At 33.8% G+C, this 127373-nt stretch overlaps 8 protein-coding genes, 3 long non-coding RNA genes and 3 pseudogenes across 76 annotated transcripts; 7 read left to right on the forward strand and 7 right to left on the reverse strand.

Annotated features, from left to right (window-relative positions):
- Positions 1-251: 251 nt before the first annotated feature.
- Positions 252-2967, reverse strand: LOC146927550 (beta-glucosidase 25-like; annotated as a pseudogene). Its single transcript, XR_015005721.1, has 8 exons — positions 2812-2967; positions 2594-2716; positions 1600-1880; positions 1319-1475; positions 1199-1230; positions 1014-1114; positions 654-762; positions 252-538 (listed from the first exon to the last, which is right to left on the reverse strand). The product of XR_015005721.1 is annotated as a beta-glucosidase 25-like (transcript).
- Positions 2968-3348: 381 nt separating this feature from the next.
- Positions 3349-4357, reverse strand: LOC146927551 (uncharacterized). The gene is made up of 4 exons (XR_015005723.1): positions 4336-4357; positions 3815-3912; positions 3623-3744; positions 3349-3377 (listed from the first exon to the last, which is right to left on the reverse strand). It is a non-coding gene; the product is annotated as an uncharacterized LOC146927551 (long non-coding RNA).
- Positions 4358-5770: 1413 nt separating this feature from the next.
- On the reverse strand, positions 5771-7088 carry LOC146927552 (uncharacterized). The gene is made up of 3 exons (XR_015008207.1): positions 6952-7088; positions 6194-6230; positions 5771-6037 (listed from the first exon to the last, which is right to left on the reverse strand). It is a non-coding gene; the product is annotated as an uncharacterized LOC146927552 (long non-coding RNA).
- Positions 7089-22058: 14970 nt separating this feature from the next.
- On the reverse strand, positions 22059-23264 carry LOC146927553 (putative pectinesterase/pectinesterase inhibitor 6 pseudogene; annotated as a pseudogene).
- Positions 23265-23308: 44 nt separating this feature from the next.
- On the forward strand, positions 23309-29547 carry LOC146927554 (G2/mitotic-specific cyclin S13-6-like). Of its 13 annotated transcripts, none has more exons than XM_085700792.1 (17): positions 23309-23409; positions 23523-23591; positions 23868-23944; positions 24324-24450; positions 24550-24595; positions 24710-24913; positions 25007-25357; positions 25432-25542; positions 25661-25789; positions 25884-25955; positions 26108-26213; positions 26806-26923; positions 27010-27081; positions 27213-27276; positions 27608-27676; positions 28331-28515; positions 29114-29547. In XM_085700792.1, the coding sequence occupies exons 4-7, from the start codon at positions 24344-24346 to the stop codon at positions 25229-25231; spliced, it is 582 nt and encodes a 193-aa protein (XP_085556918.1). In that variant the 5' UTR covers positions 23309-23409; positions 23523-23591; positions 23868-23944; positions 24324-24343; the 3' UTR covers positions 25232-25357; positions 25432-25542; positions 25661-25789; positions 25884-25955; positions 26108-26213; positions 26806-26923; positions 27010-27081; positions 27213-27276; positions 27608-27676; positions 28331-28515; positions 29114-29547. The 13 variants fall into 13 exon arrangements, with proteins under 13 accessions (XP_085556918.1, XP_085556919.1, XP_085556913.1 ...); XM_085700793.1 differs by having other exon boundaries at positions 26811-26923; XM_085700787.1 differs by lacking the exon at positions 26806-26923.
- Positions 29548-30853: 1306 nt separating this feature from the next.
- On the forward strand, positions 30854-31887 carry LOC146927555 (uncharacterized). The gene is made up of 2 exons (XR_015005737.1): positions 30854-31734; positions 31826-31887. It is a non-coding gene; the product is annotated as an uncharacterized LOC146927555 (long non-coding RNA).
- Positions 31888-32452: 565 nt separating this feature from the next.
- On the reverse strand, positions 32453-39820 carry LOC146927556 (aminoaldehyde dehydrogenase 2, peroxisomal-like). Of its 15 annotated transcripts, XR_015005734.1 has the most exons (15): positions 39713-39818; positions 38583-39586; positions 38178-38325; positions 37982-38069; positions 37586-37890; positions 37250-37363; positions 36764-36841; positions 36522-36664; positions 36361-36421; positions 36169-36275; positions 35598-35658; positions 34204-34359; positions 33885-34126; positions 33405-33651; positions 32453-33010 (listed from the first exon to the last, which is right to left on the reverse strand). XR_015005734.1 is itself a non-coding variant. In XM_085700802.1 (11 exons), the coding sequence occupies exons 6-11, from the start codon at positions 37331-37333 to the stop codon at positions 35613-35615; spliced, it is 519 nt and encodes a 172-aa protein (XP_085556928.1). In that variant the 5' UTR covers positions 37334-37363; positions 37586-37890; positions 37982-38069; positions 38178-38325; positions 38583-39586; positions 39713-39817; the 3' UTR covers positions 35390-35612. The 15 variants fall into 15 exon arrangements, 3 of the variants coding, with proteins under 3 accessions (XP_085556927.1, XP_085556928.1, XP_085556929.1); XR_015005731.1 differs by lacking the exons at positions 34204-34359; positions 35598-35658 and having other exon boundaries at positions 37586-37675; positions 37793-37890; positions 39713-39819; XR_015005735.1 differs by lacking the exon at positions 34204-34359.
- A 5395-nt stretch (positions 39821-45215) lies between these two features.
- On the forward strand, positions 45216-51709 carry LOC146927557 (cyclin-B1-4-like). 15 transcript variants are annotated; one of them, XM_085700809.1, is made up of 18 exons: positions 45216-45271; positions 45349-45390; positions 45476-45555; positions 45656-45737; positions 46014-46090; positions 46470-46596; positions 46696-46741; positions 46856-47059; positions 47153-47503; positions 47578-47688; positions 47807-47935; positions 48030-48101; positions 48254-48359; positions 49196-49267; positions 49399-49464; positions 49797-49865; positions 50473-50657; positions 51256-51709. In XM_085700809.1, the coding sequence occupies exons 6-9, from the start codon at positions 46490-46492 to the stop codon at positions 47375-47377; spliced, it is 582 nt and encodes a 193-aa protein (XP_085556935.1). In that variant the 5' UTR covers positions 45216-45271; positions 45349-45390; positions 45476-45555; positions 45656-45737; positions 46014-46090; positions 46470-46489; the 3' UTR covers positions 47378-47503; positions 47578-47688; positions 47807-47935; positions 48030-48101; positions 48254-48359; positions 49196-49267; positions 49399-49464; positions 49797-49865; positions 50473-50657; positions 51256-51709. The 15 variants fall into 15 exon arrangements, with proteins under 15 accessions (XP_085556935.1, XP_085556932.1, XP_085556933.1 ...); XM_085700806.1 differs by having other exon boundaries at positions 45669-45737; XM_085700807.1 differs by having other exon boundaries at positions 45669-45737; positions 51295-51709.
- A 1930-nt stretch (positions 51710-53639) lies between these two features.
- On the forward strand, positions 53640-58219 carry LOC146927558 (rhodanese-like domain-containing protein 8, chloroplastic). 2 transcript variants are annotated; one of them, XM_085700821.1, is made up of 8 exons: positions 53640-54053; positions 54468-54521; positions 54639-54788; positions 55073-55229; positions 56220-56311; positions 56676-56779; positions 57670-57942; positions 58038-58219. In XM_085700821.1, exons 1-8 carry the CDS (start codon positions 53682-53684, stop codon positions 58207-58209), a joined length of 1374 nt encoding a protein of 457 aa, XP_085556947.1. In that variant the 5' UTR covers positions 53640-53681; the 3' UTR covers positions 58210-58219. The 2 variants fall into 2 exon arrangements, with proteins under 2 accessions (XP_085556947.1, XP_085556948.1); XM_085700822.1 differs by having other exon boundaries at positions 53977-54053; positions 54644-54788.
- A 1927-nt stretch (positions 58220-60146) lies between these two features.
- Positions 60147-63060, forward strand: LOC146927559 (kinesin-like protein KIN-14J). 14 transcript variants are annotated; one of them, XR_015005743.1, is made up of 8 exons: positions 60147-60210; positions 60340-60423; positions 60692-60814; positions 60910-61031; positions 61118-61248; positions 61433-61531; positions 61943-62026; positions 62265-63060. XR_015005743.1 is itself a non-coding variant. In XM_085700825.1 (8 exons), exons 4-7 carry the CDS (start codon positions 60966-60968, stop codon positions 62003-62005), a joined length of 354 nt encoding a protein of 117 aa, XP_085556951.1. In that variant the 5' UTR covers positions 60147-60210; positions 60340-60423; positions 60692-60814; positions 60910-60965; the 3' UTR covers positions 62006-62026; positions 62265-63060. The 14 variants fall into 14 exon arrangements, 8 of the variants coding, with proteins under 8 accessions (XP_085556951.1, XP_085556955.1, XP_085556954.1 ...); XR_015005739.1 differs by lacking the exon at positions 60692-60814 and having other exon boundaries at positions 60910-61026; positions 62265-62326; positions 62462-63060; XR_015005738.1 differs by lacking the exon at positions 60692-60814 and having other exon boundaries at positions 60910-61026; positions 62265-62326; positions 62645-63060.
- A 2762-nt stretch (positions 63061-65822) lies between these two features.
- On the reverse strand, positions 65823-71274 carry LOC146927560 (uncharacterized). Of its 9 annotated transcripts, XM_085700835.1 has the most exons (9): positions 70965-71274; positions 70226-70453; positions 69412-69496; positions 69112-69215; positions 68902-68968; positions 67531-67657; positions 67171-67334; positions 66511-66606; positions 65823-66416 (listed from the first exon to the last, which is right to left on the reverse strand). In XM_085700835.1, the coding sequence occupies exons 1-3, from the start codon at positions 71039-71041 to the stop codon at positions 69481-69483; spliced, it is 321 nt and encodes a 106-aa protein (XP_085556961.1). In that variant the 5' UTR covers positions 71042-71274; the 3' UTR covers positions 65823-66416; positions 66511-66606; positions 67171-67334; positions 67531-67657; positions 68902-68968; positions 69112-69215; positions 69412-69480. The 9 variants fall into 9 exon arrangements, 5 of the variants coding, with proteins under 5 accessions (XP_085556961.1, XP_085556960.1, XP_085556958.1 ...); XR_015005744.1 differs by lacking the exon at positions 67531-67657 and having other exon boundaries at positions 70226-70531; positions 70965-71089; XR_015005747.1 differs by lacking the exon at positions 67531-67657 and having other exon boundaries at positions 70226-70245; positions 70965-71084.
- Positions 71275-77254: 5980 nt separating this feature from the next.
- On the forward strand, positions 77255-84097 carry LOC146927561 (immune-associated nucleotide-binding protein 9-like). Of its 3 annotated transcripts, none has more exons than XM_085700838.1 (7): positions 77255-77311; positions 77535-78081; positions 79078-79351; positions 80322-80599; positions 81299-81463; positions 81550-81684; positions 83739-84097. In XM_085700838.1, the coding sequence occupies exons 3-7, from the start codon at positions 79093-79095 to the stop codon at positions 83937-83939; spliced, it is 1038 nt and encodes a 345-aa protein (XP_085556964.1). In that variant the 5' UTR covers positions 77255-77311; positions 77535-78081; positions 79078-79092; the 3' UTR covers positions 83940-84097. The 3 variants fall into 3 exon arrangements, with proteins under 3 accessions (XP_085556964.1, XP_085556965.1, XP_085556963.1); XM_085700839.1 differs by having other exon boundaries at positions 77535-77958; XM_085700837.1 differs by lacking the exon at positions 77535-78081.
- Positions 84098-89077: 4980 nt separating this feature from the next.
- LOC146927562 (uncharacterized) lies at positions 89078-95839 on the reverse strand (annotated as a pseudogene).
- Positions 95840-99300: 3461 nt separating this feature from the next.
- On the forward strand, positions 99301-103651 carry LOC146927563 (immune-associated nucleotide-binding protein 9-like). Its single transcript, XM_085700840.1, has 5 exons — positions 99301-99780; positions 100383-100660; positions 101245-101409; positions 101496-101630; positions 103258-103651. Exons 1-5 carry the CDS (start codon positions 99519-99521, stop codon positions 103456-103458), a joined length of 1041 nt encoding a protein of 346 aa, XP_085556966.1. The 5' UTR covers positions 99301-99518; the 3' UTR covers positions 103459-103651.
- Positions 103652-127373: the final 23722 nt, after the last annotated feature.

The raw sequence follows: 127373 nt of genomic DNA on the forward strand, positions 1-127373 counted from the left end.
AAAAATAGTTTCATGTGCATTTGTTTGACGATAAGTGTTTGCATAGTATTCTTAAAAAAAAGTGTGTGTATGGTTATATTTTAGCTTATTCTAGATATTGTCCTATTTTAATTATTTATTTTATAAATAATTATCCTAATATATTGTTAACATTTTACGTCTCCATTTTAGTCATAAAAGTGTTAAAAATGAGGTATCCATTCAAAAATGAATATATTTTAATTGTATGACCATTAAAATATTACTAACCATTCATCTTAAAATATTTTGTTAAAAGATTTATATTATTTAAATCTTTGACATTTCTTAGAAATATGAGTGCTATATACACTTGCTATTTTCTATGTATGTGCATATTTTTCCAGTTTCCAATCTGAGCATATTTTTGAACCATTGTACAGAAGATTTTGGTATCCTAGTAAGATTGTTTTTGAAATCCACATAGTAGAGCCCAAAGTGTACTGTATATCCCATCTTCCACTCCCAATTATTAAGTAATGACCACACAAAGTAACCCCTCACATTGCAACCATCTTCCCTGCATTGAGTTCATATTATCTCCGGATCAAGGGAGTTACCAATTAATCTTATATAGTAACATAATCTAGATTCAAGAATTCAAAGACTAATGAATTTGCAATAATAATGAATACCTTATAGCAGCTGATAGATTTGAGAGATAGTCCCTATTATATCTTATCCTCTTGTCATCATCTAATGCCTTTTGTAAGGTCATCAAGGGTCTACTTGGATCATCCATTCCTGCAGTCAAAAATATAATAAAAACGTTAAAAAAATAAAATCTGAGCACTGAGATGGATCTAATATAAATGGACTTATAGCGCACGGACACAAACCACCACATTGACGCTGACATGTTGACACACATTATAGTTTACGAAAATTGAAAGCACGTGTGTCGGTGTCTTACACGCCTTCAATATGAGGTGTCGGTACTACATAGTAGTTATTAAACTCAATCAAGACTAACTTCATCGCACGAAACTACTAACCGTTCTCGGTTGTGATCACTGGTGTGTTTTCATATTTACTTTTCACGTTTCATTAATTTTCTGATTCCCCATGGGACTATGTGTAGCCAACTTGAAGCTGCCTACAAAAATGAAATTGGTGTTGATTTAATAGCATGAAGTGTATTTGTAAATTTTAGCAATGGTGGTTTAATTTCTGAGCATACCTTATCTCCAATTGTAGCTCCTCTTTTGTATGCTAAATATCAGAAACTTCCATTCAGCTTAAGGCTATGAATTGATGAAATGAACCAAAGGTTTTACAATTTGCTTCAATAGTAGCTTACCTGTTGTAATAACAGCAACATCAGATATAGCATCTTGCATAATCAGTTTATGAATCCGAGTCCTGTCGTTTCGAGTATTCAATGAGGTGTAATGGTTTATGCCAACAAAAACCAATGATCCCACAAGCAAGTTTGAGGTTGCATCAGTAATCTCTGGCTATAGTGATCAACCAAACAAAAAAATGAAACATATTAAATATCTATAATCAAAGGATTCTATTGGCGCCGTCAAGCACACCTTTTTTTTATCAACCAAACAAAGGAATAGATTTAGTGTATACCTTTGTGCAGTCATAGCAAGTGGTACAATGACCACAAGGAACAAATAAACAGTTGCGATGTTCATCATAACAAATTATACATAACTTTTCATCATATAACTCCTCTGACACATTTGAATTTGTTTCTTCCTTTTCATGAAAAATGTTTGTTCCATATGTCACTGGATTAGGCTGCATCAGAGGTTCGGTTTCAGTTACTTGCGCTTCATCGACATTGTGAATTTTGCCATAATCAGCTCCAAGGCATTTCAATATCATAAAAATCACAATCATGAAAAGTCCTTCAAAATGAAAAAGGTAAAAGTCACATAGATATAAAAAAAAATGTAACATAGGAAACAAAGTTTTCATAAAATAATAATAGTTTAATTTAAGGTACCTAGTAGGATTATGTAGGAAAATTATACAATAAGATGATATGAATAATAGCACTGATTACGTAGTCTTACATTTTTTGGTGTTGTTAGAACTAAATACTATGTGATAGGGAAAAAAGGGTCAAGTTTGCACGATCCATTCCGAGTCAATCACTTATTCGTGGCTTTCGTAGTATCATATGTCTTTGCAGAAACATTGATATGCAAAGTCAAGACTATGTTCCTAGAATTCATCTTTAGAATCCCAATTTGGTACCTACCATCTTCCTCAACAATGTATTCAGATTGTTTACCTGCCAATTATAGTAATTAATCAGAACACAATTTCAACACAAGCACACTACATTTTTCAAATTTTCTAATGTTATTAAAAGATTATGTTAATGTCACTTTTTTCATAAGCATATGTGAAGAAATTTATCTAAGTCAGCTGTTATCGAAATTTGAGTTGCGACATAAATGTTTATTGTTAACGCAACTATACAGTTGCGATTGAGGCCATATTTTACTGCTTTCTACCACAAAATTATACATTACAAAGCAACCACTATTTAAAATTAAAATCTTGGTCATGCAGCAAAGATAAAAGAGTAAAAGATAGAACCAATGGTACTAACCTCAAACTTGATGTTTGCTCAAATTGATTGAAAGTTTCTCTTGTATAACTTGTACCACTACCAATAGCATCTTGTTCTCCTTGTCAGCCATTTTCTCAAAATAATACCAACAATGCACTTACACTGTTATTATGCAAATTTCACTTTAGTCCCTCTAAATTTTTTCAATAATTGACAATAATGTATTAATAACATGTCAGCATAGGGTAAATACATACCTTCGATGGCCTTCCCCAAGTTTTGCCATGTTCCCATCGTAAGTAGGGATAAAGGTGTCACTGGCTACTGAAACCATAAAATCCAAGGCTGCCATCTGCGATGAGTGATTCTGGAACTGCTACAAATCATCACTGTCAGCAGCATTTCCTTTTTCACCTGAAATTGCAAACGCAAAAAGTCAGATGTGGCACAGCAGAATAATTTCAAATTCAAAGACTGAAAATGAGGATCATTGAGAGAAAATGCATCTTTCAGATCAGGTCCAACCATTAATTAGCGCAAGAACAACTTTCAACAGTTGTACGATGTCCCAAATAATGAGCAGAAAAATGGAAGGAGGTTAAAATGTTGACAAACTCACAATTTGGGGAAATGCTGTCTGAGTTGTGCAAGCCTACGTTCACCGCCATAAATCTCACCAGCTGCAATATATATCGGTGTCTCCCTACCAAAACTTGAGGCTCGAAGAGCTAAGGCCGCCTCTTCTGGTGTCAAAGGACATAGACCTTGTGATCTCCTCTCTTCGGAAATTATCTCCTTTTCTCTCCACCAAGGGAATGCATACCTGAATTACACAAAGGGACAAAGTGTAATCAAAGTGTAACTCATGTGATACATAACCACTACTCTCATATCCAAAAGGTTTCTCTATCAAAGCACAAGTAACTATCATTTACTAAATGATAGAATATGTTGAAGCATTTCACAGTAACCAACTTCAAGAAACATAGTAACTATCATTTATTAATGACAGAAGCAAAAATGAATTAGAAGCCGATACATAGAGCCAAACATGAAACATTAAAATACCTCAATCTTTTGAGCTCTTCGGCTTCTTTCTCTGAGCAACCCTGGGTACAACTTGAGAAAGCCAACATGTCCATCTCATATCTAAGATGCAGTGCCACAAAAGATCCCTTCTCGTGAAGCATCTGAATCAATTTTCGTCCTAAGTTTTCAATTTGAGGAGTGAATTTAATAGCCTGGCAATTGACACGACACCTGAGTTTCTGTAGATCAAGTGGGAGATCATTATTTGCTAGACGTGCATCAGTTCTGTTGAAGTGTAACACCTTGTGCTTTCCATAAAGTGGCAGAATCTGCAGTGTAGTGTCAATGGCGTTGGATTAAACAAAATGTATAAACTTCACAAAGTTAGAGAAAAAAACGTTATATCTTATTATACTTTTAAACACTCAGTGAAGTGCTACTCTTTGGAACCTATGTTGGCTATCCTACACCAAAAGCAACTCATGCAACTGATTCATAATTATCTTTGACTGAATCCACTGGTGTTACTGCCTCAATTTATATGTCATCAACCTAACTAAATATTACATGCACAAATTCATGCATCAACAATTTTATGTCATCGATCAACTAAACAAAAATTACTTAATTCAAGAAAAAAGGGTCTCAAAGGCAAAAACATAACCACACCAAATAACATGCCAAGATGATAAATATCAGTGTGCCTATTAAACCACAGAATCAAACCCTCAATTAAAACCAAAAAAAGAAACCTGAGCTTTCGCCTTTGCAAGCTTGCTTATCTCATCAGAATGATCAACACAGTACTGCATATGTTCCTTCAACTTTGGCATGTGCAGAGAGGTTGACACATGAGCCAAAATATAAATAGTCTACCAGATTAAACTCCAAAAGTTTCGTCAATTACCCCCTGAAATTGACAAAACTTCAATTACCCCCCTGAAATTGCACCATGTTAATCAATTTACCCCCTCCGTCAAAATTTTCTGTTAGTCAACATGACGTTTTGCAAATACCCCCTGAAGTTTTACACTTATGTGCAAAAAGCCCCCAAACTTGAAAATTTATATTTTTTTTCTTCTTATCCTTGACTCAAGATATTAATAGGAATCTTACCAATGAACAGTTGCTAGGATTCCTTGGTCTCAAAGTATTTTTATCACAAACTAGTTACAAACCCGTGCTTCGCACGGGGGTTAGCTACTTTTTTGACAAAATATTATATCGGAAGGATAGATTGCGAAATGACAGATAATTATAAACTATAACACAATATTTAGAGTACTCCTGCATCACAGATTAGAAAATGAAATGTTCAAAACGGCTTGATCACGAGTAACAAATGAAAACATATTTAGTTAGCGGTAGAATCATTTTTCTATTAATAATTGATATCTATCTATAAACCAATGAAAACCCTATTACCAAAGCTACCTGATTTATATCATTTTGACTTTCAGCTTCAACGTATATAAATCCTTTCACATGATCTACAACAAAGGCAGATATTAACTGCAATTTAGTATCCAGTTCTTTTAGGTGAACAAACTTCTGCATCATCTACTAAACTAAATATGAAAATAGTAGTCCGTGCGTTTTACCATTTTGCCCTTCTGAGGGGCATTTTGGTAAATCGGTAAATTGAACTCCCCTTACCTATATATATGTGAGAAGAAAAAAAAAAAAGGGGGGGAGAGGGAAACAGAACGGGAGAAGAGAAAGAAGGGGGAACGGGAACAGGAAAGGGAAAGGGAGGAGAATCGATTCTCCTCCGTCACAACTGTGGCGCCGGTGAGGAAGAGTCAGAGAGAGACGGTAATATTAATCTCAAATATTAGAGTAATATTTTATGGGTGGAAGTGTCCCTCCTTGTGCAAACCTCAGCTTTCGAATCCGAATCGTCGCCGAAATGCTATCCGGAAGCGTGAAAGAATCCAGAAGCTCTGCAATTACTTCAAAAATTAACAATTGAATTAAGTTCAATTTCATAGTGACAAATTTTAACCATGAAATCAACAGGAGCGATTGGTATGAGAGAAGGTAGGAAAAACAGGAGATTTTGTTAAGCAAAGGAGCAATTTTGAAGCAGGGTTAACAGGGTTAAACAAATGGGAATTAAGGGAGAGAAGAAACAGAATAATTCAACATTGTGTGCTCTCTGTGTTAATTGCTTAATCCTTTTTGAACAAATAAAAAGACCAAGAGAAAAAAGAATGAAAACCTAATTGTAAATGTCTCGTCCACCAAGCATTATTGTCGTGACCATGAGCCAGCATGGAAGTCACAAAAAGCGTCCAATCGTCCACTTCCATTGTGGGGTTTGATGTTCTACCCCAGTCACTAAATGCTATGTTCTTAGTATTAAAATGTCATTCACAGGCTCCCTATATCATCCTCCGTTCAGCTTTGATAGTTAGATATTCGTCATCCACGAATAACGTACCCCTTCCTTCCCTGATTGACCACCATTTTACCGAAGAAATAAAATATTTTAAGCATGCATGATATACATAAACAAACAATGAAAGTAAAAATAAAATAAAGAGAAACATTTATGATATAATGGGTTGGTAAAATAGAAAAAAAGTGAATTATATAATTGAAGGATACCTTCATGGCCTATGCGACTCCTCCACCACATGCCGGTCTTTGGAAAAAAAATGAAGAGAATGAGGACCAAAATATGAGATACACCAGCATAACAAAAAAGATACACCAGCATAAAAAAGGAAGAATTATTCCAAAAAAAAAGAAGAAGAAATGAGGCCCATGTGGTGTTTCACTCATCGTTATGATCACCCCTTGTGTCGGTGGTAGATGAATGTTATGTAAGATACCAATCTCTTGAAGATGTATAGGAGATCAGAGGAAATTAATTTTGTGAACGTACAAAGAAGAGACATGCCATTGAAAATTTTAAAATAATAAAGAAAACAAATGTGTTTAATAAGCAATGTACAATGAAATTCCCTAACATATTCAATGCCTAATAATTATGTTTACCTACCTATTCTTCAAAAAAAAAATTATGTTTACCTATCATTATCCATTGTTATTAAAAAAAATTGTAAATACATGCATCAATTGGATGAATAAGAGGTCATTTAAGCATAGAATTGGATAAATACATGCAACTATTTAATAGGTTATTTAAGGTCATGATTATGTTCTTTCGATTCTTAAACTGTGTTGGTTTGAAGGATAGAAAGTTATCCATTGTTATTAAAAAAAAATTGTAATGAGTTGAATCTTTTATATTTTAGTCTGTGCATTTTCATCTTGAAATGGAGAAAGTAAAGTAATGGCATGTAGTATGCAATTCCAAATTATAAGAAGAAATTAAAATTGAAGGTGTGTAATAGGCAAACCTCATTCCATGTTTATAAGATGCAATTTGGCAAATTTGAAATTGTAGATATCAGGAAAAGTGTAAGGAATTTCTTTGACAAAGTGTAGATGAAAATTGTATATTTGAATAAATTTTGTCTCTGAAAAAAATATTCAATAGAACAAAGCCTTGTTTGTAGTGAGAAAGGTAGCAGTTTTTTTTATCACTGATAAATAACCGTGTAAGGGCAATTTAGGATTTTTAAAAAAAGGCTACACCAAAAGCAGGGTAAAGATCCTCTCCATTTATAATTTTTTCCATTTATTGTAATTTAGAGAAAGATAGACACAAAAAAATAAGTGGTGGGTCTTATCATTAAGGGGACCCCACCATCATTATTTTTTATGTGTCTATCTTTTTCCAAATTGCAACAAATGGAAAAAATTACAAATGGAGAGAATCTTGACCCCCAAGAGCATGTATTGCCTTTATTAATAGGTATAGATAACATGTACTCCCTCCGTCCCTTAATAAATGACCTAGTTGAAAATTTGCAATTTTGACCTAACTTACTTTGACCATATTTTTCTACTAATGTACAAAGATAAATAATATCATATAAGATGTCGTTAGATTCGTCTCGATGAGTATTTTCAAAAGATCAAATTTTCATAATTTTTTCTAATATATTATTCAAGATATTTAACCACAAAGTTATGCATTGGTATGCGTAATATGGTCAACTAGGTCATTTATTAAGGGACGGAGGGAGTAATATATTAGCAATACACATGTGTGTGTTCATCTACTCTATAGTGACGTATTATTTCTTCTGAAAATATTTTTTCTGTACGAGATAATGTTTCTAGATAATTCTAAAGATAGAAACAATGGAGAACGTCCTACCAAAAATTGACTGGCATCTTCCATTTATAATGTTTGTTTTTATATCTTGCATCAGAAGCCTTGTTTTTAACCGATGCTATTATTAGTACCGTTGAAAAAAATATAAAAACCGAACCAAATCAAATACTCCCTCCGTTTCAAAATGAGTGTCATTTTAGGTGTTTACACACATATTAAGAAATGCAATGATTAAGAGAAAAAGAATGGTTATTTTACCAAATTATCCTTATTAACTATTGGTTAGTTTAAAAAGTAATACTTTGGAAGTGGTGTGCAGAGTATTAATTGGAGGGTACAATTGAAAAGAAAAAATTATTATTGCATTGGAAACTGAAAGCGACACTCATTTTGAAACAATTTTTTTTGGCTAAAGCGACACTCATTTTGAAACGGAGGGAGTATTAGAACTTTTTAAAAATAAAATTATATAAGAAATATATGCTTTTAAACCTCTCCATATTAGTAAAATTACATATGTTTTATTATATTTTAATAAAAGTAAAATTATATAAGAAATACTTAAATAGTAAAAATGAAATAAGTGTTTGTAAAAAGAAAATGAAAAAATAGAGAATTTTTTTGGGTAATAGTCATTTTGGTCCTTGAATGTGTAACGAGTAGCCACTGGTCTCTCAATGTATCAAAATTTTAAAATAGTCACGAATTGTGCACTGTAAAATGGTCTTTTACGTTAAAATGTCTTGTTAATATTGTAGTATTAGTCCCTTAATATACTTACTATTATCATATTAGACTTTATTGCATATTAGTCCATATATAGAAAAAGTTAATGTCAGCATTGAGGGACTATGTTAATGTCAATGACTATTTTGATCAACAAAGTGCACAATCATAGACTATTTTGAAATTTCGAGAGTTAAAGTCAACATTGAGGAACTGTGCTAATGTCAAGGACTACGTTAGTGTCAATGACTATTTTCATTAACGAAGTGCACAATTATGGACTATTTCAAAATTTTGATAATAAAAAACAATCGTGACTAATCGTTACACATTCAGAAATGAAAATGATTGTTATCCAACAAAAATCCTTTTAGAAAAAGTTTATCTATTAGATAAATAATAATAAGTGTTGTTTGTTCAACTCAATCACTCTCTTCTTAACCTTCTGAGATGAAAACTGAATCCCTAACTCCAACACTTCGTTGATAATTTGTATGTGATTTATCATATGATTATTGTTGTATAAATAGCATTGTTTGATGATGCTACTATTATAGAGAAAAAAACCATTTTGTGTATTTATACATTAACTTTGACGCATGTTATTATCAGTGTAGAACTTGGATGACAATCGTTGTCCCTGCTCCCTATTAGAATGACTGCTTATCACTATTCTAAAGGAGAAGTATTGTTGACTGCATCACGACTTCGGTATATACTCTTTTTTCTTTCCTTCTAGTGCCTTTCTCTTGTCATATATTTTTGAATTTGATAGCTTCCTTAAACACAAGTACACAACATACATTGAATGTGTTACTAATCTTTGCTGTTCTGGATTCTACTTGTCCTATTCCCTATACAAAGGTTCAATATCACCTCATCGGTACTTCGTTAATAGTTGTTTTCTATTCTCACAATAATTGCATTGTATTCCTCCATCGTAGGAGCCATGAGGTTTGGTTTGTGCATCGCAGAAGGAGTCACTTTTGTTCTTCGAGGAATCGTGTTGCCTCGAGAGGAGTCGTGTTTTCTTATGGAACCGTCACTTCAATTTATAGAGAATATTGCTTTAGGTCATTCACATTTACTTCCACGTACGGACTCACCTCCGCCTCCAATGGCTAGATATATATTGTATGTGGTTATCAAGACTATAGTTGTAAACTTTTTGTTACAAGAACAATATTAATACTAGTATAAAGTTGTGATATCTACTATAAAGTTATTGCAAATTCATTTGCAATAAAATTACACATTTGAGATAAAGTGAATTTTACATATCATAAATGAAATTTGGAATTTTTTTTCTCTTTTAGTGACAGAGATCTTTCATTGATAATTTGGGGAAAAATCCCCTCTCTATTTAGTGACGGAAAACAAGTCCCCCTCAATGATTGTGACAGAAATAGTCTCCATATTTAGTAACGAAAATTGTATTACGTCACTAATTAGTAACAAAAATTGAAGTCCTGTTCTTTTAAGAAAAGAAATCGGAGTCTTGTTGTTAATTTTTTAGCTTAATATTAGTGACGTAATGTAATCCTAAGATACTCTCCCTTGTGACAAGAAGAATCATTATGGAATAATATGCCAAGTTATTTTGGTTGCGAATTTTATATTCGTAGACACAAGAGCTATTTAGAATGCTTTTAATGGTAAAATTAATTTTATTTAGTAGTGTTATTATTATTTTATAAAAAATAAGGACTGGAGGGAGTAAAAAATAATAATAAATACTGTATTGATATTTTAAAAAGACGATTATTTTGAGACAGAAAAAATTGCTAAAGTGACAAACATTAATTTTTTTTAGGCAAAAAGAGACAAGCATTTAAAATGGATGAAATATTTGTTAGTGGATCAAAAGACATTTAATTTAAGGGTTAATTATGTTTTTGGTCCCTACAAATTTGCGACATTGTAAGTTTAGTCCTTACTTAATTTTAATAGCATTTTTAATCCCTACAAAAAAAATCTGCACTCGATATTAGTCCTTACTCAATCCAAATTTGTTTAATTTATGCTTAAACTCTTAAGTTTTTCAACAATTTTTTACAGGCGTGTTAAGAACGTTATTAAAAGGTCCTCCGAAAAAAATATCGCAAAAATTTGATTTCTACGTCCATATTTTTGTTACTTATATCTTAAACTTTTGTCGTTTTAAAAAATTCATATTTAATTTATTTCATGTTAAAAAATTATAGATTTTAGTAAATGAACCTTTCATAGTGTTCTAAACTTGTATAAAAAGAATCGTTAAAAAATTTAAGAGTTTAAGGATAATTAAACAAAATTTATTTTAGCAGGGACTAAAATTGTAAGTAAATTTTTTTTTTGTAGGGATTAAAAATGCTATTAAAATTAAGTAAGGACTAAAGTTACAAGGTCGCAATTTTGTAGGGATCAAAAACATAATTAACCCTTAATTTAATTTAGTATAATTTTGTAATAATAACATAAAAACGATGGTGAATTGGGGGGGGGGGGGGATTTTAATAATACACGAGAACACTAATTTGCAATTATTACTTTACCCACCACTTTCCGATCCAAGTAAGTTCGTAATCTTCATCTTCCACTTCTCTGATTCAAACACATCAACACAACATTGTTGCAACGAAGTTGAATTCACATGTCAAAAATTCAGATGACGCCGACACCGGCGGCACCGCTATCCCGGTTCGGCGTACTGGTGGCGCAACTCGAATCCATAGTCGCTTCCGCCGCTCACAAATCTCCCGAACCACTCCTCTGCTTCGATCTCCTCTCCGATCTCATTTCCGCCATTGACGAAGACACTAAGGTCATTCTTCCACTTCCATTTCCATTTCAATCGCATCGCATTCGATTTCCGTTTTCCTTCGATTCTCACTTAATTCTTCACTTTCCCGCATTTTTAACGTTTCTTTGAGATTTGGTTTGAGATTTAGTCCATTGGACGAGTTATTTGTGTTTTTCAGTTTGCATTGATTCGTTCTTGGTTGCATTTACTTGCATCTCTTTTGTTCTTACTATCACGTGATTAGCTAAATTATTGATGGTACATTCAATATATACTGAACAGAACAGTTTGAAGATTTGAATTCGTAACTTTAAACATTGTATGGATAAACTACTTAATTGAAGTGCTTATCACATACATGCTTGTGTATAAGTTATTTCTGTAAAAAAAAAAAAATGATATTCAGACACTCCTATGAAGCACAGACACCGGATACGACATAGACACCGACACAGATAAGAATTTTAGAAAATGACATAATTCAGTGTAATCATACGTGTCATGTCGGTGTCGGACACAGAACTAGATCTTATATATAATCCATTGGACCATAACTCCACAATTACAGGGGCTATAATGTTACTACTCCAGTTTTGATTATAAGCAAATTAAATTCACATTTATAAAGAAATTTAGTTAAGTGCAGTTAATTTTCTTGCCCTCCTCAACTGCATCATTCCCTTCTGGATGATGCTCTTGGTGTTGCTCGCATGAGATTGTAGTTTGTTTTTGTTTTTATCATTTCTTCTTGATCAAAAAAAAATCCAAACCATTTCATCTTAAAAATCATCTAAAAAATACAAAATTTTTAAACCTCCAAACCATTAAATCCAAACCTGGAAACCTCCATTCAAATTCTAAATCTGCGTATAAACATTGTTGGTTCTTCAAACAATGCTTTTAAAAGTGAAAAATTGGTGGGCACATAGGATGATTTTTAAGAACCGTTGCTACATTCCCTCAAATCTTTCACTCGCCAGTCCAACAATGGTCTCTTAATAATCATTTTTTTATTTAATTCTTAGAGAAATTAGAAGAAGTGGCGTGTATTTTCTCATTCACGACCATTTAACTTCAGATCTGAAAAAAATGGTTCCCATCTTGTGAGCCTAGAACATATTTGTAAGTCTGTAATAATCATCTACATCATCTTCGTCAAAACGTTTCCCTTCATTCACATCATAAAACATATAGATTATATAAGAATCATGAATTTTCTATGAATTATGTATGATTTATGAAATTTTCAGTGGATTATGTATGAATGTTTAAAAGTTGAAGTTTTTTGGTAATTAAAAAAAGTTATTATTTGTACCAAAAAATAAATAAATTCAAAACTTCATGGGTACCCATGGATACCTCAATACCCACGGGTACCCGTATAGTGGGTACCCACGAGGATACGGGGTGGGCACGAGTATCATATTTATCCAACGGGGCGGGGACATGTATCATTTTATCCTTACCCATGGGTATCAATTGACATTTGTTGTAGATCATGTGAAAAGATTTATATACGTTGAAGCTAAAACACAAAATGATATAAAGTAGGTAGAGAGGCTTTCAACTATCTGTCTGATGCAGAAGTTTGTTCACCTGAAAGAACTGGATACTAAATTGCAGTTAATACCTGCTTTTGTTGTAGATCATGTGAAATGATTTATATATGTTGAAGCTGAAAGTCAAAATGATATAATCAGATAGCTTTGGTAATAGGGTTTTCATTGGTTTATAGATAGATATCAATTATTACTGGAAAAGTGTTTCTACCGTTGACTAAATATGTTTTTATTTGTTACTCGTGATCAAGCCATTTTGAAGATTTAATTTTGTAATGCGTAATGCAAGAGTACTCTAAATATTATATTATGGTTTATAATTATCTGTCATTTTCGCAATCTATCCTTCCAATATAATATTTTGTCAAATACGTTACTGAACCCCCGTGCGAAGCACGGGTTTGTAACTAGTTTCAAAATAAAATAAAATAAAAGTTATATTGTTTCTTAAACTGAAATCTTAGATGTTTATCTATATCTATAGATGAGGGAATATTAAGTTTTGGTGTGTCTTTTTTCATTCAATTTTACACTTCATTTAAATTCTTTTATTTACAATTTTATTATTCTTTTACTTAATCAAATAATTGAGTTTAATTCTAGTTTAGAAGTTACAAACAAAGAGACACTTGATAACATCTTTGCAACTTTGATACATTAACACTGGTAGAGTAGAAATAGTGAAGAGAGAGTGAAGGAAGAGAGAAATTGAAGAGAGATACTGAAGTTAGCATGTTTGACGGTGAAGAGAAATAGGGGAGAGGGACTAAATACATACGGTGACAAATCTTTTCAAAGTTCAATTTTAATGTTTTCTTAACAAATTTTGTTTTAGGGATACCCAACAAAGTTTGTAAGACCTAAGTTACTGACAATAACAATATTATTGGATTGTATATATTCATCCAAATTCAAACAAGATCCGTCGATATCCATATTACTAGATTATACACTTTCATTTAAAATTCGAACGAGATCTCGTAGTTGTGCATTAGTTTCATGTGTTTTACATTAGCTGATGACATTAATATTATTATTAGATTAAACATATTCATCGAAATTCAAAAACGACACTTAACAATTGTATATGTGAGTTTCCCTATAAAAAAAAAAAAGGAAAATGTTAACTTGTGCCCTCAAGGCACAAGTTAAGAAACCAAAGATAGAAATATTTGGTTGGAAATTGTGCATTCAATATCCTAAATATTTAAAATTTTATCTTTTCAAGACATAATTTATGATTTAATTTCAATTTTAGATTCTTAACTTGTGCCATAAGGGCACAAGTTAACACTACCCAAAAAAAAATTGTATATGTGAATTTCAAATGGTTCGTCTAGAACTAAGATGTTTACCAAATAAGAGATTATAATGATAATTATTCCCAAAGTTTTTAATATTTACCCAACAAAGTTTTTTTTTCCTTCTTCCGGAGGGATACCCATCAAAGTTGGTAAGACCTAACTTATTGACAATATCAGTATCATTAGATTGGACACATTCATCCGAATTCGAACAAGATCTGACGATATCCATATTATTAGATTATACATATTCATCTAAAATTTGAACGAGATCTCGCAATTGTGCATGAGTTTCAGGTGTTTATGTTAGTTGACGACACTAATATTATTAGATTAGACACATTCATCTGAATTCAAACACAACACTTGACATCTGTATATGCACATTTTAGATGGTTCGTTTAGGACCAAGATGTTTACCCAACCAAACAAAAAAACTAAGATTATAATAACAATTCTTCACAAAGTTCTATTTTATCATATACCCAACAATTTTTTTGAGCGATACACAACAAAGTTTGTAAGACGTAACTTGCCGACAATATTAGTATTATTAGATTGAACATATTCATCCGAATTCGATTACGATTTGACGATATTCATATTATTTGATTATACACTTTCATCTAAAATTTGAAGGAGATCCCACAATTGTGCATGAGTTTCATGTGCATACCTTATCTAACGAGACTAATATGATTAAATTAGACACATTCATCTGAATTCAAACACGACACATGACAGTTGTATATGTTAATTTCATATGGTTCGTCTAGGATCAAGATGTTTACCTAATAAGAGATTATAACGACAATTATTTTTAAAGTTCGATTTTAATGTTTACCCAACAAAGATTTTTTTAGGGATACCCGACAAAGTTTGCAAAACCTAGTGTACCAACAATATCAGTATTATTATATTGGACACATTCATCTGAATTCAAACATGATCCGATGATATCCATATTACTAGATTATACACATTCATCTAAACTTCGAACGAGATCTTGCAGTTCAACATAAGTTTAAGGTGTTTAAATTAGCTGACGACACTATTATTAAATTAAACACATTCATCCGAGTTCAAACACAACTCCTGACAGTTCTATATGTGAATTTCATACGGTTCATCTAGGACAAAGATGTTTACCCAACCAAACAAAAACACTAAGATTATAATGTCAATTCTTTCCAAATTTCGATTTTAATGTTTACCTAACAAACTTTTTTTTTTAGGGATACCCAACAAAGTTTGTAAGACCTATCGTATTGACAATATTAATATTATTAGATTGGACACATTCATCTGAATTCAAACATGATCCGACGATATCCATATTACTAGATTATACACATTCATCTAAACTTCGAACGAGATCTTGCAGTTCAGCATAAGTTTAAGGTGTTTACATTAGCTGACGACACTATTATTAAATTAAACACATTCATCCGAGTTCAAACATGACCTCTGATAGTTCTATATGTGAATTTCATATGGTTCGTCTAGGACAAAGATGTTTACCCAACCAAACAAAAACACTCAGAGATTATAATGTCAATTCTTTCCAAAGTCCGATTTTAATGTTTACCCAACAAAGTTTTTTTTTTTTTTTTTATATGGATGCCCAACAAAGTTTGTAAGATCTAACATACCGACAATATATATTATTAGAATCAGAGCTGTCAAAACGGGCGGCCCGGCCCGTTTAGGCCCGGCCCGATCGGGCAACGGGCTTTTTAGGGCCGGGCTAAAAAGCCCGGTTTAAATATGGGCTGGAATAATTGAGCCCGAGCCCGGCCCTATACGGGCTCCCGGGCTAACGGGCCAGCCCGGCCCGCACGTATCTAGTTTTTTTTTTTTTTTTTTCATTCTTTAAGGATATTAGAGGTATACCATTTTAGACACAAACATAAACATGCTTCTTCTTGAGGTTGAATTAGTTCAATCCTTATTTTGGGATGAGCATGTCCTTTGAAAACTGATGTTGCTTTTTTTATTATCAGTAGAAACTAATGTTGCTTTTATATCCAGTAATAAAGCAATTTCTGCCAATGTCATTGTTTTCTTATCATAATATGTTTAGATTATGTCCTACTCTGTGGTTGTTGTGTGCTCTCAGCTGAAGGTGGACACAGACTAACTGGATCGGGGAGTAGTGTTCATGGTTACTAGAACAATGGTGCTCTTATGCCTTTGCATCTTACAACTTTTATGTCGATCTTGGTATATGCTATATAAAAGCAATATACCTGTCCAGTTGCAGACTCTGGTTTTCTCATATCTTCTGTGTTTCACTTTTAACGATTTTAGAATTATATAGAATTACATATAAATGATGTTTGGGGTACTATATACTGAATCAAATATGCTATTTGCATATAGCTTTTACAGAATTCATACACAAACACCCATTTACTGCAGTGAAACTTTGCATTCCACTGCATATAAAAAAGATTAAGCCATGTAGTATGAAGAGTTCGGCAATTCAACCATTAATGAAAGACTGTCACAGAAGAGAAAGGTACATGCCCAACATTCGGTTGCTTAACACTTGCACGTATAAATATAAAATTATCAACTGAAGATAGTTTTGCAGGCATACCTTGTTTGGGGAATCAACTACAACATCACTTATTGTGGCAGCAACTTCCACTGATCTCTCTGGTTCACCAGTCTGCATGAAAATAGCAATTGTCTGAAAACCTGTTCATGGATGATAACCACAATATACCTTAGAATTGCAAAGCTTACAAAATAGCATTAGCCTGAAACAAGTTCAAGTAATCGAATAAAATAAAAAGAGAGACCAGTTAACATTAACCTTACTGTAAGATAAAGATTGCAAGCAACAAAGTAACATAGGAAACAAGAATGTAAAAGAACAAAAGATAAGCCACCAATACAAAATCATGTTGATAACTTCACAGTTATGCCAACTTACCAACAATGTGTCAAATATTAAGGGTTTTTTTGGACTAAACAAGTGAAATTCTATTGAAATTGGTACTTAGCCGTCAATGTAGATAGATGCCGTTTAATAGTGCTTGAAAGGCATTTGTTGTAAATAACTGTTTTTCTAGCACTATAAATGATCAATTTTGACCATTAAATGTAACGTTTTGACACCCTAGAGATTTTAAAAGACAACATTTTGATCCAAGTCAACAACTTAACAGTTACATCAACATCAGTTAATTATTAACTGACAGCAGGGGTAACGGTGAAATAGTTTATCAGCTAAAATGACATATTTGAAACTTTTGAAACTTAAATGACTAACTTGGAAATTCTGTCAAACTAAAAAGATCTATTTGAAACTTAAAAGATTAACTTATAAATTCTGTCAAACTAAAAGGACGAAACGTGATATTTGACCTTACATAAACCCTTACATAAACTTGATATTTCCAAGTTAGTCCTTTAAGTTTTGAAAGTTTCAATTAAATCCTTTTAGTTTGACAGAATTCCCAAGTTAATCCTTTAAATTTAAAAAGTTTCAAATGTATCATTTTAGTTGATATACTATTTCACTGTTACCCATGTCGTCAGTCTCTGTTTAACTGATGCTGATGTAGCCGATAAGTTGTTGACTTGAATCAAAATGTTGCCTTTTAAAAGTTTCAGGGTGTCAAAACGCTATGTTTAATGGTCACAAATGATCATTTATAGTTCTAGAAAAATAGTTATTTACAACAAATGCCTTTCAAGCACTATTAAACGACATTTATAATGTTAGAATGATCAATTGTGACCATTAAATTTAACGTTTTGACACCCTAGAGATTTTAAAAGACAACATTTTGATCCAAGTCAACAACTTAACAGTTACATCAGCATAAGTTAATTATTAACTGACAGTAGGGGTAACGGTGAAATAGTTTATCAACTAAAATGACATATTTGAAACTTCTGAAACTTAAAGGACTAACTTGAAAATTCTGTCAAACTAAAAAGATCTATTTGAAACTTAAAAGATTAACTTATAAATTCTGTCAAACTAAAAGGACGAAACGTGATATTTGACCTTACATAAACCCTTACATAAACGTGATATTTCCAAGTTAGTCCTTTAAGTTTTGAAAGTTTCAATTAAATCCTTTTAGTTTGACAGAATTCCCAAGTTAATCCTTTAAGTTTCAAAAGTTTCAAATATGTCATTTTAGTTGATATACTATTTAACTGTTACCCATGCCGTCAGTCTCTGTTTAACTGATGCTGATGTAGCCGATAAGTTGTTGACTTGAATCAAAATGTTGCCTTTTAAAATTTTCAGGGTGTCAAAACGCTATGTTTAATGGTCACAAATGATCATTTATAGTGCTAGAAAAACAGTTATTTACAACAAATGCCTTTCAAGCACTATTAAACGGCATTTATAATGTTAGAATGATCAATTTTGACCATTAAATGTAACGTTTTGACACCCTAGAGATTTTAAAAGACAGCGTTTTAATCCAAGTCAACAACTTAACAGTTACATCAACATCAGTTAATTATTAACTGACAGCAGGGGTAACGGTGAAATAGTTTATCAGCTAAAATGACATATTTGAAACTTTTGAAACTTAAATGACTAACTTGGAAATTCTGTCAAACTAAAAAGATCTATTTGAAACTTAAAAGATTAACTTATAAATTCTGTCAAACTAAAAGGACGAAACGTGATATTTGACCTTACATAAACCCTTACATAAACGTGATATTTCCAAGTTAGTCCTTTAAGTTTTGAAAGTTTCAATTAAATCCTTTTAGTTTGACAGAATTCCCAAGTTAATCCTTTAAGTTTAAAAAGTTTCAAATGTATCATTTTAGTTGATATACTATTTCACTGTTACCCATGTCGTCAGTCTCTGTTTAACTGATGCTGATGTAGCCGATAAGTTGTTGACTTGTATCAAAATGTTGCCTTTTAAAAGTTTCAGGGTGTCAAAACGCTATGTTTAATGGTCACAAATGATCATTTATAGTTCTAGAAAAATAGTTATTTACAACAAATGCCTTTCAAGCACTATTAAACGACATTTATAATGTTAGAATGATCAATTGTGACCATTAAATGTAACGTTTTGACACCCTAGAGATTTTAAAAGACAACGTTTTGATCCAAGTCAACAACTTAACAGTTACATCAGCATAAGTTAATTATTAACTGACAGTAGGGGTAACGGTGAAATAGTTTATCAACTAAAATGACATATTTGAAACTTCTGAAACTTAAAGGACTAACTTGAAAATTCTGTCAAACTAAAAAGATCTATTTGAAACTTAAAAGATTAACTTATAAATTCTGTCAAACTAAAAGGACGAAACGTGATATTTGACCTTACATAAACCCTTACATAAACGTGATATTTCCAAGTTAGTCCTTTAAGTTTTGAAAGTTTCAATTAAATCCTTTTAGTTTGACAGAATTCCCAAGTTAATCCTTTAAGTTTCAAAAGTTTCAAATATGTCATTTTAGTTGATATACTATTTCACTGTTACCCATGCCGTCAGTCTCTGTTTAACTGATGCTGATGTAGCCGATAAGTTGTTGACTTGAATCAAAATGTTGCCTTTTAAAAGTTTCAGGGTGTCAAAACGCTATGTTTAACGGTCACAAATGATCATTTATAGTGCTAGAAAAACAGTTATTTACAACAAATGCCTTTCAAGCACTATTAAACGGCATTTATAATGTTAGAATGATCAATTGTGACCATTAAATGTAACGTTTTGACACCCTAGAGATTTTAAAAGACAGCGTTTTGATCCAAGTCAACAACTTAACAGTTACATCAGCATCAGTTAATTATTAACTGACAGCAGGGGTAACGGTGAAATAGTTTATCAGCTAAAATGACATAATTTAAACTTTTGAAACTTAAAGGACTAACTTGGAAATTCTATCAAACTAAAAAGATCTATTTGAAACTTAAAAGATTAACTTATAAATTCTGTCAAACTAAAAGGACGAAACGTGATATTTGACCTTACATAAACCCTTACATAAACGTGATATTTCCAAGTTAGTCCTTTAAGTTTTGAAAGTTTCAATTAAATCCTTTTAGTTTGACAGAATTCCCAAGTTAATCCTTTAAGTTTAAAAAGTTTCAAATGTATCATTTTAGTTGATATACTATTTCACTGTTACCCATGTTGTCAGTCTCTGTTTAACTGATGCTGATGTAGCCGATAAGTTGTTGACTTGAATCAAAATGTTGCCTTTTAAAAGTTTCAGGGTGTCAAAACGCTATGTTTAATGGTCACAAATGATCATTTATAGTGCTAGAAAAACAATTATTTACAACAAATGCCTTTCAAGCACTATTAAACGGCATTTATAATGTTAGAATGATCAATTGTGACCATTAAATATAATGTTTTGACACCCTAGAGATTTTAAAAGACAACATTTTGATCCAAGTCAACAACTTAACAGTTACATCAGCATCAGTTAATTATTAACTGACAGCATGGGTAACGGTGAAATAGTTTATCAACTAAAATGACATATTTGAAACTTTTGAAACTTAAAGAACTAATTTAGGAATTCTGTCAAAGTAAAAAGATCTATTTGAAACTTAAAAGATTAACTTATAAATTCTGTCAAACTAAAAGGACGAAACATGATATTTGACCTTACATAAACCCTCTCAGTCCGTCAACCCCCCCCCCCCCCCCCCCCCCCCACCCCCCCCCAAAGCGGACTTGCTGGCATTCCTCCATAAAAAAAAAATCATACTTTGTTTCATATTTATAAATAAACTGACTTAATTTGTTTCGTTAAAACCAAACCAAACATGTCTTATAGCAAAAGAGTTTATGAAGGAATTGGACTGTTCATTCAACAACTGAAAATTAATAAGATGTGTGTTAGAAACTCTCTCTAAATCTCATTTTTTTTATTGGGTGGAATCCATATGATTCCCCCCACTTTATCAAAGCATAAGACTCGCATTAATTTCACCAAATAAAAGAGTGATTGTTGGAGATATTATTAAAAAGGAAGTGTTACTATCACTCTTCAATTAACAAAATAAAGAATTATATTATTTTTTATCATGTTATTGATACAAAGTTATCATCGTCGTTTGAAAATGAACCATAACCACTTGCTTAAAGAGTTCAAGTTTCTTACAACTTCCACCAATTCACATTTTGCATCAACAATTGGTCCAGCCATGTCAAGGAAATGTCTTCCAAGAAAAATAGGAACTTATGAATCTTCGTCCATCTCTATACCCATTAAATCCATTCATATGAATATGTAATATCCCGCTTGTCAGTATCGGAATATTACCAGTCCATCGTGCCAGAGGATTAATTTTACACAAAGAAAGTTTAACGAAAATATTTATTATGAGATGCCAGCTTAATGCGGATAAAGTATCAGTGCATGAAAATTTAAATTCAAGACTTTTTAACGTGTGTGTGTCTATATATACATAGACAAACAAAAAACAAAGTCAATGTCATAGATTAGATATTTTTACTTTTGATACCTTAGATGCCATAATTGGTGAGACTGATGTAAAAAGTGTATGTTGAGTAATATTAATATATGATATCTTGGCTATATTTTTGTTTTGAACATGTTTTTTTTTTTTTTTTAAAAAAAAAATTGATCAAAAAGTTCCTTTTGTGAGAAAGTTTGTTAATAACAAACCATGAGTTGCTAAGTAAAGTTTGAGAAATAAAGGATATTTCAAATTTTTGTACATTTTTAATAAGAATTTTTTTTTGTACTTTATTGCTAATAAATCTTTGATTGATAGCAATATGACAAGAAGTTTGTCAATATATTACGTGATTAATCCGTAACACAGTTTGTACAAAACTAAGTACTGCATGTCCCTATCTTAATGGGGCAAAAGTGATATAATAAAAGTGTTTTTTTATATTACTATTGTTACTATAATTGTTACTATTCCATTGATCATATATATATATTTTTTTTGTTGCCATGCATATAGAAACAATAAAAAAATATTGTTACACATAATATTTCATACTATAGAGCTACATGAATAGATATTGGTTGATTAATGGTTGTTAGAACTTACCGAAAGTAGCTGAACGAAATGTGGTAGAACCATCTATAGCATTTTGATTACCAGTGACAATAGTAGAATCCATTCCATCTCCAAATATCATTAAATTTGTCACTGTCCTTTTGATATCAACATTCTCTTTATAAACACCTGCTTTCAGATGAATAACAACTCTCCCTTTTCCACTAAGCTTAGCAGCTGCATCCACACCCTCAGATATTGTCTTATAGTTCCCACTTCCATCTTGTGCAACCACGATATCAGCACTTGGTCCTGTCCCTGACCCCGGTGTTGCCTGAAGAAGCTTTCTATCTGACCCTGAAAGCCAATATGGAAATTTATTATCTGATAACAACCTTCTCCCTCCATTTTGTTTAGTACTTGATGATGTAGATGCGGATGATGGTGATGAAGTTAGAGTGCTGCTAATGGACAAAGAATTACTAAGCAATTTAGTGAAGTTGCTTAACATGGATGGGAAGTAGTTTAAGTGAGAGGGAAGGTTGAAATCAATGAAACCATTTTGACAAGTTTGATGATTGGTAATGGAAGTACTTTGCCAAGTTAATTTGTCATTTAGGTTGTTTGAGTTTATTGAGCGTTTGAGTTGATATATTGTATCCTCATAAAGCTCTAAACAATCTTCCCATGCTGATTTGGCATGCTTGTCTTTGAAATTATTTAATTCCATGGTTGATACAAGTTTGTGTGCTTCAATGGCTTGGTCCAAGGTAACCTTAAGTGCAATATCATGGAAGGAAGAAGAAGATGATGAAGAAGAATCTAGGGTTGATAGTTTATTTGTGGTGGTTCCAATATAATGGTTGCACACATGAGGGTATGGAGTTTGATTGCATGACAATTCTTTGCCATGCACAAACAAGAGAGTGAAAAGTAGAAAGTATGCAATGCAAGAGTTGAATATGAGTTTATCCATATTAGAAAATGAAATAGTGTGCATGTTGTGCAGCAAATGTTTTTCTATAATAATAAATGGGAAGAGCTAGGTGTATAGGAATGAATACGAGAGGACTTGCTTAGAAATGTTTGCTTATGAAATTAAGTGCAAGGGAATGGTGCTATATATAGATCAAGAGATTTGGCTTTGGCGGGCCATAAATATTGATGTTGTAATTGTTTATTTCAATAGATTGTCTTGATAAAGAAATGTTGAAATGCACAGTGAAAAAGAAAAGAGGTGTTATCCAGTGACAGATTTCTGAGTTGCAAGTAGGCATATGCTAATAATGTTATGACCACTTGCATTTTGGACTAACTTTTGCATGACTTTTGTATCTACTGGTTTATCTATACAGTAACATGGTTTTAGCATAAATTTTCAGGAGGAGAGAGGACACTAGAGTGGGAATTGGCAAGGGTAAAAGTTTCTGCTAGCAGAATCATAATTGAAGGTAAATTACTTTTTTCTATGTAAGCATATAATAAATCAATTTTTCAGCTATAAATTACTTTGTGTTACCAATTTATGATATGAAAAGTTTTTTATTTGTGGGCTGAACAGGTGATAAGTTTTATGTGTATGTTGGTCAGGTTTAAATTAGTGATTTCCTGGGTTTGTTGATGATAAGTTTTCTTTGTGTAGACTTGAAAGTTTGATTGATTTTTAATGAATTTGGTTGATGAATCTAAATTTTTAATGTATTTTTCATACTATGCATATGTGGCAGAGGCAACACCAAAGCGTTTGATGAGGGTGGTGGAGATTCCAGGACTCACTTTGGAACATCTTAAAAGCCATTTACAGGTATCATAATTTTTTTCCTGCACTGAATCCAAAAACTATAAGAGTTTGAGCTTATTTGATTTTCTGGTTATTACACAAATACAGTATAGTTCCTTATACAAGAATTGTATAAAGAATTGTATACAAGTATAGTTCCATCTCACGTTGAATTTTTTGTGATTAATTTGTTCTGTGTATATGGGTCTATTAAATTTTCATAGATTTTGAAATGAAATCTGAGGGTGGTTTAGTTAAGTATTAGGGTTTATGTAATAATCTGGAAAATGTTTAGTGAATCCACGGGTGGTACCTTTGTTGTACATTTTTCTGCTATGGTGTGATTTATAATTTTTGATCAGTGAAATAATGTCTGATTTATGCTTTTTGTTAATGGAATTAGGTGAGAATAAGCAAAGGAATATGGGGGTTGAAGGAAGAAACAGAAAAGTACTTCAAGATATCCAAAATCTTGTGATCAACCCGGCAGATCTTGGTGCTAATGCTAATGTCACCAAACGCCTCACAAGGTGCTGATTCCATAACTTTACAATTGAAATTAAATCATTACCACATGTTGTATATCTTTATAATTTGCCTGATTTTATTTGTTTTTATTGTTGTTGCAGGGCTCAGTTAGAGGCTCTTGCTCAAGCCGCAGCCGAGAAGAACAAGGTACATTTGTATTTGCTGTTATCATGTTTACTTTGTTCCATTTTCAAAGGTTGTGTTTCCTTAATACATTGTATCACTAAATTTGTTTTGATGGAACTCTTTTTGTTGTTGTAGAACATTGTTCCTGCAGCAAGGGTGGAACATGCTCAGAAGCAATGTAGACTAATAATAAGAATGAACATAATTTGTCAAACACAGGCTGCTTGTAGAGTTGTGCCCAAGGATTTGGTTGAGAACTTTGATTCATCTTATAAGGATAATGAATTGACTGCAACTGAGTATATTGATGACATCTACAAGTATTACAAACTCTCTGAAGTAATGTTCTATGCTTTGTTTTGTGTTTCTTCTCTATATATATCTCTACTTTTTTAACATTCTCTAATATTTTGACTTTGATGAATGACACAGGATGATGTTCGTGTGCATGATTACATGGTTTCACAGCCAGATATAAATGCTAAGATGAGATCAATTCTTATTGACTGGTTGATTGAAGTGTATAGGAAATTTGAACTCATGCTGGAAACTTTCTATCTGACTCGATATTTATTGCCCATATTAGATGGATTTGGATCTGATGATTTGTCAAAACATTACATATATATTTTGTCAAAAAAGATATGCAGGCAATAACAATGATAGGGAATGAAGAAGGCATTCGAGGTTACTTGAAGGGTAACGTACCATAGGTTTGCATCGCTACGTATTAGGGCCATAACTTATAGAGTCATCCAGCTCTTTGTTTATGAAATTTTTAAGGTTAACTGTCAATTATCCTTCACGAATTTATTATATCACATGTTCAGGTCTAAGTTATACTTTTGGATTTGTAGAAAATATTAAAGGGAAAAAACGATTACCTCTCTGTTGTGGGAAGACTTGAAGCAGATGCTTTTTCAGCCATGACATCAACTTTTTTGAGTAATAACAGTTCTCATTGAAAGGTTTAGTGCTTGTGCTAACACTCTTGAGCCACTTTCTTTCTTTTTGTAAAGTAACTTTTTATATTTTTCTCATACTTCAAATGTCAATATATCTTACTTTGTTAATCATTTTCTTTAGATATTTCCCGTTTTAATGAAAAAAATTGTGGCTTTTCTTGGTGGCCTTGAGCATGGTAAGAGAGGAAAGTTTTGCATTGTGTTGGAACTTGAGTTTCAAGGTGTCAAAAAGAAGTTCACCATGCCTCAGGTTTATGGCCACCCCTTTTTTAGTTGCTTGATTGAAGTATTGGTCTTCCTTATCCTTCATTATAACTTAATATACATGGTGTACCAATTTTCAGAGTTGGCCTGTACGTACACCGAGGCCTGTTGCATCAAAACTTGCAGCCGATACTCCTCTTCTTACTGGTCAGGTAAGCACAATTTTTATTATCAGAATCAAACCTAGCTTGCATGCATTGCCTTAGTAGTCTGAGTGAAGGATTTATATTTATTGGCTGTTGGTCTCCTATATTTCTTCTTGGTGAACCAAGTGATAGTTCTGGTTGTGTCTTTCACTTGGCAGGTTATGAGAAAGATTTGTTAAAATATGTTCGTGTCAGGGAGTTTGCTCCAGAATGAGAGTTTCATGATCCATGTCATTCCTTCATATTACCCAATGTCATCTGCAGGTAAACAATTATAGGTTTTGATTATGAAATGAATTATAAAGAATACAACAACTTTGTTTATATTTTTTGAAAAGAATTATGAGTTTGACTAAAACTACCTCTCATCGGTCTTAGTAATTCCACTTTGATGATATTTCATTCAAGTGGCCTCTGTCAAATCTGTGTGCTCAATCACTTTCTGAGCAATCATAGAACTTATATTCAATTAGTTTCATTGTTATCCTAATTAAGCATAAGGGATGGGCTTTTCAATTTTTCAAAATAAGAACTGTTGCTAATTAGAATCAAACAATATAGCAGCTCTTTGCTTATGTTAGTTTACTATGCAGATTTTTAATTTAGCTTTAGAAACTGTGATATATATATATACACACACACACACACACACACTATTGTTCTAGATGGTTACAACTGGTAGCACAATTGTGGTTCATACTTTTATGTATTTCGTTGTGTCAACGTTGTTGGCTTCTTTCAAGTGATAGGATTCTGAAGGTTAATTCATTAACTGTGTTTGTGTTAAGAATCCTTAGAATAGCCAGATAGAATAGCCCACATAATCGTCATTTTTTGTCGGAAATACATGGGATAGTTTAGAATTCAGAAGCCAAAAAAGGATGCTGTTTTGGATAAGAAAAGAAATGCTCTGTCAGCTGGTGAGAAGCACTCCAATTAGACTACATAATGAAATTAGACTGAATCAGGAAAAAGTGAGGCATCAAAGTTTAGGTGTTCAATTATTGTTTACAGATCTTAGTCTTTCAACTCACATAGGATGATTTATTCTTTTCATCAGGGACCTTTCTTATAATAATTTTGCTGGAGATTTGCCAAGTTCATTTGGTTCCTTGATAAACCTTGGTAGATTGTAAGTATCTTCTTTCATACGCCCCTCATCCTGTTTCCTTTATTTGATTTTCATTCCGTCTTATACTAAGAAAAGATTTTACTAAATTACGGGTCATGTTGATTTGATCTATAATGTGGTACTTATTGCAGGTTCCTGCAGCATAACATATTTATTCGACCAGTCACACCTGACTGAGCTTCCACTCATTGATTTGTATGTTATCTCTACGCATTTCTCACGTTTACACTACCATTATTTGCTAATTTTTTTTTTCTTCCAGCAACATTCAGGAAAATCTGTTTAGTGGCATTCTCCTACAACATTTTCAACATATTTATTTCTGGTTTTTTTTTTTTTTTGGAGTGAGGTTTGTTAATGCGCAAGATATTTTTGCGGCCTTGGCGCAGATATAGCATATACTCCTTGATGTGTTTTTAAAACCCAAAATACCGACTCATTTCCAGGATTCCTTAATTTGCTATCTCTTTTAGTTTTGTCTTTATTTGTTAATTTTTCTGATGTCTTCGGTTTCTTTTCTTATTAGATAAATGGCAAAGCAGTAATGCTAGATGAGATAATAAACTATGTGCAATCACTGCAACAACAGGTTGAGGTAAGACATCAGTGCCTTGCAATCTTTAAAGTATTAATTTATTACTACTATTCAAGGTTCAAACTTGACCTGTTTTGCACTGTGCACATGCTTAACACCAACGGAAATAAAAAAGGGAAATACTTCTATAAAATAATATAAAGGATTTAATCATTTCACTTAATAATGAATATTAAGAGATTGTTTTATGATAATTACATGACTTCAATTCCATTATATTTTGTTTTTTTTTTTGTGGCTATGCATCTTATTTTGCAGTAAGATGAATTTTGTTTTTTTTTTTTGTGGCTATGCATCTTATTTTGCAGTAAGATGAATATGTGGGGCGTCCGGGGTTCGAACCCCGGCCCCTACACATATTGTGCATTATCCCTTACCAAATGAGCTAAGCTCATGGGGACTTTTTTGCTTCCTTTTCTATCAGATGTAATATTGATCTTTCTTTCTCAACCCTCAACCTCCTAGGGCGATTCACATTCTCATAAATACTTCAATTTATTTATTTTTTGGATAGATAAATACTTCAATTTAGTTAATGGAATATTTTTATTTTTGAAATAAATTATACAAATAAAGTATGACCCCAATCAAATTAAGGATATGCATGTTATTATTGAAATAAAGTTAATGTTATTTTAATTTTGCCTTCCATAGGTTTCCTTGCTGAATGTAATCTTACTCGAGACATGCCACACACATAATGCAGATATCTCTCTCAAATGAGATTTAAATTTTAGCTCCTCATGTTGTGAATGGATGTGATTTATTTAGTGACGTTAAGAATGTAAGCAGTTTGATAGTTGAACTGCCATGGACCAGAGCGGCTCTTATCCAAGGATGTAAGTGAGGATCTTAATCATACAGATTTAACTCCTTGGAAGTGAACTATTCACTTTGGAGGGTAAAGTAAATGATCTAAATTGTTGATGAGAAATTTAGCTATTGATGTACTGATATGCTTATGCCAAATCATAAATGTGTTCGAATATCAGTCATGGTCTCATGGATCTTCTCATCGACTGTTGGCATTACCTACTTTATCTTCCAAAGAAAATTGTACACTTCAGAAAAAGATGCAACTTATTATCTGGAAATTGTTCAATTAGCATTAGATCCAACTTTCATAACATCAATCATCTTGGTTGCAATTTTATTGATGTTTTCATTATATTCTTAAAGGATATTGCGTATTAGCAATAATAGAGGATACAAGTTATATTTACAAAAGTTTCTAAATTGCAGTTATTCACTTTTGTCAAAATTCTACTGTGGTCATGTTAAGGATACAAGTTTGCTAACCTATCCTACACCTATATGTTCGATACTAATTATTCACATTGTTGATGATCTTAGCAACACCACTATATGAAAACTATAACTTCAATGACACTTAGAAATTATTTTGTGTATGATTTTTCCTTATTCCCATTGCAACAGCAATCTTTCTTTGTCTGTGCTGATAATGATTCGAAACAGTTTGGAAGCTGCACCCCCGCAAAGCGTTCTTCTGATGAAAAATATCGTAACAGTATCGCATCTACCGATTGTAACCTGACACAGTTTTCTTCCGCCAAGTTGGGCAAAGAAATTAAAACGGAGTGACCAGTTTCATCCTTGGGTATTTTTTGGAAGATATGCCATTGTATCTTGCGAAGTTATTTGATCTGCGGTCTATATTGTTATATCCTTCGCATAATGGCTTTTGATTTTGCATCAGCCATGGCTGCTTTTGGTTAGGTGTAATTTATTAAGTTTGACATCAAAACTTACTACAATAAGTGTGTTGTGCTCAAATATGATGCATGTAAATATCCACTTTGTTGTACTTATAAATAACTCTGTTTATATTAGTATCTACTAAATTGTGTTTATATTAGTATCTACTCTTCATACCAGATTACTCTTTGTATCATATAAAACCATAAAATTCTGATAAATAAACAATTTGAAGGCAAATGCAATATTCTTATATGCCTGTAATATCTATGTTTCAAATCAGTTTACTTTTAAGTATATTAAGAAATTTGTGTTTGCCTGTAATAGTCTATTCCTTTATAACAAATTTTTTCGAAAAAAGGCAATTCACCCCGTGCGAAGCACGGGTTTGTAACTAGTTTGTAACTAAAAAAATAAGACTCGGCCCAATTGAAAAGTTATAGCAATAAAGATGCATGCATATATACGATGAAGAAGAAAAACAAAACCACAGCCTTACATGTTATTAGCCTTGTTTCAGAAATGAGAAATGACATTTGTACATCAATTTTTGACAACTTTTGAACGACTTTTTCTCTCATACTCACATGATGTTATTCTCTCTCTTACTTTTTCTCTCACCATTGCTTTTAACCAATAAAAAGAGAGAAAAACAAGATTGTCACTTAAATTGTCATTAAATAGATGTACAAATATCTCTTTCAGAAATAATCCAATTGATAAACATCGATGCAACTTTTCAGTTTGATTAGAAAAGACATCTTGAATTGATTATTAAAGAGCATCGAGGAAGAAGGTGATAATACACAAGGATACTCCAATTTGATAACGGACAAAACATCCACAGTTTGATTGATTTGAAGGATGGATTTTAACAAGAATATATATACTAATTTCTGAACTCTTCTCCAAATGAAAGATTAGCAATTTATTATAGGACCTACACAAATTTTTGTCGATATTATAAATATTCAAGATCTGCATTAATTAGAAGATATATTTAAAAGTTCAAGAAGGATAGACATTCAAAGTCGATTAACTTTTTTTAGAACATTATGTCTCAAAACCCAAGTACTCGATCCATTGGATCATCAACTGTAGTTATGCATGGATAAACATTTTAATTTGCAACTTATAGCATTAACATTTATAATGATAAACTACTTAATTTGTTGTTTGTAATATAAGTGTTCATCATGATAAAAGCTTAAGTGTACAATCACCAAACTTGTCCAAAATGTTAGGGGGCGGAATGTGAAAGCCGGTTTTATGGGGTTGTGTTAAGTCAAACCACAATTTCTAAAACGGCATTAGAGTCTCTTCAAGATCCATTGGGTCAGCTTTTATCAGGTTTTTGCTATCTATCCACTCACCATTTATGTCAACAAACCAAGCTTAATAGTGCTGGTCGTGAGGGGGTGTGTTAAGAATCTCACATCGGATAAGAGATGACCTGATAATTATAAACCATAACACAATATTTAGAGTACTCCTGCATCACGGGTTAGAAAATGAAATGTTCAAAATGGCTTATCACGAGTAACAAATGAAAATGTCAATGACTTTTTTTGTAGAGGGAGATACAAAGCAAGTTGCAGCGAAGACAACAATTGAGAAGGCTAAACGTGCATTGGAAAAGTAGTGACTTTCAACAACTCAATAACTGTAAAGTTAATTTAGTAGAATAATTGTGAACTGTGTACTTGATCTGATCCACCACCCTTGCACTATGCAGAGTCAATATAACCTCGTGGGTACCCACTATACGAGTACTTGTGGATATTCAGGTATCCATGGGTACCCATGGAGTTTTGAATTTATTTATTTTTTGGTACAAATAAAAACTTTTTTTAATTACCAAAAAACTTCAACTTTTAAACATCCATATATAATCCGTTCAAAATTTCATAAATCATACCTACTAATATGGATCCTATGTTTTCCATCATGGATCTATTTATGTTTTTGTTTTAAGCGACTAAATTTGATATAAGTGATCATTTTCTTCATTGATGCACTTTTATGAATGATCATCTTCCTTCTTCAAAAATTGAATTTCATGCTATGAAATTTTTCGACACATGAATGTATGAAATTACTTATCTGCAAATATTTTCTTAATCAGTACAATTCTCCTGGTGGACTTTAGTCATTCAGATATTAATCTTGATGAGTTGGGGAAGGATACAATCAAATCCGTGTCTGTGTCCATATAATAATGGGTAGTCAAATACCCGTTTATTATACCCGTGGATACCCGTTTAGCTACCCACTCCATGTCCGTGACGGATTTTACCCACGGGTACCCGTGGGTATGTGTATTTTTGTCACCCCTAGCAAAGGTAGATATTAACTGCAATTTAGTTCCACGTATATAAATCCTTTTACATGATCTACAACAAAGGTAGATATTAACTGTAATTTACTATCCAGTTCTTTCAAGTGAACAAACTTCTGCATCAGACAGATAGCTGAATGCCTCTCTACCTGATTTATATCATTTTGTCTTTCAGTTTCAACGTATATAAATCCTTTCACATGATCTATAGCAAAGGCAGATATTAACTACAATTTAGTATCGAGTCCTTTCAGGTGAATTATACGTACTTTTAAAAAACTTGTTTTAAAGGAGAAATGTTCAAATTACGGAATATCATTCTTCGTAAATTTGATAACGAAGGTCGCATAATCCAAATATTTGTGATGCATGGTCTAAGGCATGGGGTTCAGTAACGTATTTTGTAAAAAAAATTGTTTATAAAGTAAATTAATATTGTATATAGCACAATCTTACAATATTTAAGTTCTAAATAATTGGAATCAATATTGGTTAATACTGTATTATTCAATCGAGCTTAATTTTTATCACCAGGTAGTGATACTATCTAATATGTTTATGAACTGTAATTTTACTTTTTGATAATGCCAAGGATAACGGTATAAATTTAATATTTGTAAAGTTTTAAATTATATTGTAATAGACCTTAATCAATAATTGAATATTTAATCACCTTTGAAAAGTTCGATTATCACCATATTGTGTTTTTTTTTCTTCCTCAATTATTCCTTAGTTGAAATGATTAATATTTCAGATTAATGTATCCACCATATAATTCTTACAATATAATTTGATGCTTCAGACTTCAGAGTAATCTACACATGGCTGTGCTGTTATAATATTATAACAGCTATTTCACTTCTAGAGTGGCTATTTCTATGTGCTTTTCTGAAGGATAGCCTGCTGGAGATATCTTAGCAAGTTTTTTGACACCCTCCATATGCTGCTTGTTAGCAGCTTCTGCAGACCTCATACTCATGTTTTTTTCTTCATTGCGAATTTCAAGCTCTTTGGAATTAATTTCTCTCTCACATTATTCTACGGTGTTCCTTTAATGCTCAATCTCAGCCTCAACATGAGCTTTTTCTTCACTTAGTTTGACCAACATGTTAGAGATTATCAGCAGCAGACCTGAGAAGTTATTCACTTATTCTCAGTAATGCAAACTTGCCAAGCTTTCAACGCCATATACTATTATACCAATCACATTCCACGCCATACCCTCTCTTCAGAATAACTTCTGGAGCAATATAATCGAGTGTTCCAACCATAGAATAGGTCTGCAATATCACAAAGATAGAAAAGCTTAAAATGTCATTAATGATGAATCTAAGTAGAGCAGCCATACAATCAAAAGAGAGAATAGTCTTTAAAGGATAAAATATAAAGCAATAACCCAAATTGATATATGATGTAAATGATGCTAGACTCGTACTAACCAAACAAAAATATCACGAAAGAACCGAAGTCCAAACATAACGAAAGAATAATGACTGAATTTTTATTATAACTGAAAAAAGGTGTAGGCCGCTTTGAATAAAGTAATCATACTTGTTTATGAATACGTTTTGTGAGTACTCATGTGTTGTGAGTCTCGCCGTTTTATAATAAAGTTTGCTATGTTAAAAAAAAAAATCATGCTTATTTATGAATGTGTTTATTTGAGAGACTTACCAGCATTCTGCTGCGATTTTTCCGCGAATGCTCCAGTTGCTGTTGTTGTGATTGGTTAGGAGATAAAGCAAGTTCATCACTTTGAAGGACTCCACTTATGTTAACTCCATTAGATAAGTCTTTTTCCTGAAGGTTACTGCAGTCTTTTTCCTGAAGGTTACTGCAGTCTAGCGGCTTACATAATCCAAAATCTGATAATTTCACGTGACCATTTCTATCCAGAAGCAAGTTGTCGGGCATGATATCTCTGTAAAATGCAATTAATCAGAATATTAAATATTTCTTGATTAACATGAATACCTCTGAATGATCGGTATTCAAGATCCATGTCGTAAAGTTAAGTACCCTACAATCTAACACTGATAATTCCAAAACAATAGTGATTTCGTTGAAAATAACGGTTTGTCAAAACTCAGTTAAGCTACAATCTTATACTAAATAGGATTTCGCAAAACAATAGTGATTACAGATTAAGCGCACCTATGAATATAATTATGTTTATGAATAGACTCTATGGCTAGCACAGTCTCCCCGATATAGAATTTAGCTTCATCTTCAGTCAGTACTTCATTCCGCATCAGCAACGTCATCATATCTCCACCGGGTAGATACTCCATTATGAGATATAAATACTCGTCATCTTGAAAGGAACAATAAAGTTTTACAATGCAATTGCTATCAACTTCTGCAAGAAGGTTCCTTTCAGATTTGATATATTCAACCTAATCAAAAACATAAAAGCACCTGATAAGTAAAAGAAAATAATATTTGCTCAATCTAACACTGATAATTCCAATACCTGTCCTCTACTAAGCATCTCTGATTTAACTCACGGTTTTCGCAAGTTTCGTCATTACTATTATCTCAGTTCCATTATTTAACTCTTTCGCAATGTGAAACTCCGGAGGGAAAAGAAAGACATCTTTTTTTTCATGTGCATGATCTCTGATCAAATCTGTCATACAATGTGCATTGAATAGGATCCACCAGGAAAATAAGTTCAATAACTTAAACAGACTATTCTTTTGCATGGTAACAGACAATTCTTACGAAAAGCATTCAATGTATTGTGCTGATTCTGAACTTAAACAATGTCCTAGAGAGCTTACTGAAATAAGCTATGAGTTATATTCATAAGCTATACTTGAGGAGCTTAGGAAAATGAGTTAGAAAAAGGCTATGGACATGTCATAAATTGTTTTCATAAGCTCTTACAAACAGTATCACAAGTGCATACACAAGTAGATAATCTCAAATAAACCAATCCAAATAAGCCCTTAAACACAACATATAACCCCATTCTCCTTCCATCCTTTACCAAATGGTCAAAATAAATTAACTAAGATAGAGAGATTAAACTATTCATACCCTGCAGTTATCCCTAAACTGTTTCCAACATATATTTTCTATATATTTGAGTTTGATCAAGGCATCCAGGAAAAAACACATTTCTTTCCAATGAATTTTACTAATATTTTACAATTTCATCACTTTTCCCTTTTTTCTAATGTCTACCTAATCAGAAATTGTATATGACCACATCAAAGTTTTTCATCTCCCATATCTCTTTGCAATCAGGACTACTATGTCTAGTCTAAACATTCAAATTTAACAAACAGCATGTTATATATGTTTTTGGCTCCATGCCATAAATATTTCATCAAATTACCCTATAAGAGTCAAGGTTCATGTTGTACCTAGATAGTAATTGTAAAGTTCAATATGGACATAGAAGCTAAACACACATAAGAAGCAAAACTAATTGAGTGGGAAAAAGCTTAATAAAATTAAAGTACCATAGGGAAAGAAACTAAATGGACCATTTTCTTTGTGTTGCTTAACTTAAAAGTCTTTATTTTTACACTCACAACCCCTCATAGAACTCAATGACCTACTTATTGCGGCCATTCAGAATAGACTTCAATGGAATCATAGTAGGAAAGATAATAGAGTTGATAGAAGTCTGTCATAATGGCGTTCAAAAATTGAAGCATGATGGTTAGGCTAGCATAAAACCAAATCAAATAAACACACTACCGGCATAAACTTGAGTGCAACCAGTTCCATTGTTTTACAGAGACATTATAAATATATGCCTTCCCACCTTAGGATCATAGTCATAATTTGGTATTACCCAACCCTTATTCATGTTAGTTTTTAGATACATATCATAGTTTTGCAGGAGGTTGGTACCATCCCCATGGTTCATCAGAGATGTACTGAGTCACTTGCTTCACGCTCAAGTAATTGTCCCCTGTTAAAAATATTAAACAAAATCAGACTCAAGGTCAAATAAGACAGGTTTAGCAAAATTGTTTATTTCCCACGCCAGATCTGACATTAATACAGGTTTAGGTATGTAGTCTCTACAGCGATTGTGTAACAGTTAATTGTCTACCCAATCCAACTATCCCTTTATGCCAAATTCAGACCAAGGAAACATGCAAATGTGTCGACACATGTTAATCCCTATCATGTATAATTCCAATTTTACCATGCAAGGAATGCACCAGTGCCATGATCCGTTCATAGCTTTATTGACTGTTAAATTGAATTTAGAAGTACAGTATCTGATGATCACTACACTGTCAGCAGGGAATGTACTACATTTAACAATCCACAGACTTAGACTTCACCTTATAATTATGGGTTTCTTTTGCATATTAAGAAGCTGCGATCACCTCTTCATCCAGAGAAAAATAAATAAAAAGTTAGGCATTTAAGGAGACTTTCACATTAGCTAATTTAGTAAATAGAGTCATACCATTCTCCTAGTTCACGGCCAAAACCACTACGTTTAATGCCTCCCCATGGCGCTTGAGTGAAGCATGGCTGACAACAATTGACCCATACTATTCCGGCCTTAAATGCCTGCATCAGAGCAAGATAAACTATTCAATTGCAACAACAATCCAATTATTTAGTTGTTTTCTTGATGACCTATAATCAGTCTCACCTTAGTTACACGCTCACATCTTTCTAGATCATTTGATATTACAGCAGCACCTAAGCCATAGCTGTAGAGGACCAAAGTATATAACTTAGATACCATTCCACAAATGACCGGAAAAGAGTATACAGATGAAGTCAACGTTAGTTCGCAGAAAACTGACTCACATAGTGTCATTTGCTAGATCAATAGCTTCTTCCTCGGTGCTAAACGTTTTTACACACAGAACAGGTCCAAATACTTCTTCTTTCCAAATTTGCATGGAAGTAGTCACATCAGTTATGATGGTTGGTTCAACAAAGAATCCTTTCTTTAGATGTTGCCATTGCATTTGCAAAACATAATCAATTATCATGGAAAATGCAGAAATACCTAACTGAACACACTTGCACAGAAAGCATAATCATACCTCTGGTCGAGACCCACCAGTCAAAATTGTCGCACCCTCACTCTTAGCGTTCGAGACAAACTTCAATATTTTTTCGTACTGAACCATATAATGTGAATACAGAATATTAGATATCATATAATCATTGTTCCAGACAAATATGTTTAGAATCAGTGAACTATTTTTAGTTGCCTGACCAGAAAGAAAACTACATTATGTGGACATATACAATTGTTTGAAGAAGATTCCTTCTTCCTTCTCATAAATTATACATACAAGTTAAAACCAACCAGCCAATAGTGCTTCTCAGGAAGCTTTATACCAGTCCATGGTACAAGCAAATTGACATATTTCATTACAATATCATATTTACCAATACATTTTCATTGAATATGAAGAAGCAATTTAAACATACAAAAGCATAACCGTCCTTTACTTTACAAAGTTCAGAATATAAGTTAAGTATAAAGCATATACATTGTACAGAAATGAGAAATGAAAATATACCTGCCCTTCACTAACAACAGGTCCTAGCCTGCAACCTTCTTCCAAGGGATCTGAAATTTTGATGTTTTTGATCCATTTCATCATCCTATTCAAAAATTATGTTGCTATACTTTCCTGAAATAATAAGAGTATCTTAGCTTATCAGTTTTTGAAGATGAATGCCGACAAAATCCCAACTACCAATTTGTCTGACAAAGTTCTAGCTCAATTGAAGTTAGCACGATCAGTCCCATATACGCAGACAAAAGAAAAAATGCAAATGGAAGTTACAATTACTTGTTTAATGAGCTAGCACAAAAGTTTACGGAAGGAGTGGGATCAATCTATTATACTTACATGTACAATAAGACGGGAAGCTGCACTGCATATCTGACCATATTCAAAATGTAGAACCATAGTTTCAAGCAACTCTGACTAATGCATAAACTACAGAATTTTTACATCTTTACATGACAGAAACTCACAATCAAAGTAAATATTCACTCAAAGGGAAATTCCAACCATTATGTTGAATTATTTGAGCAAAGTTTGCAACACCCTTACTCTGCTGAATACATGAGAAGACTTATAAAATATTGCTTCAATTCATGCACGGAATCTGGAATGGCGTCAATGGCGATTTTCAGAACATTATAACAAACCTGTCATAAAAAAGAATTATGATATTGCGTCACTATAGATAGATGTTGAGGTGATTGGAAAAAGTATAGTAGAGAAGATGTATATACTTACATCGATCAGTCTCGATACAATAACATAATCTAACTCTTCTATAAACATCCATCAACATAAGCAAAGATGATAGTGACTGTTCACAAGCCTGACAAAGAGCTTAACTCTATGAAAACAACAAACCACAAATATTTATCTCACTCAAACATAATCATAAACTACCCAAGAGGTGCGTTCTACAACTAAAGGAACTCACCTTAAACATTTTTTTTAAAGTCTCGACGCTGCTTACGTCCCATTTCAGCTCCTGCTATGCCCCATAAGCACTTTTCTCAAAACAGCTTAACTGCAGCTTAAACTTCAAAATCGCTTATTTTGCAATTTTCATGCCAAAACCTGTATAGCTTTTTCTGCAGATTTTCAGCACTACAGTCCAACTTCTAATGTGTTTTCTGAATTCATTATTGATCCAAATCGTACAAAATTTATATCTAAACTGTAGGGAATTGAGGGTAGAATCTTAAAATCCACAAACATTTCATCAACTATCTCAGTGCACATGATATACATAATCACACAATAATATAGGCTACTCATTTCACTAATATACATAAACAATCCTTCTCTATCTAATCAAATTCAAGTTTAATAGAGAACTTACCACAACCTTCTGAATCAGATTAAGCTTATCTCCAGCTCATAGTTTCTACCTTCTGCAAAACTTCAATTTCTCTACTCAACTCTCCAAAATCCAGCTTTTACCCAAACTTTCAGTAATCCTTTTTCTGCAAATTTCTTGTTTCTATTGCCAAACCAAATCACAATGGATAAATATTCACACATACCTACCTACTCTTCCAGCAGAACAACCAAAATCACAAAAAAGAAAAGATATCAACATTCACTATAAAAAAAAAAATAACAAAATCACAGAAAAATCAAAAAATCACAGAAAAATCAAAGCCTTCAATTGAATCTCTGGTTACTCATCAAACCCTTTAACCCTTCAATTTAACTCTACTGTTCCTTAATCAATTACCAAAATCGCAGAAAGAGAGAAAAAAATACTGAATAAACAAAAACAGCTAAATCCATAACATGCGTGTATAATTTATGCAGCAAACTTGTTTTCAATACTTTTGAAGCAAAGCTGATCCCAAATTTTGTACCAAACACTACCATCATAATCTCATTCTAAGCAAATTTCAAAGCATGTAATCCAATGCCATCATTATAGTTAACTTATTTATAGTTAAATTTATGCGGCAAACTTGTTTTCAATACTTTTGAAGCAAAGCTGATCCCAAATTTTGTACCAAACACTACCATCATAATCTCATTCTAAGACAGTCCTTATACACCAATGATTTATCCAAACAACATCTTTCACCCAAATCTCGTATGAACAAACTATATCAGTTCTGGAACCAAAAATTCAAAACAACAAATCACAAAGAAAAGCCATAAGGTTACTTGGTCTCAAAGTCACCAACCACATCACAATTACTTAAGCTTTTCAACAGATTGTTTCACTACTCAAACACAGACCCAAAATCACAAACAGAGAAAATCACACAGAAAAAAGACACAAATATCAACAATTAACTGATATAAACAACACCAACTACCAAAATCAGAAAACCTTATGCTAGATAACCAACAAACCTGCAAAAAAGTTGAAAATATAGTCAGTTCAAACCCAAAATCACATAAGATCAAAAACAGAACAGAGCAATTAACAAAATTGAACAAAACCAGAACATGCAAAACAATCAAAAACACAACACAAACCTCTGAGCTCAATAACAAAGAAACCTGGAATAACAGGGAACAAAAAAAACAAAATCAAAGCACAAAAAAACCAACAAAACACAAAATCAGAACACAAAGACAACAAAATCATAAAAATTGAACCACAAAAGAACATGCAAAGCAATAACAAACAAAACACAAACCTTTGAGCTTGATATCAACCGAACCTGAGGAAGAACATCAATTAAAACCTCATAACAGAACAAAATCACAAAAAAAAAAGAAGAAAACAAAGACATGCATCAACATCTGCGGCCATCGGCTTCACCGTGTATGATACTATGAAATCATGCCTGAGAGTACCATCAAGAGATGAAGTGGACTAAGAAAAATCTGTCAACCATCCTCACATTAGGAATAAGCTCCTAACTTCTTGCAAGCTTCAACCTGGCTTCTTCTCATTCTATTCACATTGTTTTCACATATTATTTTAGCTACACATTGCATTCTTTCGGATTGTAAATAGAGATAGAGGTTATTATGCACTATACCAACAAACAATACCCTGATTCAGATCTCATTGATTTCATTAAAGTAGGAAATAGTTTCTATGTGGTTTAGACAGGACAAACTGTGTATGTACAATTAACAAATAAATTGCACTTTTTGAATGTGCAAGTAGAGGGAATGGTATAGAATTGTTGACATATAGTCACATCCTTTCACTGTGTTCAGTTTATCTATGCAGCCACTGAAGTTCTATTACATTCCAATTATTGTTGGTTATTTTGGTTCTAAATTCAACAAGCAATGCTCAATAATATATCCACATAACTGCTTTTTGTTTTTTGCAAATCTAACAAACATGTACGGTATGACAGAAAGAAAGAAAACTATATAGGTTAATTCTTTGTTATTTGTAGTCTAACAAACATGGACGATACCACAGAAAGAAATAAATAAAGAAAGAAAAAAAAATGCTATATAGGTTAATTCATACATGAAACAAACTTTGCTTGATCTTCCCAAACAAGGATTTCAACTTCACATATTTGGGCAGCATACAAAACGATAGTGTCTACATTTGAGTACATTTTACCAACACTACAAATAATCTCCACAAGAACATTCTTCTTTTTGTTTTAGCTTCACATTGCATTAAATTTTATGTTGTTTAGACGGGACAAACTATGTATGTACAATTAAAGGATAAATTGCATTTTTTTAATGTACAAGTAGCGGGAATGTATTTGGTTTATTCTATACAACCACCATATTTCATGTATGCAAAAATCCTATTCAGGATTTAGTGTTTTGGTTAGTATATGACAATGCCAAACTCTTATAAGCCTAACGTAATAGTACTCTGCATTTTGGTGGTTCCTTCATTGGTCCTAATTAGTATCATGATAGTTATAACACTCTTTTCCTATGCTCTTTTCCTGCACCAAAGGTTTACAGTGCTCTACAATGCAACAATTCATTTATAATATATAGTTAGGAATTGTGCGGTATGAAAATTGCATTTATGAAGTTTGCATCTTCCCTAATTTTCATCATATATGTGCAATAATCCTATTATACACTTTTTCCTTAGAACAAAATTTCTATAAAATCGGCAAATTGGGATATGCCTTCAATATGCGTGATCCTTTAACAGGAGGAGGAATGACTGTGGCTTTGTCTGACATTGTTTTGCTAAGGAATCTACTTAAACCTCTGTGTAATCTGCATGATATGTGATTTTTAGAGAGAGAGCTAGAGATATGTGATTGAAGGGAGTAATTCAAATTTATTTTCAAAACCATAGTATTCTAAATGCCCATGGGTACCCGTGGGTAAAATCCGTCACGGGTATGGAGCGGGTACCCATACCCGATAATAAATTAAGTAAATTACTGAAATATCTTTATATATCATATCTTATTACTTAAAGTTGTTACCTTATTGAAGAAAATTTTACCGCCCACCTAAAAATCCTCAATAATAACCTATTTTTATTTTAAATTTTTTTAATTCATCTTATTAGGTTCACCGTTTCCACTTCATTCACATCATAAAACATATAGATTATCTAAGAATCATGAATTTCCTATGGATTATGTATGATTTATGAAATTTTGAAAGTTGATGTTTTTTGGTAATTAAAAAAGTTTTTATTTGTACCAAAAAATAAATAAATTCAAAACTCCATGGGTACCCATGGATACCTGAATACCCACGAGTACCCGTATAGTGGGTACCCACGAGGTTAGATTGACTCTGCATAGTGCATGGGTGGTGGATCAGATCAAGTACACAGTTCACAATTATTCTACTAAATTAACTTTAGAGTTATTGAGTTGTTGAAAGCCGCTACTTTTCCAATGCACGTTTAGCCTTCTTAATTGTTGTCTTCGCTGCAACTTGCTTTGTATCTCTCTCTACAAAAAAAGTCCTTGAACAATATACAGTTTACTAATCTGAGACAAACCCATGGAGTTTGATAAGTTTGCACTTGATCGACCACCTTGAGTTTGAGTTGAAAAATGGAAAATGGACAACCAAACATTAGAAGCATCCAATAGCAATGATCATCTCTTAAAAAAAAACAATGAATCGTTTTGTGGTATAAGGAAATGGATCAAGGACCCTAAGTGCAAGTCATGTAGCTCTTAAAAGTGTTGAAAATGAATGAAAAGAATAATAAATATGTTTGAACTTAAAAGAACAAAATGACCTTAGAATTTAGAAAAGGGCAACACCAGTGATAAAGAGGTTCCTCATTGAATTCATGTTGGTGTGAGTTGCAATTTTTTCAGTCAATTTCAAAAAGTGAAGAAAATTAGAGGGACTAAAACAAAAAGTGGGTATATTTAACCCTTTTATGGATTAATTTCACTATTGAAAGCTACATTTGAGGATTAAATTAATCGATGAAAGATACATTGATAACCAAACCGATTGACGAAAGATGCATATATGTATGTTTTCATACGATCAGAGACTATTGTGACAACCTCTCGCATATTTAAGGACCACAAAGTATGTTTGCTCTGTTATTAGAGAAGTTTTAGCTTACAATTAACTAATAGGAGAAAGAGAAAAAGGCTTAGCCATGAAAAACCCGAAAATATATTTGGTGACTTATAACTATATCAATAAGATTAAATATTAGTCTTGTATTAAACACAAAATAAAGAGCAAGAATTGGTTACAAAATTTTTCCATCAAACAATGGTGGAACACTAACTTCAAAATCTTCCGACATCTGCAACACCTTTGCAATAGATGGCCTAATAGTTGGATTAGGGCACAATCACCACAGTCCAACCATAGTCATTCTCTCAAACCTAAAGAAATCATTAACAACTTCAACATCATGGCTAAGAATGTCTCTTAGTTTCCCCTCTTTTGCTCAATATAGAACCCAATCTATAAGTATCATGTCATCACCACCTTCTGTTCCATCTTCAACTTGATGCAACTCAATGTGCCTTCTACAAAATAAGATTTCAAGCAACATGACACCAAAGCTGTAGATATCCACTTTTGCAGTGATAGGTGCATTTTTGAGCCATTCTGGTGCCAAACATCCCATTGTCCCTCTAACATTTGTGCTTGTTCTACTTCTGTCTTTCATTAGCAGCTTGGCCATTCCAAAACATGCTTTAATTTTGAGCTATAGTTTACTTGCAAAAAGTGATATGCAAGAAAGTGTACGATGGTGTTTAAACTTGGAATAAAGAGTTACAATTACAGAATTAAGTACCTGCCAGATCAAAAATACTGCTAGTATAAAAATTCTATTGTGATAATATATGTATATGATATTTTTTCAAAGGAAAAAGTCTGATACAATGTGTATACCAAAATGCATAATGAATATGCAAATCATTTTAAAAAAGGTTAAGAATTATTAAGACATCACTGTCGAGAAAGATGCTCGGTGAGTGGTGACAGGCTGACAGCAACTACACTTAATATATAGAAACCGTGATTATTAGCTCATACTATCTCATTCAGCAAAAAATATGGCTGCACTTGAACATTTCCAAATTGAAAAACCTCACTAATTTCAACTTATTAGGAAGGATAAAGAGGTGTGACAGCAAGGATGCATTCAAACTTCCAAACTAATTAGGTAAATCAATTAAATTGAAACATAGTGTGGTTGGTTGAATCTATTCTATTGTTAATTTGACAATGAATTTCATTAAATAATGCACTTGGACACACAAAAAAAAAAACAAATGGAAACATGATTGTAGAGATTCAAAATAAAAATGCAAGATAACAGTTAAATCTGACCAAGAACTTACCTAAATTCTATTAGGCAAAATGCTTCTTGAAAGATCCTTGTTAATGGCAACAGGCAGTGGCGGCATTTGGCTCATAATGCCAGGCATCTCATAGAAGGAATAAGATGATTCGAGATCAATAATCGAAATCATAACTCTCGAAGAAAACCACCATATTATCGTGTTCCTTCTTCTTTCTTAGTATGAAGCTAGAAAAGCTTATCAATACTTGTGAGAGTATGCTTATTCAACAACACCTTTCTTCCTCATCAGAAGCACAATTAAAGAAAAAGTTTATATAGATAAAGAAGGATATCTTTTAATTAGATTTCTGATCAACTATGTCCATCTAACTCAAAATGGAAGGAACCACTCTAAGCATCATACTCTGAACAAAAGATACCATCTGCAGACACAAATTAATCATATAAATTGCCATATAATTAGACAAGAAAGAATCATACAAATATGGACAAAATATTCAACAATATTATAAAAAAGAAATAAAAATAGAGAGCATGGAGAACTTTGATTAAAGTAAGTTCTTACCCAAGCAATTCTAATACACATTATAATGAAGCCAGGAAAATTAAAAGGTGCCTTTTCAGATAGAAATAGAGCTGAAAAAAGAGAATGGGTGTTTGTTACTAATTTTCTATAGTAATGTGAACATGATGGAACATTATGACTTTCCACTCATCCGTTAATGGAGAGAAAGCCAAGGGAGATACAATATGTGCAATCGAACATATGCCTGAGATGCAACCATGAGCCCTTCCCTGAAAGAATAAGATAAGTCAGAAAAAACCAACTTAATAGATTATAATCTGTCTACCAAAAATAAATAGCATTCAATCATGCAAAATCAAGTTGTTTTTCATCCATTAGAAGTTGACTATGTTCCAATCATGAAAGAAACATTAGTATGACTGTCAAGGCATGGCAAGGCAGGACATTCATGAATAGTATATGCAGAGCTCTTGACACAGTTTATCCCAAAATATATTCAATTAATTGCTTGACTGATCATCCAAGAAATTACCATTTCAAAATTGAACATAGTTATTTGCATCCATTCATCTTTATCTCTAAGTATAACCAATGAAGATTCAAGACATTACCCTAGTCAGCAATGAGTAACAAAATCAAACAACTAAATGGAGACAAACTATAAACAGCACTATACGTCTATTGAAAGCTACACCAACAACAGTGGATAAAACCATGAAAACAGATTGAGTGACATATTTTGCATCCCCTGCGGGCTGGAGAAGATAGTTGTTGATTTTAATTGTTGTTAATCTTTGATCAAAAACAGGTTTAGCTACAATTTTTTTAATTTATTTTCAGTTAATTAGTTTTAGTTTTTAAGTTGTTTACTGATTTTTTTTCCAGGACACTTCTAGATTTTAATCTATGATAATTTCATCCCATAAGGTATGTTCTATGTAAATTTATATTTAAATTGAATGTAAAAATGGTAGGCTCAAAATATTGATGTTGTAATTGTTTATTTCAATAGATTGTCTTGATAAAGAAATGTTGAAATGCACAGTGAAAAAGAAAAGAGGTGTTATCCAGTGACAGATTTCTGAGTTGCAAGTAGGCATATGCTAATAATGTTATGACCACTTGCATTTTGGACTAACTTTTGCATGACTTTTGTATCTACTGGTTTATCTATACAGTAACATGGTTTTAGCATAAATTTTCAGGAGGAGAGAGGACACTAGAGTGGGAATTGGCAAGGGTAAAAGTTTCTGCTAGCAGAATCATAATTGAAGGTAAATTACTTTTTTCTATGTAAGCATATAATAAATCAATTTTTCAGCTATAAATTACTTTGTGTTACCAATTTATGATATGAAAAGTTTTTTATTTGTGGGCTGAACAGGTGATAAGTTTTATGTGTATGTTGGTCAGGTTTAAATTAGTGATTTTCTGGGTTTGTTGATGATAAGTTTTCTTTGTGTAGACTTGAAAGTTTGATTGATTTTTAATGAATTTGGTTGATGAATCTAAATTTTTAATGTATTTTTCATACTATGCATATGTGGCAGAGGCAACACCAAAGCGTTTGATGAGGGTGATGGAGATTCCAGGACTCACTTTGGAACATCTTAAAAGCCATTTACAGGTATCATAATTTTTTTCCTGCACTGAATCCAAAAACTATAAGAGTTTGAGCTTATTTGATTTTCTGGTTATTACACAAATACAGTATAGTTCCTTATACAAGAATTGTATAAAGAATTGTATACAAGTATAGTTCCATCTCACGTTGAATTTTTTGTGATTAATTTGTTCTGTGTATATGGGTCTATCAAATTTTCATAGATTTTGAAATGAAATCTGAGGGTGGTTTAGTTAAGTATTAGGGTTTATGTAATAATCTGGAAAATGTTTAGTGAATCCACGGGTGGTACCTTTGTTGTACATTTTTCTGCTATGGTGTGATTTATAATTTTTGATCAGTGAAATAATGTCTGATTTATGCTTTTTGTTAATGGAATTAGGTGAGAATAAGCAAAGGAATATGGGGGTTGAAGGAAGAAACAGAAAAGTACTTCAAGATATCCAAAATCTTGTGATCAACCCGGCAGATCTTGGTGCTAATGCTAATGTCACCAAACGCCTCACAAGGTGCTGATTCCATAACTTTATAATTGAAATTAAATCATTACCACATGTTGTATATCTTTATAATTTGCCTGATTTTATTTGTTTTTATTGTTGTTGCAGGGCTCAGTTAGAGGCTCTTGCTCAAGCCGCAGCCGAGAAGAACAAGGTACATTTGTTGTTGCTGTTATCATGTTTACTTTGTTCCATTTTCAAAGGTTGTGTTTCCTTAGTACATTGTATCACTAAATTTGTTTTGATGGAACTCTTTTTGTTGTTGTAGAACATTGTTCCTGCAGCAAGGGTGGAACATGCTCAGAAGCAATGTAGACTAAGAATAAGAATGAACATAATTTGTCAAACACAGGCTACTTGTAGAGTTGTGCCCAAGGATTTGGTTGAGAACATTGATTCATCTTATAAGGATAATGAATTGACTGCAACTGAGTATATTGATGACATCTACAAGTATTACAAACTCTCTGAAGTAATGTTCTATGCTTTGTTTTGTGTTTCTTCTCTATATATATCTCTACTTTTTTTACATTCTCTAATATTTTGACTTTGATGAATGACACAGGATGATGTTCGTGTGCATGATTACATGGTTTCACAGCCAGATATAAATGCTAAGATGAGATCAATTCTTATTGACTGGTTGATTGAAGTGTATAGGAAATTTGAACTCATGCTGGAAACTTTCTATCTGACTCGATATTTATTGCCCATATTAGATGGATTTGGATCTGATGATTTGTCAAAACATTACATATATATTTTGTCAAAAAAGATATGCAGGCAATAACAATGATAGGGAATGAAGAAGGCATTCGAGGTTACTTGAAGGGTAACGTACCATAGGTTTGCATCGCTACGTATTAGGGCCATAACTTATAGAGTCATCCAGCTCTTTGCTTATGAAATTTTTAAGGTTAACTGTCAATTATCCTTCACAAATTTATTATATCACATGTTCAGGTCTAAGTTATACTTTTGGAATTGTAGAAAATATTAAAGGGAAAAAACGATTACCTCTCTGTTGTGGGAAGACTTGAAGCAGATGCATTTTCAGCCATGACATCAACTTTTTTGAGTAATAACAGTTCTCATTGAAAGGTTTAGTGCTTGTGCTAACACTCTTGAGCCACTTTCTTTCTTTTTGTAAAGTAACTTTTTATATTTTTCTCATACTTCAAATGTCAATTTATCTTACTTTGTTAATCATTTTCTTTAGATATTTCCCGTTTTAATGAAAAAAATTGTGGCTTTTCTTGGTGGCCTTGAGCATGGTAAGAGAGGAAAGTTTTGCATTGTGTTGGAACTTGAGTTTCAAGGTGTCAAAAAGAAGTTCACCATGCCTCAGGTTTGTGGCCACCCCTTTTTTAGTTGCTTGATTGAAGTATTGGTCTTCCTTATCCTTCATTATAGCTTAATATACATGGTGTACCAATTTTCAGAGTTGGCCTGTACGTACACCGAGGCCTGTTGCATCAAAACTTGCAGCCGATACTCCTCTTCTTACTGGTCAGGTAAGCACAATTTTTATTATCAGAATCAAACCTAGCTTGCATGCATTGCCTTAGTAGTCTGAGTGAAGGATTTATATTTATTGGCTGTTGGTCTCCTATATTTCTTCTTGGTGAACCAAGTGATAGTTCTGGTTGTGTCTTTCACTTGGCAGGTTATGAGAAAGATTTGTTAAAATATGTTCGTGTCAGGGAGTTTGCTCCAGAATGAGAGTTTCATGATCCATGTCATTCCTTCATATTACCCAATGTCATCTGCAGGTAAACAATTATAGGTTTGGATTATGAAATGAATTATAAAGAATACAACAACTTTGTTTATATTTTTTGAAAAGAATTACGAGTTTGACTAAAACTACCTCTCATCGGTCTTAGTAATTCCACTTTGATGATATTTCATTCAAGTGGCCTCTGTCAAATCTGTGTGCTCAATCACTTTCTGAGCAATCATAGAACTTATATTCAATTAGTTTCATTGTTATCCTAATTAAGCATAAGGGATGGGCTTTTCAATTTTTCAAAATAAGAACTGTTGCTAATTAGAATCAAACAATATAGCAGCTCTTTGCTTATGTTAGTTTACTATGCAGATTTTTAATTTAGCTTTAGAAACTGTGATACACACACACACACACACACACACACACACACACACACACACACACACACACACACACACACACACACACACTATTGTTCTAGATGGTTACAACTGGTAGCACAATTGTGGTTCATACTTTTATGTATTTCGTTGTGTCAACGTTGTTGGCTTCTTTCAAGTGATAGGATTCTGAAGGTTAATTCATTAACTGTGTTTGTGTTAAGAATCCTTAGAATAGCCAGATAGAATAGCCCACATAATCGTCATTTTTTGTCGGAAATACATGGGATAGTTTAGAATTCAGAAGCCAAAAAAGGATGCTGTTTTGGATAAGAAAAGAAATGCTCTGTCAGCTGGTGAGAAGCACTCCAATTAGACTACATAATGAAATTAGACTGAATCAGGAAAAAGTGAGGCATCAAAGTTTAGGTGTTCAATTATTGTTTACAGATCTTAGTCTTTCAACTCACATAGGATGATTTATTCTTTTCATCAGGGACCTTTCTTATAATAATTTTGCTGGAGATCTGCCAAGTTCATTTGGTTCCTTGATAAACCTTGGTAGATTGTAAGTATCTTCTTTCATACGCCCCTCATCCTGTTTCCTTTATTTGATTTTCATTCCGTCCTATACTAAGAAAAGATTTTACTAAATTACGGGTCATGTTGATTTGATCTATAATGTGGTACTTATTGCAGGTTCCTGCAGCATAACATATTTATTCGACCAGTCACATACCTGACTGAGCTTCCACTCATTGATTTGTATGTTATCTCTACGCATTTCTCACGTTTACACTACCATTATTTGCTAATTTTTTTTTTCTTCCAGCAACATTCAGGAAAATCTATTTAGTGGCATTCTCCTACAACATTTTCAACATATTTATTTCTGGTTTTTTTTTTTTTGGAGTGAGGTTTGTTAATGCGCAAGATATTTTTGCGGCCTTGGCGCAGATATAGCATATACTCCTCCTTGATGTGTTTTTAAAACCCAAAATACCGACTCATTTCCAGGATTCCTTAATTTGCTATCTCTTTTAGTTTTGTCTTTATTTGTTAATTTTTCTGATGTCTTCGGTTTCTTTTCTTATTAGATAAATGGCAAAGCAGTAATGCTAGATGAGATAATAAACTATGTGCACTCACTGCAACAACAGGTTGAGGTAAGACAGCAGTGCCTTGCAATCTTTAAAGTATTAATTTATTACTATTATTCAAGGTTCAAACTTGACCTGTTTTGCACTGTGCACATGCTTAACACCAACGGAAATAAAAAAGGGAAATACTTCTATAAAATAATATAAAGGATTTAATCATTTCACTTAATAATGAATATTAAGAGATTGTTTTATGATAATTACATGACTTCAATTCCATTATATTTTGTTTTTTTTTTTTTTGTGGCTATGCATCTTATTTTGCAGTAAGATGAATATGTGGGGTGTCCGGGGTTCGAACCCCGGCCCCTGCACATATTGTGCATTATCCCTTACCAAATGAGCTAAGCTCATGGGGACTTTTTTGCTTCCTTTTCTATCAGATGTAATATTGATCTTTCTTTCTCAACCCTCAACCTCCTAGGGCGATTCACATTCTCATAAATACTTCAATTTATTTATTTTTTGGATAGATAAATACTTCAATTTAGTTAATGGAATATTTTTATTTTTGAAATAAATTATACAAATAAAGTATGTCCCCAATCAAATTAAGGATATGCATGTTATTATTGAAATAAAGTTAATGTTATTTTAATTTTGCCTTCCATAGGTTTCCTTGCTGAATGTAATCTTACTCGAGACATGCCACACACATAATGCAGATATCTCTCTCAAATGAGATTTAAATTTTAGCTCCTCATGTTGTGAATGGATGTGATTTATTTAGTGACGTTAAGAATGTAAGCAGTTTGATAGTTGAACTGCCATGGACCAGAGCGGCTCTTATCCAAGGATGTAAGTGAGGATCTTAATCATACAGATTTAACTCCTTGGAAGTGAACTATTCACTTTGGAGGGTAAAGTAAATGATCTAAATTGTTGATGAGAAATTTAGCTATTGATGTACTGATATGCTTATGCCAAATCATAAATGTGTCCGAATATCAGTCATGGTCTCATGGATCTTCTCATCGACTGTTGACATTACCTACTTTATCTTCCAAAGAAAATTGTACACTTTAGAAAAGGATGCAACTTATTATCTGGAAATTGTTCAATTAGCATTAGATCCAACTTTCATAACATCAATCATCTTGGTTGCAATTTTATTGATGTTTTCATTATATTCTTAAAGGATATTGCGTATTAGCAATAATAGAGGATACAAGTTATATTTACAAAAGTTTCTAAATTGCAGTTATTCACTTTTGTCAAAATTCTACTGTGGTCATGTTAAGGATACAAGTTTGCTAACCTATCCTACACCTATATGTTCGATACTAATTATTCACATTGTTGATGATCTTAGCAACACCACTATATGAAAACTATTACTTCAATGACACTTAGAAATTATTTTGTGTATGATTTTTCCTTATTCCCATTGCAACAGCAATCTTTCTTTGTTTGTGCTGATAATGATTCGAAACAGTTTGGAAGCTGCACCCCCGCAAAGCGTTCTTCTGATGAAAAATATCGTAACAGTATCGCATCTACCGATTGTAACTTGACACAGTTTTCTTCCGCCAAGTTGGGCAAAGAAATTAAAACGGAGTGACCAGTTTCATCCTTGGGTATTTTTTGGAAGATATGCCATTGTATCTTGCGAAGTTATTTGATCTGCGGTCTATATTGTTATATCCTTCGCATAATGGCTTTTGATTTTGCATCAGCCATGGCTGCTTTTGGTTAGGTGTAATATATTAAGTTTGACATCAAAACTTACTACAATAAGTGTGTTGTGCTCAAATATGATGCATGTAAATATCCACTTTGTTGTACTTATAAATAACTATGTTTATATTAGTATCTACTAAATAACTATGTTTATATTAGTATCTACTAAACTCTGTGTTTATATTAGTATCTACTCTTCATACCAGATTACTCTTTGTATCATATAAAACCATAAAATTCTGATAAATAAACAATTTGAAGGTAAATGCAATATTCTTATATGCCTGTAATATCTATGTTTCAAATCAGTTTACTTTTAAGTATATTAAGAAATTTGTGTTTGCCTGTAATAATCTATTCCTTTATAACAAGTTTGACCCATTTTTGTCGAGACCAAATTAAAATGTGAGAAAATTGTGGGGAATAAAATGGGTCATGGTCAATTTTTTATTTGTGTAGAATGAAAGGTGTTCTAGAAAGTTTGTATTTTTGGAGGTAATAGTAAAATTAAATGGTATGTGGTAAAATGGTCCTAATGTTGTTTGGTATTATCTCGCATGGTCCAGCACTAGGTTTTTCATCCCCTTTGGTTGTGATATGTTTATTAAGCCTATGTTCAATATTAAGGTGAGTGTGTAAGAATCATGACGATCTATCGTGAATTATGATTTCTTAAAAGCTATACTTTATATATAGCTTCTGTAAAATTATTGTGAGTCACCGTAATTTTGACACATTTAGGGTTTGTTTGGATGCGAAGAGAAAGTGAAAGGAAAGAAAGTATAAGGAAAGAATCTTGAAGGAATGATAGTGAGTGGAATGTGAGTGGAAAGTGATATGATTTTATGGTTGTTTGGTTGAAGTGAAAGTGAATAGAAAGTGAGAGGAAAGAAAGAAGTATATTTGTAAAATGACATACATACCCTTAAGTAAAATACAATATAATATGAAGGTGAAAGGGAAAAATATTCTTATATAATTAATATGAAATGTGTGTACGTATATGTCAATTATTATACACATTCATCCCCTAAAAAAATATATGCATTTATATTTATAATTAAATGATGTGTATATCGTTCAAAAAATTGAATATATAAAATATAATTAAAAAGATCAAAACATTTATATAACATAATAATTCTGGAACAATAAGTTTGTTTAATTTAATTTAATTATACTATCAAGTCATGCTTAAAAAATGTAACATAAAAAAAGAAACCCATTAAAACCAAGGTTATATTTGACATTTCATTAAAATGATGCCTTTCCATCACTTTCTGTCCAGTTTTGTGCAGAAACATTTCTGGGTGTGGTCCCCATCAAAAATTATCTTTCCTTGCCTCATCACATGTGTTCCAAACGATGGAAGCTCTTGTTTCAATAATCTTTCAGTCCTCTACCCTTTCTTTCCATATACAATCTGTGGATCCAAACATACCATTAACGTGATACCAAACATACACGAAATATTAACAATGTCTTTATTTTCTTTATATTACTATTATTTTTAGAATTTTTTTATCCGACTCAATTACCAACCAATCCGAGCAACAATTCCACTGAATATCCATTGGTGAGGTAATAGTCATTTTGATCCTTGAATGTGTAATAAGTAGCTACATAGTCTTTCAATGAATCAAAATTTTAAAATAGTCATTGATTATGCACTTCATTAGTCAGAATAGTCCATAATATTAAATTCTTCTTTAATATTGTCATACTAGTCTTTCAATATACCTACTTATTGTCATATTAGATCTTATAAGTACTTATTGTTATTTCAGTTCTTAGTATTGAGAAATTATTTTAGCGTCAGTAACTATTTTGACTAACAAAGTGCATAAGAGACTATTTTAAAATTTTGATACATTAATAAACTATTATGACTACTCATTACACATTTGGTACCAAAGTGAGTATTTTTAAGAAAATAAAACATTCAATCCAAGACCTTAAGCGGCACCTTTATTCTTATTTCTCTATCAACCATTCATTCTCTTTCGTCTAAATAATAATTCATTTTAATCTAAAATGAATTAAAGGTACCAATGACACCAAAGAGCTATAATTTCCCCTGGTCTGTACCATGAGATAACATATATCAAACTAACACTGAAGAATAGGCAGGCTATCTATCTCATGGTGAGGATGAGGTGGTGCAGTGAGGCTATCTCATTGTCAGGTACACACACTGCACTACTCACTCATCTATCTTCTTCTTCTTCATTCCGCAACAACAAAACTTCTGTGCTGTTTCAATTTCATAACCATAACCACAACCACCCTTTCTTCTTCTTCTTCAAATTCAAATTCAATAACTCTTTTTCTTCTTCTACCTCTCTTACCCACCATCGTCTCAAGCCATTAGCTGCTCGACGAGTACAAAATTCAAGTACAAAGAAGGAGGAGGACAATTTTGATGATTTTGTGGTTGTTAATTTCTACCATTTTGTTTTTATCAATGACCCACAAGAATTAGTCGCCAAACACCTCTCTTTCGTGGAATTGGAGGTTCGTTTTTATTTTATTTTATTTTTGGAGCTTCAGTTCATTTTATTTTTACATCATGTATAGCAGCACTGATAGTTTTGATCGAAAATGTGTCTTGTGTCTGTCTGATACGTGCACATCTTCTGATTACATTCAATTATTTAATTGATGGCAACACATCTTCATGTGTAAAACTTAATGTGTATAATTTTAACTTTTTAGATGTTCATTGTTAAATGTCATATAATAAAAATCTATAACAAACTGGCCCTAAGTATCGTGACGTGCGTGATTACGTGAATTCTGGTATCATAAGCACAGTGGTTAAGTTGATGTTATCAGTTGTCATGACAACAATGAAGGAAAGTAGTGATCCGTTGTCACAATTCATTCTGAATTTTGTCTCTCCATGTGTAACTTTTAGTTTGTTGACAGGGCCTAGACATCAATGGAAGAATCTATTTGAATGAACAAGGGATTAATGCACAGGTTAGTTTATATGATCAAGCACTAGTGATCCGTTGTCTCATGAATAAAAAAGAACTAGTCTTCCATGCAGTGTTTTGCAGTTCAAATATGTCCTTCTGATATGATATATTTCTACAGTATAGTGGGCCATCGAAAGACGCTATGGCATATGTCAACTGGATAAAAGAGGATAGCAGGTTTTCTAATATCCTGGTTCAAATATCTCCATCAAAAACTGGACATACCTTTCCAGTATTGAAGTTGCGGTATAAACCATCTTTAGTACAGGTAAGCCATATTTACGCCTCTTTTCTACAGATTTAAGCTTATCCGCATTGGCATGGCTGTCCACTTTTACTTTTAACTTTATCTCAAGGTGTGTTTGGATTGAGGGTTTTGGTGGACTTGGTCTATATTTTGGTATATATTTGAGATTTTACGAAATTGAAAGCCCTCCTCTCCCCGCCCCTCCAAAGTCCTCCATCCAAACATGTTTGTACCGTTACATTATATGATAAATAGCTGTGGCTTTACAACAACACTATCAACTTATGACTTTCATTTGTCTGCAGTTTGAAGGTGGTACATCCAATCTTCCATTGCTCGATCCTTCAATGCGGGCATTGCCTTTAGCTCCTTCAGAATGGAGAGAAAAATTAGAAGCCATCAATGATCCGCATTCAAAAGATTATCCTGACAGAGATTACATTATATTGGATGTGAGAAATGGTAAACGTTCTACAGTTCCAAAATGAATCTACCTTTATTTCCTTAATTTAATTTACACACTTTCTCCCCTTTCTTTTCCTTGTAATATTCTGATCTGGGTTCAGACTCTCTGGCACCTGAATCAAATGCCTTTATGTTAATTACATCTATCCTTAGAGAGGACTTCCCGAATGACATGTTCATAGAGTTATCATTACGAGCTAGTTGCACATTACAATATTTGAAAAAATTGTTGATTCACAATCCTTTCTGGGAGACTTTTTGAACAATTTAACGAGTGCACCCTAGATGGCTAGAGAGATCTCGTACATGCTGAGGAGGAACATTGGCCGATAAAGGCTAGGGAGTGAGTGGAATGGTGAGGTACCTGTTTGTGAAGAATTAGCCAAATAAAAGGTCTTACTCACCTGTCACCACAGTGTGAAACTGCTCAGATTCCGGTGGCCAGTAAAGGCAGATATATTTGGGGGAGATATATGTTAATGTGTGTGTGTATTTCTTTATGCACTGACAGCGTACACTTTTTTATACATATATCAAATCTCATCGTAATGTCACTTTCTTAGGTTAGTTCTTAAAATATTCCTACAAATATCTACATGGTGTGATTTGATTCGATGTATTTGTAAAAAAGTTTAACATAGTTGGTGTATATAAATCAAATCTTACATATATAGATGCTAAGGCTAGTTGAACCACGATTCTCCATTAGATATATTTGTGAAAAATATTTGAATGGTTAAGATGACTGACCAGTGGCTAAGTTGTAGCCTATTCCTAGATAAGCATAATATAATTGACTATTTTCTAAAGAAAATGTTGATATATTATAGTCTAACACTGTCTAATGAATGACTTCTTTTGGCAATGACATGATGGTCTCAAAAGGAAAGTTTGTTGCTCATTTTATCTGTGCACTATATGAGAATATGCATCGCTATCATGGTTATAACTTCTGTGTCTAAATATAGCATTGTTTCCGCTATTCAGGTTATGAGTGGGACATTGGACATTTCCGCGGGGCTCAACGACCTAATGTAGACTGCTTCAGGAGCACTTCATTTGGACTGTCTCAAGAAGAGGTTCAATTATATTTTGATATCTCACTGATCAAATGTGGGCTGATTTGGGATTTGCTATGATCTCATGATACGCTGAAACATGCCATCAAGATGTAGAACTTTTTTAGTCGACCTAATGCTATGAAATCTTGGTTTTTGTGCATTAAATATTAATACTGATATTCACCAAAAAACTTTGTTTTGATTTATTACATTTATTATGATAAGAATATAGCGTTCTAGGCTTCTAGCTGCCAATATGGGTTTCATTTAACTTAATTTTTTCATCTTATGTTGGGATCCATGCATCATTGGTTGCAATTTTTGAGATTTTATGTGTCCTTAATGGTTGTTAAAGTACTCCTCTTTAACATGTCCTTTTCAGATCACTGCTTCAGACCCTTTATCAAATGTAGATAAAGAAAATACAAACATATTGATGTATTGCACAGGAGGGATTCGCTGTGATGTGTATTCTACAATACTGAGGTAAATTATTACTTCATGATTTTTATTTTTATTTTGCTCCCTTGTGTTAGCTTTGAATCAAACAATCAAATTCATATAGTTATTATTAGGAATAGGATTAAGATTATAAATTAGAATTTGAAATAGCAAATCATATATGTTAGCATTTAGTGTATTTATTCTACATGCTATTACAAATTACATGAATAATACTACAAACATATATGTAATCATGTTTTGGACAAATTACACGAAAAATACTATAAACATACATTTAATTTAAAATTAAACAAATAACTAAAAACTTGTGAAATATTCATAATTAGCAATAAAAAGTCACATATCTTAATCAAAACATACATTCAAATACCAACAAAAGTCAAGCAAATAAAGAAGCTTAAATCTCTAACACTTAAAGGAACCAAATATTAAAACTCATATGAATGTTCTACAATAGAAATCAAAGATCATCATCATCATCACGATTAAATTATTCATCTTTATCACTTTTATCACTACTAGATTTGTAATGTCTTCCTCCTCTTTAGCATCAAGAGTTTCGATTTCTTTAACATCACCACACTTCCTGTGCCATTGCACTAGATGTACTTGCAGCTGTCCCCGTGAGCTTAGCTCAAATGGTAAGGACAATGCATAATATATGCAAGGTCCGGGGTTCGAATCCCGGACACCACCAAAAAAAAAGATGTACTTGCAGCTGCCCTCTTCGCTGCTGTTTGCCTCCTATTGTTGATCACAGGCTCATTAGCCCCACTTGCCTTAGTCCAAGTTAAAGTATCATCTTCATAGGAGATACATCAACTTATCGCGCTCAAGAGACAGATCATGAGCAAAACATAGATTTTAGAATTTTGCTGATTTTGATATATTGCTTTGATGCCATGTGGCAGGCAGCATGGATTTCAGAATTTGTATACCCTGAAGGGAGGTGTTTCTAACTATATAAGGAATGAAGGTCCTGCAGAATGGATAGGAAATTTATTTGTATTTGATTCCCGATTGTCTCTCCCTCCTCCTGTTGACGATCCTAAGGCCATTACGGAAGGTGGGATGACTCCAGTTTCTAGAGATGATAAGTTTGCAAAATGCTACATATGTAATGCGGGAGTCAATGAACTCAGACATCGGAATTGTGCAAATCTTGACTGTAATTTGCTTTTTCTGTAAGACGCCTTTTTCTTTTGCATTTGTCTTGTTTATAACCGAGAATTCAAAATATGATTCATACAAGTCAAACATGTTAACCTTTGTCTTGCAGATGCTGCAGAAAATGTGTAAAGCATCTAAGAGGATGTTGTTGTTTGACTTGCACTAGTGCTCCTAGGCTTAGACCTGTTTTAAATGGAGAGCAGAGATACAGGAAATGGCACGTCTATCGTGACATGGATTTACCAGGCAAGAATTTCTACTTGATCATCAAAAAACAGTGATGTTAAGGAATTGACTGCACTGCTTTCTTGTCCCCTCTTTCTGTATGTATGTATGTATGTGTGTGTGTATATAGATATATATATATATATATATATATATATATATATGTATATACACATGTGTGAGGAGGGATTGAGTTACTACACGAGTAACTCTGAGTTGATTTACATTTCTTAATAACTCATTATAAACATTGAGTTTTCACCAATCCAAATGTCAAATCAAATATTCTTATTGAATAGATCAATTATAGTAATTCTCAAAATAAAAATTTAAACTGTTAGAACTTCATTAGATAACTTCAAATAAACATATAATATTTTTTTTATAAAAATATAAATGAACATAAATTGTTAGATTACATAGCTACACACATATATATATACACACACATGTGTGAGGAGGGATTGAGTTACTTCACGAGTAACTCTGAGTTGAGTTACATTTCTTAATAACTCATTATAAACATTGAGTTTTCACCAATCCAAATGTCAAATCAAATATTCTTATTGAATAGATCAATTATAGTAATTCTCAAAATAAAAATTTAAACTGTTCGAACTTCATTAGATAACTTCTTTGGTTACACTTCATTAGATAACTTCAAATAAACATATAATATTTTTTTTATAAAAATATAAATGAACATAAATTGTTAGATTACATAGCTATAGTTTTAGATAATCTAAAATTTGTAGCTATATAATCTAACAATTTTTGTTTGAGCATTAACATAATATGATGATAATGAAAAGTTGGATTGGTTAACTTCAATATTTATAATGAGTTATTATGCAGAGTAACTCAAACCCCCCCCCCCCCACCCCCCCCACCCACCCACGAGGTTAGTTTGACTCTGCATAATGCAGGGTGGTGGATCAAACATTTTCATTTGTTACTTGTGATAAGACGTTTTGAAGATTTAATTTTATAATCCGTAATGCAGGAGTACTCTAAATATTGTATAATGGTTTATAATTATCTGTCATTTTGCAATCTATTATTCCGATATTATATTTTGTCAAAAAAGTAGCTAACCCCCGTGCGAAGCACGGGTTTGTAACTAGTTTAGGTTAATAATTTTGTACTTTCTTTAATTCCTGGCGTGTCTAAAGATTATTTAAGTTGTGATACACCGTGTAAGTCCAACGAGGATTATCAAGTTCAAGGTGGTTGGTTCACATCAGAATTTTTAAATGATATTAAATGTTTTGGGATACCAAATAATCCTTTATAGAATGAACCTAAAAAGTTAAAATTTACTAAAAATACATGAAAACTTCACATTCATATATGCTTGATCAAAACAAAGAATGTTCAAGTATAGACATTTTACCAATGCGATTTCAAATTCAACCATAAACCTAATGTTAGATAAAAAGGATTGAGGTTCTCAGTGGCAAAACATATTAACTTACAGATGTGAATTCAGATTCAACTATATATGTCTTCAAATTCCAGATGTCCTTTCCAACAAAAGCAATATCATCACCAATATGTTGAGATGGTGGAAACACAAAGAGCATAGACAGATGAGTGCATACTTTCTCCATATTCTGTAGCTAGATTATGAATTGGTATATATGACTGAAGTATTACAAGTTGGTCTTATGATGAATTGGTAAATTTTTATACAGGGTTCTCAGTGGTATGCTTAAAATTTGATTTGAATAATTGCAATCTTTTTCGAGAAATTAGAAGTAGCTTAGCTTTTACATTTATGCAGAATATTAATAATGTATATGATTCCAAACCATGCCCTTATTGATAGCTAGAAACGACTTGGCTCTGTTGTGAATTAACCTTTCCAAATTTCTTATGGTTTTTAAATGAAGATACTAACAGCACCAAAAAATGTATGATTAAGTAATTATTGCTATAATTCATATCATCTTATTGTATATTTTTTTCAATGTATATTCATTATGGTTCCTATGAAAGCTTGAAGAGGGTCTTTCGTTACTGGAACAACAAGAAGAAAAGGTGTCTGCCATAAACAAGTAATCATTACTATCCTATAATCATTCACACTCCTTTTCCCAAATCACAGGCAAGCTGATAATGCAATAAAAATGAACATTTGACAATGATGATCTTTTTTATCATCAGCTTTGATATTGTCCTTGCAGGAGTGGAAGCAAGGTTTTGGTTTCACTTATACCACTAGCTGCCACTGTACGCGAACTCTTGCATCATAAGGTTCTGCTGTTAAAGTATGTGGACTTTTTATGCCTAATAATGCATAGGACACTTCTGTACATTTCTGTTGTTAAAAGTAGTTGTACTTTTTTCCCTTTCTCATATGCATTTTTGCAGCAGATATTGAGGTTTTAATAGACTTTAAAAATGGGTTTTGGAAGAGAGACTTCGACTTTAGCATTGTACATCTGTTCATTTGCAATCGAGTTATTTCTACTGGTTCTACTGGTTTTTATGGTGACAGCCACAGGTAATGTGTATTTTGGTGAGTTGTGTTTGCAGGTTTCAGTTCGTGGGAGTGTTGAATATTTTGGTATTTGAAACATTATTATTTGGACCACTGGTAGTTGTGAGAACGTGTGAAATTTAGAATTTGGGTTGATGCAAACTTATTTTTTGATTAAGGTTATATCACATCTAGCTAATATGGAATATGTGATTTTTTTAAGGTTATATCACATCTACATAATTTCTGAATATATATTTATTCGATTTGATAGGAAAGGAGCTTGAAGAAGCTGGAGTTCTCAGTGAATCGGATTTTTGGGGATCGCATATGCTGCTGGTTTGTCCAGATGGTGTCGTTGTTGCCTATGCTTGGAAACGACAACTCGCCGGTCAAGCTGGAGCTTCTGTCTCTAAGGATAGTTTATTCGCAGTTTTGCATTCCGTATCTACGACACTGACTGGATTTTTATATGGTTTTAGGTATCCCGCTTGCACCTCTGATAACATGGATATCTGCCTTAGAAATTTCTGAGGAAGAATTAAGGGCATGCTTGAGGGATGGATCCGTATCATGTACCATTTTAGACAAACTGGTTCCTGGTTCGCTGGAGGTAGTAGGAATATCTTTTATTGTGTTATATGCTCAAGCTAATATACTATGCTTTTTCTTTTCCCCTATCAGTTATGTATACATTATCATCCATTGTTTATTAATTGAGCTGAAATCAAGTTAGAACTGTTTTCATTATATTTTTTATGTCCTCTTTCTTCTAAAGAATGCATTTTTAACTTCAGGGAAGTGGTTCTTCGAATGAGCTGATGAGTGTCGAAAGGTTTCTGGTGGCCTTGGATGAACTGGGATTATTGGTATTTGAATTGTCAGACCTGGAGCAGGTATAAGTTCCTTATGCACGATGCAATTTGAAAAAAAAAATGCTGAGTTATGACTTTTGCTATTTTTGGTAATTGAATACCAAAATTAGCTTTGAACAATCAGTTGAGATCGAAAACTGCGTGCAGTTTCTGTACCAAATCCACTGATCCTTTTTGTGTCATCCTTTTCTTTACCTTACTGGCCTTTCTTTCAAAATTCATTAGAATATTGCAGTATACTTACTTTTTGATTCCTAATGTACACTAAAATTCAATCATAAGCCATCTTTTAATATCGAAGAAAATATGCGTTTTTCCCTTTCATAATTTCTGAAGATTAACCATGCTTTACTGTCTCTAATTTGTATTTAAGTTTAATGTGGTTTTAGGTTTGTTTATGAAGAAAATCAAAATATTTATTATGTGTCTCAGGATCCTTCTTCTACTAAAGGGACCACATCCAATGCAGATACATCTAAAAAGAGAGCTGTATGAGTGCTTGAACAAGATAATGTGGTAAGTTTAGTATCATTTGAATTTATAACATGCTTATCAAGAAGGCAGAGGTCCATGGTTATGTATCTGCAATTATCAATTTGTCATCATTTTCATATTGAGAAAAGTATACAAACACATTTTCAACAAAGAAACCTCCATTGAGTCTAATATTAGTCGAGACATGAGAAAATGTTGTTGATGTAAGTTATTAAGGACTTAATTGGTTTGAGAGAATCTTTCTTGATTTTACTGACAGGTTATTGGAGCTGTAAAATTTATGAACCATCAGCTAGAATTTCCGGAAGATATTGATCCACAGTGAGCTTCTATAATCGAGAGTTTTTTTTAGCTTACAATTTGTTGATTTCTCCCATCTTTATGTTTTCATCAGAAATTATTGTATGAAGTCTGTTTTACGCCACTGATTTTGAATGCTCATATTGTCATTGACAGCGAGGGTTGAGTGGGGATAAAAAATTGCATGTATTTTGGTTAAGTTTTAGTTGTTACGTGTGTAAGAGTTCGGCTGATAGAAATAATCTGCAGAGGGTTTATTGATACGTGTCTGCATTGGCTTCCATGAATATAATTTGCCTGCAGCAATTGTTACATTAGTTGTGCCATGGATCATTTCAGGATTTAGAATTTGGAGTTGTTTAGGATGAAGTTAAGAAATTTGAAGGCGGTTGAACCCAACACTCTATTTTGAAGATTGAGAAAGTGTGATGAAGAGACTACCATTGGTTTAAGAGATATCCTATTGAAAGCATTTGAATTGTGTCACCATTTGCTATTTGAGAATCAAAATCCGTAATTGGTTACCTTTAAAATCTTTATTGTAATTGTTTCATGAATAAGCAACTCATGTATTTGATTTGGAGTATGCTTCATGAATAAGCAACTCATGTATTTGATTTGGAGTATTATTGTGCGGTCTTGCTCTTCATTGAGGTTGTTTTGTTGTGGCTGATAAAGGAAGACTAACAAAGGATCTGCGGTATATTTAGCCTTGAAACTGAATGATTGATGTTAAAGGAGTTTAATTTCCCCATTATTTCACCCATGTTTAATTTGGAAAGTTATTAAAGCATATGCATTTTCCATTCCATATTGGTAAGAAAATTATACTAGCTAAACAGTGTCATGGTTCTCTATAGGCAAAAGTTTTGCAATTGAGAGATTTGTTATTATAATTTAAAATGGTTTAAATTTAAAATATGAGGTATTTTTTCTATCCAACTTTGTTACTGTCCAGTTTGTGGTATATGTGTAACACTGTAATTATATATGAACAAATTATGCTACTTAAGGCGTGCTTCAACTGGGGGTAATCATAATATTGTATATGACATAGGTGATGACTTTATTCAGGTGGTTAACTTGAAGTTTCCAAGGTTTCGTGTGGCAATGACTTTTATTATCAATTGGCTTATGTCAGATGGGCTTGCTACCTACGTTCCCTCTTGGGTAGCCATTGTTTACTACTAATGGTTTATTATTACAAGCAAATGGCAAGCAGGCTTCTCTTATTCACTCTCTTAGCATCATGATTAGTATACCTGCTCCTGGCCATGTACTAGCATCTACTAATGGTTAATTGGACAAAACAGTTTAGTAATAGTCTTCAAGGATTTAAATAAAGGTCAAGGTCGCGGTCGTGTATAGGATTCCGCAATTTCGGCTGTTACAGGTGTTGCGATACGGATAAATTTCAGCATTTAAATTGAGCACAATGAGGAAGGCATAATAAAGGAAAGATGTAAAAGCAATACAAAGAAGGCAAATCAATATGTGAAGTCTAATTTTGAGCAATTGCAGTATTGATTTATTGATATAAATAGGCGATTTGTTTAGGACACAATATCTTATATTAATAGTTGCCATTAACTTCTAATGGAATGGCCGGATGCTTTGCAAATCAATTTTCCTTTTGAAGGAGAAGATGAAATTATAATTCATTGTAATGTGCAAATTATATATAATGAGATCATTAGATAGGTCCCAAACCGTAGTTTTAAAGTAAATTATAATTCATTTTGACCTATCTAAGCTCTCTATACTCATTAGATAGGTCAAAATGAATTATAATTTGCACATTATATATAAGGAGAAGAAAGCAATTTTTACTCAAAATGAAGTAAAAATGAGCTAACATCCTAATCAACCTCAATCCAAAGTAAATATGCAAAATTGAATACCTTTGATTAATTGAATCAAAGGGTTTAGACTCTTCCATCTGAATCACTTGATCTTCTTCCATTTTTCTTCTTTCAATCCAAGAGTATAGAGAGCTTAATTTGAGTAAAAATTGCTTGCTTGAGCATTTCAAAAGTTGTGTACCGTAACTAACATCACACGATATAAGTGATTGCAATTTTTTGGATAAGTTGTTCATTTAAAAATATCATAGACTTAACTTGGGTTGGGTGATTTAGAAATATCATTATTTATAATGAGATCAGATACTTACATTTCCTTTTTTGAGTAAATTAACTATTGCAACTTTGGGAGGTAGAATAAAGAATGGATTTGTTATAATTAGCTGCAAAGAACAGAATTTTGTTAGTCTACATTGATTACTCATACTTCCATTTCATCATGCCTATATTTTTTCCATTACTGTTGTGCCACTCTTTCCTCCATTATATGTTGTGAATGAGATGTAACTTATAACTTATATGATTATATATTCACGGGCTGCTGTAAGATACGTCATTATAAATGATGCATCGAAAAAAAACTAGAGATTTCGAATCAGTTTACTTCTAAGCATCTGAGTGGTTGACTACTCGATATAAATTATGTGAAAAATCTTTAACTTAGGACTTAATCTAAGACCAAAACTAGAAATTTTACCATAAGGTGTAAGAGTTAAGCAATCCTGATTACAAAACACCGTATAATTCCAATGCTTCCAAATCGATCAAATGCATGCCAACGAAATCGTGTGAAAGTATTCGTTAACTTTCTTTCCTCGAGAAACCAAACCTATGAATTTAACCACCCAAAACAATTATTTCTCATTACACAACTTATTTCTAACCAAGATAGAACATCCGCACATTATTTTCCGAAAACCTAACAATCAAAAACAAATGATTAGCAGTTTCATTCGGATTACAACTAGCTATAAAACAATACTAAATTTTGCATCCTTCTTTGTACTAATCCACAGTTTTTCAACTTAATTAATAGAAATTAATTTTTACTAATCAAGAGGCAAGCAGAATTTAACTAAGAAGTATTGTAGCTATAAGAATTGAACGCATGTACTAATACTATCTAATTATTCCATCTTAGATGAATTTCATTAACTACAAAAGAAGAATCACTTTATTACCTCAAATGTAAATGTTCTTTGAATAACTAAGATGGAATAATTAGATAGTATTAGTACAAAAGAAGAATTGAACGCATGATGTAAATGCGTGTATATCACAAAGTAGCTTCTCATTTTTTATTTTATTTTTTGATAAAAGGAAGAACCTTTCGTGTAACAAATTACATATCTTTCACATTTAAGAATATTTAGCAAATACCACTCATTGACCATGTTGCTTTATCTTTCAATTGGCTGACCAAGTCATTACTGATAATGCTTTGCTTCATGTCATAAGGGCATATTGCAATGCAAGCAATCTTTTTTGTTTTACTTTTTTTCATACTTACTTTTGCTTTAATTCTTTTTCCGTCTTTACTTCATGCAACTAACCTTTCTGACTTGGAAAGTTTGTAATATGATAACTAGTTACAAACCCGTGCTTCGCACGGTGTGGATTACTTCTTTTCGGATAATTTTGTTTGCAAACAGATATTTGTTAACGCTTAAAAGTAAACTGATTCCAAATATAGATATTACATGCATATAGATATAAAAAAACCATGATCCATAACATATCAAATCCTAGACAGGTCTATCATAAACGAAACCAAAACAGAAGTTATACAACATAGATTCTAAAGTACACCATCTGGTCACTATTATAAGCAAAACTTTGTATTTTAGATTCATGCATTAAATGATGTATGTGGTCTATAATAAAGACTATATACATCATTAAATGAATGAATCTAAAATGCAAAGTTTTGCTTATAATAGTGACCGGAGGGTGTAGTTGTGTTTGATGGATTACAAAGTTAAATTTCCAAAACGGCCTCATTATCTTCAATCCCAAAAGTAACCACTACGTTTCGTTGTTTACTGGTCGCGAATGTGTCTAACATACATTTTGGTTGGTGGATCTTCCAAATCAAAGATCAACCTGTCACTCTCTTGTAAGTTGCAGCCTATGACGAAGTTAGACCATTCACCACCCAAAGATTTCTCAGCATTCCCCCTGCCAGTAGTTGTTACCTTGCAATTATATGTGCTCTGTGTCTCTACATCCTCTAAAGTCATCCTTAGAAACTAAGTAGGGAAAGGATTGAAATATTAGTTACATATCATCTATAAAATGAAGGTAGGATAACTTATAACTTATTTTATAGTAAAGAATATATACCATCATTTGCAATTTATCTTCCGTAGTCATCCATTGCACCACATCATTCTCAAAGTGAGGGACATCCAGAATCACCTTAACAGAGCTAGGTTTAGCCTTTTTAAGTGTATGAAACAAAGTTGCAGAATATAATCAAACAACACTGAAACGAACTTTGTCTAGAAATAAACACCGGCAATTTTTGCAGCCACCTGATCCACATTTAAGGTATAAAAAATGGCCATCTCTTAAATAGCAACTGGGACATATAGGCAAATTATAAAATTATGAAATTAAACATGAAGAAACTACTGTATGTCCTCTTTCAAACACAACTGGTCCCACTCGAAAAGGAGTTTCCAAGCGTAAGATATTAACTTTCTAAGCTGACTGACGCAACATAATTTGTAAAATCGAACAGCTCAATTCATAAAATCACTATAAATCACATAACCAATATAAAAATATAAGACTTGACAGTATTAAAGTAGTAACAGTAAGCTTTCCAATCTAATTGGTTTCACTCAAAATTGATTCAGATGTTATAACAGATATAAATCAACCAAAGGATAACAAAAGAAAGAAGGCAAAAGAAAGAAGCCAGACGGGAACGACTCCTCAATTCTTAGTGCTTTAGAATCTTACTTTGCTATTGTAATTGTATTAAAAGAGAAGCCATACCCACAAATTATGGTAACTTATATAAAAGTGTGTTATCCACGATTCCTACTTCAAATATGAGTTATGTGGTCTTCATTGTTCTATAGAGTGCATGAACAGCCACAAAACCAGTATCGTACTGCTCAACGCCATATTTCCCTCATCTCTTCATAACAATTTCCACTCTGCAACAGCAAAAATCATGTAATGGTGTCAGGTTCATCATCCAACATAACAGAATGATGCTATCAAAGATATAAGCCACACATTCAAGTCAAAATAAACAGCAGAAATAAGGACTATGCCAATATCTTATTAGAGCCATATGCTTCTATGAATTGAGGACTATTGAGGTTAGATTTTCAAATTGAAAGCTTTTACCTTGACCCTTATCTGGGTTATGAATCAGGGACAAACTAACTGGCCAAGCAAGGCTAGAATTTGGCAACTTTGCATTCTGCCTAATAGGCAGAATTCTCAAGCAACATTAATGCCCATGCATCAATCACTTCACAATAATAATATCAAACTCCATAAACAACAGTTGCAATTTTTATTTTATATCTTAATGTTTGAAAGAAAAAACTAATATTGCAGACCCAATCTTTGACTAAAAAAAGCATACAACAAATTAGTTTTTTGGTACTCATCAAGGCTATATACAAAACGAACAACTCTCTCATTCCCATAAACTTCGCCCCACTTACTTCCGATATAATTTGTACCAAGACCTGTCAAGCATAGAGTTCTCAACCGTATGAATATCCCTTTTAAAATGAAAGCTACAATAACCTAAAATCATGAATAGATAGAACTTCAGCGCAGAATTCTTTTATGCTAAAGAGCCACTTTTCTATATCCTTTGTAATTACAGAAAAGCTTAGTAACTACATCAAATTGAACTTTAGCTAAGCTATCCCTGATATGGGTGTTGTAAATTATATACTTTATGTGGTGGAGCTGCAGGACATCAATCTTAGCACATGCAGCAATATATGTCTTCCAACCTACTTCAACAACTTATTCACATTTTCAATTCCCATCCTATGTATTTGTATTTGTATTTCTTTGATCCACAAACCAATATAAGAGGATAAATAAGTAAAATATAAATGGAACTTCAGAGTTTAATTCTAAATCTTCAACTAACTAAGAAACAAAACATAAAATTATCATCATTTTACATTTCAAATTCAAATTGCAACACCTCATGCTGCAACACCTCTTTTGGGGCAATGGAGAATGAAACATGAGGCTAAAACTTGATTGATGATTGAATAGATCAATTTACACATGCACATCACAGTGATGTTTGTATGAATCTGCATAATTTGCAATGAAGTACAATTCATACTGAAGAAACCACTTGGTAGAACTATTTATACCCTACTATAAATAGGGTTCAAATAATATATGCACCTAAATAATAAATAAATAATAAAAAATGCATCAATGCAACATATATGCTAAACTTGAAACACTCCAATATAGTTGATTAATATGTTACTGAAGATTCTCTTTTTATTCAAGTAAGAAAGAAATTTATATTGCTTGCAAGAATTGAAAATAAAGAGTAGTATTGAAAGCGAAGGAAGATTCAAAGGAAGCATTAACAGGACTTTCAACAGGTTCAAACTTGATCACTTAGGTGAAATAAAAGTTCATCACTACAACTCATTATGATCTCCAAATCAACATAACATAGTCCTACTCTGTCTGTGAAAGTTGAGGAGATAAATCAAGAACTATTACCTGGTAATTCATAAAGGTATCAATCAGCTCCACAGTTTGATAGGAGCCAAGCAATGTAGACTGGTACCTAGATTCAGAGAATTATCCATATGTTAGATATGTGATTACAAATAACACATTGAAATTTGAACCAAATCAAATTGTGTTTATCAAATCACTGAAATTAGAAAGATTCATACATATGTAAAGTGTTACTTAAATCATACGTACCATCCAACGCTATTATTGTCCACATTGACCTCTCAAAAGCACCTCATCATTTCAAGCTGGTAATTGGCACCATCAGCTTCAATTTCCTCGTCTTCTTCCCTCATCTGCAAATTTTAGAAATAGATATGATGAAAACTTAATGAGTCAATGTTAGCTAATTTCGAAATTGAGAGACAAAATAAACAAATAAAAAAAGTGATTTTGAAAATTAATATTTATATATGAATCAACTCAGAGAGTCATCTGAATGCCAAATAGGTGAAATTGCATCATATATTCAATAAGGAATCAAGCATGTACCTCTCTTTGTAAAGCCTCATCGAGTTCTTGCTTATCATCTGGTGTTATGTCTTTAGCATACAAATGTGTTTAGTTATTCCTTATCCTGCACATGAAGACAATGATTACTAACACAAAGACTAATCCTTAGTGCAGAAATTGCCACAACTCCATAAATTGTACTTTATAAATTGCAATGACCTGTAATTACAGGACATTTATTGATTAAGCATCTTGGTCATTAAATGAAAGTGTGAAACAATGTTGTTTTCCATTGCCGTGTTTAATCTTGTCAAGCTTATATTCAATGATTTCAACGTGAATTACTCTTTACAATTCAAAAATGTTGTAGGTTTCTAACATGAGAATTCCCTCTCACTAACACTACTACACGCTCTTTCTCTCTTTCATGGAACATTTTATTCAATTTTTTTATTTCTTTCAAGTCATCAAAATTGTTTCTTCAACTGAAATTACTCAGGCAACATATACTCAAAATGTTGGAATTTGAAAGCGAAGTCTCCAATGATTGAGGAATACAAAAATGTTCCCTAAGTAAGTGTGGCTTTTGCCAAATTCTGTAAATTTTATATTTTTGGGTTTTTTCTTCACAAATCCATTAATACAAACAATCATAATACAAAGATCATACATAAAATCATTACCCACTAAACTCAATCAATGCATTCTCTTTTCATCGATTTCAAGTGCCAAACATATAAGATACAAAGATGATAAAACAGTTTTAGAATCCATTCCATATTTTTACCTATCGGAAACAACCATTCAAAATCAACAACAAAAAAAGAAAAGAAAAAGGAAAATAATTAATCACCTCATGACTATCTGAAATCCCTGAAGTGGTATGGTATCAAGAAAAGCCTTGCCAAAACCAGTTGAATCATCAATCCAAATCACATTAAGAACAAACAAAACCACTCCTACCATTGCAGTGAAGTAAAACCAGGAAGATAGCTTCTGGTTTTGAAGGTCAAAGGTTGCAGATTTGTCACCCACCAAGTCAAAATCAGTGACTTCGGTAGCATGTTCTTCAGAAGAAGGTCTTACAAAATAATTAACCATCCAACTAAATAACCATCTCCCAAAATTCACTCACAAAAACAAATAGCACTCAACTTTTCTGTTGAAACACAAATTCATCATGACAGAAGACAGTCACAATATTTGATTAGGCCTCTTTGATTTTATTCTTAAACATGGATTCACTAATATATAACATCATTATGTGTTAGAAAATTCATGTATCTTTAATTTAACACATTCCAAACAGCACATATATAAACACATAGCTTCAACCCAATTTTTTTAATAGTATCAAAAATTTCAAAACTGGATTACCTCACTCATTCGAAATCTTACACATTACTTTTCAAGGACTCAATTGGGAAACTGATTGGTTAGAGCCACCAATCAAATTAAAAAAAAATTCAGCAAAAACCAAGCCTTTAGCATGCAATCCGATATCGAAAACAAAAACAAAACAGAGAACACAAAAAACACATTCAATCTAAAACATGGATAGTATTAGATTCATCAAAAGATAAAAAGCTCACCTTTGATGAAGAAGAAAACAAATTCTGATTGTAAATCCGGAGCGGCGGAAGCGAATTCCCTCGAACAGCAAGGCCATCTACAATTCTGTAGATTTGACCCATTTTTCCTGCATGAAACATGTCGAATTCATCCAAAAACAGTCTCCAAACAGCCCAAATCAGTTTAATCATCAATTTGGAATCAAGGATAGTATTCAAAGGTAATAGACATAGTTTAATCATTAAATCTATTGGGATTCCTTAAATCATCATTTAATTAATCAATTAGAGTACTTCAACTCTACTAAATTTAAACTTATAAACATAGCAATTTTAATCATACACATCACTATTTCTACACATGCAATTGCTAATAGTTACAATGGAGGAGAAGTACTACATTGCTATCTAAATCATTCTAAACTTAATTGCTTGTGATGCAAGTCATGTCCTCTGTGTGTTATTATCCAATATTATCTGCATTGAAAGTATTGTCAGCAATCTGCATTATTTACTAGACTTTTTTCTGCACTGAGATATCATGGATCCACCTAGGGATGGATATCAAATATCTCTAACAAAATCCGGTTAAATTTTTTTTGGATAAATTTACATAAGATTTTAATTGGCCCAAATCTTGGATTTATTGGATATACCCATGTAAAATGTTCGACATGTTGATGAAAGACAAGTTATATTATGCATTCCTTCAAAAAAGGTATATTATGCATATTGTTTTTTATTTAAAAAATTGGTGACAATGGTGACTAAGGTGTTTGTGGTGCTATTTTAGTGGATTTTGAGTTAGAAATCATTGGATTAATTTTTTTTTTAATTTAGATGACTCTTTTTAAAAAATCTAATCTGATCAACTTAAATGCTGTTTAATTTAAATCAAATTTTTTAATATTCAAAATATAATTGTAAATTCTTTATTAATACTAGCAAAAAGAGGGACACTCATGTGTCCGTCTTTTCGCTCTTTTTATTGCGTTCATGTATGTAGATTATCAACGATATTTTATAGAAATTTTGCATGTAAATTTAAAATTATATTTTATATAAAAAATGTTGATGAAAATTAAATTATAAAAATAGATATTTGTGACTCTCAAATGTAACAAACTCAACAATTAATGCTAATCAAGGAAACAATATCAGTGAAAGTGAGATGATAACACAGGAAAATTATGGAGAGTGGTTGGTTGTTTCTAAACCAAAAAAGAAGGCTAATTTCTATCAAAAAAAAAAGAAGGCTAATTCCAAGCCTAATTTAGGAAAGGCAATTAATGCTAATCACGTGACTGAAAAGGTCAATATGTTATGCAAAATAAATATGAATTATTAAATCTTAATGAGGAGAAAGAAAGGGATAAAGTGATGGCTAAATTTGTTATGGGTGCAAGTTCCATATCTCATGATAAAAATAATAAGCGAAGCATGGATAGGAAAAAAAGGCCACGGCAAGATATTATATCAAAGAAGAACACACCGGAAGCACTTGTGTCTACTCGTACAATTTCTGTGGGACCAAACAGTAAAAAGTATCCAGGACAATTTCTTCTTGTGCAGAACCACCAAACTAAGTCAGGGAAGGTGATCCCAATAGCTAAGCCGGATGTTCGAAGCCAAAACACGTCCAAAGTCTACGAGCTTCCTCATGGAATCAAAACTACCATGCCAGCTATTGCTGTTAGCCCAAACAGGCTCCAATTTTTTGGAGATACCAAGCCACCAGACCCTTTAAATAACAATACATTTAAGACAGACAATAACATGAATTTACTTCATGATGGAGATGGGCGAGAAACAAATGGTGATGAGGATGATTTTGATGAAATGGTGGATGAAACACCATTATCTTGATGGGTAAGTGTATTTCTTTCTCTTATCAATGTTTATGATGATGAGTTTCAAAGATTTTTCTGTCTTATCTTGGAATGTTAGAGGTTTTGCAAATCGCAAAAGTCATACTCATATGCATGAGATTTTAGGACGCTTTAAACCGGACTTTATTTTTCTTAGCGAGACTCATACTCGCTTTGAGAAATCAAAGAGTTTCTGGGATAGAGAAGGTTATGAAAGTGTTGAAATTGTCGAAGTAGATGGCCAAGCTGGAGGTTTGTGGGCCCTGAGGAATCTCACTTCTCCTTTCTCTTTCTCTGTGGTGGAATGTTTTTGTCAATGTATTACAATTAAGGTGACTCGTAACAATGTGTCATGGGTTTTCTCTGGTGTTTATGCTAGTCCCATTATTTCAATTAGAGAAGGACTTTGGAACTATCTTCGCGAACTACGTGCTCATGTGTCCCTTCCCTGGATGCTACTGGGGGATTTTAATGATATTTTGCTCCCATCAGAACAACGTGGGGGAATCTTTTCTCAGACAAGAGCTTCTAAATTTTCTCAGGTCATGTCAGACTGTGATCTCCTTGACTTGGAGTTTTTTGGAAGTAAGTTCACTTGGCAGGCTAATTGTAGAGGAGGTCGGTTAGTCTCAAGGAGGTTAGATAGGGGTATTAGTGATATGAATTGGAGACTTCAATTTCCCGAGGCAACTATTGAACATCTAGTTCGTCGTCATTCTGATCACAACCCTATTTTATTACGTTGTTGTAATGTTGTTTCAACTAGAGATGGCAGGCCATTTCGTTTTCAAGCAGCTTGGTGTACCCATGCAGATTATTCTACCATTGTTAAGAATGCTTGGAAGAAGGATCAAGGTAACATTTCAATTTCTCTTAGGAATGTCAAGGATGAATCTTTGGTTTTTAATAAAGAAACTTTTGGAAATATCTTTCAGAAGAAAAGGGAATATGAGGCTAGACTTCATGGAATACAACGTTCTTTGGAACACGTGGACTCGGCCTCCCTTCTTATTCTGCAACGTAAACTTCTTCAAGAATATGAGAATATTTTGTTTCAAGAAGAGACACTTTGGTACCAGAAGTCGAGAGAAAAGTGGGTTCGTCTTGGGAGTCGGAATACTTCCTTCTTTCATGCTCAAGCAATTATCCGCAGAAAGAGAAACAAAGTTCACGGTCTTACTCTTCCCTCTGGTGAGTGGTGCACTGATACTGACATCCTCAGACAAGAAGCCCTTTGTTTTTTCAAAGGTCTTTTTTGTACAAAAGACGTCTTGATCCGACCTCCGAGGATGATGAGTTCTACTCCTCTCAATTGCAACCAAAAAATAAGGCTTACAACCACCATCACTAAACATGAGGTTTACCATGCTCTCATGGGTATGAAGTCTTACAAAGCTCCAGGTCCAGATGGTTTCCAACCTATTTTCTTCAAGATGTTTTGGGAGGATATTGGAGATGACATCTGGTTGTTTGTGAGGAGTGCTTTTGAACAAGGTTATATGGATCCTCAAGTAACAGAATCTCTTATGGTTTTGATACCTAAAGTTGATAATCCTCGTACCTTTAAAGAGTTTAGACCTATCAGTCTGTGTAATGTGACGTGTAAGTTAGTTTCCAAAGTGCTTGTGAATCGCTTGAGACCCATGCTTAATGATATTGTGAGTCCTTTGCAGAGTAGCTTCATCCCGGGAAGAGGAACAATAGATAATGCTATTATTCTTCAGGAATTTATCTATCACATGCAAAAGTCCAAAAGAAAAAAAGGGGACGTGATTTATAAACTTGATCTTGAGAAAGCCTATGATAGAGTTGACTGGGATTTTCTTCAAGATACTTTGTACTACTTTGACTTTCCTCCTCTTATTATTTCCCTTATTATGAGTAGCATATCTGCAACCTCAGTTTCTCTACTTTGGAATGGAAGTAGGACAGAGCCATTTAAACCTTTACGTGGTCTCCGGCAAGGAGACCCGCTCTCCCCCTATCTTTTTGTTCTTTGCATGGAAAGATTGGGCGACATGATTACTCAAGCAGTTCAAGACGGAAATTGGCAACCTTTACATCTTACCAAGGATGGTCCCAAGATCTCTCACCTCTTCTTTGCAGATGACGTTCTGTTGTTCGCAAAAGCTAAACCATCACAAGCTCACTTTATTGCGAACCTTTTGAAAAGTTTTTGCTCTTTTTCAGGTCTTAAAATTAGTCTGGAAAAATCCAGGGCATATGCTTCGAAAGGTGTGTGTAGAGGTACTAAGGAGTCTCTCGAGTCCATTACTGAAATCAAGTTTACAGACAGATTAGAGAAATACTTGGGATTCAAACTTCGTTATGGACGAACCAAGAAGGATGACTTTCTTGAAACTTATGATAGAGTGGCAACTAAGTTGGCTTCTTGGAAAGGAAAACTTCTAAACAAACCAGGTAGAGTCACCATGGTTAATGCAGTTATTACTTCACTTCCCTCTTACAACATGCAAATTCAGTGGTTCCCGCAATATGTTTGTGATAGATTGGATAGAACAGCGAGGAACTTTATTTGGAAAGGATCAAATGATAAGGGTATGCACATGGTTAGCTGGAAGAAGATGGCTCAACCTAGGAAAATGGGTGGACTAGGAATTCGTACCGCACATTTTCAAAATGTGGCACTCCTTGGTAAGCTTGTTTGGAGCTTATTGCAGTCAGAAAATAAATTATGGGTTTCTTTGTTGACTGATAAATATTTGAAAGAAGGAGCTTTGTTTTTGGATATAGCAACTAATGGGTCACCAACTTGGCAAGCAATTTTAAAAGCGTTGCTTCTCTTGAAGGACGGTTTCACCTTCAAAATAGGAGATGGGGACACAAATATTTGGTTTCGACCTTGGATTTTGAAGCAACCTTTATGTGAAGTGGTCCAGGATATTGCTCCAGGTGATATTTGTTTGAAGATCAGAGACATGTGGGATGGCGAGGTTTGTAATGTTGCAAGTTTACATACCTTGTTGCCTCCTAATATTATTACATCCATCCAACATATAGTTCCATGTTTTGTTGATTCCTTGGAAGATACTTGGGTTTGGAGTGCTAGTCTGAGTGGTCAATATACCGCAAAAAATGGCTATACTTGGCTCTTATCTCAACATAATAATGAAGTTTCTCAAGAATCTTGGTCGTGGATTTGGAAATTACATCTCTCAGCAAGTGTGCAATTTTTCTTATGGCAAACATGCCATAAGTCTCTCCCCACTAGAAGTATCTTGTGCCATCGGAGAGTACTTTTAACTCCTACTTGTCCTTTCTGCAGTGAAGATGAAACTATTTCTCATTGTCTAATGTTATGTCCACGCTCAGTTGAAATTTGGACTGATTGTGGGTTTAGTGATGTTCAAGCGATGTGTCACAAGGTTGGTCTAGAAAATATTTCAAAGATCCTCGCGACTTTAGTGGATGAAGCGGGTATTTTAGCTCCATTAATAATGTGGAATATTTGGATCTCTCGTAACAAATTTATTTTTGAGGGAACAACTCCTGTGAAGTACCAGATCATAACCTCTATCTTTACTCAGCTACATGTTTCCAAACAGGCGTTTGAAAATCCAACCTCCCACTCCACTCGAGCAATTCGTGAGGTGTGTTGGAATAAAGGGGATGAGGATGCCATGATTCTCAATGTCGATGGAAGTGCTCTTGCTAATCCAGGGAAGGCAGGGTTTGGTGGCTTGGTGCGTAACCATGATGGAACATTTCAATTTGGTTTCTATGGGAGTGTAGGTTTATCTAATATTCTCCATGCAGAAATACAAGCACTTTTAGTGGGCATCAGACTGTGTTGGCAGGCTGGATATAGGAAAGTAATGTGTTTCTCAGATTCCTTGCATGTGGTTCAACTTGTCACAGAGGGAACATCTCAGTTTCATCATTATTCGAATGAGCTAGAGATTATTAGAGATTTCATGGCAAAAGATTGGTCAATATTGCTTCATCACACCCTTCGCGAAGGGAATGCTTGTGCAGATGTGCTAGCAAAGTTGGGAGCTAATAACGTAGATCCTTTAATTTTGCTCCAAACGCCTCCTTCTAGTTTGTCATTAGCTTTGCTAGCTGATGCTCTTGGGGTGTCCTTTGTAAGGATGTAATCCCTTTTTTTCTTTTCTTTTTTCTTCTTTTTCTTTTCTCATGTAACCAAAAAAAAAAAACTCAACAAATTATATTCATCGTTTTCAATGACAGCAATAATAATGTTTTTAATAACCATAACAATATAACTTTTTTTTCCTTCCAAAAAAAAAAACCCAAAATTCCTCAAAAGTCCTCTTATATAGATTAAATCACACGAAAGTCTTTTGCCTAAAAAAGAGTCTTTTCTATTTTTTTTATCATTAAAATAATCTCTTACGTGTACCAAAAAAACAAAATTTTACGTCCCAATCCAATATATAAGTTCAACCAGTCGTTGGGGTTATCGTGTTGCTTGGGTTTTGTTTTCACTTGTACTTGTTCACTGCGCGTACTTTTCAGGTTAGAAACTCATTCTTCTCTTCTGAATACCAATCATTGATCATCATCGTTTTCTTCTTCCTCTTAGCTACATCATCTTTTACACTTCAACTTTCTATCTTTTCTTACTCAATTTTTCAATCTCTCGTAATCTTCATCATAACGCGTCTTTTTGCATCGCTATATCGGTTCTGTTTCATTATATGAACTCTATTTGTAACTTGTATTTCTCGACTCTTTTTAGGGTTCATCGTCTTTCTTCACTGTAACTAACAACAAAATCTTATTCAACAATTTTTTTACACTTCTGATCAAAGGCGTGTCCGACACATGTGATTACTTTCAATTATATAACTTTCTCAAATTATCATCGGCGGCTACGTGTCAGCAGCAAGGTTTCAAAAAACGAACCTGTACCGGGATTGCGGCCGTTACAAATGTATCGGCAGCCACCGTGACCGTTTTTGGACCTTTTCACGTCGAGAACAAAAATCACTGCAAAATCAAAATCGCCGTTACGGCTGTGAAACACCGTTACGAACTCCGTTCAGACTTGAAAATTCAGTAATTTGAACAGGAGAAAAGGAATCGAATCTCATATTAAAAAAGAAAGCACAAGAATATAAGAACAGGAGAAGAAGGAATCTGAATCTTATCTTTTGTACCAGGCATCTCAAATCTCAATCTTATCTTTTTTACTCTTCTAGTGTTGTGTGATTCTTTGTTCCTTCCTTCCTGCTTGCGATTTGCGATTCTGGTGTTGCGTTCTTTTGTTCATTCTCTTTGTTCAGGTTTGTGATAAGTGATAAGTATTTTTTTTTTTTTTTTTTTTTTGAGTGAATAAGGTTTGTTATCACTTGGTTACCAATACACACATGTATGCGCACAGCATCACTCTTCATTTAATAATAATAAATTAAGAATAATAATAATTAATAATTACTTTTAGATGGTTTATTTGTTTATTCATATATTTATTTATTAAACTTAAAAAAAAAGTGTGCATTCATCTCTTATTTAAGTTCAAGGTAATTTTAAAGATATGCTATGAGTAGTTATTTATTAGTTAATTTCTTTTCAATCTGTCAAACATTCTATCTTTACTAAATGTAGTTTATTTTTATTATTATATTTATTTTAAACATGTTATAATTATGGGAAAAAAGTATTAATCTAAGTTTTTTTTTTTTGAACAAAAAGTATTAATCTAAGTTATTATACATTATATGATAATATAAATAGTTTTAATATGTTTTGTGAAATGTTTTGATTAATTCACACCGCGAAGACCGTTATTTGTATCGCAACGTCCGGCCGAAATCGCGACAACCTTAGCGCGACCGCGACCGTTATTTAGAAGCAGTATCTTCTGTGTCTGTGTGTGTTTGTGTCCTTGATTCGTAGCTAGTTACTAAATCTACATCCTGATACTTGAAATTTTCATATTGTTAACTGTAACTATAACCTAACAACAACAAAATCTTATTTCTGTAGCATGGACAATTCTGATCAAAGGCGTGTCCATTGTCCTACACTGACACAACACATGTAGTTACATTGAGCTGTCATTTTTTCAAAATTTTATAGCTTTCCGTGTCGTGTCCATGTCTCCATCCGTGCTTAAGAGCCTTTAATTTAACAAATTTTGGTTAATTTTGTTATTTATTGGTTTGATTTGATCGACTAGTTACTATTTCTGCACACTGATTATTGAAATTTCCATATTGATTAGTGTCATCATAACAGCTTAATGATTATATTTTTTTTTTTTTTTAATTTCTTTTCAGTGATTTGGATTTGTGATGGGGGGAAGCTATGTTGAAGATGATTGGGAATTGGCGTCAGCTGGATCAGCTAGCGAGGTTCAGATTTCAGCTAATGAAGCTCGGACAGTGGTTTTGGTTGGACGTACTGGCAATGGGAAGAGTGCAACCGGTAATAGTATTCTTGGGAAAAAGGTCTTTAAGTCTAGGGCTAGCTCGTCCGGTGTCACTTCCTCTTGTGAAATGCAGACTGCTGAGTTGAGTGATGGACAAATTGTCAATGTTATTGACACTCCAGGTAAATACAAGCCAACTTAGGCTATGGAGAGTTACTAATTGAAACCGTAGTTTTTATTTTATTTTAAATTATCTCAATTTTTACCGGTGTCTGTTGTTTTTGGCATCCGCGTTTGTGTTAGTGCTTCGTAGGATGAAATGTTAGAGTAGACATGATGATTAGTCTAGTTTGAACCCTGGAAATAAAACAATGTTTGAACTTTTGAGGGACAACTTGTCATAAGCACTCCATCTCGTTTTTGGTGTCCATATCTGTGTTTTGTAGGATGAAATGTTAGACTACATGATGATTAGTCGAGTTTAAACTGAGGGGCAACTTATCATAAGCACTCCATTCCCATTCCTTCAAAACCCTTTACACACAAAGGAGATGATTTTCATGTTTCTTACAAGATTGAATTGTTTTGAACAGAATTAACTTAAACATTCCGATGATTTTTATTATCAAAGGAGAGGTTGGGTTGTTGGTAAAGTAGATTTTGTGAGATGGGAATGAAATTTGATGTGTGGATCTTCTTTTTGAAAAAGTTTAAAGGAGCTTTACAGATTTGGCAAACATTTTTTTTCAATAATGCCCTAGAATAATATTCTTGGCATGATGTTTTTTGGAATGTCATTCACAAGGATTGATTTGAGGGGTAACCTTGGCGCAACTGGTAAAGTTGTTGTCATGTGACTGAAAGGTCATGGGTTCAAGTGCTGGAAGCAGCCTCTTGTGTAAAAACATGGTAAGGCTGCGTACAATACACCAAATATGGTGGGACCCCTTCCCGGACCCTGCGTATGCGGGAGCTTTAGTGCACCGGGTTGGCCTTTTTGTTTTTATTCACAAGGATTGATTTATATGACCTGAAACACGTAACACCTATGGCTTTGAATGAGTTATGAAGTGCATGTTGATTGTGATTACTTAATTATTTCCTTCTACTTCTTGAAAAGTTTGTGTCGCTTTAACCTGAAAAGTTTTACAGGATTATTTGAAGTTTCTGCTGGATCTGAGTTTATTGGGAAAGAAATAGCCAAGTGCATTGACTTTGCCATGGATGGTATCCATGCCATCCTTGTGGTGTTATCTGTTAGATCACGATTTAGTGAGGAAGAAGAAAATGCTCTACGCAGCTTGCAGACATTATTTGGAAGCAAGATTGTTGACTATATGATTGTGGTCTTCACGGGAGGGGATGGGTTAGAAGACGATGAAGATACACTTGACGACTATTTAGGTCGTGAATGTCCAGAATCTTTGAAGGTATTTATTAGTATTATAGTTTAGATTAATCGCTATTTCTTTTTTTATTCCATGGATTATTTTTTTTTCATTGAAGCATTTAACTGTTTGTGAAAAATTTAAGCATTGAATATATTTGCATTGCACAAACATACAATGTATTAATACTCTTAATAAAAGGATAACATAAAACTTTATTATGCCTTCTTGAACTCCCTCCTTTATTGATACGAATCACTAATATGTCTTCTTACGCATTTGGATAACCTTTAAAATATGCCCCTTTGTGATATATGTTTTTTCTGGATAAGCTTATAAACAAATTTAAATTCCCATTTGAACCATTTGGAGATTTAAAACAGTGATACACAGAAGGACAAATGAACTCTATGTAGGTTATTAGCCTTTCTTGGTTGTTTTGCTCTTCTATCTTGTAATCTTATGGAAAAGCATCATATTTTGTACCCCTGTCATTTTTCTCTCGTATTTGTTAATGCCTTCCTTATTTTATCTGGAAAAAATTAGGATAGTTTAGCAGCATAAACATTCTTTTTCAGAATGTTAAACTTACTCTGTTTGCATGTTGTTATAATTGGTAATGCTGCATATTTTTATGTATGTTGCTTGAGTATCTAGAATTATAGGAAAGTTTATCTGCTGAACCTCTATAGAAAAATTAATAATTTTGTTGATCTTTAATTGGCTTTAATAATATTGTAGCGAATCCTCTCTTTGTGTGGGAATCGTTGTGTTCTCTTTGACAACAAGACTAAGGACGAAAAGAAGCGATCTGGACAAGTTCAACAACTTCTCTCGTTTGTAAACTTGATAGTATCACAGAATGGCGGGCAACCTTATACAGATGAGTTATTTGCAAAACTAAAGGTGGAGGTTTTTGCAAGTTTCACTATCTTGTTTCTTTAATCTTGGAAAAGTATCATGATATCAGTGAATTCATATATTTATTGCAGAAAGGAGCAATGAAACTGCATAGCGGGCAAAGAAAGATTGATTCCTTGGAAGAACATTCAAAAGAAGAAATATCAGAGCTTAAAAAGCATATGCAGCAAACATATGAGGAGCAGCTAAAACATATTACTGAGATGGTACGTTTTATGTCTATATTTTTCAATATTCATCGTCATTTCATTTCGATGTTATTTAACTCAATTTTCTCACGTAGTGACATTTTATTTTTTTAATATTTTTTGGAAATTTGTATAGTAGATATATACATGCATTACTGCATGGTGCATACTAACTTAATAAGAAAGTTTAAGTTAATTAAAACAACAATTGCATAAGTTTGAACTTACCAATTAGTTGCATTCATTGCTGTTAGCTATTATTGGTGTTTTGACTTGATGTCACTTAGGATCTAATTTTGCTTAAAGCTCGTTCAATATCAGTAATTAAGTAATGGGCGACTATATTCTTTTTCCATTTCTTGGTTCATAGGTCCAATGGCCTTGTGAATTTGTAACAGACATTAAATAGACACGTGCTTCCATTTTTGGGCGTGTGTGCTGTTTCCATTTTTGTATGTACGGACCAACTTTTAATAAGGAAAATAATTATGGAGGGTATCTTCCACAAGGATTAAACAATGAGATTAGTAGATTAGTTATTTGCGCTTCCTGTAGGAGTCAGAACCTTTGATAGCTAGGTAGGGGAAATTGTATTGGGAAGGTGTCTTTTGCAAATAGATCCTGATCAAAATGCAAGTAGATCTTGATCAATTGGTTAAGCAATAAATTGTCAAACCTAGTTTGGCATCACATCTTGATCATAAATCTCAAGGTGTTGAACATATGTTATTCTTTTACTCAACTCAACCAACTCCTTCCTAATTAATGTGAAAATTGAATATCTAACAAAATTAATTCACTTTGGGCTGAGATGGTAAGAGGACCCATTTATGGTATGGTGTGACATATTGAAATGTGCATTAGGGGCAGGGATCCTCTCCAGTCACTGGAGGGTCCTGTGGAATCCAAGCCATTGATTTAGTTGACCAGTGTTCATTAAAAAGCAATAAAGACCAATTGAATGGTCATGATTGAAACTGGACCTCCTCCTGTGTAGTTTTCACAGGAGAGAATCCCAATCCGTGCATTAGGGATCAAAATGCAGGAATTGATACAATTGAGTATGTGAGCCTGATTCCATGAGTTTGTAATATGAGTTATGAAAACTGCAAGTTGGGTGGGGGAAGGTGCCAAGAATAAATTATATTTGAACATCAAAGTTTAAAGGGTTAATTATGTTTTTGGTCCCTACAAAATTGCGACCTTGTAAGTTTAGTCCTTACTTAATTTTAATAGCATTTTTAATCCCTGCAAAAAAATTCTACACTCAATATTAGTCCTTACTCAATCCAAATTTGTTTAATTTATGCTTAAACTCTTAAGTTTTTCAACAATTTTTTACAGGCGTGTTAAGAACGTTATTAAAAGGTCATCCGAAAAAAATATCGCAAAAATTTGATTTCTACGTCCATATTTTTGTTACTTATATCTTAAACTTCTGTCGTTTTAAAAAATTCATATTTAATTTATTTCATGTTAAAAAATTATAGATTTTAGTAAATGAACCTTTCATAGTGTTCTAAACTTGTATAAAAAGAATCGTTAAAAAATTTAAGAGTTTAAGGATAATTAAACAAAATTTATTTTAGCAGGGACTAAAATTATAAGTAATTTTTTTTTTTTGTAGGGATTAAAAAAGCTATTAAAATTAAGTAAGGACTAAACTTAGAAGGTCGCAATTTTATAGGGACCAAAAACATATTTAACCCAAGTTTAAAATTAAATTGCAACAGATTGTAATTTCTAATAAGTAGAATGTTGCTAAGATTACACAAGAAAATTTACAATGTTAGTCTGATATGATTTTGTTTTAGATTTTATCAAAAAAGGAGGCTTGTATGTGCAGCTGTAAGCCCTCTTAGCAGGAGAAGTAAATTGCTTATGAAGTATATGAAGTAAATTGCTAAATCAGTTTGATGTTATTGTCGAAAATATGTGTATTATTATAAGCTTGAACTTTATTTGGAATCTTAGCCTCTAAATATTCTCATGACAGAATATGATATATTATCTTACATAGTTGAATATTTCCCCTAGTATTTTTGTGTTTGATCAATTATATGGTTTTGTAGATTGAGTCAAAGTTGAAGGAGGCAACTACAAGGCTTGAGGAACAACTGAAAGAAGAGCAAGCTGCAAGATTAAAAGCAGAAGACAATGCAAAGTTGGCTCAAGAGAAATCAAACGATGAAATACGAGAACTAAGGAAGCATCTTGAGGAGGCGCATGAAGAACTCTGCAAGCGAGGTGGCAAGGGTTGTACCATTCTATGATCTTGTAGCGCTACTTCAAACTTTCGAAGATTTGTTTAAATTTTCTTCCGGATTATGAAATCTTGATTGCGTTTGTTAGTGCTTTTGTATAAATGCTGTGACCACTGAACACTTATTTTGATTGTGTTGACATTATGCATTAAAGACCTTTTCTACTATTTTTTTTTTCTTGCCATTGATTGGTTAGGTTTTTTTATGTGTTAACCCGTTAGTGTAATCCAACATTTGGTCATGAGGTAGGTATAACCTGGCCAAAAAATTTTCCACACCAGAATCGAACTCAGGTTCTCTGAAATGATTCTTCATTTGGTGGAGTTTATTAACCATTAGAACTCAATTGCTTGGTTAACTTTTTTGAATGCTGTAAGTTAGAATTTCCCATCTTATTCCTTCTTATTTTTTTTTTTCAATAAAATGTTACGAAAGAATATGGCAGTGCTAAAGCTAGGGTAATTGGAACTTTTTTAACATGGAAATGAGGTATAATGAAGCTAGATTTAGTAAAACATGGATAAATTAACAATGTAAGTGGCCATTGTCTACAACAAAAATCTATTTATTCATGTTAAGAATCGATAATGCTTAAGTAATTTAGTGAATTATTGTGAGTCACCGAAGTTGTAAGGATTAAGTACTTTAATAAAGTTTAGTCTGAGAAAAGTAGCAAAATAATTTATGTATTTTTGGTGTAAACTGTGTATCTTCTACTTTTAACTATAAAGATTAACCTCTCGAACGTGTAGTAATGGAATGTGTTTCAAAACTCTCATTTTAAAGATTTAATATTTTCTTTATTATTTTTACTTTGACTCCAAAGGAATTCAATCCATCTACGGGGGCTTAAATAATAATAATCATTTGATTGATATTTAATTAAAAATTCTGTTACCCTTTCAAATATGGTCAGTGTACAAATAAGATAGAGTAAATTACACTCCCTTCCCCTCAAAGATGCTTGAATTACACCCCCCTCCCCTCTTATGTTCAAATATACACTCTCCTCCCTTGAAAAATTAAATTTATACTCTCCTCCCTTATAAGATGCTTGAATTACAACCCTCATCCTTAATAATTAAATATGCATTACACTTTAATCTATTTTAACATAAATAAATATTTTTATGATATATATATTAATTTTGAATCATCATTTAAGAAAAATTAATTCATTTCTTTATAATTTAAATGACAATGATAATTAAATTTAAATATTTTCCTATTGATTTGATAATTTATAGTATAAAATTAACTTTTAAATAATCATGCTTTATTGTCTTTAGTAATTTTTCACATATTTTAATTTTATTTTGGGTTCTTTCATACATATTTTGTAATAGGGTTTAAAACTACATGTTAATGAAATTGTGAATAAAAAAATAGCGAAAAATATGTATTCAATTTTTTATTATATTAAAGTAGACCCGCAATACTATTTTTTTCGAAGTGTGTTAGATTGTTATTATTTTTCTAGATTATTAGAAATAAAAAGTAAATATTGAGGGAGTAAAATGTAGATTTTAACATAAGGGGGGAGGGGAATGTAATTCAAGCTTCTCTTAGGGGAGAGGAGTGAAAAAATTTCTAATATGTTTTGAATAAGAGGGGAGGGGAGTGTATATATTTTAACATAAGAGGGGAGGGGAGTGTAATTCAAGCATCTTTGAGGGGAGGGGAGTGTAATTTACTCTAGATTTTAACACAAGAGGGGAGGGGAATGTAATTCAAGCTTCTCTTAGGGGAGGGGAGTGAAAAGTTTTCTAATATGTTTTGAATAAGAGGGGAGGGGAGTGTATATTATAACATAAGAGGGAAGATGAGTGTAATTCAAACATCTTTGAGGGGAGGTGAGTGTAATTTACTCAATAAAATATGATGTTTACACCACCGTTGAAAAACCTGTGAGACACATTTTTTTTTGGCATTTATTTTATTTATTTTTTGGTCAAGTAGCCTAGTGGCTAGAACTCACACAATTTAATTGTGGAGAAGTGGAGTGTTCAGGGTTCGAACTCCGGCTTCTGCATATAATATTCAATATCCTACCACTTGAACTAAGCTCACGGGGATGACATTTACTTTTTTTATCCTATCGTTTCTCACGTGCCATTTCAGTTTTCCGAAAATGCTTTTGAGCATTTTTTGATTATATAATCTGTAAATAGTTTTTCCTCTACTTTTGGGTGGAAAAATGATTTTTTTTTCCACCAATTCGAATTATTAATTCATAACATATGTGTTTTGGATTTTATAATCCGAGCACACCAAATAGTAGGGCATGTTCCTTGTTTTTTCAAGATTATAAAATCTGAATTACCCCTATAACTCCTCTTGTGCCAAAAATTCAGGGGTAAACAAATTCATATTATATAATTTGAATTGTATTAGCGCAAACACCTAGTCTGCTTGTGATATGAATAACCAGTTTAAAAACCATACTAATCATTCTAATCCCTATTCTAACCATTATAAAATCCGGTTTGCAAGCTACTTGATTAGATTGCTTCAAAACTTGCCCATAACTTGAAAAAAGATTAAGGAACATGACTCCCATAGAAATGACTTCTTTGGTTGCGCACTCTTAGAAAATGCCTCAAAATCCAAAATTTCATCGCTTAGACTTATTTTTTCATTTTTTTAAATTTTTTCATACCCTTAGAAAAATCCAAAAAAAAAATTGCATTTGCATTATTTGATTTTTAGAATATTTTGTTGGTATTTTATTAATTTTTTGATTTTATTTGTCATGTTTTATCATTTTTACTTTATTCTTTGGTTGTTTTAAAAACAAAATTCAAAACCACTGAAATGATAAAAATTTTAATTGTTGCTTATATATAAACATATTTTGAATTTTATAATATGAAAATTTGTAAAAAAAAGTTTGGATTAATGACCCGAACAAAAGATATTTTCATAAAAAAAAGCGCGTGAGAAATGTATAGAATAAAAATAATAGGTATTGTTATTTTTATTGTTTGAGGAAGTAATAGGTATTTTTATTATTGATCGAATAGTTAAGGTTTGTGTCCCATACGTTTGTGATTAGTTATTATTATTCTGTACTCGTGAGTTTAGCTCGGTTGGTTTGGACAATGCCGGGTTCGAACCTCGGCCACCACAAATTTTTTTTTATTATTATTCTGGAATAAGTAAGAGAAGCGTAAAATTTGTCTTTATTTTTAGCCAAAAGGTATTTTGTTTTTTTTTTCTAATTTAACATCAATTGATTCTTCCTAAAAAAATAGATTCTTAGTTAAAGGTAGCATTTGGCCTGTCTTATTTTTGACTTTTCTACACCATAAAAGGAGAAGTTGGGCCAAACATATTTCTTGAGAAGCACTTAATATAAAAAGTTGCTTATTTTTTGCGTAAAATACACAAATAAAGAACTTTTTGTTAAAGCAGTTGAAACCTACTTCTAAGAATTCTCGGCAACTTGTTTTATATGTTTTCCCCTTCGAATCCCACTGAGCACATTTTAGTTTCATTTTATTTGATTTTTCTTACGGCATGCACGTGCTCTACAATTATTGTTTTTTGCTTTTTGTTTGTTTTAACCATTTTTTTAATTGCTATAATTTGTTTGGGTTAAAAAATGGTTATTTTTTTTATTAACCGTATTAACAAATTAGTTATAAAAATTACTATTCATAATTCGGCATCGTGGTACTTTTTATTGACAATGGTATACTATCTTTTTTAAAGGAATGGTATACTACTCATGACGTGCTCTTTTAAAGAAATATTGTGATATAAATTTATATAGGTCCATTCTTTATATATTTAATCAAGATTTTTTCTTTTGAAAGATAATCAAGAATTATTTATTCAGGCTTTTTAGTATAATTTACATTCTCATAAAATGATCTCTATTTTCTAAAATATTTTACTGAACGTTTGAATATAAGCATTTATAGGTTTTTAAATTTTAAAAAATATTATGTAGTTTAGTAATATATATATATATATATATATATATATATATATATATATATATATATATATATATATAAGGTTTTTTTTTTCATTTTTAAATATTTTAATAGTTAGATCATAACAAGGCATTTTCATCCAAAAAAGAAAAAAAGTCATAATCATTTACGAAATATCTTCAAAAATTACTTAATCATAATGTATGAATTTTTATAAATCTTATTCACCTCTTTATATATAATATTTTTATAATTTTTTTTCATTTTAAAAATATTTATTTATTTATCATAATTTATTATGAAATATGAACTTTCTTAAAATAAATTCATTTTGTTTAAAAATGTTATCAAACACTTTAACATAAAATAGATTTTGAAATCAAAAACAAAATTTACCGAACAACTTAAACTTAATTTCTAAAGCTCATTTTTTTAACTTTAAGTTCAATAATCAAATATTATGAGATTTGCAGGGAAGGGAAGAGAAAAATAAAATAAATGAAATAAATCGCAAGTTTCTTTATCAATTTTAAGAAAAAAGTCATCTAATATTTTTTTTTATTTTTTATAAATCAAGAGCACAATGACTTAAGAAAGGAATAGAAGACATTCCAACTAAGTTGGGACGTCTTGTAGATTTCAGTCATTGCCAGGTGCTCATATATACTATTAAAAAAAGGAAAAAAGAAATACAAAAAAAAAAATTGGGGGACATAAATCTAACTTAGTAAATCCACACAAAGTGTATGTCAACCCAATCAGGTGATACAAAAAATAAAAACAACACTAGTAGATGTCTAAAGTGCGGTCTATGGACCAACCGTCAACATGAATTGGATCCAAGAACAAACAACTCCTTGCAACAACAACAAGCATAACGTCTCTCTCAAGCTAAACAATCCAACATCAAACAAGTAGATTGATTAGGATTTTGAAACCTCCCCCAAGTAGATTCGACCGCCAACACGAATATAGAACCCCATGCCTGCAACTCATCGTGCTGCGACCGTAAACTTCATGGCCATTTCTAGCCAAATCCAACAGAAAGCAACTCAAAACCAATTGAAGGCCAGAACGAGGGATGGTCAATCAACGAGTCTGAGCACCACGAGCACCGCCAACACGTTAACACCCGAACTCACCACACGCAGCAACGACGGACAAGACATGGCCATTTCTAGACTAGAAAACATGTTATTAAGCAAATCATGAGAACCAAGCAAAGGATGATCTTGGGAGAACATAACCACGCGTTAAACGCATATCATCAGAAACCAAACCCGTAAAAGGGTATTCAACAGATACACCGGCGAATAGATCAACTATAACAACCAATGTTTCGATCAACACAAACCATCACCCACCGCCAAGAAGAGGCAGTTGTGGGCTATGCCTTTGGAGAAAGAACCGACCCTGATGTTGAAGTTAGCTACAACAGGTTTATAAGAAAACAGTGGATGACCGCCGCCATGGACGACGTTGTAACAACAGTTTGCCATATCGTACCGAGAAACAAACTGTCAGCAGAAAACAGATCGACCGTAGTTAAAGAACAACAATAAAACAAGATGTCTCCGCCGGCGCATATTTGCATGAACCTGACTCTTACGGGTTTCACCAACCAAACAAAAGACCAAAGTACCAATTCTGATAAAGAGAAACGACGACAAATCTAGCGTTGAGAGATTGGTGAGGGGGTGATGCGGAAAAGAGTCTCATCGCACCACCACTGTTGAAGCTACACCTTGAACCGTTTGGTGGAGGTGGAATGGAAGTTTGAATTTGGGGGAGGCTAGGTTTTCTGCTATAGAAAAGAGAAAGAGAGCCAAAAGTCATATAAATCAAATATTAAAGGCTTAATTGCATGTTTGGTCCCTTATGTTTATTTTAGGTTTCAACTTGGTCCTTTATGTTTTAGAAGCTTCAAGTTGGTCCCTTATGTTTTAAAAGTTTCAAGTGGTTCATAACGTTACTCACATTTGAATAAGTTAGTCTCTTCCATCACTTGATCGTATAAAGATTTGGGTTAACAAAGTGGGTGATGGAATTTATCTTATTTAGAAAATCAGTTTTAAAACATTTTTTTAATTTTTTTGTTTTATTAAAACTCAATATCATGTTGCGGAAGAGACTAACTTATTCCAACGTGAGTAACATTTTTGATTAACTTGAAAACTTTATAACGTAATAGACCAACTTGAAACTTTTAAAATATAAGGGACCAACTTAAAACCTAAAATAAACATAAGGGATCAAACATGCAATAAACCAATATTAAAATACTATGATATCTATGGAGATCATCTTGTATTCTTTCAGGTTGCATCGTCTATATTGCCAAATTATTTCATTTCTTTGTTCAGCTCCATAAAGTATTATTTTTAAAATTAAATACCTTTAAATTATTTTAGAGTGGGGTGGTGAGGAAATTCGTAATATTCATTGGATGAGAGAGATGAATGGGAGTTGATCGTGCAGAATTTGTTGCATTCAATATTGTCTTATGTAGATGGTGTTGAAGAGTGACAGTTGAGTACAGTTGTGGTTTAAAGTTTATCAGGGGATTAAGCTAATAAGCCTCCACTAAGACAGTGCAAGAGTTTTTGAAATATAACACCATCTTTTAAACTTGTTACAAAGGCAATCTCCTAAAAAAAATTATGAAAATAAGCTCCCGCTATATCAAATAACCTTCCCCCCTTTTGTCATATAACAAAAAAAATCAATCAAAGATAAGCTCCCGCTATATCAAATAACCTTCCCCCCTTTTGTCATATAACAAAAAAAATCAATCAAAGATATTTGAGAAGGTGAATAGTTGATGCCAGCAAAAAATAAATCGAGCAAAAGGAATAGAGAAACATACTCAAAATAACGTAAGATGACCTGTCATCACAAACCAAAATTTAAACCGTTGCTTGTCCTCAAGTAACAAAATAACTCAAATCATTAATTTGCTCAAGTTTTTTTAGAGACATACCTTTCCGAAGAGGTTCCTTAGATTATCATCCATTCCATGGCAAGACTTGAATAGCTTACCACTTCTATGGAAGCAGGACATGCTTAGATAAAATAGTTCATACTATCTGTAACAACCCGTTTTTAGTTAGAATTATTTTATTTATTTATTATATGTATTTACACGTGCTTAATTGTCTTTGTGTGTATTTGATTTGGGATCAGTGGAATTTTGGCCTATAAGGGTATTTTAGTCATTTTGGAGGCTAAGGGTATTTTGGTCATTTGGTGAGTAAGGGTAAATTAGCAATTTATCGGGAAGGTTATTTTTAGCACTTTAGTGAGAATAATTATTTTTACTAAGTTACTAGCGAGTTGAGGTAATTCCTTAGAGACGGTAATTATTCGATATTTTAGCAAGTTAAAGAGTAGTAACTTTCTAGAATATATTATTAAGAGTTTAGGCCCATTACAAATGTTAGTAACCTAGTCCATTGGAGAGTAGTATATATACTTAGCTCATGAAGGAAAATTAGGGTTAGAACATTTCATTCTCATAACAAAGTTAGAGAGGCTAGAGAGAGAAAGTGGGAAGATATATAGAAAAAGATAAGAGGAAGAACTTGGAGAAGAGGAAAGCTATAGCTAAGGAGGTAGAGGGGAGAGTGAAGCCATAATTATAGATTTTGAAGCTTTGAGGTAAGGGGGATAGTTCTATTTTATCTAATAAGTTATAATCTAATTTTTTCGACTTATGGGTCATGTGCTTTTGTGTGAATTATGATTTTGATGATTTTAAATGTTGCTTTCGTGCTCATAATTGAATAATAACTTTGAGTATGTGAAATTTGTGGTAAACTTGTTCTTGATGTCTAATTTTTGTTGTTGTTATAAGTTTAAATTATAACTTTGAAGCTTTAGCTTAAATTGATGAAAAATGATGTTGTTTTTGTTGTTGTTAATTGTTGGTGAAATCATGATTATATGTTATGAATGCTGTTGGGTTATGTTGATGATAATAATTCATGCATTGGGTTTTGATAAATGTGTTGTTGTGGTTAAGTTGTGATGTTTTTATGACTTTTGTGAAATTGGATTAAAATTGGAGAAGTTTGATTTTGATGAATTTGAATGAAGTGATGAAGTTGCTAAGATGAATTAGAATGAATGGAATTTCAGTTTTCAATCAATGTGTTTTGGTGAGGAATCCTTTCGGAGAAAATCGGGTTTTTGTGTCAAAAGTCGTTTTAAGCACTTTTGAGATATAAGTCATTTTGGGGTGTGATGTTTTAAGTTATTTTGAACTAGAAAACCATGTTTTCAAGTATAGTTTGAATGGTCTAATTTGGGGCGCGTTGGCGAAAATGAAATTGAAAACAGATCGAAAATCGAAATTTTACGCTCAAAAACACAAAAGCGAAAAATCAGCACTTTCCGTGTCAAGGTGGCACGACCGTGCGCCCTTATGTCGTGGCCGTGTGTGTTTTCACGTGGTTGGGTAGCACGACCATCTGCCCTGTTGGTACGGCCGTGCCAACCCCTCTGTGTACGAAAACCCCGATTTTTCATATTTTTATGTACTTTTAAGTACACCAATGGTTCCCAAACACTTAAACCTAATGTATTGAAGTATAATTGGACTTCTAGGAGTGTGTAAACATTAGTTTATATTAGGATTGAAATTGGTTTTGAAACATGTTAAAAATGAGATGAACTTTGAGTTTTTGAGGAAATAAGTGAACCTTGTGAAACCAAAATGCTATGATTGATTAACTAAGATGTTAGATGATATGTAGGGATGTTTTTAATGACATGTAAGAACATGGAACCCCAATTTATTGATGAAATTGAAAATAAACGATTTTGGTGAAAATAGATGAACTTCGTCAAAACGGGGTTTTAAGATAAGGTAACTTTCAAGTGACTTTCTGAACATGATAATATGATGAATTAAGTATGAACCAATGATTTTTGGATGTTTAATAGGTTGGTTGTCATGGTGTGGTTCTAGCCATTTCTTGTAAAGTTCTATTCTTTCTCTCTACAACCCCATTTTGTTGTGGAGTTCTAGGAGAAGAGAATTCATTTACTATTCCATGTTTTTCACAAAAGGTTTCAAATGTCTCATTTTCAAATTCTCCACCATGATCACTTCTTACTTTTAAAATCTTCATTTCTTTCGATGATTGTATTTGAGTGCAGAAGTTACTGAATACATCATAAGAATTATCCTGACTTTTTAGGAATTTTACCCAAGTCCATATGCTGTAATCATCAACAATAACTAATCCATATTTACTTCCATATAGGGATGCAATGTTAACTGGTCCAAATAAATCAATATGAAGTAATTCTAAGGGTCTGGAGGTTGAGACAATGTCTTTTGTCTTAAAAGATGATTTCACAATCTTCCCTTTCTGGCATGCACCACAAAGTGCATCTGAATGATAGTCAATGTCTGGTAGGCCTTTAACAAGTTGTAACTTACTAAGCTTAGAGATTAATCTCCAGTTAGCATGTCTCAACCTTCTGTGCCACATCCATTTCTTATCATTCACTGATAGAAGGCAAATTACCTTCTGATCAACCAATTCAGAGAAGTTAATTTTATAGAAATTCTCTATCCTCTTTCCCTTAAATACTATGGACTTGTTATCTTTGTTGATTACTATGCAGTTGGTCTTTTCAAACATCACATCATAACCACTATCACAAAACTGACTGATACTCAAAAGGTTATGTTCAAGACCATCTACCAACCACACATTAATAATTGAGATAGAGGAGTTACCAATAGTTCCTGTACCAATGATCTTGCCAGACTGGTTGCCTCCAAACTTCACATTTCCTCCTTCTTTCATTGTGAGGGTGAGGAACATAGACTTCTCTCCTGTCATATGCCTTGAGCAACCGCTGTCTAGTTACCATTATTTTTGTTTTTCCTTTGCTCTTAGACATATCTGTAGCATTGACAATTTCAGATTTTGGTACCCATTGTTTTATGGGTCCTTTGAGGTTAGTACTGAAAGTTTTACTCTTCACTTCTTGTACCTTGTGCTGTAAGTTTGATAGCTTCTGATTAATCATTACTTTAGGTTTAACACCTTTTGGTTTTGATTCCCCAGAAGTAATAACTATTTTGTTCTTCTGAAACTTAGACTTCAGGACTTCAGATTCAGGTTTCAACAGACTCTGAGGAACAGGTTCTGATCTCTTCAGAATCTTGATCTGTGAAGTCTTAGAATCAGAGTTTTTCATTCCTTTTGGCTTAGAGTTCTTTGGCTTTTAAGTAATCATAACCTTAGATCTGGAAGCTTCAGGTTCTGACTTAACTACAGTTTCAAACTTAGCACCTTCAGGTACAAAGAAGGTTTTCAATCCTTCCTTGATGCATTCACAACATGCTTTAAGACTGATTTCATTAGGTTTCCCTCCTGAAAATCCAATCCCTTTACCATTGTTTCTGTAAATGCTATAAATCATTGAAGCAACTTTGCTTCTGTCAATACCGGATATAATAAAATCCTCAAGAGCAATTTCATGTTTACTTAAAGATTTTCCTTTACACTTTTCTTGTAGCTTCTGACACAGAAACTTGGGCTTCTCTTCATGAGTTTTACAGATTAAGTCAAAGCCTTTAAGTCGTTCTTCAGAAGCTTTCAGATCCAATAGAGTTGATTCTTGTTGTTTCATTAAATCAACATATCTTTCTTTTAAATCTTTCAACTCATTGGTTCTAAGTTCAAAGTGTGTAAGGAGTTCTTTAAGAGACTCAATAAGTTCTTCTCTGGGAATTTTAAAATATTCCTCATTTTCATCTTCAGAGTCTGAGTCAGGTTCTGCTTCTGAAGTCACTGTAGCCACTAACCCCATAGCTACATTTGCTTCATCTCCAGCTTCTTCCTTTTCAGAACCAGATTCACTATCTAAATCTTCCCAGGTTTCCATTAAACTCTTCTTAGTCTGCTTTATGAATTTCCTCGAGTTGAAACTTGACTTCTTTGACTTGTCATTTGATTTCTCCTTCTGAAGATTAGGGCAATCAACAATGAAATGTCTAGGCTTCTTACAGTTGAAGCATCCCTTCTGATCTTCTTTCTTGAAGTTCTTGTAACCACCTCTCTTACTCAGAAACTTCATGTTCTTCCTTGCCAGATACTCAAGCTTGTTGGAAAGCATAGCCATCTTCTCAGTAGGATCCTCATCAGAGTCTCCATCAGGTAACTCTTCTTCAGATTCAATAACCTTAAGAGATTTTGATGACTTCCCTTTAGATGATAGAGCAATAGATTTACTCTTCTTAGCAGGCTCATGTTCATTTAGACTTATCGCATGAACCTTGAGAGAACTAACAAGATCTTCAATACTTAAAGTGTTTAAATCTTTAGCTTCCTCAATAGCAGTAACCTTAGGTCTCCATCTACCAGGTAAGCTTCTTAGTATCTTACTCACATGATCAGAAGCAACATAAATTTTCTTTAGTATTTGCAGTCCAGATACTAGGGTTTGAAATCTTGAGTACATTTCCTCAATACTTTCATCATCCTTCATCTTGAACAACTCATACTGATGAACAAGCATAAGAGCCTTTGCTTCTCTGACTTTATTGCTGCCTTCATAGTTTGCACAAAGAGAAGCAAACATTGCCTTAGCAGTAGATTTGTCACTCATCTTCATATACTCTACTTTAGGTATAGCAGTGACAAGTGCTCCTCTGATCGTGTGATGCTTCTTGTAGAGTTTTTTCTGAGTAGGAGTATATTTCTTTCTATTAATAGCAGCTCCTTCTTCATCAAGGACTAAGTCACCAACACCGTCTTCTAGAATACCCCATAGTTCTTCATCTAAACCCATGACATAACTGTAGAAGTTGGTTTTCCACCAAGAGAATTCTTCAAGATCTCCATTAAACTTAGGAACTTTTCCAGAGTCAGATTTCTTGTTGTTACCATAATCATATGGAACAACATTTTTGTTCCCAGATCCAGAAGCAGAGCCTTCACCAGACATGTTTTTCTCATATCTTTTTCTGTTACACATTTAAGTGTTAAGACAACAGACCAAAGCTCTAGACACCAATTGAAGGTGATAAAAACACAAGAAGGGGGGTTGAATTATGTTTGCTTTTTCTTCGTTTTCTTCTAAGCTGAAACTACTGATCAGAAGCAGATAGAATTCCACTTCTGAAGTAATGTTGAGGATCTAAATGTAGCTGATAAAACAGAGAGAGAGAAGAAAGACACAAAGAAATTATACTGGTTCCTTCCACAAACCGAAAGTAGTCATGTCCCCCTTGCACTTCCAAGGAGAGTTCACTAAAAATGTAATATATGATTACAAATGCTCACTGCTAAAACTAGTAAGAGACTTCAAACTACTCAAGCACAACTGCAAGAGATTTCCTATGCTCCTGAACACAATCAAGAGACTTCCTATGCTCAAGCACAACTGCAAGAGACTTCTATTCAAACAGAATTACAAAGAAAAATGTTTGAGGTTGAACACTTAATATACAATCAGTGGTGTTCACAATACAAATCAGATACAGACTCTTAAGACTCTAGAATTTCTAAGATATGAAAGTTGTTAAGAAATTCTAAGTGAACTTTTGATGCAGGACAATTTTGACAGAGTTTTGGCACTTGTAAATTGTTGTTGAGTCTCTCACAATTCTCTAAGTCTTCACTCCTTTATATAGAGGTGTGAAAGAGACGTTGCGAATTGCCAACACATCAAAATAGAGTCGTTTGAAGCTTTGATCAATCACCAATGATCTTTTGCCTGATATGGTTGTTGTCCTATGAAGGATCAATTTCAAATCCATTCCAAGTATGAAGGAACATCGTTGCAGGCATAGCTGTTTTTCTTGTCCTATAGCAGAGACAAAAACAGAGTAGTGGAGGTAGTGGTTGTACACTTCGTACAATTGTACTTTATCAACGCTCTTCAAAGAACAAGCATCCAATGCCATCAAATCTTTTCAAAATAGTCGTTGCTTCACTCTTTTGGTCTTCTGCAATGCTTAGACGAGATTAAATCCACTAAACAACTTTGAAGCTTTAAGTCTCTCATCTTCTGATGAACTTCAGCTTCTGGTGATCTTCAGCTTCTGATGAGGTGCTTCTGATGAACTTGCTTCTCATGACGTCATCACTTCACTTCAGGAACACATGACTTCAGACACACTTTGACTTCAGATGCTTCAAGCTTCATTTTGTTGATTCCATTGCTCTCTTTTGTTCTTCCAGAACCTAAATGATGATATCAAATTTTCGTCTATGGTCCTATACACTTGAACAAATTTTAGCATATCCAATTGACAATTTTTAATACCTTGTTATCATCAAAACTCTAAAGGGTAGTGTTAAACACATTTTGTTCCAACACCCTCCGCCACCCTAACTGCCACATATCAAACACAGACTCCCCCTTAAGCACTGACAAATCATATAATCTTCTAAACCTGACCCTAACTTATATGTTAAATGAGCTTAAAATTCCAAAAGATAAGACTATTATTTTTTATATCCTACAAGGTTCTCGCATGCTCTATTTTTTTTTTCAAAACTGTAATTTGGATTTTATAATTTGAAATGAGTTAAGATTCTAAAATACAAATCATGTCTATATGTAAAACAAAGACAATAACTTCTCAATTTTTACAGTTTTACATTCACCCTTTTCACATTCTCTCTCCCTATCCCAAAATCCAAAATCTACATATTGGTTGAATCTTGGAGGTTTTTTGCTCATAATCATCACATTTCAATCATTATCAAACATCGATATAAATGTTAGGTCTCATTCCCTCTGCATGCAACTGTTTGGGTTTAGAATTTTTTTTTCTATAGCACTGAAGCTGTTCGGATTATAAAATCCGAACTAAATTGTTGATGTTCGTATTTTATAATCCAAATTGTACAAATTAAATGGGCATTTTTTTGGGCATTTTCCTGGATTTCTGCTAATTGTGTATACTTGATTATGTACGTGTTTACATCGATTTTTGGTAATGTAAACTTCATTATCCATCAACGCTTTAGGACTGGATAAATGTCGATTTATAATGTCCGTTCAAGTCTTGCGATTTATAATATCACTTTATATGTTCTTTAAGAACAAAGTTATTGTTCTTATTAATGTTAGAGTTGCATTCAACAACTTTTAATAACAAGTTTTCTCATGACAACATACTAGAAAAATGCTCAAATGAACATATTCAAAAGAAAGGAAAATAAAGAAAGATGAAAAGAAATGCAAATTGCAAAAGAAAGAGGAAGATAAAGCAAGAACAAAGTAATATTAAATTGCAGGGAATGTAAAGGGTGATTGGAATCCATCTCTATCCGCCCCTGAACCCGTTTGCCAACGCGGAGTGGGTGTTACAAGGCTTGCAGAAAATAGGATCCAACCTTTTGTTGTTATTACAAACTAATATATAGAACTTGTAGGAAAAACTACCACTAAAATCTAAAACACTAGAAAATAACTTCTATGCACTTCAACCTTGTTTGCTGCCATGCTCCACTTTACTTTATTGCACTTCAATTATAACTTCATATTATTTTTCCTTATCTATGGTCGAAAACCATATGCATGCAACACATTAAAGCACTTGGTCGAAAATGCAGTATGTCGAAGTCTGTATGCTCTTGGTCGAAATCCTTTTGCACTTTGCAGCATGTCAAAATACCCCATTTAACTTGTCGAAAATATAATCATGATTTTGACCAAATATTTTTATTTTAGTATTAACATTATGTTACAGGTATGAGAGAATCGATGCATGTTTCTATTAGGCGAGAGCGTATGGAGAGATTGGAAGTAGAGGGGGGAGTGTGCCTAGGCATGCAAGAGGGGAGAGTAATCGGGTTTTAATTTTGTTTTTAATATAAAAAAATAAGCTTTTACGTCTCGATCCAAATTCCAATATATAGTTCGACCACTCCTTGGGGTTATCGTGTTGCTTGGGTTTTGTTTTCATTCATTTCTACTTTACTTTACTGTGCGTATTTGCTTCGGAAAACCCTTCAACTCTTCAACTCTCTCACTTCCTTACACAATCTTTTACACTTCAATTTTATACTTTTTATTGCTCAATTTTTCGTTCATTCATTCGATCAATGTCTCATAATCTACGTAACGGTTCTTTTTTTTTTTTTATCCCTATATCGATTCTGTTTAACTATATGAATTTTATTTGTGACCTGCTTTAGGGTTTATCCTCTTTTTTCACTGTAACTAACAACCTTACAACAACAAACTTTTATATCCTTGCATCAATTCTGTTTTTAGGGTTTATTGTGTTTATTTACCATAACTATAACTTTACAACAACAACCTTTTGATCATTGTAATACCGGCCTCTGATCGAAGCCGTGTGGTGTCACTGTGTTTGACACGTGTCCGATACCAAATCAACACAACACATGTAATTTCATTGAATTGTCATTTTCTCAAAGTCTTATCAGTGTCACTATCAGTGTGTGTCCATGTCTATATCGGTGCTTATTAGCTTTTGATTCAACATATTTTGGTTAAGTTTGTTATTTTTTGGATTGATTTGATTGAATAGTTACTATTTTTGCACACTGATTTTTGAAATTTCCTTATAGTTTAGGGTCATCACAATAACTAGATTATTTTATTTGATTTTTCTTTTTGAATTTGTTTTCAGTGATTGGAATTTATGATGGGGGGAAGTTATGTTGAAGATGATTGGGAGTTAGCGTCATCCGGATCAGCTAATGATGTTCATATTTCAGCTAATGAAGCTCGGACAGTGGTTTTGGTTGGCCGTACAGGCAATGGGAAAAGTGCAACCGGTAATAGTATTATTGGGAAACAGGTTTTTAGGTCGAGGGCTAGCTCGTCCGGTGTCACTTCCTCTTGTGAAATGCATGCTGCTGAGTTGAGTGATGGACAGATTGTCAATGTTATTGACACTCCTGGTAAATACACGCCTACATAGGCTATTGACAGTCAGTAGTTTTTTTATTTTTTTTTATTTTTAAATATCTCAATTATTAGCGGTGTCTGTGTTGTTTTTGGTATTCGTGTTTCTGTTGGTGATTTGTAGGATGAAATGTTTAGTCGAGTTTGAGCCCTAGAAATAAAACATCGTTAATTTTTTAGGGACAACTTATCATAAGCACCCCATTTCGTTTTTGGTGTCCGTGTCCGTGTCTGTGTTTTGTAGGATGAAATGTTAGAGTAGACATGATGATTAGTCGAGTTTAAACCGAGGGACAACTTATCATGAGCACTCCATTCGCATTCCTTAAAGACCCTTTACATATACAAAGGAGATGATTTTCATGTTTCTTACAAGATTGGAATTTTTTGAATAGAATTAACTTAAACATTCCGATGATTTTTATTCTCAGCATGAAGTTTTTGGAATGTCATTCACAATGATTAATTTATATGACCTGAAACAAGTAACACCTATGGTTTTGTTTGAGTTATGAAGTGCATGTTGATTGTGATTACTTAATTATTTCCTTCTACTTCTTGAAAAGTTTGTGTCGCTTTAACCTGAAAAGTTTTACAGGATTATTTGAAGTTTCTGCTGGATCTGAGTTTATTGGGAAAGAAATAGTCAAGTGCATTGACTTTGCCAAGGATGGTATCCATGCCATCCTTGTGGTGTTATCTGTCAGATCACGGTTTAGCGAGGAAGAAGAAAATGCTCTGCGCAGCTTGCAGACATTATTTGGAAGCAAGATTGTTGACTATATGATCGTGGTCTTCACGGGAGGGGATGGACTAGAAGATGATGGAGATACACTTGCCGATTATTTAGGCGGTGAATGTCCAGAGTCTTTGAAGGTTTTTATTAGAACTATATAAAAAAATATAGTTTAGATTAACCCATATTTATGTTTTTATTCTATGAGAATATAACTGTTTACGAATAATTTAAGCATTGAATATACTTGCATTGCACAAACATACAATTTATTATTACTCTTAATAAAAGGATAACATAAAACTTTATTATGCATTCTTGAACTCCCTCCTTTAGTGATACGAATCACTAGTAAGTCTTCTTACACATTTTTTTGGTATTGCTGTATATTTTTTTGTATGTTGCTTGAATATCTAGAATTATAGGAAAGTCTATCTGCTGGACCTTCAAGGTGTGTTTAGATTAAGGGTTTAGGAGGGGAAGGAAGGGGAGGGCTCAGTTTTATTTTTTTAATTACGAACAATGTAAATTTTTTTAAAAAAAAAACAAACCAAGTGTTTTTGAAGTAATATATGATCATTTCTAAAAATTATTTTATAAAGTCCGTAATTTAAAAAAGAAAAGTAAACCCTCCCCTCCCCTTCTAAAATCCTCAATCCAAAAACACCCTTAAAGAAAAATTAATAATTTTGTTGATCTTTAATTGGCTTTAATAATATTGTAGCAAATCCTGTCTTTGTGTGGGAATCGTTGTGTTCTCTTTGACAACAAGACCAAGGACGAAAAGAAGCGATCTGGACAAGTTCAACAACTTCTCTCGTGTGTAAGCTTGATAGTATCACAGAATGGTGGGAAACCCTATACACATGAGTTATTTGCAGAACTAAAGGTGGAGGTTTTTGCTAGTTTTACAATCTTGTTTCTTAAATCTTGGAAAAGTATTGTGATATCAGTGAATTCATATATTGATTGCAGAAAGGAGCAATGGAACTGCATAGCGGGCAAAGAAAGATTGATTCCTTGGAAGGACATTCAAAAGAACAAATATCAGAGCTTAAAAAGCATATGCAGCAAACATACGAGCAGCAGCTAAAACATATTACTGAGACGGTACCTTTTGTGTCTATATTTTTCAATATTCATCGTCATTTCATTTCGATGTTGTTTAACTCAATTTTCTCACGTAGTGACATTTTATTTTTTTAATATTTTTTGGAAATTTGTATAGTTGCTATATACATGCATTTCTGCATGGTGCATACTAACTTAATAAGAAAGTTTAAGTTAATTAAAACAACAATTGCATAAGTTTGAACTTACCAATTAGTTGCATTCAATGCTGTTAGCTATTACTGGTGTTTTGACTTGATGTCACTTAGGATCTAATTTTGCTTAAAGCTCGTTCAATATTAGGAATTAAGTAATGGGCGACTATATTCTTTTTCCATTTCATGGGTCATAGGTCCAATGGCCTTGTGAATTTGTAATAGACATTAAGCGTGTGTTTGGTATTTTAAAAAGTTGTGGTGTGACCGCACGTTGGGTTGAAGCTAACACTTAGGATTTCAAAAAGCTTACGGTGAAAGGGGTCTCAAACGCAAGGTAGTGATGTTCTATCGGGTTACCAAACACCCACTAAATAGACACGTGCTTCCATTTTTGGGCACGTGTACTGTTTCCATTTTTGTTTGTACGGACCAACTTTTAATAAGGAAAATAATTATGGAGGGTATCTTTCACAAGGAATAAACAATGAGATTAGTAGATTAGTTATTTGCAGTTTCTATAGGAGTCAGGACTTTTGGTAGCTTGGTAGGGGAAATTGTACTGGGAAGGTGTCTTTTGCAAATAGATTCCGATCAAAATGCAAGTAGATCTTGATCAAATGGGTTAAGCAATAAATTGTCAAACCTAGTTTGGCATCACATCTTGATCATAAAGATCAAGGTGTTCAACATATGTTATTCTTTTACCCAGCTCAACCAACTCCATCCTAATTAATGTGAAAATTGAATATCTAACAAAATTAATTTACTTTGGGTTGAGATGGTAAGAGGACCCATTTATGGTATGGTGTGAAGTATTGAAATGTGCATTAGGGATCAAAATGCAGGAATTGATACAATTGAGTATGTGAGCCTGATTCCATGAGTTTGTAATATGAGTTATGAAAACTGCAAGGATGGGTAGAATAAGGAAAATTGAGGCTGAAGTTCCGACTCTTGTTAGGTGGGAGGTGCTGCCAAGAATAGATTATATTTGAACATCAAAGTTTAAAAACAAATTGCAACACATTGCAATTTCTACAAAGTAGAATGGGAAAGCTGTTGCTAAGAATACACAAGAAAGTTTACAATGTTAGTCTGAATGTCTGATATGATTTTGTTTTAGATTTTATTAAAAATGGGAGGCTTGTATGTGCAGCTGTAAGCCCTCTTACAATGTTTGATTTTGGACTTGAGAGGAAAAAAGAACTTGTGGAGATATAATAAGCCAACAAACAGTTTCCTTTTTCACATATATTAGCATATGAAGTAAATTGCTCAATCATTTTGATGTTATTGTCGAAAATATGTGTATTATTATGCTGATGCATTCTACTTTTGTTGTTCTATGCTTGAACTCTGGAATCGTAGCCTCTAAATATTCACATGACAGAATATTAGATATAGTTATCTTACATAGTTGAATGTTTCCCCTAGTATTTATGTGTTCGATCAATTATATGGTTTTGTAGATTGAGTCAAAGTTGAAGGTGTCAACTAAAAGGCTGGAGAAACAACTGAAAGAAGAGCATGCTGCAAGATTAAAAGCAGAAGACAATGCAAAGTTGGCTCAAAAGAAATCAGACAATGAAATACGAAAACTAAGGAAGAATCTTGAGGAGGCGCATGAAGAACTCCGCAAGCGAGGTGGTAATGGTTGTGCCATTCTATGATCTAGTAGCGCTACTTCAAACTTTCAAAGATTTGTTTAAACTTTCTTCTGGATTATGAAATCTTCTTGCATTTGTTAGTCCTTTTGTATAAATGCCGTGACTACTGCACACTTATTTTTATTGCGTTGACATTATGCATTGAAGACCTTTACTATGTACAATGTGGATAAACTTAGCAGTTTTTTTTTTGCTATTGATTGATTAGTTTTTTTTTTTTGTTTTTTTGTTAACCCTTTGGTATAATCCATGAGGTAAGTATAATTTGACAAAGAATTGTTCCACCACTGAATTGAATTTGGGTTCTTCGAAACAATTCATCATTTGGTGGAGCTTATTAACTGTTGTAACTCAATTGCTTGGTTTGTTTGGTTTTGCTGGTAAAATATACCGAAAATGATTGAAAAACATGCTAAGAATAACTAGGCTTAGGCTCCTTTATTTCCCAAAAACAAAGAATAACGCAAGACATATCATCAGTCAACTAGATTTTAAAACAATGCCCTTTAAATTGTAGGTCCCATAATTTAGCTTTTTATCTTACGTGAGGAGTTACAAAAACTAAATGAAATGTTTTTCTTTGGTGTGGATAGAAGTTTACTTTCACAAAGACGATAAAGACTTTATAGCTTAAAACAAGCGTTCTATTGTTTGAGCGAAATTCTTCAAAGAATTGTGTTCTTACTATAAAAGTTGTCTTCACGATCTTGTACTATTTTCTGAAGTTGTCTCCATGATCATGAACGATTTGAAGAGGTTATGAGTGACGTATAACTTGTACTGTTGTACCCTTGTGTACATTTTGATAGTTGTCTCTTCATATGGATTTCAACCTTTTGAAGATAAAATATTTCTTCATCAAAGAATAAGTTTCCTGAGAGAATCCGATACTTGGTCGTCAAATGATAATCTTTCGAATGATCGGAATCTTGGCCATCAGACAATAAGAATTGTCTTGTTTGATCTTGCATCAGAGGATGATGAATAGTAGACTTTCTATAACATTGACCAGAGGCATAGCCTTAATTATTTTACTAGACACTCTGCTTGCTCCTTCTAAGAATGTCTTCACAAATTTTTCCAGAGGATACAGATCCTCAGATTGATTTAATTTACTTTTCTACGTATGAAACAAATATTAGAGGATAAAATTGTTCTCTTATTCCTTGTTATAATCAAAACCAAAATTAGAAGTCATTCTTGTCAAACTACTTTGGTTCAGTAATCTCCCACTTTTAATGATGATAAACTTATTTATTTGGATGAACAATTTTTCAATGTTTTTAGAGATAAACAATTTATCAGAGGATTAAGCTAATAAGCCTCCACTAAGACAATGCAAGAGTTTTTGAAATATAACACTATCTTTTAAACTTGTTACAAAGGCAATCTCCTAAAAAAAATTATGAAAATAAGCTCCCGCTATATCAAATAACCTTCCCCCCTTTTGTCATATAACAAAAAAAATCAATCAAAGATATTTGAGAAGGTGAATAAGTTGATGCCAGCAAAAAATAAATCGAGCAAAAGGAATAGAGAAACATACTCAAAATAACGTAAGATGACCTGTCATCACTGAAGGTGAGAAAAAACACAAGAAGGGGGGTTGAATTGTGTTTTGAAAAATTCTTCGTTTCTCCTAAAAACTGAACACACTGATCAGAAGCTAAGTGAGACAGCTTCTGAAGTGATAATCAGAATCTAAATGCAGCGGAATAAAACAGAGAGAGAGAAGAAGAACGACACAAAGCAATTATACTGGTTCCTTCCACAATCCGGAAGTAGTCCAGTCCCCCTTGCACTTCCAAGGAGATTTCACTATGAGTAATATCTGATTACAAATGCTCAAGCACACAAGCAAGAGACTTCCAATGCTCAAGCACACAAGCAAGAGACTTCCTTTGCTCAAGAACACAATCAAGAGACTTCCTGCTCAAGCACAACTGCAAGAGACTTCCTAACTAAACAAAATTACACAGAAAATTGTTTAAGGTTGAACACTTGATATACAATCAGAGGTGCTCACAATACAAATCAGATACAGACTCAATGAACTTAAGAATTTCTAAGATATGACTTTGAGACACAGAAATTCTAAGTGAATGCAGAACAATTTCAGCAGAGATTTGGCACTTGTAAAAATGTTATGAGTCTTTCGTTCAGCGTTCATGCATTACCAAATCTCTAGGTCTTCACTCCTTTATATAGAGGTGTGAAAGAGACGTTGTGAAATTGCCAGCACACCAAAGAGTCGTTGTTGAAGCTTGATCTTTCACCAATGATCTTTTGCCTGATTTGGTTGTTGTCCTATGAAGAACCAATTTGAAATCCATTCCTTATCCAAAGGAACATCTATGCAGGCGAAGCCGTATTCTGGAGCTGTTTTCTTGTCTTGTAGCGTGGACACAAAACAGAGTAGTGGAGAAGGTGGTTGTACAGTTCGTACAATAGTACAATGTCAACGCTTTCGTCCAAATTGTAAGCACATGCCTTCAAACGCCTTTGAAATGACCGTTGCAAAACTTCACTAATCCTTTGTTTGTGTTTTCGAATCCAATGGACAGCTTTTGCATTGATAATTCTTCAATTCTTGAATCTTTTGCAAATCCAGTTGAGATTCAGCTTCTGGTGAAATAGCTTCTGATGAGGCAGCTTCTGATGATGCAGCTTCTGATGATGTGGCTTCTGGACCTCTTGTCTTCAGAAACACTATTCTTCAGGAGCGCTATCCTTACTTCAGAAGCGACTTAACTTCAGGAGCGCTTTTTCTCTTCAGTAACAAGTTGCCTTCAGGAGCGTCCAAGCTTCAAATTTTTGTTGTTTCCTTTGCTCTTTATTTGCTCATTCAGAACCAATGATGATGTAACTTTATAATTATGATCATGTACACTTGAACAAATATTAGCTAGTCCAATTTACAATTTTTAATACCTTGTTATCATCAAAACTCTTTAAGGTTCATTGTTAAACACATTTTGTTCCAACAATCTCCCCTTTTTTGATGATGACAAACAAAAGTATTTAAAATTGATCAATTGTTGTTAATCTAATTAACAAGTTGACTTTGGGGTTCTGAGGTTTGTAAGCTCAGAGTCTGAGGTTTGTAAGCTCAAACTCCCCCTGAGTCTGATAGTCTTTAAGGTGAGGTTTGTAAGCTCCCCCTAAGTTCTATCCAGGTTAATTAAATTCATTTTTCGCACAATAACAATTATCAGAGCTTTAAAAACTTGAATCATTGAAAGAATTAACTTATAGATAAGAAGAATGGTTCAATTAATTTTACTTGAATTTTGATACTTCTTCGTTCGTTCATAGCTTATACCAATAAGGTAAAAAAATGATAGAAGTTTTTCAAAAATTTCAAATGCCATTAATGGGGCTCAGAGCCTTTAAATACTCGTCACATATACTCCCCCTTTTGTCATTATCAAAAAAATAATAAAAAAAACATAAAAGACAAAAAGATTTGAGAAAAACTCAAACAGGAGAGAGTATACAAGAAATTAATTAATTCAATCAGATCAAAATATATGAGCATGAATATCCAATTATCAGAAGCAGCTAAGCAGTCAGAAGCAGTAAGCATTCAGAAGCATAAAAATAAAACAAGATGGTTTCAGAAGCAAGGACTAAGAATTTTAAAACAAACAACAAACAAAAATAACACAAAGGTGTGCAACTAAGGGTTGGTTTGTTGTTGTTTCTTCATCTCCTCCATTTCTTCAGTTTTCTTTTGCAACAGTTCTTCAAGCTGTTGTTGCCTCTGGAGAAGAGCCTGTTCCCTTTCTCTAGCTTCTTGCTGCTGCTGTGCCATCTGTTTCTTCAGAAGCTTACACAACCTTGCATCTCTGGTCAAGTAATCCGTTTCTAAGAAGAAAGGCTGGTTTGCCAGGAGCAGTGTAGAACTTCGTACTCTGAGACTCTGATTCAAATGCTCCATTAGCCTTCTGACTGAAGCTTGCTTGACTCTGATGCATTTAGCCTTTATATTTTCAATAAGCTCAGCTGCCCGGTTCTGAAGAGATGCCCAGGAGTCTTCATATGCGTTGGTGAGATCAATTGACCTTCTTTGATTCACTAGATTATGCATTTGACTAAGGATTGTCAGAAGCTCAGCATTGATATATCCAGATTCCAGGATGTTTGTGGGTGGTTGTTCAAGAGTTTCAAGATCAGAATCACTGATTTCCAAATCTTGAACAGGGTTAGGAACTGGAATGGTAAAGTGTGTTTGTGTGTTTGAAGATGAAGGCTGGTCAGAAGCAATGTGTGTGGTAGAGGTTGAGGCTCGAACATTGACTTGAGAGATGTCAACATCCATAGGAGTTGGTTCTGGGGACTGTTAAATTTCAGTTGGTGGTTGTTGTGGTGAAGTTGATGTTTGAGTGTTGAGTTGGGGGTCAATGGTAGCTATTGGTGATTGTGGGGGTGTTGTGGGTTTATGTGGTTCAGGTGTTTGTTGATGGGGGTTTTCTGAAACAACATTTTCAGAAGCAGCTGCTTCTGGAGTTGTGTCAGAGGCTTTTTCTGAGGTAGATTTGTCTATAGGTAACTCACCTGAGTAGTGGAGAGCAAGATTGTCTAAGACAGAAGTGTCTTCTTCTTGCTCAGTTGCTTGTGGTGAAAGGGGTGAAATGGGGGTAGAGGTGACTGGAATCTGGATTACCTGAACTGCAGGACCAGCTTCAGAAGAGATCTTCTGTGGACCAGCAGCTTGAGGAACTACTTCTGAAGTTCCATCTCCTGGAGCATCCTCCATAGTAATCATCATTTCATCTCCCTCGCTGTCTTCAGTAGTCTTACCAGCAATGGCTCTTACTTCAGCCAATTTCTCTTTGAAGAACCTATCACAGTCATCCAAACCCAAAGCCTTGAGCTTTTCATCTCTTTGATGAGTGTATTGTGCTTTTAGATTCTTTTTGTCTGAAATAAGATCAGAAGCACGTTCATCTGCCATCCTTTTCCTTATTGGAGTCATCTCAACCATAGGACTCACAAGTTGAAGGGGAGCCTTCTTCTTCTTTAGCTTAGGATCAGCCTCTTCTTTCTCTATTTCTTGAAGAGCTTCCTGCAGCTGCTCTTCAGTGATTACCAAATCTGCCTTACCTTTTCTTCTTTTCTGAGGAATAGATGCAGCACCAACTTTCTGCATCTTTCCTTTATCCTTGATAGAGACAGGTTTAGCTACAGACTTAGCAACTTTTTGCTTTTCAGATTTAGCAATAGCAACTTCTGACTCAGTACTAGGTCTGGCCCTCTTTCCTTTAGTAGGAGCAGCATCAGATTCTGAACTAGTTCTGGCCCTCTTCCCTCTAGGTGCGTCAGAAACAGCAGCTTCTGACACAGCAACTGCCTTGGCCTTCTTGCCTTTCCCTTTAGCAAGAGCAGCTTCCTCCTGAGAACTTGCATCATCCTCCAAGATGTACTCAGCTACTAATCTAGCTAAGTGTTCAGGATTACTTTCATTAACTAAGGAAGGAAAGTCCCTGATAATCTCAGATTCTTCTGTGGTCATCTCCAACCACTTCTCATCTTTAGGAGCTGTCTTGAAAAAGTGCATTGAATGCAAAGTCTTGCTACCGATAGTCTTTTCTGCAGTAGAAACTTCGAAGCATTTATCAGAAGCATCCCTTGTTCTTCTCAATAAATCCAGCACTCTCCCTTGATAAAAGATCTCAGAGAGCAATCTTCCATAGGGCACTTGTTTTCTTCCTTTGACTGTGCCTTCATTAATAGCCCAGCAGAGATGATCCAATACATATCTTGGAAAGTTTATCTTTTCCAGATTGGTCATGAAATAGATTGCTAGCTTCTGTTGGTTGTTGGGTTGATCAGACCCACCTGCTCTTTGAAAGAAGCAATCGTTACTGAATTTCACCAACATTCTGTTGTGAATCTCCATTTCAGAAGGCTTAGCATCTTTGTTACCACCCAGAAGAGTGTTGTAGTAGTTTTGCAGCAGGACATCGTCCTTTTTAACTATTTCTTGAAATCTTCCTTCTGCATCCATTCTACAAGCTTTAGCAATTATCTCCTCTGTGATGATTACGGGAATACCCATCACTTCAGACCTTATCTCAAGGCTACTGAAGGAAGTGGGATTCAACTCAATCTCCTTCTTTCCTTTCTTCGACCCAGCTGGTTTATCTGCTGTCTTCACAGGCTTTCCATTGACGATTTCAGCCCTTAACCAGAAATCTTTGACCAAGTTCACATAAGTTGGCCCATTTAGCATGTTGAAGTATCCAGACAGTTTCTGAGTTTCTACATAGCCTTCCATGTCCACTTCGTACTTCTTGAGTGAAGTGAAGTCCACTGGTGATTCTACTTGGACGATTAAGGATTTCCATGGAATATCCATAGTCTTCTCTTTGTAGATGGACCCAGATTCTGATACGCTTTGCTTGTTTGATGTAGATTCTGAAACTTTTGAGCTTGATGATGCCATTTGATGATGATTGACGAAGATTTGAAGAAGATGAAGATTTTAGGGTTCTAAGGTTGAGAGAATGCGCTTACTTTGCAAGAGGTTTGAGAGCAAATGTGTTTGTTATGAGTGAGTAGTGTGTGAATTGTCAAAGTGTTAAAAGTAAAACGATTGCAATTCAAAAGAGACAAACAAACATAACATTAATGACAAAATTGGGGGCGCGTGAAAATTACTTTCAAAGCTTTTAAATCATCATTGCCCTTTTAGTTATACACCAACACATACAGGCCACGTAAGAAGTTCACAGAGTAACTACCAAGTTAGTGGGCCAGAAGTTACTTTTTAAAAGGTAACTTCCAACGTTTCCACTAATTCAACTATTCAGAAGCAACAAATCCAGCTTCTGGACTTCAGATGCTGACGTCATCATCAGAAGCGAGTTTTCCTCAGAACCTCAATAAAGAGCTTCTGATGGTCTACCGCTTCTGAACTGACTTCAGAACCTAAAACCCTATTCAGAAGCAAGCAAGCATTTAATCAGATACAAAGTGCATGTTCAAATTTTTCTTTATAAAATCAAATCTTTCAACAGTTAAAGGCTTAGTAAATATATCAGCCCATTGATTTTCAGTATCAATGAATTGTATATCTAAAATTCCTTTTTGAACATAATCTCTGATAAAATGGTGTTTGATTTCAATGTGCTTAGCTCTTGAATGCAAAATTGGATTTTTAGACAAACAAATAGCAGCAGTATTATCACAATAAATGGGAATACTGTTAGCAGTTATCTGATAATCTTCCAACTGATGTTTCATCCAGAGTAGTTGTGTACAACAACTTGCAGCTGAAATGTATTCTGCTTCTGCTGTAGACATAGCAATAGTTGTTTGTCTTTTGCTAGCCCAGGATATAAGATTATCACCCAGAAATTGACAATTGCCACTGGTTGACTTTCTTTCAATCCTATCACCAGCATAATCAGCATCACAGAATCCAATTAGCTTATAATCTAAGGATTTCCTATAAAGAAGTCCAAGATTAGTTGTTCCTTTCAAATACCTGAAGATTCTCTTGACAGCAGTCATATGAGATTCTCTAGGATCTGATTGGAATCTTGCACACAAGCATACACTGAATAAAATATCTGGCCTAGATGCAGTGAGGTATAACAAAGAACCAATCATACCTCTATACAGCTTCTGATCTACTTTAGCTCCTTCATCTTCTTTGCTTAAGTTGCACGTAGGGTGCATTGGAGTGTTCATCACTTTACAATCTTCAAGTTTGAACTTCTTCAGAAGCTCCTTTGTGTACTTTGATTGATGAACATAGACTCCATCTTTGCATTGATTGATTTGAATGCCAAGGAAGAACTTCAGCTCTCCCATCATGCTCATTTCAAATTCATCCTGCATTAACTCAGAAAATTCCTTGCAAAGAGATGCATTAGTAGAACCAAATATTATATCATCAACATATATTTGCACAACAAGAATATCTTTCCCAAGGGTCCTCCTGAAGAGTGTAGTATCAACCTGTCCTCTTTTAAAATCATTCTTGATTAAGAAATTACTTAGTCTATCATACCAAGCTCTGGGAGCTTGTTTCAAGCCATATAGTGATTTCTTCAGTTTAAAAACATGGTCATGATATTTAATATCCTCAAATCCAGGAGGTTGCTTGACATACACTTCTTCTTCTATGACACCATTTAGAAATGCACTCTTGACATCCATTTGATATAATATTATGCCATGATTAACTGCATAGGAAAGAAGTAACCTGATTGCTTCCAATCTTGCAACTGGAGCAAACGTTTCAGTGTAATCAATGCCTTCTTGTTGACTATACCCTTGTGCAACAAGCCTGGCTTTGTTTCTTGTTACTTCACCTTTCTCATTCAGCTTGTTTCTGAATACCCATTTTGTTCCAATAATGTTCTTGTGCTGAGGTTTGGGTACCAGATCCCAAACATCATTTCTTTGAAATTGATTCAACTCTTCTTGCATAGCTAGGATCCATCCATCATCTGAAAGTGCTTCATCAACTGTTGTAGGTTCAATCATTGAGATTAGTCCAATCATTGACTCTTCTTGTCTGAAATGTGATCTTGTTCTTCTTGGACTATCTTTGTTTCCAATGATTAGCTCCTCAGGATGTGAAGACTTGTGTTTGAATATGTTTCTGGGAGGATCTTCTTGATGTGAGCCATCTTGTGCTTCATCAAAAGCAGTTTCATCTTGCGCTTCTGATGTGGGTTCAGCTTCTGGACTATCTTCAGACTCAGCTATCTGATCAGGTTCTGGAGTAGCTTCAGGAACCTGTATCTCTGCAAAACTTTCACCTTGCTTTGAAGTTTTATCTTCAAGCTCCTTGTCATCAAATTTAACGTGCATAGATTCTTCAACACAAAGTGTTTCTGAATTATACACTCTGTATGCCTTTGACCTTTCAGAGTAACCTAAAAAGATTCCTCTTTGGGCCTTGGCATCAAATTTCTTTAGGTAGAGCTTGTTGTTCAGAATGTAACATGTACATCCAAATTGATGAAAGTAAGAGATATTGGGTTTTCTTCCTTTAAAGAGTTCATATGCTGTTTTCTCCAAAATAGGTCTAATATAGATCCTGTTTTGAACATAACATGCTGTATTCACTGCTTCTGCCCAAAAATGTTTTGGTAAATTGTTTTCATGAATCATGGTTCTGGCCATTTCTTGTAAAGTTCTATTCTTTCTCTCTACAACCCCATTTTGTTGTGGTGTTCTAGGAGAAGAGAATTCATGGAAAATTCCATGTTTTTCACAAAAAGCTTCAAATGACTCATTTTCAAATTCTCCACCATGATCACTTCTGATTTTCAAAATTTTTGATTCTTTTTCAGATTGAATTTGAGTGCAGAAGCTACTGAATACATCACACGCAACATCTTTACTCTTTATGAATTTCACCCAAGTCCATCTGCTGTAATCATCAACAATGACTAATCCATATCTACTTCCATATAAGGATGCAGTACTTACTGGTCCAAATAAATCAATATGGAGTAATTCTAAAGGTCTTGAGGTTGAAACAATGTCTTTGGTTTTAAAAGATGATTTCACAATTTTCCCTCTCTGACATGCACCACAGAGTGCATCTGAATGATAGTCAATGTCTGGTAGCCCTTTCACAAGTTGTAACTTACTAAGCTTAGAGATTAACCTCCAGTTAGCATGTCCCAACCTTCTGTGCCACATCCATTTCTTATCATTCACTGATAGTAGGCACATCACCTTCTGATCAGCCAGTTCAGAAAAATTGATTTTATAGACATTGTCAACTCTCTTTCCTTTGAACACAATGGATTTGTCTTCCTTGTTGATTACTGTACAGTTGGGTTTTTCAAAAAGTACATCATAACCATTATCACAAAATTGACTAATGCTCAAAAGGTTATGTTCAAGACCATCTACCAACCATACATTATTAATTGAGGTAGAGGAATTACCAATAGTTCCTGTACCTATGATCTTGCCTGACTGGTTGCCTCCAAATTTCACATTTCCTCCCTCTTTCATTGTTAGGCTGAGGAACATGGACTTGTCTCCTGTCATGTGTCTTGAGCAACCACTGTCTAGGTACCATGATCTTTGCTTTGGCACTGCTCTTAGACATACCTGTATCATTGACATTTTTAGATTTAGGTACCCATTGTTCTATGGGTCCTGGAAGGTTAGTACTTAAGGCTTTACTCTTCACTTCTTGTACCTTGTGCTGTGAGTTGGGTTGCTTCTGATTAACCATCACCTTAGGTTTTGGTACTTCAGAAGCAGTAACTATCTTCTTCTGAAACTTAGACTTCAGAACCCCAGATTTTGGTTTCACCAGACTCTGAGGAATAGGTTCTGATCTTTTCAGGATCCTGACCTTTGAAGTCTTGGAATCAGATTTGATCATAGCCTTTGACTTAGAGTTCTTTGGCTTTGAAGTAATCTTAGCCTTAGGACTAGAAGCTTCAGGTTCTGATTGAACAATAGTTTCCAACTCAGCCCCTTCTGGTACAAAGAATGTTTTCAGACCTTCCTTGATGCATTCACAACAAGATTTTAGATTGGTTTTCTCAAGTTTCACCTCTGGAAAACCAATTCCTCTGCCATTGTTCTTGTAAATGCTATAAATCATAGAAGCCACTCTGCTTCTGTCAATGCCAGATATAATGAAATCTTCAAGAGCAATTTCATGGTTACTTAAAGGTTTTTCATTACACTTTTCTTGTAGCTTCTGACATAAGAACCTGAGCTGATCTTCATATGTTTTACACATGAAGTCAAAGCCCCTAAGTCCTTGTTCAGAAGCTTTGAGATCCAATATAGTTGATTTTTGCTGTTGTACCAAATCAGCATATTTTTCTTTTAAATCCTTCAGCTCATTGGTTTTTACTTCAAAATGTGTAAGAAGTTCTTTAAGAGACTCAACAAGTTCATCTCTGGGAATTTTGGAATATACCTCGTTTTCATCTTCTGAGTCTGAATCTGATCCAGCTTCTGAAGTTGCTGTTGCTACCAACCCAACAGCTACCTTTGCATCTTCATCAGCTTCCTCTTTATCAGATCCAGATTCACTACCCAAATCATCCCAGGTTGCCATTAGAATCTGCTTAATCTGCTTCTTGAGTTTGCTTGGTTTGAATGTAGACCTCTTTGACTTATCCTTTGACTTTTCTCTTTGAAGATCAGGGCATTCAGCAATGAAGTGTCCAGGCTTCTTACAGTTGAAGCATCCCTTCTGATCTTCTTTCTTTGAGCTTCTGGACTTGACTGTTCTTCCTCTTCAGATTCAACTACTTTGAGAGCTTTTGATGACTTGCCTTTGGATGGAAGAGCTATTGATTTACTCTTCTTAGTAGTCTCATGTTCATTAAGACTTAACTCATGAACTTTGAGAGAACTAACAAGATCTTCGACACTTAAAGTGTTTAAATCTTTAGCTTCCTCAATGGCAGTCACTTTTGGTCTCCATCTTGCACGTAAGCTTCTGAGTATCTTGCTTACATGATCAGAAGCAACATAGCTCTTCTTTAGAATCTGTAGCCCAGAAACTAGGGTTTGAAACCTTGAGTACATCTCCTCAATAGTTTCATCATCTTTCATCTTGAATAACTCATACTGATGTACAAGCAGAAGAGCCTTTGCTTCTTTGACCTTCTTGCTCCCTTCATAATTTGAACAGAGAGAAGCAAACATAGCTTTAGCAGTGGATTTGTCACTCATTTTCATGTACTCTGCTTTGGGTATGGCAGTGACAAGAGCTCCTCTGATAATATGATGCTTCTTGTAGAGTTTCCTCAGTTCTGGAGTATGTTTCTTTCTATCCACAGCAGCTCCTTCTTCATCAAGGACTAAATCACCAACACCATCTTCCAGAATATCCCATAATTCTTCATCTAGGCTCATGATGTAACTGTAAAAGTTGGTCTTCCACCAAGAGAACTCTTCAGCATCTCCATTGAACTTTGGAACTTTTCCAACGCTGGTTTTCTTACTATCACTATAATCATGTGAGACATTCTTATAGCTAGTATCACTAGGACCAGTAGGAGGAGGAGTAGACATGTTTTTCTCAGATCTTTGACTGTTGCACGGTTAAGTGTTACACAACAGACCAAGGCTCTAGATACCAATTGAAGGTGAGAAAAAACACAAGAAGGGGGGTTGAATTGTGTTTTGAAAAATTCTTCGTTTCTCCTAAAAACTGAACACACTGATCAGAAGCTAAGTGAGACAGCTTCTGAAGTGATAATCAGAATCTAAATGCAGCGGAATAAAACAGAGAGAGAGAAGAAGAACGACACAAAGCAATTATACTGGTTCCTTCCACAATCCGGAAGTAGTCCAGTCACCCTTGCACTTCCAAGGAGATTTCACTATGAGTAATATCTGATTACAAATGCTCAAGCACACAAGCAAGAGACTTCCAATGCTCAAGCACACAAGCAAGAGACTTCCTTTGCTCAAGAACACAATCAAGAGACTTCCTGCTCAAGCACAACTGCAAGAGACTTCCTAACTAAACAAAATTACACAGAAAATTGTTTAAGGTTGAACACTTGATATACAATCAGAGGTGCTCACAATACAAATCAGATACAGACTCAATGAACTTAAGAATTTCTAAGATATGACTTTGAGACACAGAAATTCTAAGTGAATGCAGAACAATTTCAGCAGAGATTTGGCACTTGTAAAAATGTTATGAGTCTTTCGTTCAGCGTTCATGCATTACCAAATCTCTAGGTCTTCACTCCTTTATATAGAGGTGTGAAAGAGACGTTGTGAAATTGCCAGCACACCAAAGAGTCGTTGTTGAAGCTTGATCTTTCACCAATGATCTTTTGCCTGATTTGGTTGTTGTCCTATGAAGAACCAATTTGAAATCCATTCCTTATCCAAAGGAACATCTATGCAGGCGAAGCCGTATTCTGGAGCTGTTTTCTTGTCTTGTAGCGTGGACACAAAACAGAGTAGTGGAGAAGGTGGTTGTACAGTTCGTACAATAGTACAATGTCAACGCTTTCGTCCAAATTGTAAGCACATGCCTTCAAACGCCTTTGAAATGACCGTTGCAAAACTTCACTAATCCTTTGTTTGTGTTTTCGAATCCAATGGACAGCTTTTGCATTGATAATTCTTCAATTCTTGAATCTTTTGCAAATCCAGTTGAGATTCAGCTTCTGGTGAAATAGCTTCTGATGAGGCAGCTTCTGATGATGCAGCTTCTGATGATGTGGCTTCTGGACCTCTTGTCTTCAGAAGCACTATTCTTCAGGAGCGCTATCCTTACTTCAGAAGCGACTTAACTTCAGGAGCGCTTTTTCTCTTCAGTAACAAGTTGCCTTCAGGAGCGTCCAAGTTTCAAATTTTTGTTGTTTCCTTTGCTCTTTATTTGCTCATTCAGAACCAATGATGATGTAACTTTATAATTATGATCCTGTACACTTGAACAAATATTAGCTAGTCCAATTTACAATTTTTAATACCTTGTTATCATCAAAACTCTTTAAGGTTCATTGTTAAACACATTTTGTTCCAACAATCACAAACCAAAATTTAAACCGTTTCTTGTCCTCAAGTAACAAAATAACTCAAATCATTAATTTGCTCAAATTTTTTTAGAGACATACCTTTCCGAAGAGGTTCCTTAGATTATCATCCATTCCATGTCAAGACTTGAATAGCTTACCACTTCTATGGAAGCAGGACATGCTTAGATAAAATAGTTCATACTCTCTGTAACAACCCGTTTTTAGTTAGAATTATTTTATTTATTTATTATATGTATTTACATGTGCTTAATTGTCTTTGTGTGTATTTGATTTGGGATCAGTGGAATTTTGGCCTATATGGGTATTTTAGTCATTTTGGAGGCTAAGGATATTTTAGTCATTTTGGAGGCTAAGGGTATTTTGGTCATTTATCGGGAAGGTTATTTTTAGCACTTTAGTGAGAATAATTATTTTTACTAAGTTACTAGCGAGTTGAGGTAATTCCTTGGAGATGGTAATTATTCGATATTTTAGCAAGTTAAAGAGTAGTAACTTTCTAGAATATATTATTAAGAGTTTAGGCCCATTACGAATGTTAGTAACCTAGTCCATTGGAGAGTAGTATATATACTTAGCTCATGAAGGAAAATTAGGGTTAGAACATTTCATTCTCATAACAAAGTTAGAGAGGCTAGAGAGAGAAAGTGGGAAGATATATAGAAGAAGATAAGAGGAAGAACTTGGAGAAGAGGAAAGCTATAGCTAAGGAGGTAGAGGGGAGAGTGAAGCCATAATTATAGATTTTGAAGCTTTCAGGTAAGGGGGATAGTTCTATTTTATCTAATAAGTTATAATCACATTTTTTCGACTTATGGGTCATGTGCTTTTGTGTGAATTATGATTTTGATGATTTTAAATGTTGCTTTCGTGCTCATAATTGAATAATAACTTTGAGTATGTGAAATTTGTGGTAAACTTGTTCTTGATGTCTAATTTTCGTTGTTGTTATAAGTTTAAATTATAACTTTGAAGCTTTAGCTTAAATTGATGAAAAATGATGTTGTTGTTGTTAATTGTTGGTGAAATCATGATTATATGTTATGAATGCTGTTGGGTTATGTTGATGATAATAATTCATGCATTGGGTGTTGATAAATGTGTTGTTGTGGTTAAGTTGTGATGTTTTTATGACTTTTGTGAAATTGGATTAAAATTGGAGAAGTTTGATTTCGATGAATTTGAATGAAGTGATGAAGTTGCTAAGTGTAACACCCTATTTCTATTAAGCGGTAAAACACGCGAATACATCAGAAATATTCTAGAAATAGATGCTACGTCTCCGAATAACCACAATTCATACATGCATAAGGATCATGTTATACCACATAGCAGCGGAATAATATATAATTCATAAACACTCTGGATCTCCAAACTAAATACAAATGTATCATCCAAACCTCAAATAACAGAATATCTCAACAACTCCAAAATACAAAGTCAAATAAACAACATGCAAAGTCTATCCTAGATCAGAGCCCTAATCTAGACACTTGCATGAAAAAGAGGAACTCCACTCCTTGGCATCAACAAGCAACAACTAAGCATCCTGCACTCCATCTACCCGTCCATACGGAAAGGTAGGTGGTAAACCACTGAGGGTTAGCGTTACATCATCATAATCCACTTAAAATTAACAAGAATCTTTGAGAGTGAAAGATACATTTAAGAACGATGAATAACAAACTACACATGTATTCACAAGTATTTCTTAACATTCCCATCATTCAATATCAACATCTCAAATTCATATCCACAAGTGTATCATAAACACATCACAAAATCAACCATCTTAATCAACAATTAACAAATTCATTCATCATTCGCAACTCAATGTATTCCAATTCACCAACAAGTATGCAATGGCTCTAGACTCATCTAGATGCATGTGGTACCAATTCTCCTCAAGGTCGTCACCCATGATGCAACAAAAACATCATTATCAACGGCTATAGTCAACGGCAATATGGATATAACATCCGACACGACATATGATGCATGAACATATGACTCAATTCACTATGCATATGTTCACAACAATTCAACGGCTATAATCAACGGCTATAAGTCAACGACTATAATCATCATTCAACTATATCATATAGTTCATATCTCCACATAGTTCCTTACATTCCAAATAAAAGAACAATTACAACATATGATCACAACATCATATTAATCACCCTACAACCATTCATACATCATCTCATAATCATATCAATCTAATCCTAGAGGGTTCATAAGCAATTGGCCTTCAATGATCATTTTCAATCAAGTTCGTCTCAAAAATCACAATATTGAAAATAATTGAGCACCTAAGCCAAAACCAGGTAAACAAGTTCAATTGCCTATGCCATGTATTCTCATAAGTCACATATGCGTGCAATAGAGATTACATAAGCAATTCATCGGCCAAACACAACGAAATTATACGATTCACTAAGTTCGTCTCTTAATTAATTCATTTCAATGCCAAGCAACATAAGAACTCAATAGACCCCTTTAAACAAAGTTATTTCCTTCATAAAACACCCCTATATGGTTAGGATAAAGCCCCTACACTATGGAACAAGTTTGGAAGCAATTGGATTGAAGAAAAATGCATTTTTAGGGTTCCTTGTCAAACAGGATCGTGGCACGTGGGTCTCCCATCGTGGCACGATTTTTCCAGAGTCAAAAACACTAAAATTTCTGGGCAGAATCGTGGCACGTTGGTCCCGCATCGTGGCACGTTCTTAGTTTGACAGACAACATCAGATTTTTAACCTTCACGTTTTCGAGCATAAAAATCAAACCGTTAATCCGTTTTCGATGCCGTTTTCGCCTACATTCTCCTAACACTTAGCTCTATCATAATGTACAGAAAAATTCAAGTTTCAACCATCCCAAAATCATTTTCCAAAACCTCACATCATACTCATTTTTCAAAACGGTTAACACTCGAATTTTCACACGAAAATCCCGTTTTCTCCCAAACGACTCGACTAACAAAATCACAACATGAAAACAGAAATTCTACCAAGTTCAATTCATCCATCAACATCAAAAACTCAGCCAACAACTTCATATATCAAAATTTCATTTTGGTCCTTCACATGAACAACTTAACACAACTTCACAAATTTGAACCACAACAAAAAATCTCATCATAATTCTCCAATTCATGATACCCAATGCATCAATTCATCAACAACACATCTAACAACAACAACAACAACATCTAATCATGAAATCATCCACAATTTAACAACCACAACTTCATTCTTCATCAATTTCACACAAACTCATATCATATTCATATATATCCATTTTGACATACAAATTCAACAACAACAACACAATTATCATACAAATCATGTTCTCAAACATAACAACAACAATTATGCACGAATTTACATCAATTAAAACCAATTCATCAATTTCATGAAAATGGGTAAAAGAGAAAAGTTATGAAATTATGAGTGAAGCCTAACCCTCTTACCTTAATTCTCCACAATCAATAGCTATTGCCTCACTTTAGCTCCAACCCTTGATTCTCTAGCCTCTTCTAGCTCTCTCTAGTCCCTTCTCTTCAAAACCCTTTTTCTCCTCTTGAGCTTTTCTCTCTAACTCTCTCTCTAATTGTGAAATGAAATGAAATGAAAATGTTTGTAACCCTATCCCTTCACTAACACAAGTTTATAAAGCCTCACTTAATGGGCTTATCTCACAACCTTAATGGGCCTAACCCATTTCTAATTCAACCTCAAAAATGTTACTACTCACTTACCGGTAAAATATAACACTAACGGTCACTTAACGGTAAATAAAATAATTACTACACTCTCCAACACTTAGTAAAATAAAACCCTCACTAAGCACTAAAAATAACCTTCGGCAAAAATTACAAAATTACCCCTGCCCTCAAAATGACCAAAATACCCCTAAGTCCAAAATGACTAAAATACCCTTCTAACACCGAATTCTACGAACCCCAACCAAAAATACACACAGAGGCAATTAATCACATAAGAGAACATATAACAAACACAAATAAATAATAAAATAAATCTAACGAAAATCGGGCTGTTACAACTCTCCCCCACTAAAAAGAATTTTCGCCCTCGAAAATTACCTGAAGGAAACAACTCCGGATACGAAACCTTCATCCTACTCTCCGATTCCCAAGTGGCACTCTCACCCGTCGGTCCAACCCAAATCACTTTAACCAAAACGATCTCCTTGCCACGCAAACGCTTCACTTCACGATCCTCAATCCTAACTGGCCAAGTCTCAACAGTCAAATTATCCCTTACTTCCAAATCATCCACTTGGATCACATGAGACGCATCATACACATACTTCCTCAACTGAGACACATGAAACACATCATGAAGATTCGACAAAGATGGTGGTAACGCAATCCGATACGCTACAACCCCAACCTTCTCAACAATCTCAAAAGGTCCAACAAAACGAGGAGTTAACTTCCGACACTTCAAAGCACGTCCAACACCAGTTACAGGATTCACTCTCAAAAACACATGATCACCAACCTGAAACTCAAGGTCTTTCCTCCTCTTATCATGATAACTCTTCTGCCTACTCTGAGACGCTTTCATCTTCTCTTGGATCATCTTAACCTTTTCCGTAGTCTCTTGCACAACATCCGGTCCTAACAAAGCACCCTCTCCTGACTCATACCAACACAAAGGAGTTCTACACCTCCGACCATACAAAGCCTCAAACGGTGCCATTCCAATACTAGAATGAAAACTGTTGTTGTAAGTAAACTCAATCAATGGTAAACATTCAACCCAAATGACACCTTGCTCCAAAACACAAGCCCTCAACAAATCTTCCAAACTCTGAATAGTCCTCTCCGTCTGACCATCAGTCTGGGGATGATAAGCGGAACTCAACCTCAACTTAGTCCCCAAAGCAACTTGCAAACTCTCCAAAAACTTAGAAGTAAACCTCGGATCCTGATCCGACACAATACTAGAAGGAATACCATGCAATCTAACGATCTGCTCAATGTAGATCTCAGCCAACTTCGCCACAGACATACTGGTCTTAATAGGAACAAAATGTGCCGACTTCGTCAACCGATCAACAATCACCCAAATTGAATCAAAACCCTTAACAGTCTTCGGCAACGCTCCCACAAAGTCCATTGATATACTATCCCACTTCCACTCTTACCTTGATTAACCAACACCACTCGATCAACAAGTTCCAAATCTCCCTTCTGACCATTCTTGATCTCCTCCAGAATATTACTTGTCAGCTTCAACATTCCCAACCTCACACCATCCGGTGTCAACTCACTAACCAAACTCAAATCTCGAAACTGTTCAATCAACTCTAACTCTTTTACCATCAAAGCAGACATATGCAACGACTTCCTACTCAACGCATCAGCAACAACATTAGCCTTTCCAGGGTGATAACTCAGCTGAAAATCAAAATCCTTAAGATACTCCAACCACCTTCTCTGCCTCATATTCAACTCCTTCTGGTCGAACAAGTACTTCAAACTCTTATGGTCACTGAACACTTCAAACTTAGAACCATACAGATAATGCCTCCAAATCTTCAACACATACACCACGGCTGCTAATTCCAAATCGTGAGTCGGATAATTCTTCTCATGCCCTTTCAACTGCCTCGAAGCATAAGCCACAACCTGATGATTTTGCATAAGCACACCACCAAGACCCATCTTAGAAGCATCACAATACACAACAAACGATTCCTTCGGATTCGGCAAAATCAACACTGGAGCTGAAGTCAACCTCTTCTTCAACTCTTGGAAACTCTTCTCACACTTAGCATCCCAAACATACGCTTGCCCCTTCCGAGTCAACTGCGTCAATGGCAACGCCAACTTAGAGAATCCCTCAATGAACCTCCGATAATAACCTGCCAACCCATGAAAGCTTCTAACTTCAAAAACAGACTTAGGTGATTCCCACTGCAACACTGCATCAACCTTCGACGGATCCACGACAATACCACCTTTAGAAATCACATGACCAAGGAAACTCACTTCCTGAAACCAAAACTCACACTTCGACAACTTAGCAAACAACTTATTCTCCTTCAAGACTCCCAACACAATCCTCAAATGCTCGGCATGCTCTTCTTCAGACTTCGAATACACCAAAATATCATCTATAAACACCACCGCAAAACGGTCCAGAAAAGGATGAAATATTCTATTCATATACTCCATGAAGACACCTGGCGCATTAGACACTCCAAATGGCATCACAGAATACTCATAGTGTCCATACCTCGTTCTGAACGCAGTTTTGGATATATCTTCCGCCTTTACTCTAATCTGATGATATCCTGACCTCAATTCAATCTTACTGAACACTTCTGCACCAACCAACTGATCCATCAAATCATCAATCCTCGGAAGCGGATACCGATTCTTGATTGTCACCTTGTTCAACTGCCGATAATCCACACACAATCTCATGCTACCATCCTTCTTCTTAACCAACAATACAGGAGCACCCCACGGAGAAACACTCGGTCTGATAAACTGTTTCTCAAGCAACTCTTCCAATTGCTTCTTCAATTCACCCAACTCTGATGCAGACATCCGATAAGGCGCAATCGAGATAGGACTCGTTCCCGGAACCAAATCAATTGCAAACTCAACTTCCCTCTTCGGTGGTAATTCGGTAATGTCGTCCGGAAAAACTTCTGGAAACTCTTGCACTACCGGCAAATCACCAACTCCTTTCTCACTACGTTCCTTCAAGGAAGCAAACATCATGAACACACTAGCTTCACCATCCAAGGACTTCTTCACTTGCTCCGCGGTCAAGAACTTCCCACCTTCCTCAGCCACCGGCTTAGAAAACGTTACACTCTTGGTCAAACAATTAATGTTAACACCAAAAGTCAACATCCAATCCATACCAAAAATTACGTCCATATGCTTCAATGGAAGACACACAAGATCCAACTCAAAATCCACGTTACCAAAACTAACAGGACACTTAGCACATACTAAGGAAGTAGTCACCGAACCACTAGCCGGGGTATCGATAACCATCCCTCGCGACAACGGAGTCACAACCAAACCCAAACGCTCAACACAACTAGCCGCAATAAAAGAATGAGTAGCACCAGTATCAATAATTGCAATCAAAGGAGTACTATTGATAAAACACATACCTCGGATGAGATTATCCGGATGCTCCACCTCTTCCGCATTCAATGCAAACACCTTCCCCGCCGCCTTCTTCGGGTTGGTACACTTAGTACTAAGATGACCCTCTTCACCACAGTTGAAACAAGTAATATCCTTCTTGCACTCAAATGCCTTGTGACCCTTCTGTCCACACTTGTAGCAACTATCACCCTTGCGACAATCACTAGAGTAATGACCTAAGATTCCACACTTGTAGCATCTCACATCAGCAACATTCGGCTTAGAGCCTCCACCAGGTTCCCTCTTTTTTCCTTTGTCCTTGTTGTACGGCTTCCCAAATCCATGACTCTTTCCTTTCTTCTCATTCATCGCCTTATAATGATTCACCTTGACCTTTCCAGCTTCATCGAACATGCGACACTTATGCACCAAAGTATCAAAGTCTCGGATCTCCTGAATACACATGTACTGATAGATATCGGGCCTCAAACCGCTCTCGAACTTCACACACTTAGAGACCATAGCATCCTCCGCATTGATGTACGGACAAAACCTCGAAAGCTCCTCAAACTTTGCTGCATACTCAGCCACTGAACGGTTCTCTTGCTTCAAGTTCAAGAACTCAACTTCCTTCTTAGTCCTCAAATCCTCAGGAAAGTACTTCCTCAAAAACTCAGTCTTGAACCTAGCCCAAGTCACAGTTCCACCAGCCTCAAGCCTTCCCTTAGCATTGGTCCACCAATACTCAGCCTCTTCAGCAAGCATGTGAGTAGCCAGTCTGACCTTCTGATCCTCACTAGTCACCATAGCACGAAAGATCCTCTCCATGGCTTGCACCCAACTCTGAGCTCCATCCGGGTCATATCTACCCTTGAACGTCGGCGGACTGTTTCGCAAGAAACGATCCAACCTTCGCTCCTCAGCCTCACCAGGATCACGATGACCAACCGCCGCCTGCTCATTAGCCTGAGCCAACACCTGAGCCATCGAAGCCAAAGCCTGCGCAATTGCCGCATCATCTCTACCACCAGCCATCTCACTTCTACACAAAACCAACCAACAGATAAGAACAACAGCACAACAACACAAGAACAAGTACCGAAGGTAACTCATTACCATTCGCATACTAACAGGGTAAATCAACAAACACTAGTCTACTAGTCTATTAGTCCAGACAAGACTAACCAGGCTCTGATACCAACTTGTAACACCCTATTTCTATTAAGCGGTAAAACGCGCGAATACATCAGAAATACCTTCCCCGCCGCCTTCTTCGGGTGGTGATGGAAATGAAGTGTGAAACATATATATTTGGTTTGGTGATTTCATTGATGATGATGATTTCCTTGCCTATACTTTTGAAATGATGAATTGTATTCGTTGAGTTGATTATGCAAGAGTTTATATGATCTGTATGATTGGTGTGAATTAGATGAATTATATGCATTATGTAAAATGAGTGAAGTTGCATGTATGCTTATACTTTCTAAATGATGAAGTTGGTGTAGTTTGATGATTAAGCTAAATAAGGAATAAGGTGTGAAATTCTTGTATTGATTGAAGTTGTTAAGTGATGAGCTTTTGATGATGATTTGACTAAAGAATGAATATGTTTTGTATGCTATGATAGGAATATGATAACATGATTTATATTGGATTGAAGATAATATTTGTGACACCCTAAATCCCAAAATAATTAATACTATTATTTATTCAAAAATAGAGTTTGATTCGCAACTGAAAATGTCAAATAAAAACTTTCCTATTAATATAAGAATTCTTCCACAAAATTTAGGATATCACAATGACTCATAACCAACATAATTTAGTTTTCACTTCCTTGAAACTTATAATAACATTAACATCAAATCTTTTGCTTTCAAAAATACTTTCTTTTACATTATAGACAATGATTTTCTTGTACAAAACTAAATATGTAAGCATATCAATTTTCCCGTGTCACTATCAGAGCTGTGTTTTTCCCCAAAATAACAAACGACACATGACAAGTCTTCATGGAAGGCATGTACTTGACTCCAAGACTCAAAACCTATAGAACTACGGTTTCGCAACCGCAGGGCCAAGCCAGCAAACAAAAACAACGAAGGGGTGAGCTTCGAGAACATGTAATAGCATAAAATAAACGAGAAGAACACGTAAGCAATTAAGTCAAAGTCGTATCACATCACAAATATAATATTCGAAACCTTGAAGAATATACTATATCAGCTCAATCCACATTACTAAGAAAATATTATTATAATATAAGAACCATAATTCTTCACAATCACAATATCAAAATTTAATTTCTAAAACAGTCACGTCACATATAGTCACCAACAATCATCTGCATAAGAACATCAACAAATAATCACCTTCATCGTCTCACACAATTACACTTATTCACCAAATACAAATTGTCATCAATTTTATGCATATGGACTCAGTCCTACGACCTATATGAATGTGGTACCACACGTACTCATCGTTTTGCCAGAGTTATATTACTGGACTTTTCTCAACATAGTTGCCAGAGGTATGTCACTGGACTTTTCTCAACATAATTGCCAGATGTATGTTACTGGACTTTTCTCCCACATATGCAAGACTTATGCTCTAGTCTCTATATGAACGCAAGGAATTAAATTCGACAAGTATTACACGTATACACATAGTCACATATTCCACATATGAATGCAAGACTCCCCTAAAATGCACGACTCTGATGCAAGCACACAAATCATCACCACCCAAATCATCATCATAGATTAACTGTCAACACTCTCACCATTATTATAATACAACATCATCATCATAGAAAACATCGGCATCATGAAAATACATCGTCATTCACACCGCAAATTTTAATCATCAAACAATTTTAAGCCTCGTTATTTGCATAGAAAAACAAACAGATTGATGACTCTTGACAACAGAATGGAAGTGGATTTATTCAAAAAAATATATAAAATTTAAGACATTTTTAATACTTCTTAGAATACCACTTTCATACAGATGTCCAACACAACATTTACAAGAACAGTAGACACAATCCATACACTCACAAATTAGCCCATAATTAGTTTCTTTTCTTTAGCACCGAATTGGCCGAAGCAAAACAATTATCTACCAAACATCAACTATCTTGTGCTAGCTATTCAATCAATTAATATACATAATTTATCAATTCAAATAATTGTGGCAAATCAAGCATGAGCACATTCATAACATTTATCATTAACATCAAATACCAC

Source organism: Medicago sativa, chromosome 4, assembly GCF_051527215.1.
Source record: "Medicago sativa cultivar Bolivia chromosome 4, Bolivia_mono, whole genome shotgun sequence".
NCBI lineage: Eukaryota > Viridiplantae > Streptophyta > Magnoliopsida > Fabales > Fabaceae > Medicago > Medicago sativa.

Bases quoted from the DNA above. Each gene is read 5' to 3' on its own strand.
- LOC146927554 (XM_085700792.1), top strand. From the start codon at position 24,344: ATGGGGGTTGAAGGAAGAAACAGAAAAGTACTTCAAGATATCCAAAAT. The intron at 24,451-24,549 runs GTGCTGATTCCA...TTGTTGTTGCAG, and splicing joins GTCACCAAACGCCTCACAAG to GGCTCAGTTAGAGGCTCTTG. The intron at 24,596-24,709 runs GTACATTTGTAT...TTGTTGTTGTAG, and splicing joins CCGCAGCCGAGAAGAACAAG to AACATTGTTCCTGCAGCAAG.
- LOC146927556 (XM_085700801.1), bottom strand. The intron at 33,652-33,884 runs GTGCGCTTAATC...TGCATTTTACAG, and splicing joins AAACATAATTATATTCATAG to AGATATCATGCCCGACAACT. The intron at 33,011-33,404 runs GTAAGTCTCTCA...GTGATATTGCAG, and splicing joins AAAATCGCAGCAGAATGCTG to ACCTATTCTATGGTTGGAAC.
- LOC146927557 (XM_085700809.1), top strand. From the start codon at position 46,490: ATGGGGGTTGAAGGAAGAAACAGAAAAGTACTTCAAGATATCCAAAAT. The intron at 46,597-46,695 runs GTGCTGATTCCA...TTGTTGTTGCAG, and splicing joins GTCACCAAACGCCTCACAAG to GGCTCAGTTAGAGGCTCTTG. The intron at 47,060-47,152 runs GTAATGTTCTAT...TGAATGACACAG, and splicing joins AGTATTACAAACTCTCTGAA to GATGATGTTCGTGTGCATGA.
- LOC146927558 (XM_085700821.1), top strand. From the start codon at position 53,682: ATGGTGAGGATGAGGTGGTGCAGTGAGGCTATCTCATTGTCAGGTACA. The intron at 56,312-56,675 runs GTTCAATTATAT...TGTCCTTTTCAG, and splicing joins TTGGACTGTCTCAAGAAGAG to ATCACTGCTTCAGACCCTTT. The intron at 56,780-57,669 runs GTAAATTATTAC...GCCATGTGGCAG, and splicing joins GTGTATTCTACAATACTGAG to GCAGCATGGATTTCAGAATT.
- LOC146927559 (XM_085700825.1), top strand. From the start codon at position 60,966: ATGCTGCTGGTTTGTCCAGATGGTGTCGTTGTTGCCTATGCTTGGAAA. The intron at 61,249-61,432 runs GTAGTAGGAATA...TTTTAACTTCAG, and splicing joins TGGTTCCTGGTTCGCTGGAG to GGAAGTGGTTCTTCGAATGA. The intron at 61,532-61,942 runs GTATAAGTTCCT...TATGTGTCTCAG, and splicing joins AATTGTCAGACCTGGAGCAG to GATCCTTCTTCTACTAAAGG.
- LOC146927560 (XM_085700834.1), bottom strand. From the start codon at position 71,041: ATGGCCTTGCTGTTCGAGGGAATTCGCTTCCGCCGCTCCGGATTTACA. The intron at 70,454-70,964 runs GTGAGCTTTTTA...TTATTTTGTAAG, and splicing joins TGTTTTCTTCTTCATCAAAG to ACCTTCTTCTGAAGAACATG.
- LOC146927561 (XM_085700838.1), top strand. From the start codon at position 79,093: ATGGGGGGAAGCTATGTTGAAGATGATTGGGAATTGGCGTCAGCTGGA. The intron at 80,600-81,298 runs GTATTTATTAGT...ATAATATTGTAG, and splicing joins AATGTCCAGAATCTTTGAAG to CGAATCCTCTCTTTGTGTGG. The intron at 81,464-81,549 runs GTGGAGGTTTTT...TATTTATTGCAG, and splicing joins AGTTATTTGCAAAACTAAAG to AAAGGAGCAATGAAACTGCA.
- LOC146927563 (XM_085700840.1), top strand. From the start codon at position 99,519: ATGATGGGGGGAAGTTATGTTGAAGATGATTGGGAGTTAGCGTCATCC. The intron at 99,781-100,382 runs GTAAATACACGC...AAAGTTTTACAG, and splicing joins CAATGTTATTGACACTCCTG to GATTATTTGAAGTTTCTGCT. The intron at 100,661-101,244 runs GTTTTTATTAGA...ATAATATTGTAG, and splicing joins AATGTCCAGAGTCTTTGAAG to CAAATCCTGTCTTTGTGTGG.